This window comes from Monodelphis domestica, chromosome 8 (genome assembly GCF_027887165.1).
Source record: "Monodelphis domestica isolate mMonDom1 chromosome 8, mMonDom1.pri, whole genome shotgun sequence".
NCBI classification, from domain to species: Eukaryota; Metazoa; Chordata; class Mammalia; order Didelphimorphia; family Didelphidae; genus Monodelphis; species Monodelphis domestica.
Window position 1 is genome coordinate 60,497,093 of NC_077234.1, and position 141,229 is coordinate 60,638,321.

General features: G+C 38.7%; 4 protein-coding genes across 4 annotated transcripts; 3 read left to right on the forward strand and 1 right to left on the reverse strand.

The window, feature by feature from the left end:
- Positions 1-19,044: 19,044 nt before the first annotated feature.
- On the forward strand, positions 19,045-62,318 carry SLC19A3 (solute carrier family 19 member 3). The gene is made up of 6 exons (XM_007502150.3): positions 19,045-21,250; positions 47,944-48,151; positions 51,714-52,536; positions 55,102-55,294; positions 59,272-59,413; positions 61,152-62,318. The coding sequence occupies exons 2-6, from the start codon at positions 48,005-48,007 to the stop codon at positions 61,317-61,319; spliced, it is 1,473 nt and encodes a 490-aa protein (XP_007502212.1). The 5' UTR covers positions 19,045-21,250; positions 47,944-48,004; the 3' UTR covers positions 61,320-62,318.
- A 9,613-nt stretch (positions 62,319-71,931) lies between these two features.
- On the reverse strand, positions 71,932-72,743 carry LOC130455753 (small cysteine and glycine repeat-containing protein 6-like). Its single transcript, XM_056806850.1, has one exon. It carries the CDS (start codon positions 72,741-72,743, stop codon positions 72,366-72,368), a length of 378 nt encoding a protein of 125 aa, XP_056662828.1. The 3' UTR covers positions 71,932-72,365.
- Positions 72,744-86,065: 13,322 nt separating this feature from the next.
- On the forward strand, positions 86,066-86,872 carry LOC130455928 (small cysteine and glycine repeat-containing protein 6-like). The gene has a single exon (XM_056808285.1). It carries the CDS (start codon positions 86,093-86,095, stop codon positions 86,474-86,476), a length of 384 nt encoding a protein of 127 aa, XP_056664263.1. The 5' UTR covers positions 86,066-86,092; the 3' UTR covers positions 86,477-86,872.
- Positions 86,873-132,367: 45,495 nt separating this feature from the next.
- LOC130455861 (small cysteine and glycine repeat-containing protein 6-like) lies at positions 132,368-133,222 on the forward strand. The gene has a single exon (XM_056807702.1). It carries the CDS (start codon positions 132,409-132,411, stop codon positions 132,766-132,768), a length of 360 nt encoding a protein of 119 aa, XP_056663680.1. The 5' UTR covers positions 132,368-132,408; the 3' UTR covers positions 132,769-133,222.
- The last annotated feature ends 8,007 nt before the right edge of the window (positions 133,223-141,229 follow it).

Genomic DNA, 141,229 nt, shown 5'->3' on the forward strand with positions numbered 1-141,229 from the left:
CTTAGAGAAAGCTAAAGTTCAGATCTCCAGAAACCCTTCCCTACCGAACTCAAACTATATGCTCCTAGGGCACCGAAATTCAAAACGAGCAACAGCATAGACCCCGGAAATCCTCCTCCAGGACCTGGATCAAAAGGTACGCCCCCCCCCCCAAAGCCAGAACCCGAGATCACTCGGACCTAAGGGGTAGACAGAAGGAAGGTCCCAGGACCCATCCCCCCAACCCAGAGCTCCGAGTCCAAGGCAGCAGAGGGAACCTCAGAGCCTCAGGGCCAGCTATTCTGAAGGCCACTTCCTGAAAACAACCTGACTCAGACGAGGGGGTAAACAGACAGCAGGGATACAGAGAGAGATGGGGGGAGCTTGTAACCCCCTGACTGGATCCTTCCATCCCAGTCTCACGGAAGGTACCTGCCTCAGGGGATAATCAGTTCAACCCAGGGAAAGCTATTAGGAGCCCTCAGAGCTCCCATAAGCCATGGCCCTTCCCCCTTCAGAGTGCTGGCTCTCCTGGCCTGCTAAGGCACAGAAACAAACACCTTGCGGAAAGGGTCGAGCCAGGCTCAGAGCATGGAAGTAAGGCAACAGAGAAGCATCGGGAGGGAACCGAGGAGGGCAGCAACACTGAAACACCAGCAATTCCTGGCTTTCCCAGGGAAGACAGAACAACTGCATAGAACGGACAATCTGCCTAGGGCTAAAACCGCTGAACACCAGACAGAGATAAGAAAAGCTAGTCCTCCCCCACTCAGATAGAGATGACAAACTCCACAGAAGCACAAAAGCCCCAAAATTCCAAAAAAAGCAAGAAGAAGGGGGCTACTTTGGACACATTTTATGGAACAAAAATACAAAATACAGAGGAGATAGAAGAGGAAACACAAGCAAATGCTCCGAAACCTTCCAAAGGAAATGGAAACTCTCCACAAACCCATGAAGAATTTGAATCTGAAAGGATCAAAAAGATGGAAGCCTTCTGGGAGGCAAAGTGGGAAATAATGCAAAAGAAATTCACTCATCTACAAAACCAGTTTGACCAAAGTGAAAAGGAAAACCAGGCTTTAAAAGTCAGAATCAGGCAATTGGAAGACAACAAGCAAGAATTAATAAAGCAAAGCCAAAACACCAAGAAATCAGAAGAGAACATAAAATATCTCACTGACAAGGTGACAGACTTGGAAAATAGAGGAAGAAGAGATAATTTAAGAATAATTGGACTTCCAGAAAAGCCAGAAATAAACAGCAAACTCAACATCATAATACAAGATATAATCAAAGAAAATTGCCCAGAGATCCTAGAACAAGGGGACAATACAGCCACTGACAGAGCTCACAGAACACCCTCTACACTAAACGCCCAAAAGACAACTCCCAGGAATGTAATTGCCAAATTCCAAAGCTTTCAAACAAAAGAAAAAATCCTACAAGAAGCCAGAAAAAGACAATTTAGATATAAAGGAATGCCAATCAGGTCACACAAGACCTTGCAAGTTCTACTCTGAATGATCGTAAGGCATGGAGCATGATTTTCAGAAAGGCAAGAGGGGTCTTCAACCAAGAATCAGCTATCCAGCAAAACTGACTATATACTTCCAAGGGAAAGTATGGGCATTCAACAAAATAGAAGACTTCCAACTTTTTGCAAAGAAAAGACCAGAGCTCTGTGGAAAGTTCGATATTGAAAAACAAAGAGCATGGAATACCTGAAAAGGTAAATATGAAAAAAGTGAAAAGGAGAAAAATGTTATCTTTTTCTTTTATTCAAACTCTCTTCTATAAGGACTACATTTATATCAATCTATGTATACTGACATGTGGGGAAAATGTAATGTGTAAATAGGGGGAAAAGAAAGACCAAATAGAATAATCTTTCTCACACAAAGATTCACATGGGAAGGGGAGGGGATGAAAACTCCTATAAGAAGGAGAGGAAGAGAGTTTTTACTTAAACCTTACTCTCAGGGAAATCAACTCTGAGAGGGAAGAACATCCAGATCCATTGGGATCTTGAATTCTATCTTACCCAACAAGGGAAGGGAGAAGGGAAAATCAAGGGGGGTAGGAGGGAGGGAACACAATAAAGGGAGGGAACAAAAAGGGAGGGACTAGAAAGGGAAACATATCAAGGGAGGGGACAAGGGGGACTGATTTAAAGTAAATCACTGGATTAAAAGGTAGAGCTAAAGAAAAAAGGTTAGAATTAGAGAAGGATATCAAAATGCCAGGGAGTCCACAAGTAACAGTCATAACTTTGAATGTGAATGGGATGAACTCATCCATAAAACATAGAGGAATATCAGAATGGATTAGAATCCAAAACTCTACCATATGTGGTCTTCAAGTAACACACATGAGGCGGGTAGACACCCACAAGGTCAGAATTAAAGGATGGAGTAAGACCTTCTGGGCCTCAACTGACAGAAAGAAGGCAGGAGTGGTAATCATGATATCTGATAAAGCCAAAGCAAAAATAGACCTGATCAAAAGGGATAGGGAAGGTAATTATATTTTGTTAAAAGGGACTTTAGATAATGAGGAAATATCACTAATCAACATGTATGCACCAAATAATATAGCACCCAAATTTATAATGGAGAAACTAGGAGAATTGAAGGAAGAAATAGACAGTAAAAGCATATTAGTGGGAGACTTAAACCAACCATTATCAAATTTAGATAAATCAAATCAAAAAATAAATAAGAAAGAGGTAAAAGAAGTGAAAGAAATCTTAGAAAAAATAGAATTAATAGACATATGGAGAAAAATAAATAGGGATAAAAAGGAATACACCTTCTTCTCAGCACCACATGGCACATTCACAAAAATTGACCATACATTAGGTCACAGAAACATAGCACACAAATGCAGAAAAGCAGAAATAATAAATGCAGCCTTCTCAGATCACAAGGCAATAAAAATAATGATCAGTAAAGGTACATGGAAAACCAAATCAAAAACTAATTGGAAATTAAACAATATGATACTCCAAAATCATTTAGTTAGAGAAGAAATCATAGAAACAATTAATAATTTTATCAAGGAAAATGACAATGGCAAGACATCCTTTCTAACCTTTTGGGATGCAGCCAAAGCGGTAATCAGAGGTAAATTCATATCCCTGAGTGCATATATCAACAAACTAGGGAGAGCAGAGATCAATCAATTGGAAATGCAAATAAAAAAACTTGAAAGGGATCAAATTAAAAACCCCCAGCAGAAGACCAAACTAGAAATCCTAAAAATTAAGGGAGAAATTAATAAAATCAAAAGTTATAGAACTATTGAACTAATAAATAAGACAAGAAGCTGGTACTTTGAAAAAACAAACAAAATAGACAAAGTACTGGTCAATCTAATTTAAAAAAGGAAGGGAGAAAAGCAAATTAACAGCATCAAAGATGAAAAGGGGGACAGCACCTCTGATGAAGAGGAAATTAAGGCAATCATTAGAAATTACTTTGCCCAATTATATGGCAATAAATACACCAATTTAGGTGATATGGATGAATATATACAAAAATACAAACTGCCTAGACTAACAGAAGAAGAAATAGAATTCTTAAATAATCCCATATCAGAAAATGAAATCCAACAAGCCATCAAAGAACTTCCTAAGAAAAAATCCCCAGGGCCTGATGGATTCACCAGTGAATTCTATCAAACATTCAGAGAACAGTTAATCCCAATACTATACAAACTATTTGACATAATAAGCAAAGAGGGAGTTCTACCAAACTCCTTTTATGACACAAACATGGTACTGATTCCAAAACCAGGCAGGTCAAAAACAGAGAAAGAAAACTATAGACCAATCTCCCTAATGAATATAGATGCAAAAATGTTAAATAGAATACTAGCAAAAAGACTCCAGCAAGTGATCAGAAGGGTCATCCACCATGATCAAGTAGGATTTATACCAGGAATTCAGGGCTGGTTCAATATTAGGAAAACCATCCACATAATTGACCACATCAATAAGCAAACCAACAAGAATCACATGATTATCTCAATAGATGCAGAAAAAGCCTTTGATAAAATACAACACCCATTCCTATTAAAAACACTAGAAAGCATAGGAATAGAAGGGTCGTTCCTAAAAATAATAAACAGTATATATCTAAAACCATCAGCTAATATCATCTGCAATGGGGATAAACTAGACGCATTCCCAATAAGATCAGGAGTGAAACAAGGATGCCCATTATCACCTCTACTATTTGACATTGTACTAGAAACACTAGCAGTAGCAATTAGAGAAGAAAAAGAAATTGAAGGCATCAAAATAGGCAAGGAGGAGACCAAGTTATCACTCTTTGCAGATGACATGATGGTCTACTTAAAGAATCCTAGAGATTCAACCAAAAAGCTAATTGAAATAATCAACAACTTTAGCAAAGTTGCAGGATACAAAATAAACCCACATAAGTCATCAGCTTTTCTATATATCTTCAACACAGCTCAGCAGCAAAAACTAGAAAGAGAAATCCCATTCAAAATCACCTTAGACAAAATAAAATACCTAGGAATCTATCTCCTGAGACAAACACAGGAACTATATGAACACAACTACAAAACACTCTCCACACAACTAAAACTAGACTTGAACAATTGGAAAAACATTAACTGCTCATGGATAGGACGAGCCAATATAATAAAAATGACCATCCTACCCAAACTTATTTATCTATTTAGTTCCATGCCCATTGAACTCCCAAAAAATTTCTTTACTGATTTAGAAAAAAACATAACAAAATTCATTTGGAATAACAAAAGATCAAGGATATCCAGGGAAATAATGAAAAAAAACACATATGATGGGGGCCTTGCAGTCCCAGACCTTAAACTATATTACAAAGCAGCAGTCATCAAAACAATTTGGTACTGGCTAAGAAACAGAAAGGAAGATCAGTGGAATAGACTGGGGGAAAGTGACCTCAGGAAGACAGTATACGATAAATCCAAACATCCCAGCTTTTGGGACAAAAGTCCACTATTCGATAAAAACTGCTGGGAAAATTAGAAGACAGTATGGGAGAGATTAGGAATAGATCAACACCTCACACCCTACACCAAGATAAATTCAAAATGGGTGAGTGACTTAAACATAAAGAAGGAAACCATAAGTAAATTGGGTAAACACAGAATAGTATACATGTCAGACCTTTGGGAGAGGAAAGACTTTAAAACCAAGCAAGACATAGAAAGAATCACAAAATGTAAAATAAATAATTTTGACTACATCAAATTAAAAAGCTTTTGCACAAACAAAACCAATGTAACTAAAATCAGAAGGGAAACAACAAACTGGGAAAAAATCTTCATAGAAACCTCTGACAAAGGTTTAATTACTCAAATTTATAAAGAGCTAAATCAATTGTACAAAAATTCAAGCCATTCTCCAATTGATAAATGGGCAAGGGACATGGATAGGCAGTTCTCAGATAAAGAAATCAAAACTATTCATAAGCACATGAAGAAGTGTTCTAAATCTCTTATAATCAGAGAGATGCAAATCAAAACAACTCTGAGGTATCACCTCACACCTAGCAGATTGGCTAACATAACAGCAAAGGAAAGTAATGAATGCTGGAGGGGATGTGGCAAAGTAGGGACATTAATTCATTGCTGGTGGAGTTGTGAACTGATCCAATCATTCTGGAGGGCAATTTGGAACTATGCCCAAAGGGCGACAAAAGAATATCTACCCTTTGATCCAGCCATAGCACTGCTGGGTCTGTACCCCAAAGAGATAATGGACAAAAAGACTTGTACAAAAATATTCATAGCTGCGCTCTTTGTGGTGGCCAAAAATTGGAAAACGAGGGGATGCCCATCAATTGGGGAATGGCTGAACAAACTGTGGTATATGTTGGTGATGGAATACTATTGTGCTAAAAGGAATAATAAAGTGGGGGAATTCCATGGAGACTGGAACAACCTCCAGGAAGTGATGCAGAGCGAGAGGAGCAGAACCAGGAAAACATTGTACACAGAGACTAATACACTGTGGTATAATCGAATGTAATGGACTTCTCCATTAGTGGCGGTGTAATGTCCCTGAACAATCTGCAGGGATCTAGGAGAAAAAACACTATCCATAAGCAGAGGACAAACTGAGGGAGTAGAAACACCGAGGAAAAGCAACTGCCTGACTACAGTGGCTGAGGGGACATGACAGAGGAGAGACTCTAAACGAACACTCTAATGCAAATATTAACAACATGGCAATGGGTTCGAATCAAGAACACATGTGATACCCAGTGGAATCACGCATCGGCTATGGGGGGTGGGAGGGAGGAAAAGAAAATGATCTTTGTCTTTAATGAATAATGCTTGGAAATTTGAAACATAAATCTAAGGGTTATCCAGCTTCTTAGGACCTCCTAAATAAGACACAATTTAGAGGAAAAAGTTCAAACCTAATTGCTATTTGCTACTTATTCTACTTTCTACAAACCACTTCCTTTCTCTAGGGTCCAGTTTTTTTTTTTTAATCTGCAATACTAGAGGTTTTGAATAGATTACCTCTGTGGTCCTTGGTAGCTCTAAATTTTATAATTTTATTATCTACTATTGCACAATAAACTTTCATTAGAAATAAAATCCATTATCCTCAAGAAAAAGATTAAAATTTCTATAGAAATGTTAAAAGTCCAATGGCAAGCAGCAGAAAGTTTTCTGACTTCAGAAGGAATTGGATAAATGTACTAAAGTATATAATGATTTGGATAATTTGTTCTTTCTGTCTGTTTCTCTCTCTCTGATGTACTCTGACCAGTCCTCTTACTGTCTAATGTTAAAGCAGAAGCAGCTATAAAGGCAGCTAGCCAGGTCATTTTTAGGGTTTTCTATTAAGTCCTATAGTAAATCAGTGGTTGTCTGTTAATACTAATTAAGCTCAATTCAAGCTCACAAATGACAAGATGTTAGACTAAACTGTGAACTGTTTTCTATCCCTTAAAGGTACTCTTTAACACAGGTAAAAAAATTTATTTGGATGGAGGGTGGAGTAGTTTAGAACAGATCTCTTTAAAAAAAGAAATTTAGAGCTAGGAGGGAGTTTGAAATGAAACTGTCAAAAGCCATCATTTTACAGATAAGGAATCTGAAGCCCTGAGATTATTTGAGACTTCACTTAGGTCATAGAATCATAGATTTAGAGCTGTTAGGGATTTTGAGGAATTCTAGTTCAACCAGACCATTTTACAGATGAACAAAGAAAAGTGAAGAGAGCTAACATGCCCAAGATCAGATATAGCTATTAAATAACAGTCATAATTTAGATCCAAGTTCTGTTTCAAATCTAATGTCCTTTCCATTGCACCATTTACCTTGATAGAAGCAGAGAACCTGTAGTGGAAGGTGCACTGGCTTCGTAGTCAAGGACTCTGAGTTTAAATCTTTGCCACTTACCTATCACTTGGATGCCTTTGAGTTTGTCACCAGACATTTTTGAGATTTAATTTCCTCATCTGGAAAAAGAGAGAGTTGGACTAGATGGCCTCCATGGTTTCTTCCTGCCCTAAATCTGTCATTCTATGACTACAAGCTGGGCTTCCTAATTCTTTGGAATCATATAGGCTCCAGAGATTTCTGTCTTGAATTTCAGGGTTTATCATGTTGTTAGTTCAAAGAATCCAGAGATGAAAAGGGCTTAAAAGAATAATCTAGATGAATTCACTTATGCTTACAAATGTGAAAATAGGAAATTTTCTTCAAGATAGAAATGACTTGCTCAAGATCACTCAGGCCATAGGTAGTAGAAATGCATGCCATTCAAACTCAGGTCCTCTGATTCTAAATCCAGCCTCCATTTATGGACACCAAGCTGCATCTGGAATTACTTACAGACTCTGGTCTAACCTAGGAACTGGTTTGCTCATTTTGCTTTGATGAGTTGGGGTCCAGAGAGTTCTATTAGGAAGGTAAAATAACTCTTTAAGATAAAACAATAGGAAAGAAGGCTATTAAGCCATTGCAACAATCCATAAGTCTTCATCCCTTCACCTAGAAGGATCCTTCCTGGACAGGTTTGTGCAATAAGGCTCCACCCATGGCCAACCAGTTGAGACAAGCTGGAGTTTCAGGTAAATAAAAATGTGAAGAAGAGGCTTTGCCCAGGACTCCTGGATGGATTCAGTACAGTCATTCAGGCCTGGAGCTGAATGCAGAAACTGGGGTGTATATATATGTGTATATCTCTCCTCTTCACACGCTACAGTCCTAAAGCATGGTTCAGAATGAGCAGGTGTGTTCTGGTTTTCTTTTCTTTTCTTTCTCCCATTCACTTTAATTTTAGTCCCCAGGAAAAAAGCAGAGTCTAATGTGGTGCCCTAGAGTTCACAGCTTCATTGAATTGAAAAATGGTTTGTCTATTCCTGTCTAATATTCTTGCGAGTGCACAGAATTGTCATTCTAGGGAAAAGTCTTTCTCCATGTCTAAAGAACAATGATTATGGGAAACAAAGAAAAGCTGTCTATCAAACCAGGGTATTTCCATTCAAACAAAATTGTAAAAAAGTCACACCTTAAAATAACCATACTGGAAAATTTACTTGATTCCTCATGTAACAATACAGTAAGAAATGAATTTTGCAAGGTAAATTTGCTCCTGGAAATTTGCCCAGAACTAAGCTTCCCTTCTGGCTGACTTAGATGATCTGGTTTGAACATGTGACAGATTCAAAATTGGAATCTTAGTTTACAGGATAAATTCCCCTTTGAATTAATGAAAGGAAAGAAGCAAAGGGGAAATAGCACAGAATTAATGTGATCATAGATACAGTTCTAGCCAAAAAAAAAAAAGTATTATTTTGTTCTTGTCAAGTATCTGAAAACAGTATGAGCTTTTACAAGCTTTGTTAGCACCACAATTCAATTCTACAAATATTTACTAAGTGCCCCAAATGTGTCAGATTCTGGGTTTTAAGCAGCATTGAAGAAACCATAATAACTGACCTAATTGAAATGGATAATTATACTCATTTGAATCAGTAAATCATGACTTACCAACAGTGGCTTCTCAAGCACGGAAACTTTTAGCTCTTTGGTTTTCCCATTTGTAAAAGGAGGAGGGTGACATTTGGACTAACTACCACAAACAGTGGTTATTAGCAAAAGTAGCATAGGGAGTTTGGGGGTGTTTTATTTTCAGCCTTAAAGTGCTAGATAAATGTAAATTATTGCTATTTTTAGGTAAAAATTCTTCTGATCTTTTTATTGAAGTTCTGATAGAAATACTACTATTATTCTTTTAAGTGTACTACTCAAAACTATTATACAGGTAGATGTAATGATTGCCTTTGTAGTTAGATAAAAGTGTTGTTTTAGGAGAGAGGCTCATCTTCTGCAAGTTCCCTCAATGTAGCTTTTCAGTAGCAGAAACTATGAGAGGAATATTACCACTATTATTTTCCAAGTGTTTCATGTCAATTATACATCAGTCAGTCAGTCAATAAGCATTTAATTAAGTACCCATTTTGCCCCAGAAACTGTTCTGGATTGGATCTATTCCTCTGTATGGAATATAAGAAATACTCAGGTTATTTAACAATGGCTTATTCTGGAAGACATTTTTGTTTGGAGGTTCTGGTTTTCTTGGGCATGTTGATTATGCGTGACTCTAGGCATATAAATAAATATTAAAATGGTATGAAAACAAAAGGAAATCTATGATGGAGACAGATTGGGAGTCAGGAGACTTGAATTCTAGTTCCAGCTCAGTAATTCATTCAATGTTTGACCTAGGGTAGATCACTTCTCCTTTCTGGGACTCCATTTTATTACCTATAAAACTCATATGCTCTTAATGATTCTTCTTCTTCCTTCCTTCTTCCTTCCTTCTCCTCCTTCTCCTTCTCCTTCTCCTCCTCTTTCTTCTTCTTCATCTCCATCTTCTTCTCCTTCCTCTTCCCTGTTTCTCTCTCTCTCTCTCTCTCTCTCTCTCTCTCTCTCTCTCTCTCTCTCTCTCTCTCTCTCTCTCTCTCTCTCTCTCTCTCTCTCTCTCCCTCCTCATTCTTCTCAACCATATTTTCTCACTCTCCTCTCACATGGTTTCAATTAGCACCTTCACACAAACAACTCTTAAATTCAAAACTCCCTGATTCATTTCTCCACCCCATCAATTCTTCCCTTGAGGTAGTCTTATATTTCTGATTATTTGCAATATAATTCCACTTGTATGTCCTGTCAGCATCTCCAACTCAATATGTCTCAAACAGAGCATCTAAGCTTCCCTCTTAATATATGACACTGCCTAAACTTGTCTATTTCTGTGGTGGTACCAACATTTTTCCAATTCCTCAGGTTCAATACCAAGAAATGTTCTGACTCTTCTCCTTATCCTCACTCCCATTTCCAGGCAGTCACTAATTAGAAGCAACAGAGTTCAGACTCAGAAGAGCTAGGTTTGAATCTTTACTACTTACTATCCATGAGATCTTTTGGGAAGTTTTTTTTTAATTTTCTGCATCTCAGTTTCTGGGAAACCAGATGGTACAAAGGTTAGAGCACCAGGCTTCAAGTCAAAAAGGCCTATGCTTGAATCTGGTTGCAGATGCTTATTAAACTATGACTCTAGGCAAGCCACTTAATCATGTTTGCCTCAGTTTTCTCATCTGTAAAAAGAGCTGGAGAAGGGAATAGCAAACCACTCGAGTATCTCTGCCAAGAAAACTCCATATGGCATCAATCAGACACAATTCAACTACAACAACCATATCTCAGTTTCCTCATCTGTAAAATGAAGATATTGGCCAGATGTTTTCTAAGGTCTTTTTCAGCTCTAAATCCTGGCAATTTTATCTTCATAATCCCTCGATAATTTCTATTTCTAGTATAACCTCCCTAGTTTAGGTCCTCTGATTTGCCTGCCTTTGTTATTGTTATACTTCTACCAGTTACCCTGTTTCTTATCAATCTCCTCTCCAATTCATCCTTAACATTCATTTATTGATTGTTTTCTGAATGCCTGTTTTGCACCCTCTATTACCTAACGGTGCTTAAAAGTAATTAACAGAGAGGAGGAGGAGTATGGTTCATGAGGGGAGCACTATGGTTCCAGCTGGGATCCCCAAGTGTAGCAATGCTGCTGGACTAAGATCAAGTCTAAGAGTTCAAATCAAGAACCTAGGCAAAAGTCGTGGGGTGGACATTAATACAATAGCCCCAAGTTGAATATTGGTCAATCTAGAACAGATCATGTCTTCCCACGTTAGGAGTGTAGACCATGAGGTATCTGCAGATAATGGTTTGCTTCACATTACTATACTTGACAATCTATGTTGATTTAGAAACTTGTACCCTGGAGACTACATTTCCCACAATTCCCCTTTCCATTACCTGTTTGTATGTGGGAGGAGCTTGGGGTGCTTTTTCCGCCCATCAGGCTCTCTCAGGTTCCATGGCTGAGGAGAGAGGAGCGGCTTTATAGTTTTGCTAGCCTTACTTCTTTATACTTCAAGATAAATATTTAATAAATGTTATTAAATAGAATACGTGGAGTAGTGGATATTACTTTTAATCTTTACGTTTTTGGCAGACCACGAAAGGATTCTAAAACTCGACTTTTCTTTTTCCTTTTCTTTAAAGCCGGCAGCCCTGTTACAGCTGAGCAACTCAGCAGTTTGAAACTTCTGGTTTGCATGCAAAGCCACTTTTCTACTGGCAGTTCAAAACCTTTCTCCAACCGCCCAGCTGCAGCCCATTTCCTCTAGGTCTCCTCCTGTCTTCCAAGCCTCTGGCGGCTGTGAGTATTTGAGTATTTCTACACCCTGGCTGCCCTGCGTGCCCAGCTGCCTTACTTTAGGGGACCTGGTGGAGAACCCGTTACCTCAGCCACAGCCCACCCCATGCTGAAGCCTAGTCACACCTGGCTTGGCTTTGTGGCCCAAAGCCGCAGTTGGGTTTTTTTTCTTAGCCAGAGCTAGTCCCAGCCTGACCCCCACCCCCGCGTTGCTGCTGCTTCTGCTGCTTTTGCGGCTTCTGCTGCTTCTCCTGCCTAGATTTTCATTCTAGCTGGTGAGTCTAAGCTTCCCTCTCTAGTCCTAACCACGCCCCTTACCTCTCGCAGTTGTAGTGCTGCCTCTTGGCCACAGTCAATATAGTGAGCACTGATTTTTTCTTCTCTTTTCTTCTTTTTTTTTCTTTTAATCTCTACACTACTAACTAAACTATAAACTCCTAAATCTGGCATTCGATGTCCCTTTGATTCCAATTTACTTTTCCAAAGATCTAATACTACTCTCTTTAATATACTTAATGCTCTAAACTCATTGGAGTACCACAATTTCATTCTGCCATCTCTTTTCCCCATGTTCTCCTCAAACTGTCAGCCAAGACTAGAATTAATGTATGTGTTCACATTCATCTCCAGTAGTTGAAAAACTTCTTTTCCTTCAAGTCTCTTTCCAATGCCTTTTAGAAAAGACCACAGAGGACATGAAGTTTTTTTGACCCCTCCACTTACCTTCCATTGGAAGAGGGATCTCTTCCAATTCACCATGACCACTTTGCCAAATCTCTCCTTCATAAACATCTCTGGCTTATTGGTTGTTTGGCTATATCTCTCCCTACCCTCTCCATTACATTGTAAGCTCCTCCATCTGTCTTCGTTATGTTCAACTGAGTTAAACTGAAATGAAATGTTATAATATAGACAGATGCCATATTTCAGTATGTTAGCAGAGAGACATATAACTAGATAGATAGATAGGTAGATAGATTCATGGATGGATGGATGGATGGATAGACAGATGGATAGACGGATGGATAGGTTATTTAAGTGCTCACTAGTCCATAAAACTGTGAGTTCCTCCATTAGACTATGAGACAGAGATTGTCTTTTTGCCACTTTCTGTACTTCTATCACTTAGCAATAGAACTAGTAGAACTATCTATCTGGATCTACCTGCTAGTATTCTTAATTGTGACATCTACTCATAACATTTCATTTCAATATAATTCACCTCAACACATTTTATTAAGCCCTCCTGTTTAAGACATTTGTATAATGTTTATGTGTTAAGGATACGAAGATAGATGGAGGAGATTATAGTTTGGAGAGGATAAAGAGAGACATTCCCAAATGGCAGGTGTTTAATAAATGCTTTTTGATTAACCATTATGTGTCAGGCATTGTGCAAAATGCTAGAAAGTAAAAAAAGACATTCCGACTTTCAAGTATCTTACATTCCTAGTGGAAGAAGACAACATGTGAAAAAGGCTGGAAAGAGGCAGATAAAGGTTTAGGGGCACCTACATGGCACCATGATGGATAGAACAGTGCCTGGATCAGGAAGACTGTGTTCAAATCTAAACTCAGTGACTTATTAGTTGTGTTAGCCTGGCAAGCCCCTTAACTCTATTTGCTTCAGTTTCCTCATCTGTAAAGTGCTCTGGAGAAGAAACTGGCAAACCACTCCAGTATTTTTGCCAAGAAAATGGGGTCACAATGAGTTGGACATGACTGAAAATCAACAACAAAAGGCTTGAGGAGGAAGTGGAACATTTTAGATAGTAAGGAATGAAGAGAGCATGTCTAGACAATCACACAAAAAGATAATCCAAGATTCACCCATCTGAGAAGGCCAAAAGAGGTAGTATCTCCAGAATAAGAAGCCTACTGGGGAAGGGATGATAAAATCTGGAGTCAAGAGTGAAGCCAAGATTAAAGTGTATATAATAAATATTTGCCATTAGTGACATCTAAATTAATAGGAACAGATTGGCCTTAGTGGGTTGCAGGTCTTCCTTCATTAAGGTTTTTAAGTGAAAGTGGGAAAGCCACTTCTTGGATTTATTTTAGATAGAATTCCTATCATGCTGTCCTTTGGACTAAATTGCCTTCATCCCTTCTGTGATTTTTGAAGTGGACATGTTAGAGGCATTAGGAATATTGACCAGGCTACTTAACTATGGAGTCAGCTTGTTGTGAAAATCTTTGGATAGAATTTTTTTCTTCCTGGAAAAGTTACTATTTTTTTTATTACTCATTTGAATTTCCAGAAATATCTATATCTGAGAATTCTTGTTTGCTTGGCAGTTTGGCCCAGGAAAGAGGAGAGTCTTATTCAAAGAAGGCCAGAAAAAAAAATCTCTTTAAAGCTGGTGTGGAAGTCCATAAAAGGGAGGAGCAAAAGTTGGAACTAGAGTCAGGAAGTTGCAAACAGAGAGGAAAGGTAATTACTTAATCTGGTTCTCAGAAGTTGAAAACTCATGATAGACTAAAAGAGTTAGAGACAGAGAAACCCAGAGACAGAAAGACAGTGAGAAATCCAGAGATAGAAAAACATAAATATAAACAGTCAGAGATAGAGATAGATCCACTCCAATGTTATAAGAGCTAAAATTGAGCGACCAATTTTGCCTAGACAGTTCTGGTTTTTAACATATAGGAAAAAGAGGGAATGGAGAAGGCTCTAAGTAGCTTTGGCAGCTAGGTGCTCAGTGGATAGAATGCCTATGTGAAACTAGTCAGGAAGACCTGAGTTCAAATCCAAATTCAGACACTAACTACATGACCCTAGGTAAGTCATTGAAATCTGTTTGCCTGAGTTTTCTTCATCTGTAAAATGAGCTGGAGAATGAAATGGCAAGCCATTCCAATATCTTAGCTGTGTGACCATGGGTAAGTCACTTGACTCTGCTTGCCTCAGTTTCCTCATCTGTAAAATGTCCTAGAGAAGGAAATGGCAAACCATTCCAGAATCTTAACCAATAAAATTCCAAAGGGGGTCATGAACAGTTGGCTGAAAACTACCCAACAACAACAACAAAAGTAACTTTAGGCAACTATAATGTGCTGTGCCATGAATGTTAATTTAGATAATTAGAGGTGAGAGCTTTAAGGGACCATAGAAAACATTCTTGTCTGACCTCTACTTTTCCAGATCAGGAAAGACCCTAAGAGGGGTTATGATTTGCCCAAGGACTTGGAGGTTGAAATATTAGAACTCTTATTGATAAGGTTCCTATTGAATTATTCAGGCTTCTGCAGTCATTTAATACAATGGAGTCAAGGGAGTATTTAATATTTTTATAAGACTATAGAAATGTAGGTAAGGGAGAACTTGTAGCAAGGGCTTGGGTATTTCCAATTAGCCCAAGTAGTCCTATAAGGTAGCTAATGGTAGGAATTTGTTGTGCTTTGGCCATTGATCTATTTTTTAGAAGTCTTGAGGGAAATTTTCACTATTATGTACTAGGAGAATATTTTCAATGAAGTGGGCTTCTTGTACTAGACCATTTTGGTCCCTTCATTGCAATCGCTGGATGACCATGACCCTTGAACCACAGGGAAGAAAGAAGAACCAAATCCCTCTTTTTTCACTTCATCCCACCTGTGCTTTTGTCCCCAATGACTCTCATGCCTGAGATCCACTCTGTCATCACCTTTGCCTCTCTCAATTTCTGTTTTCCTTCAAAGCTCAGTTCAAACACTACGTACCTCAGGAGCCCTTTTTAATATCCGCACTCTTTCATTTTTTGTGGGGATTTTTTATTGCATTTATTCCCTAAACTCTTTCTCTCCCTTCTAACCCCTTACTAAAGAAGCCCAACATTAGATACATACATATGAATATATAGATATAGATATATGTTTATGTGCATGTGCATCCATATAGCCAAGCTTAGAAAGAAAGCAGAAAATCTGGGCAAAAAAATTTCATAGACAATTTCTTGGATAAAGGTTTCATATCTCAGCTATATGGAGAACTTTGTCAAATTTGGAAGAATATGAATCATTCCCTAATTGATAAGTGGTAAAAGGATATGAACAGGCTGTTTTCAGACAAACCAAAGATATCTATAATACTATAACTATATATATATTTCTATATATAGTCATATAACCATATATACATGTATATGTGTACCTTTATCTATATTCATATATATCTATTTACAGATCTATATACATTATATTTACATGAAGTTATTTTATAGTCATCTACATATAGTCTATATATAGGCAAATAACTATATATAGACATAATTATAAATAGTTAGAGTTATACATATATGTTATATGACTGCAGTCATATAAATAAGCTCTAGATCATTATTGGTTAGAGAAATGCAAATTAAAGCAACATTGAAACCTATTGATTAGCTAAAATGTCAGGTTTTTTTCATATAAATGTATATATCTGGGGGAACTGTGCTGAATACTGGGTGCACTCAATACACACACATATATATGAAACCATAAAATATATACTTCCATATTATCAGTTCTGTCTTAGGAGGCTATTGAATAGCATCTTCTTTCATAAGTCCTTTGTCATTGATTTGAAATTCATGCAACTCACTCACTCACAGTTATTCTTTCAACAATATTACTGCCATTGATATCAACATTCACTTATTTCTGCCTGTGTCACTCTTTATCAGTTTTACAAATTTTTCCATGTCTTTCTAAAACAATCCTGCTCATCATTTCTTAGAGCACAGTAATGTTCCATCACAATCTTGTACCAAAACTGATGCAGTCATTGCCCACTGGTTGGACATCCCCTCAATTTCCCATTCTTTGCCAGCACAAAGAAAGCTGCTATAGAAATATTTTAGAACAGATTGGTTCTTTTCCTTTTTTCCTGATCATCTTTGGGAAACAGCCTAATAGTGGTAAGCTAAGGTCAAAGAGTATATAGTTTTATAATTCTTTGGGCATAATTCCAGAATGCTCTCCAAAATAGTTGGATTAGTTCACAGTTCCATCAACAGGGTATTAGTGTCCCAATTTTTCCACATGCCTTCCAGCATGTCATTTTCCCCTTCTATCATTAAAGTCAATCTTATGATATGAGAAGGTACTTCATAGTTGTTTTAATTTGCACTTTTCTAATCAGTAATGATTTAGAGCATTTTTTCGTTACTATGTGTAGCTTCAGTTTCTTCTTCCAAAAACTGCCTGTTCATATTCTTAGATCATTTATCAATTAGAGAATGACTTGTCTTCTTGTAAATTTGATTAAAAATTGTCTATATAGTTGAGTTATGAGGCCTTTGCCTAAGAAAATATCTGTTTTCCCCCCAATTTTCTGCTTTCTTTCTAATCCTGACTATATTGGTTTTATTTGTACAAAACTCTTTTAATGTAATGTCATCAAAAATGTCCATATTGATTTCTCAATGTTCTCCATCTCTTGTTCAGATTATTTTCCTATCCATAAATTTTAAAGGTAATATATTACATGTTAATTCTAATTTGTATATGACATCTCCCTTTATGTCTTTGACCATATCTTGATAAATGGTGTATGGTATTGGTATGGTACTGGCAATGCTAGGCCTCCTTTTAAATCTTTTCATTAATTCCTTTGATATTCTTCACCTTTTGTTCTTTCAAATAAATTTTGTTATTATATCTAGATTTAAAAAATGTTTTTAGTGATTTAATTGGGATGACACTGAATAAAATGGATTGATTTAATTAAAATTGTCATTTCATTATATTGGCTCTGCCCAGCTAGCAACCATTAATATTTTTCAATTATTTAAGTTTGATATTATTTACATAAAACATTTTGTAATTATGTTCCCATATTTCCTGGGTTTGTCTTAGAAGTATACTACCACTCACCTTGAGAAAAATTTTCCTTTGAATTTATTTTGTATATATTTATAAATCTCCATCTAGTTTCCCCTGATAGAATCTAAGTTCCTTGGGGTCAAGGATTTTGTTTTGTCTTCTTGGCCCAATACCTGACACAATGCCTGTGAGTAGGTGTTTCGTATATTTGAGTACTTTATTTTATTTTCCATTAAACTTTTTATTTTTAAATTTTTTCCATGATTCCATAATTCATGTTTTCTTCCTCCCCTCATCCCTACCCCCTCTCAGAGTTGATAAGGAATTTCACTGGGTTATACATATACATATATATGTGTGTATATATACATATATATATATATAATCATTTGAACCAATTTCCATATTATTCATTTTTATAAAAGAGTAATCCTTTAAAACCAAAATCTAAAATCCTATAACCATATAGTATAGTATAGTAGTAGTCTCTCGGTAACCAAGGATGACGATTATCTTTGCGCGTTTTCATCTATGATAGATGAGTGTGCACAAAGACACTTGTGCGTGAAGGAGATTTAAGTGGAAAAGTCGATGCACAGAGACAGTCCCACTCTCTCGGCGTTGGAAGCCTGGGTCCAGTGGCACGAAAAAAATTGTTACGTCTGGAGATTTCCTCAGCTGCATTGAATGGCTGTGTTGTCTTTTGTGCTCCAACACACCCTAAGCACTCCACAGTGCTTTGCTGCATCGCCATCTCAGCCGTTGAACCTTCTTTAAACAAGTGATAAATCATATATTTTTCTTCTGGATTTCTACTCCCACAATTCTTTATCTAGATGTGGATAGCACCCTTTCTCATAATTCCTTATATGAGTACTTTAGAAAACATACTTAATAATTTCTTTTTAATTGACTATCGCCAATTTTCCCAAAGAAGTCTGGAATTTTGACATTATGGAATTATCTCCACCAACTTTATTTTCTCCTTTATTAAGATTTTAAAAAATAACTCATTTAAAATTATTACCCCTGAAGTATTCTAAATTCAATAAGAAGTCAACTCCCAGTTTAAGAATCATCTATTGCTATTTCCCCCCCTTTTCCTTTGTTGACAAAAAAAAATTTTTTACTTAGAATTTCCTAGTGAAATGTGTCCAAATTCAGAGCTAGCATTTGTTAAACAATAACTATTTCGCAGGGACAGTAGACAGTAGACCACATTGAGGAAACTTGTAAAGGAGGTAAGGCTTGCATGCAAATAACTCCTCTGCAAATTAGACAGTAACTGCAAAGGAGAAGCCCATACAAAGGGCTATGAGAAATCTTAAAGAGTGCCAAGCACTTCACTAAATTAGGTCAGACTCAGAAAGAGCTGCACTTAGTGAGCTCTTAAAAAAATCCAATAGAGAATGCCAGCTGCAGATCCTGTATAAAGAGACATTTGTAGCCAACTTCAACCCTTTAAGATCCATCTTCTTTTTTTTTTCTTTTTCATTTTGGATCCTTACTTTACCAATGCAGAATGCAATTCCTCCAGAACTTAGCAAATGATTTTCAAGAGTTGCTGTGGCCTAAAAATTCTTTGCCTTGTGGTCAACAAGATGATTTGCTTCTCCGAATTCAGCTAGCCTGTCATTCTCCAAATGACAAATGGTAAAAGGACATGAATAAGCAGTTTTTAAAAGGAAGCAGCTATCTAGGACCATATAAAAAACTCCAAAGCACTGATAATCAGAACAGTGCCAATTAGAGAAAATTCAAGGGTCTACCTCAAACTCCTCAAATTGGCAGAGCTGAGAAAATATGATAAATGCTGGGGGAGCTGTAGGAAAACAGGCACATTAATGCACTACTGATAAAGCTGTGAATTATTTTAGCCATTCTCGAAAGCAATTTGGAACTGTGCCCAAAACATTATGAAACTGGCATACCCTTTGCCCCAGCAATAACACTGCTGGTTCCATAACCCAAACATATCAAAGAGAGAAACAGAACCCATATACACAAATAATATTTATAGTGTCTCTATTTGTAATAGAGGGCCTCCGATTGGCCAACCAAATGTTAGCATTTTATCTTTCAGTGGTTTCCCATATTCTACAAATAGCAAGAAAATGCAAATAGCAAGAAAGTTTTTTTTTTTACTTTTATGAAAGCTGCATGGTTGATATTTCAGAAACGCAGTTTTCCCTTACAATGTTTTTGTCTTCCTGAACCCATCTTTTCGATCTAAATATTCTAGATAGTGTAGAGTTAACCCCAAACTTACCTGCTATCAAGTTATGGACATGAAAAATAGATCTATCTGGCACATGTGCTGAAAATATGCAAGGTGAACAAAGTGGGTTTTAGACACAACTCCTGTTATACATGACTACCTTATTCAAAACGAAAGGAAGGCAATATAGTTCAGAGTGCTCTCTGAAGTTCTTACTTCTACCATCCACCAGAGACCTAGATGAAACTAGGACTTCTGGTGCCTAAGGCAGATCCACTTAGAGAAGCACAGAAGACAATCTCCTCTAGTTTTACAGTGTTACTAGGAGGGGAATAAGAGGTGTTTCAGGGAATCTGACCCCAGCCCAATCCTGTACCAGTAGAGCAAGGCAGGGAGAGGGAAGATGAGACAATAAGCCAGGGACAGAGGAGTCAGGCCAGATGAACCCAGTGGTTGAATGTGATTCTCAAAAAGTAGAGCTACATAACGTGGGATTCATATGGAACCACTGAAGTGAGTAAACCAGTGTGTTAAAGGAAAATTCCAGTTACTCTGTCCTAGCTATGGACTTGTGACCAGGGACAAAAGAACATTCATTTGGCTTCCTACCAAAATATTTCCTCCTTTCCCATTGGTTATCTTTTGCTCTCTGTGCATATTTTATACATCTATAATTATTTAGTGTTACTTCCCTCACTGGAATGTAAGCTCCTTAAAGGCAGACACTGTTTTATGTCCCCCCCTTTTTTTTTTTGTATTCCAGTATTAGCACAGGGTCTGGCCCATAGTAAGTAGTCAATAAATGCTCACTATTTCATAAGTAGATTATTAAAACAATAAGTTCATATAGGAACTAATGGAGGAGGAAAAATCAACTTGGGATATAATCCAAATAAATATATAAATTCATGTCCATATTGCCATTACTTGGGAGCAAGGCCATTCCCTTTGGTTCATTCTTATAGAGAATGAACAATGTTGGCAAGGAGCCAGTTGGAAAGGTTTATGGGCGGCATTTCAGAAAAAAAGTTGAAAGCCAAGTAACAGGAAAAAGCAGACATGTTAATAATTGGAACGAAAGAGAAGGACAAAGTTTGAACTCTGATACCCAAGAAGCTAAGACGCTGGTGAAGATAAAAGGAAACCTTACCAAGGAACAGCGGCGAGTGGGGACGAAGAAGCTCAAAGGTCTCAGTCCTTAATATTGACTATGGTAGGAGTTCAGACACATTTGAAATTTCAGACCAAAAAAAAAAGCTCTTGGACAGCTACAAAGAAATCATGGTGTAACTGCTGGTATGAGAACTCTGTCCCTTGGGAAGAGACCGGGACAAGATTATGGTGAGATGAAAGAGAAGGAGCAGCAAATCCTGTGGCCAAATACACAGCAGAAACACCAAAAAACTAACATCTGAGCATTCCGGAGTACAGAAGAAGCCTTGGTGGAACTGCAGGAAATTTTTTTCCATGAGAAGAAAAGTAATTTTCCCAAAGAAAAGGTATGAGTTCTGTTTCCAAGAGCTGTCAGCTGCTTTTAAGTTGGTCACTTCAAGCTGGGCCAGGTTTACCTTGTCTTTAGAGCTTCCTTCTGTGGTCACACAATTCCAAAGAGAAAACAATCTAAAAGCCTCCCAAACTTGGAGATTCTCTTAATACCTATAATCATATTATCATCAGTGGTATCTGTATTTTTTTCTCAAGAAAATGAGAGATTTGGGAGCAGCTGGGTGGCTCAGTGGATTGAGAATCAGACCCAGAGACGGGAGGTTCTGGGTTCAAATTTGCCTCAGACACTTCCTACCTTGTGTGACTTTGGGCAAGTCACTTAACCCCCATTGCCTAGTCCTTACAATTCTTCTGCCTTAGAACCAATACACAATACTGATTCTAAGACAAAAGGTAAGGGTTAAAAATGAAAAGAAAATGAAAGATTTGTTCCCCAGCTATCGATTTGCTCAGATAAGTTAGGATGCAAGTGCTGAGTTTAGTTTGTAGATGAGAACAGTGAGTTCCATGTCTGACATAAAGGTGTCACTTTCATGGCCAGTCAGAGACCAGGCTCAGGACTTCGTATACGGGCTGGTGTTTGGGGTTTTTTGGTTTCTGGGTGTTTTTTTTTGTTTTGTTTTTTTGTCTTTGACAGCATTTGCCCTGCAAAGGTTGCCTCAAAACTCATAAGGGAGCAGTACTGCAAGTTTAGTGTACCATCTGCCTCTGTGGGGGAAAGTAAATGATTCATGGACTCTTGTTAACTTACTTCTTCCCTTGTTTACATTCAGCATCAAGCTTACACAGTCTTTGTCTAGGAATGGTCTTTATTCTTGACTAAGCAATGTACACCCAGAGCTATAACTAACAGCACACAATGAACCCTCACATCAATTTTGTAATTCACAACTTGAAAAATTATAAAAGTAACTAAAATAATTCAATGAAGAGAAGAAGAATTAGTTATTAAGGGTTCATAGATGAATACATATAGTTTTCCTTTTTTAATTAGTTTTTCTTACAACCTTGTCATCAAATACAATTGTTGCTTGCAAGCAGATACATTAAATTTTTGCTCGTTGTATATTTTAGTGCCTTTGGCCAGAGCAGAATTTTGTTACTCGTTGTATATTTTAGTGCCTTTGGCCAGAGCAGAACTTTGTTACAACTGACACTTCTAAATCACTTCCCTTTTGGTCAATGAGAATCTTAATTCCAGTGTCTCCACCATGATTGTTTTCCTTTGAAGCCTTTCCCCAGACAGAACTAAGTGCTAGGCTGACATGCCTTCCTACAACTGTGCTATAACTTACCTCTACAGCAAAGAAAATCTAAATGAAGTGTAGTTATGGCATTTTTTAACCCTTATTTTCTGACTTAGAATTGATACTAAGTATCATTTCCAAGGCAGAATAGTGGAAGGCAATTGGGATTAAATAACTTGATGACAGTCACACAGCAATCTGGATTTGAACCCAGGACCTCCCATCTCCAGGGCTGGCTCTCTATCCATGGAGCCACCTAGATGCCCCTAATGGCCTCTTCATTAACTCTCCTTTCACCTCATAACTTTTTTCAAGTGAAGGCAATGAAACAGAGGGAAAAAAAGGAAAGAAAAAACTTTCTTTGGGAAAGTGGGAAGGAACCCATCAATTCAAATGTCTGCTGGGTCTCTGTTTCCTCAACTATAAAATAAAGTGGTTTGACTAACTAGCGAATCTCCAAGATCCCTTTCAGTTCCATAATCCTTTAAGATAGACAGAAACAGGACATAAAATAAGTAAGCAATAGATTTGGGTTTTGCTGCTAAGCCAGTAGCCTGAAGTACTCACAATAGAGCCATCCACAGAAGCTGAGAGCTATGAATTTAAAATGCTAAACAAATATTTATTGAGCACATACTAGGAGCATGACACTTCACTGGTAGTGCCAGGACCCAGAGATAATTGATGACACCAGGAATGCAATGTGCATCATCAGTAAGGAATCGCATTCCTCTGTTATTTAGGGGCTTTTAATGGAAGCATCTGCATACATAATAGGAACACCAATAAGCCAGAGAGAGAGAAGGCAGCATCACTTCAAAGTTATAAAGTTCTAGACCCTGAACAATACATCTATTAGAACTCTCCCAGCATCTTTGAAACAGTGCACAAATCTGCTCATCCTAGAGGCTCCATGTTAAGAGCAAACAGTCACTGACTATTGTCAAAAAAAGAATCCTCTGCAGAAAGAGAACATGCTGAGTCAGTACCTTCCAGGGAAGCAGCAAGGAAAAGGGGAAAAGAAATATTTGCACAGTAGGACATCTTAGAAGCTAAAAGAAAAATATTAGTAACAGAGAGAGCATAAAACATCTTTTATAATATATATATACTGTATATGTGAATCACAGAGTTATAGGTAGAATACATTCAGGGATGAGAAGGCATCCCATAATATAGCCAAGTGAGGTCAATAGAAGGCTAGATTTGAAATCCGGAAACATGGGATCAGGCACTAGCTGTATGATCACTGGCAAGTCAGTCATGACTTAATAGAGACTCGAATTTTTCAGAAAGTGATATTTGGGGAAATCCCAAATAAGATAATCAATATGTATAATAATTTTTTTTAAAACTATAGCTATCATTTACAAAGGCTTTGCTTTAAGATTTGCAAGACACTTTGAGCATGTTAATTCATTTGATCCTCACAACAACCCTGTGATATAGATGCAATTATTATCCCCATTTTACAGATGAAGAAATCATGGGTGAAAGGGTTATGTGACTTGCCCAGAATCACACATCAAAGGCATATCTGAGGCAGGATTTGACATCAGGTCCTCATAACTAAAAGTCCAGCATCATCTGCTCTCCTATTCAGGTGCTCCTAAAATGCTCAATAAAATGTCAGTTGTTACTTGCCACAGGCAAGGTCCAGCCTCACTCATGACTCCAGGGGTTCCCAACAGGTGGCAAACGATCTTTCAAGAAAATAACAAACAGAAGACAGCTGTATATTTACATCAGCAGGCATGCTTTGCATCTGATAGCTGCTCCGCCATCCCCAGGCTTGATGTTTATTTTTATACCCATTTTCTTGGCACACAGATAGATTGCCTAACACACATGTCCAAATAGAGATAATTGGAAAAGTGATACATTAACTTTTAACAAATCACTTGATTAATATTCTATCTTCTTGTATTGTGATTACAGATTCTTGACAGCACAAAGGTTTCACGCAATATAAATGATTTCGTCACAGGTGGCTTAATTAATCATTACCCTGTGAGAAGTTTTGAGCTTACAAATAATCAAGGAAAATTACTTATTGCTTTTAATAAAAAGAAATAATCTATCAAAAGCAACAATCATACCATTGAGGTTGAGAGGGACTGGGAACACAATTCAAATTTAATCTTAGACTGATCATTTTTCAGGCTTTACTATGGAGTTTCTGAGTTACTGGTCTGTGAAATCGAGTCACTGAGGCATATTGAAGCTTAGTGTACCTGTATGTTTTGTATGGGCCTTTATGATTGATTTGTGTGCTGGCTTCATGAGAATAAGTTTCTGTGAGTAGGAAAGTTCTGGGCTTGGCTTGCAGCTACGGTTTTGCTGGGAATTATGTACCTAAGTAAAAGTTAACCCATGATGGTCTTTTGGAATTGGGTTTGAGGGTCTGATCTTTTGGTGATGTTTTAAAAAATAAGGGTACAGGTAGTTTGTTCTTGCATTATTCCTTCTGAGACTAGGGGGAATAATAATCATGTCAATTCTATAGGTAAGGATATTGATGAGAGAGGTCATGCAAGGGGGACTGAGTGGGCAGTCACATCTTGCCAAGGGCCACTCTGTGGCCTCCTTAGCTACCACGCGTGACTCTGTCAAGGTGTTGTGACCTGATGGCTCCCAGCAGTTACTTATTAATGTCATCCTTCATTATGGTACAGAGATAATAAGGCATAGCAAATGAAGAGATAACTAACAAAACTTACTTTACTAAAATTTTCAGGCCACCAGAGGTGAATGTGAGTGAGTATGTATGTACATATACAATACACTTATTTATGGAAAGTATATACAATTTTATGTACATATGAATGTGTATATATAAATAAGCATATATATGTATATATCATATATATATATATACATATATATTTTTTTTAGTTGGATAGGTCAGAAGACTGTCATATTTGTCCCTATTAAGGCATTTTTCAGTTATGAACAAGTCTTCATGACCCCATTTGGGGTTTTCTTAGTGGAGGTACTGGAGTGGTTTGCTATTTTGTTCTCTGGTTCATTTTACAGATAATGAAACTGAGGCAAACAAAGTTCAGTGATTTGCCCAGATTCACATAGCCAATAAGTGTCTGAAGCTAGATTTGAACACAGGAAGATGAGTCCTGACTCCAGACTTGGTGCTTTATCTACTGTAACACTTCACTTGCCCTCTTGGCAGATTATTACAAACTGAGAAAATCAAATGGTCAACTAAGACCAGCCAGCACAGACAGACCAGTCACAAAGAGAACTATCAGATTAACAAACTAGATGGCTAGAAATTCACATGGTATGAAGTTAAAATGTACTTTTCAAAGGACTGTAGCTTTTATTTCTTAAATTTTCCATTTTATTTTTAATTCACTTCCTATGCGCTTTGGAAGTCAGGGAAGGGGGACATGTCTTGTAGAGTAGGTACCTCTTGGGAACTTCCTTGAATTAGCCTGACATTTTTGTTGTCACTCTTGGAATGGGTGACCCAAGCTAGCTTCAGCTCAGGTGATTCATTCAGGAACAGCTAACTTGACTTTAAGGGTTACTCTGGAGTCAAGAACAGAGATAAGGGAGTCATCTAATTAATGAGACTTGATCAGTCACAGGAAGCCAAGGAGTAGAAGTGCTGTAAATGGACTACAGAAAGTCGGTTAGAGAAAGACCTGAGAAGTCAACATTTTGAAAGGCCAAAAGACACATCATCAACAATACAAAATTCTTTAGAACTTCAATAGCAATGGCAGGGATGACAAGAACCTGGGAGCTTCTATTATCTTTTAAACCTGGTTCCTGATTTCACTAAACAAATTCAATTCAACAAGCAATTTATTAAATCACCATAATAGGACAGGACATAATTTAAATTAAATTAGACATAGTCCCTGAATTCACTTGACAAATTCTCTTCTACTATTTTGATTTAAAAATGTAGATCTCAGAACTTGTTGGATGACCAAATCCCAAGAATAGTTATAATTAGGATGAGGTAGATCTCCACTGGACAGCCTCAGGGCTCTGTTTTGTTTACCATTTTTATCAATGGTTTTGATGAAGACTTAGATTGCATACTTACAAAATTTGAAGATCACACAAAACTTGAAGGGGTAAATGGCCTGTTGGATGACAATCAGGTCTGAAAAAAATGTCTCCTCAGGGTAAAACAATCAGTCAAATATACTTAGTTGGGACTTAGTAGAAATAATGAAAAATTCTCCACTTGGTCACAAAATCAAATTAGCCAAGTACAAAACAGGGGAGGCATTTTGCAACAACAGTTCATGTGAAAAATATCTGGTGGTTTTAGTTTTAAAAAAATGGAGGGGAAGCTAGGTTGAACATTGGAGATCCGGCATCAGACTTTTCTTAACTGTATAACTCTGGGCAAGTCACTTAACCCCAGCTGCCTAGCCCTTACCACTCTTCTACCTTGGAACCAATATCTAGATTCTAAGACAGAAGGTAAGCAGTGCTAATCTTGCAAAGAAAATATCAATCTCTAGACCATCAAAACACAGCTCGACTGGATCTATAGTCATGGAGGACATGAGTTCAAATCCAGCTGGCATATTTAGTTGTGTGCCTTTGTTTGCCCAAGTTTTCTTGACTGTAAAATGGGGATTCTAATAGTACTGGGTTAGTTGAGAAGCCCAAAATAAATACTATTTTTGTTTTTACTATTTGTAAAAAGCAAAAACAAAAACAAAAAACACCATAGCTTGATAACTAGTATGAGTGCCTCTTCAGCAGCCCTTACATTTTTTACTTCCTCCTCTGGTTTCAATTTTTCATAGGATGAGGTGAAAAAGTCACATCAAGATCAGCACCTTTTGTATGAACTCCTAATCTGTAGGATCCCAATTACGGACTATGGAAGATGTGGCACTGAAGTCCCTCTTCCTCTTCAAAAACCCCAAAGGGCTTTAGGGTTTCAATTAGTTTCTGGGCGAGTATGCAGGCTGTCTCTTTGGGGGCTGCTAAACTGATGAGAGAGGTAATACCGCAATGCTTCTGTGGCATCCGTGTTTATTGTGATCCCTGGGTTGTAACTGGAAAAGGCATTGTCCCTGGAGCAGGCCCAGCTCACACACTTCCTGACATCCGTCCCCTGCCCACTTCAGCCTCCCTTACCTGTCCCCAACCCCAACAGTAGCTGCCTCAGCCTAGCTCCAACCCCACTCCTGCGCCTGTGCCTGCTGCTTTAAGAGCTTCTCCTTCCCCTTCATCCTAACATACATGCACTGCACTGAGAGAAACATAGTAAGAAATGATGAGCAAGTTAATGCTGGGAAAACATGGAAAGACTTGTATGAAATAATGAAGAGTGAAACAAGCAGAACCACGAGAACATGCTATACAGTAGCTGAATAGTGTTTGAAGAATGACTTGTATATGTCTGCCACCAAAGAACCAGTGAATAGAAACAAGTAAGGTTTAGTTTTATGTACACATATATCTTTTTGCCCAATGATACCTTCTATAATGGGGGAGAGGAGGCAGGAGAGGAAGTTAACTGGATATTTTAATGAAATGAACCAATCCATTAATTTAATTAAAAAAAAAAGAAAAACATAGTTACCATGACAAAGGAGGCAAAAGGTCCATTGTACTCAGGTCTGGCCCAAAGAAAAATACAAACAAAAATGGCTTTACTTTGAGTGCCACATTTCTAGAAGGATTTTTAATAAACTGGAGAACATACAAAGGAGACCAGCCTAGAATATGAAATTCATGTCATATGTAGATCAATTAAAAGAATTTGGGGAAGCAAAGTAGCTTGGTGGATAAAATGCCCAGCCTGAAGTCAAGAAAACTCATCTTTTTGAGTTCAGTCTGAGTTCAGTCACTTACCAGCTATGTGACCCTGGGCAAGTCACTTAATCTTGTTTGCCTCAGTTTCCTCATCTATAAAATGAGCTGGAGAAGGAAATGGCAAACTAGTCCAATGTCTTTGCCAAGAAAACCCCAAATAGGGTCCCAAAGAGTCAGACAGACTGAATAACAACAAAGGAACTCAGGTTGTGTTTTGCTTGGAAAAGAAGTCTCTTAATATGTCAATGGATATAAAGCTGTCTTCAAGCACTCAAAAGACTTGACAACAAACTGGGGTAGGGCAATGTACGTGGGACACTTTCTAAAGTTAAATCTGTACTACTAACATTTTATCTATTACTTTCTTAAGTTTAAACAATCAACAAAATAATAAATCAAGACCCAATGTGTAGCATTTGCTGTAAATGCTCTCATTGAATACTTATCCATTTATTGTCTTAAAACCAGCACAAGCTGCTTCTAATACACCAGTTCAATTTATTAAACATTCATGGACATTTTACTATGTCCCAGGCAATGTGCTAAGTGCAGGAGGTACAAATAAGAAAAAGAAAAAAAAATTGTCTATGCCCCTAAGGAGCTTCCACTCTAATGAGTGAAGACAACATACAAAATGAAACCCTAAAGGGAGAAAAGGGAGTGTCAGGGGGATACCAAGGACCAAACAGTCAAAACTAACCAGAGTTCCTAGTGGAAAATCTATTTATGGAGAAAGTTCTGAGCCCTCTATGTTAGTTTGGGAAGGAGTTTATCACTCCATCTCCAGCCTCCAATCCTAAGCCTTCTCCCAAGGGAAGAGACAATAGAGCATCCTAAGAAGGTGCTGAATATCAAAAGTTGAGTTGCTCTACAGGTTGATGAGATTTCAGGAGATCACCTTATCCTAGGGGTGTTATGATATTTGGAGTAGAAATCAAGCAGAATCATGGGTGGAAGATAGACATACAACTGGTAAAGACAAGTGTTCTGGGAGGTTATTGTGCCTTGGACATAAGAGGCATTTGAGTTTGTTGAATTGGATCTAAGAAGTTGTGTAAAGTATTTTGGTTTCTGTATGATCATTCCTTTTAGAAGTGTACAGAGGGAAATAAATCTAGGAGAAACTCTGAATGTTGCTTGACCTTAAAACGTCCAACCTTTCAGTTTCTAGAAGCTTTCTAGACCAATATATCCACCATCTGTGTTCTTAGTTTTCTCCTCTACTCCGTGCTGGCATTTCTACAAACTGGGAAGGTCAGAAAAGGAAATGAAAAGGAAAAAGACTAGAAACAATTATTTGTCCCCCTCTCTTCCATCAGTAGAGGAAGACATCAATCTCCTTCAGTGACCAAGGCCATCTTGGGGCTGACAGCAATTCTCATTTCTTCTTCCTCATAGGTCATCCCACAATTCTACACTCTGGAGTAAGGTGTGCCCTTGCCATCTTATTCTGCCTGTGCCCATTGATTCCCATGTCATATCATAGAGAAGCAGCCAAAGGAAAACAGAACAAGGGTAAGGAAGGCAAAGACCACTTACTAGTAATGGCAGAAATGATTCACCATTGAGCAATATGGCTGGGGACTGTTAGAAATTTGGATGGCTAAAAGTTAGCTTATGGGTTTCTATAGCCTTGAGACTGTGGAAGTATATCTTCAGACTAGTCCAGCAATAATCTAAATGGAGAAGACAGGAGCCGTTCTCCCTGAAAAGCCCAGAGTGACATGGCATCAAAAGTTACCTCTACAAAACAGCCTGGTCACATAATAAACTTGGATGGAGCAGAAGAGCCACATAAACTCCCAGACCACAAGAACGGGGCTATGTGTCCTTAGAATCTCCTCTAAGTCAGGGGCTTCTTGATTATTACTTCTTGACTATCAATGGGTAAATTATTGGAATTGCTGGCATAGCTAAGGACTGCTGTCATCTTGGTTTATGATTCTTAATGATACAGTCACCCACTCTGTCCAAGTAAGGATGTCATTGACATTAATACTGCTGACATTTACTCTCACTGGAAAGGAAGGGAAACTTTTGATATATCAGATCTTAAGAAAGGTCAATCTTCCCAGGAGGAAGAGGAGGAGATAGTGTAGGTGTTGGACTATGCAGTGGAATCTAGAAAGCCACCTCCGCTGGATACCTGGGATTCCACTATTAGTGACTCATTTCTTTGAATTTGACCAAGTAGAGAGAAACTTTAAGTGATTAGCATCTTAATGAAAAAGACTTTAACTAATTACTTACCTCTGGTGGATGGGAAAGAAAAGGGATTAAGCTACCAAGTTTGATGGTAAATTCTTGACAAATATTTCACTAGGAAGATCTTTGGGAAACTGGTATAAGATGATGTATAATAGGGATGGATATAGGGAAGAGAAGCCCCAAAAGAAGTGATCAATGGGGTACACTTCACAGTTTAATTTGGCTTGCAAATCACTGGTACTACATAAACTGATAAAACAAAATCACTACCATCAATATATGTATGAAGGATAAACGAAGTCAGGGTTAAAGTGGATTTTACTGTAAAGATTTGAATTTTCATTAAAAAATGAAAATGAGTAGTGTGTTTGTGTGTGAAGTAGAGGGACATGGTTCATGGGATCTTCTGCCCCATCCCCTAGACAGGCAAAAAGGAAAGATGGTGGCTAAGACAGGTTAAATCTGCCTGTTTTAGGGAAGAGGAGATGCAGTACATAATTATACCCCTGCCCCAATAATGGACCACCAAATTTCCTGAGAGAAGCTAAGGTTTTATTTATTTATTTGTTTGTTTTTTAAAGGTTTGATTTAGAATGGTCTCTTCCATTAGTCTTAGAAGTGATGTCTTCTCTTCCTAGAATGAAGTGGGCAGCAGGAAGGACAAAATGAAGATAAAAAATAAGGCCTTATATGGGCTAGTTTAGTACTTCTGCCTAATTGGAGTTTCAGAATATTAGAGATGTATATATTCAAATGCATATTTTTTGGGTTTGTTCCACTATTTGTAATTATCATGCCAATTAAAGAATTCTGAGACCACTGTAATTCTCAGAACCCAATAAACTAACCTTATGATGCCTTTGAAATGTTATCTAGTCTGATTAGCTTTTGTAATTTCCTTGCCTTACATTTGTCTCAAGACAGAATCCTAGGCCAGTGACTGATTAGCTAGTAAAGGATTCATATTGGTGAGAAATACTGGCAGATAATTAACTTCAAGCTAGTTAGTTCAGTTGGTCTAAGCATAGCATTTATGAGATCAAGCTCCCGGGTCGCTTTGCACAGAAGAATCAAAGTTTGATGACTGGGTCATCTTAGTGGGTTTTCTCTCATTGGAGACCCCTAAGCAAAGACTGGAAGATTGCTTATTGGTTATGTCATAGAAGGAATTCTTTTTCAGGTGATGTCTGGACTCTGTGACCCCGGTGTCCTTTTTCACTCTGAAATTTTTTGCTCCTGACACTCTCTCCCCTCTACTCCATGCATTTTCACTGGCTGTCCCCCTTTCCTGGTCATTTTTCCCTCTTCATCTCCACCTCCTGGCTTCCCTGGATTCCTTTAGCTTCCAGATAAAATCTCAATTTCTACAAGAAGTCTTTCCCACTCCCTCTTAATTCTACTGTCTTCCCTTTGTTGATTATCGCCCATTTATCCTGTGTATCACTTTTTTTGTGCTTAGTTTTCAAGCTGTCTGTCCTCATCAGACTGTGAACTCCTTGAGAAAAGGGACTACTTTTTGTCCTTTTTTGTATCCTGAGGACTCAGCATAATGCCTGACACATAGTATGCACTTAACAAATTCTCATTGACTTAACCACTAATTGCACTCTTGATCCCAAATGACCATCTCAAAAATACATATTCCACTTCATACTGGGGTTCATACTGGGGTCTAGGCATGGAAGAATCTCATCACGATTTGTCACCAACAATCAAAAACATAATTGAGTGTTTGAGTCTTTTTAAATGTAAGCCTTGTTATTGTTCAGTGGAGTCTGACTGACTCTTGGTGGCCCCGTGATTTTCTTGACAAAAACACTGGAGTGACTTACCATTTTCTTCTCCAGCTCCTTTTACAGATGAAGAAACTGAGGCAAATAGGGTTAAATGAATTGGCCAGGGTCTTTCAGATATTAAGTGTATGAGGTCTAATTTGAACTTGCCTCTCTCTGTCTCTAGCCCCAGAGCTCTATTCATTCCCATCTCAGTTCCCATAAATTTCTTTCAAATGGCAGAAAGAAATTCTTCCCCTTAGCAGTCTCCTCTTTTTCACTAACTAACTTGAGACTTTGGTTAAGTTTCTTCATCTGTAAAATGAAAGAGTCAGATGGATTTAAGCAATGGCCATGGTCCCTTCCAACACTAATATCTATGATTATATGGTTATTACCCCTGCAATCAGAGACTCCAAGTTCAAATGATGCTTCCAACTCAACACTGTGACCTTAGGCAACTCGCTTGATTTCTCTGAGTCTCGGTCTCCTCTTCTGCAATAATGAGTGAGCCAGGGGGCAGCTGGGTAGCTCTGTGGATTGAGAACCAGGCCTAGAGATGGGAGGTCCTAGGTTCAAATCTGGCCTCAGACACTTCCCAGCTGGGTGACCCTGGGCAAGTCACTTAACCCCCATTGCCTAGCCCTTACCACTCTTCTGCCTTGGAGCCAATACACACAGTATTGACTCCAAGACAGAAGGTAAGGGTTTTTAAAAAAAATAACGAGTGAGCTGGTCTAGCTGACTTCCTTGGAGCCTTCTAGTTCTATATTATGATCCTGTGATCACTACCCTCAGCTATCTGCTAAACAAAGCTTGCACTATAATTATCCTTGGGATCACACTGCCCTCTAGTGTTTGATCATCAAAGCATCATTAAACTATTGCAAGAGGTCATTTCAATGGGGTGGGGGGGGGATGTCATAGATCTAGAGCTGGAAAGACTTTAGAGAACATCTACTCCAACCTTTTCACTTTCCAGATAAGAAAACTGAGGCCCAATGAGGTCGAATGAGTTTGTCTGAGCCGGGATATTAAACTTAGCTCAAGTACTGAAGAAGCATCACTGACTCTTGTCAGAGGTCATCTATTCCAGAACTTTAGTAAATTTGTGATTTTGGACAAGTTACTTAACCATCCTGGGCTTCAGTTTCCTTATTTGTAAAGCAAAGACCTTGGTCTTTTGCAGTCCTGAATTTATGATCCATCACGATAAATTCCCAAGTACTCTCCCAATTCTTTTGAGAGATTTTGCATCAATTTATGGTGATTGTTGTGGGTTTTTTTTTAAACCTTTACCTTCTGTCTTAGAGTCTTAGAGTAGAGGCAGAATAGGGCTTTTGGGGTCAAGTGACTTGCCCAGGGTCACACAGCTGGGAAGTGTCTGAGGCCAGATTTGAACCTAGGACCTCCCATCTCTAGGACTGGCTCTCAATCCACTGAGCTACCCAGTTGCCCCCATGATTGTTTTTTAATACAAAAATTCCTGGTATGAATTCCTACTTATGAATGTGACTAGACGTGTTAGGGTGGGTGAGAAATTCGGAGTTTGGAATAAAGAGAGATGTGCATTTTAGTCCTGGTTCTCATACTTTCTAGCTGTTTGACCCTGAGCATGTTTCTTAACTTTGAGTCAGAACCTCCTCATCTTCAAAAAGGAGACCATGCTATCTATGGGAACTATGGGTAATCATTGTAAAGGCATAGAGATAGGATCATGTTGAAGAGGAACAAGGAACCCAATATGGTTGCACCATAGAGTGTTGGAGGGGTAGAGGATGTGTAAGAATAGATAGGTAGAAAAAGCCAGGATGTGAAGACCTTTAAATGCCAGAACAAAGGAGTTTATATTTGATGTCAGAGAGAACAGGGAGTACCTGGAATTTGTTGAAAAGGGCTTGAATGAGTCAGATATTGGATTTAGGAGCACTTTCCTAATTTTTCAGCTGTGTGGAAGATTGGAATGTGAAGAATCTTGAGGCATGGAAAGCAAATAGCAGGCTGTTATAAGAACCCAAGGGGGAAATAAAGGTCTGAAACCTAAATTATAGATAGAGAAGTGACATTATTTCCTGTATGTGGGGTGATCAGGAGAGGGAAGTAGAGGATTATCTGACCTTATAAAACCAGGGAACTAGAGCAATGGTGGTGCCCTCCACAGTAATAAGGCTGTAGAAAAGAAAGATGAGTTTTTGAGGATAGTAATAAACTGTTTTCAATATGTTAAGTTCGAGATGTCTGTAGCACCTCTAGCATTGTTGTTCAGCCATTTTTCAATCTTGTCTGACTCTTTGTGACCCAATTTGAGATTTTCTTGGCAGAGATACAGAGGGATTTGCTATTTCCTGCTCCAGCTCATTTTATAGATGAGGAAACTGAAGCAAATAGGGTTAAGTGACTTGCCCAGGGTCACACAGTATCTGAGGTTGGATTGGAACTCAAGACAATGGGTCTTTCTGACTCCAGGTCTGGGGCTCTTTCTACTTTGCCGCTCAGCTGTCCAGGACCTCTAGTATGAAATATTCAAAAGACAATCTGAAATTTGGAACTGGGAGTTTAAGAGAGAAACTAGGGAAGACTATTTAAATCTGAGTCACCTGCAGAGACATATCAATCAATATCAGCTCCCATGGGAGCTGATTAGATCACTGAGTTAGATGCTATAGATGATTATATCACTGAGTTAGGTCCTCTAGAAAAAGAGGACAGAGCCTTGGGCAGCATTCATAGTTAAGATGATGAACTGACAAAGTAGACAGAACAGGGAAAGTCAGCTAGATAGAAAGAGAAGCAGGAGAAAACATTGTCACCCAAACCCAGAGGATTCCCTAAATGTTACCTCCCCATAATTTTCATGTCTACGCTTTTTTCTAGGACTGCCCATTCTTAGTTTTCACCACTCTTTAGTTCACACCTTCTCTGGTTAGATTATATCTTCTGAGTACTTTACACCTCTTTGTTAAGCTTGCCTTTTGTAAGTTACTTGACCGTTTTGTGATTAATTTAACCTTTACAGGTACTTAACACCTTTTTGTATTAGATCTAAAAATAGACCTAGCTTAAGGTTCTAGCTTTACTATAAGGTATGAGTTAGGGACTTTCATTGTTCCATCAGGAGTTTACAACTTTATCTTCCCCTAAGGCACTGTCTGAGCAGGGTGGAGTAATTTTAAAAGTTCCCTATACTGTTAGACCAAGTATCTCCATTGTTACAATAAGGGAATAGCTAGACCAAATCTTCTAAAGTACAGTCTGAGTAGTTTTTAAGATTCACATATCATCAGTGTTTGTCACTTTTGTGACTTGGGCAAGTCACAGTCTCCCAAGTTCAATCCTCAGAAAGAGGGTGTGATATACTGGGAAAGGCTTCTGGAGACAAAAGAGCTACTTGACTTTGGATACCTCCCACCTGAAGTGGATGTTTATTGTCTGGTGAAGTAGGACCTTCCCTTAGGGGGAAAACTCCTGTGACAAGGTCAAAACCTGGGGTTTCTACCTCCCAACTAAATAAACTGAGTAATTCTAGATTTCCATGTTGACATGTAAAATAGAGAAAATACTAACTATAGTGCTTTAAGGTTTACAAAGAGTTGTTATTCTCATTTTATAGGTGAGGAAACTGAGGCAGATAGAGATTAAGTGACTTGGTGAGTGTATCACAGCTATCAAATATCTGCAGTCTGATTTGAATTCAGAACCCTACTGATTCCATGTCCTGTACTCTATCCACTGTATCACCTAGTGGCCTCAGTAGCACAGGTATTATCCATTCTCACAGGGTTATGAGGAAAGCAATATGTAAACTTGTCACTTGAAATAGAGGCTATTTTTTAAAAAGTAATAGATTTAAATATTAATTATTACACATTAACAATATGTTGCTATTATATTTATATTTTATATGATTATGATATAATTATGAAAATGTTAATAATAATTAAAAATTAATGGAATTTCTTTCCAGGCTCTCCCTCCTCTTCCCCACAACATAAAAGTCATCATTCAGCAAACAGATATTTTTTACATATACATATATATATATATATATATATAAGACAGATGGAGACAGAGACACTATGTCTTTTGTATTTCCCTTCAGAAAGTAGTAGAAGCTATTGTTAGTTATCTGAGAAGCAATTGATGGCCATAGAGAATAGAAAGCTGGACTTGAAGTCACAAAGACCTGTGTCCAAATCCTGCCTCAAATGTGCTGACTTTGTGACTGTGAACCAGCCACCTAACCTCCATCTGCCTCAGTTTCCTTAGCTGTAAAACAGGAATAGTAAAGGCATGTACCATCCAGGACCCTTGTGAGGATAAAGCAAATAAAATATATTAAGCAATATGCAAACCTTAAATAAAGCTGTACTATATCATCAAATGAGGAATGATAGTCCAGAAATGTACAAAAAGGCTCAAACAGAAGTACTCAGCTGTACTTTCTCTATTCACTTGTTTGTCCAAAGCAGGAGAAAATGGACAAAAGGTTTTGCTAAACAGAAGGGTTTGCACAATTGAAGTATGTCCTAAAATTCTCTTCCTGGCTCTCAGATTTGATCAATGATTTGTTTATTTGTAGTTTTCCAAGTATCAGGCAGTTAGGTCATAAGTCAGGAAGACTTGAGTTCAAATCCAGTCTCAGAAACTTGCCAGTTGTGTGATTCTGAGCAAGCCATTTAACCTCTGTTTGCCTCAGTCTCTTCAGTTATAAAATGGATTCAATAATAGTTCCCACCTCCAAAGGTTGTTGTGAGGATCAAAGGAGATATTCTATTTGTAAAGCACTTAGCACAGTGCCTGGCACTTTTTCTTTTCCTTATCCCTTACTTCCTTCTTTTGTCCTTCTTTCCTTATTCCCTTTCTTCATTCCTTCCTTCCTTTCTTTCTTTCCTTCCCCTGATCCTTCCCTCCCTCCCTTCCTCCTATCCTTTCTCCCTCCATTCCTTTTTTCTTCCTTTCCTCCCTTTCTTCCCTCTCTCCTTTTCTTCCTTCCTTCCTTTCCCCCCACATATCCCAAGAAACATAAAACTTAGAAATTCAGCTATAACTTATAGAAGTCAATTATCGATAGAAATCACATTAGCCAATTCAGAAATTAATGAAAATAAAAAGTTCTCTCTCCAAAAAGATGGAGAGTGCAGCATCAAAATTTGCTGGTGAATTACAGAGGGCAGGGCAGGGTGAATTTAGGGTAGGAAATGTTTTCCTTGGAATAGCACATTTAAATATTTTGTACATAAAGTCTTTTCATTGCTGAGTCATTCTTGGCTAATGTCTTGGCATAATTTACTTTCTGCTTGGCTTTTCAGTTGCAGTAAAACTTCATGAGCGCAGATGGATTAGAGAGCAATCATCTTTTATTGTTTACAAGTACCTCTAATTAAGCAAACTAAACTTTGTCTAATGGAAGAACAGAGGACTTGGCCTGAGAAGACTGGATTAAATCCCACTATTACTTGGATTTACTACCTGTGTGACCATTTACTACCTGTGTCACCTTGAGTGAGTCTCTTCCATAGCTGTAAAAATTAGTGGAATGAACTATGTGATGTCAAAGGTGGCTTTCAGCTTTAAATTGATGGTTCTATGATATTTTAATGGTGATTTTCCACATTGCTGAAACTCATTTCATTAACTGCCACTCCATAAGGATAGGGCACTGAGCTTTTTATTCCTCTCTAAACCTCTACAACACTTGACACAGTGTCCTGCGTGAAGCAGGTTCTCAATAATTACTTGCTGAATAAAGAATGAATGAAAAAATTGTACCATTTTCACTGCCTGGGACATTAGCTCTGCCATATCTCACTTCATCCTTCTTCCGAACTGTCATAGTGACTTGGGATGTGCTGGGACAGAGAGGGACAGAGAGAGAGACACTGAGAGATAGAGAGGGACAGAGAAAGAGAGAGAAAGACAGAGACAGACAAACAGATTGGGTGGGTGGGGGGAATAAAGGGATGGAGGGAAATAGGGAGGGAGGGAGGAAAGGGGAGAAGAGAGAAAGATGACTATTTAAACTTCCCATGTTCCTGAATGCAGTTTACAGGGTGAGGTAACAGAATTATCTCACACTAGGCTGCAATGTGTTGCCCAGTATATGCCTTTTATGGCAAAATAGTTTTGGATAGCTACAACTAAGAAACAAGAAAAGTGTAAATATAGGTAGTGACACACAGACTTTGGATTGGAGTCAATAATTTATAACAATAATAATATCACTACTTGAACTAAAGTTTTGCTCTCTCTATAGGTCTTAGTGAGTTCGTTCCTTGAGAATTAAGAATCCCACTAAGATGGATAGTTATTTTGAAACAATTCATTGTTTGGATAATAAATTATTTCTTGAATCTTTTAACTCATTTCCCCCTGCCCTGTTTCCTACAGAGAGACAGCTAGTTGAGAGCTAGACAGTTGAGAAAGAATTCTGGATTAGGGCACCTCAATAATATATAGGAGCAGCTGATGACATAATGGATTGGGTGCTGGAATTAGGGATACCTGAGTTCAAATCCAACCTTGAATACTAGCTATGTGACCCTGGACAAGAAGCTTAATTTAAATATGCTTCAGTTTCCTCATCTCTAAGATGGGATGATAATAGAATCTATCTACCTCCCATGGTTTTGTGAGGATAACTGAGATATTTGTAAAAACATTTAGTACAGTGCCTAGCACATAGTAGGCATATTAATCCTTATTTTCTTCTCTCAGATGGCAATGCTTAGCTTTTGAGATTTTTGCCTTGAATATTTTACTTATGTTCATAGAAATCAGTTCATCACTAGGGTATCCACAATTCTTTACCTGTTACTTCTCATTATGTAAAAGCAAGAAAAATATGACCTGAGAGATTTATTGTTCCAGATTCAAATGTCATTACAATCTCCTCTCTGCTAAGGCATTTAGATAATACAACACAATATTTGATGCCTTTGCTCCCTAATATCCAAGAGTAAACTGTCCCAATAGCCCAGAAAAAAATAATAATAAAGAAGAAAGCAAATATCCATCAGCCTTTAAACACTAAAGACCTGCTATATGCCAGACATTGTATTAAACCCTGGAGTTACCAAAAAAAAGTTCTCTTTTGCTTTCTTAGAACTCAGAGTTAACTATGAACAAGCAAGTTAGATAAAGGATACCCTGGAAATAGTCAATTAAGGGAATTTAGAAGGATTAGAAAAGACTTCCTGTAGAAGGTGGGATTTTATCTGGGACTTCGAAGGAAGCCAGTGCATAAAGATATGGAGGAGGAGAATGTTCCAGGCCCAGGGGACTATAAGGATGATATTAGAAATTAAGTGTTGTTATATTAGTTTTAGAGATAAGAAGTCGAGAAGCTGGCTTGAGAAAGAATTGGAGTTTGAAACATATCTCAGATTTCAAATGTTGACAGTTATAATGGTTTTTCTGTGGTAGTTACTCTCTCTGGGTGTGGCTTTTACTCTGAAGCAACAGGTTTCTGGCAGTTGGGAATTAAGTCTCTTGCCTTAAGAGCTTGGAGGAGGAAACATCTTCCTCACTTTCTGAGTTAGAAGGAAAGAAGGGAAAAATATGAAGGAGCTAAGTGTTTTCTTTTTCCAACTTGGGAAACACTATTGACTATCTACTACTGGTTTTATAGATTGTTTTAACTCAGAGAAGACCAAAGAAAGATCTGGTCTTTGGTTTGGACTCTGAGTCTGCTAAGGCTCAGAGTCCTAACTTGATTCTTGTTGAGACTCAACCAGCTAGACTTTGTTTTTATATCTTGGAGGTGGTTAAGAAATATAAGGATAATAGTGTTAAGTTTATTTAGAATAGTAAAAGTTTGGGTTAGTCAGATCCGGAAGGATCAGTATAGCCTGTGGAAACAGGAGAAGTGGTTCCTTGTGGAACCAGGGAGTTTTATTTGGGTGTAGTTAGAAATACTTTTGTATACTTATATTTTCAATAAATATTTTATTTTTTACAAGAGTTTCTTTAGTGTCCTAGTGCCTGGCCCTGAAGAGAAGTTCACTTATGAGCTTCACTTCACTGAAATAAACTGAAGATACTTTGTAAGTAGAGCAATCAAAGTATCTAAATCAGTTTATAACCCATAATCAATTTGTTGATTATTATTTTTTAGTTTCTGCTTATTATTTTTACAGGACAGTAAAATGTCCAGAGTAGGAAGATGGAGTGTCATCTCTAAAGAGCAAAGAGGCCATTGTCACTAGATCACAGATTATTACATGGGAGTACAGAGGTGCCATTTAATATATAGGAAAAATGGAAAGGTGCTATTCATAGCCATAGAAGGAATAGAAGTCTGGACACAAATTGAAACATACCATTTCCTCAGTGGATTTTTCTCTAATATAAACAAGGTGTCTTCTTTCACATTATGATGGACATATAAATATATCTTATGTGATAATTAATTCATAACCTTTATCATATTTCTTGTTTTCTTAGGGAGAGGGGAGGGATGGGATGGAGAGAAAATGAGTGAAAATGCAGCCAGTGCTGGAAAGAGAGGCCAGGGAAGCTGTGTTATCAAGAGGGAGCCAGGTCTCTGAGAGCCAGAAGGGAGGACAGGAATGGAAAAGATTTAAAATGAAGACATTTGTTGCCTATGGAATCCAGCATTCCAGAGAACATCTTGGAAGGAGTAGATGTTTTAGGAGTAGGTTATATGGGAAAGGCATTATCCAGCTAATTAAAAACAGCATCCTTCATGTAGAAAATAAATGCAACTGGTCCTACTAGGCTGGGTGAATAGATTCCATAAATTTTCATGGCAATGGGTTTGCTAAATGCTGAGCTGGTGAGTAGCTAGGCAGGTGTCTGGTCACAGCTGTATGATCCTGGGTAAATCACTTAATCCCATTGCTTAGCCCTTATCATCTTCTGCCTTGGAATTTATATACAGTATTAATTCTAAGATGAAAGGTAAAAGATTTAAAAAGAAGAAGAAAAATACATCTGGATATCTACTAAACTTGAAATATCCTTTCAACGTTACTATTTTTGCTTTGTGGCTAATATACATTTTTTTGGTTTGTATACTTTCTATTAAAAAATCTGTACAGAAAAGTATTTTAAAGGATTCTAATGAATCAGGGCCTTGCTCTGATTCCCTTTGCATTTGCTTCCCTATTTGAAGCAATTAACTTCAGATGTGCTCTTAGGTTATTCCCAAAGGGGTATTTTGCTCACCATATTGAAATGCAATTGAGATAAAACTATGGGACTGCTAAGATTAAAATTACTTTCAAAGACTGATTTTGGGTAAGAACATCAGTTTATTGATTAGGCTAGCATTAGAACTAATAAAGTGATAGGTCTGAGGTCCTCTCAAAGGACCAAAGGCCCTGAACATCCCTTAGGCAGATGTATAAATAGAGTTCTAGGGTTTCATTCAGTCCCTCCCTTGAATATCCCAAGATCTCTCTAACTTGTAAATAGCTAATTTGGAGGTGGTCCATCAAATTATCTATCCTTTCCCTTCTTCAGGTGATGGGAGTCCAGTGAGTAGGAGAATCCTTGTCTCACTCTTCTATTAACCAAATTCTGTTAAGAGAAGACATTCATTGAGATTCCGAAGGACAAAGAAAATGCAAAAAGTAGTAGAGTGGATGGAATCTCTGACCCAGAACCCAGACATAGAAATAAACAGAAATTCTCACTTTCCCTTATATAGAAATTATTATAGTATATAAAAATAAATCATCATAGAATTTAGATTATTATATTAATATTCCTTTTTAGCTTATTATGTATTATGGAGAGTATTAAATTATATAATTTCTCCAGCAATTATTTAGTCATTTTATTTAATGAAATGCTTTATAAGACTGTTGACTGGAAAAAAACACAGAACTGCTAAATAGTCAAAAATCACTTTTTAATTAAGGGCAAAAAGGGGTTTAGCACTGGTAGACCTCGACAACAGAGTTGCTCTCCACACAGACTGCACAGAGTCTGAGGATTGAACTCTGGCCACTCTGGTCACTGACCCCAGAGAGTGCCACCATGCTAGATATACTCCAGGGAACAAAAGAATTTGGGGAACCTCTATACCATTTGGAGAATCCTGGGGCAGGGAAAGATGATTGACATCACTATAACTAAAAAGAAAATGGAGTGTTCAAACTACACTGTGAAATAGAATAGGTAAACTGAGAAATTGTTTCTTATTGCAATGACTGCTCTTCTCTGGCTTGTGACTAGAGAGGGCTGCTATAGGAACCTGAGACTGCTTATTTGTAGTGGAGGCAGAAATGAGAAATGCTGAGGGATGCTGATACCTATCGGGATTGCTACACAAGGAAACTGCTCTGATGTTTACTCTGGGGTCTGCCTACTGATCCCTACTGATGGCTGATGGATCAGTATATCTTTCTAAACCTTCTTCCTTCCTCACCCTCTCTTCCCTTGCCTCCCCCACCTCCCAATTCTTCCTAAAGCCTTTGGCTTCTTCTTCCCACCCCCCACCCCCCAGTGAACTATAAAGATATTCTTTTCTTTCCCTTTTCAAGTCAGTGGGTTTATTGGAATAACAGGATGGGAAACTAAGGTGAGAGGGATGAGGATGTCCCTAATCTAAATTGAGGGTTTGAGAAAGTAGTCCAGTCACAAACCGTGACTCTTATTAGACAGTTAAGGAGATGGAGAACAACAGCCCTTTTAAAATCTTCTTTCTTCTTCAAAAGTCAGCAAGGTCTCAAACCCACCACCACCACCACCAAGGGTCCTTCAGTCTGAGAGAACTCTCTCAAGAGAGAAAACAAAGTTCAAAGTCTCTCAGTTTCTCCTGGCCAGCTCAGCTCTCAAATAGACCACCAACTCAAAAGCCAAGTTTCTCCTTCTTGTCAACTTCAACTATCCAAAGCCAGAGAACCCCAAAACAAATCCAGCCCCACCAGGGTCTTTCAGCCAGGTTTTTCAACCTCCAGAGAGAGAGTGACTCCAAGTCCAGTTCCCTCCCCCTTCCTCAGCTCAACTGCCAACTCCTGGGAACATTCCATGGGTTTTGGAAACTCCTTTTGGTTGACAATAGGTCTTCAGCCCTGGTTCCTGCATCTTGGTTTACAAGTTCTCTCTATCCCCATGCCTCTACCACAACTGACAGGATACTGTCCTACTTGGGAAAGGACTCTTAGCTAGAGGCTATGATGTAAGAGGAGGGGCTACTTACTATGATACTAAAGGATGGTTCCTAACCAGGTGTGAGTCTTCTTGGGAAAGGGTCTGATAAGGTAGGAGAGACTAACTCAAACAAAGAGGGTCCTTAGCATATGCTTAGTCCCATTCAACTAAGATTGTCACTCCCCTGAGGGTCTCCCACTCAGTCTGAAACTGCTAGCCTGGGATTCCCCTGGGAAAAGGGAACAAGGACAAACTTTGGGGTCTCCAACCTATAAGCTAGCCCTAAAACTTGGGGTTCAACAGATCCCATGGGGCCACAAGTTTGGGGTTCCTAGACTCCATGTTGAAAGTGGCATGGGTGGAAGGAGGTCAGGGTTGGCAAAGAAGCCAATCTTCCATGGAACAGAGAATGGAATGTTTGTCTCCCATTCCTACAGGCACTGAATGGAAATAGAAATGGGAAAAGATCGAGAAAAAGGCCCTCAGAAACCAGCTAGTAGACTTCTACTCCCTCTCATTTTTGTAAATAAACTGAGATTCTGAAAGGTTTGTTAACTTTCACAAAGTCACACAGAGGGGAAAGGACGGATCTGGGATCTCTCTATGACTCCTCATCCCATAAAGAATGCCCCAGTGATGAAACTAGAAGATTGGCAATTATGCTGCATAGTTACAAGGGACAATGAGGTGAGGCAAATGGAGAGTGTCACCCTAGGATGGTGATACAGTACAAAAGTTAGTCAATAAGCAAAAGATGATCAGGCACCTACAGTGCATTAGGCACTGTTCCAGAGATGCAGAGGAAGGAAAAGACAGTCAGGCTCTAATTTCAAGGAGTGCACAAAAAGACATCATTTAAACAAGTGTATACCAACAAGGTAACCCAGGATAAACTGGAAATAATCAACAGAGAGAAGGTACAAGAATTAAAAGGGATCAGGAACATTTCCTGTAGAAGAGGAGATTTAAGCTGAGATTTAAAGGAAGTCAGAATACAGAGATGAGGAGGGAGAGGATTCCACGCATGAAGGACAAGTGAAAACACCCCAGCTTGGGATGCCATGTTTGAAGAGCAGTATGTTGAGGGAGAGCTGGAGATCACCCTAGGTTCAGGAAAGGTGGCTCTCTTAAGAATGAGGGGCTCCAAGGATTATATTAAAAATAGAAAGATTTATGAATTTGAATGACCCAGAGCCAGGATCAGGTAAAGGTCTTTCTCCCTGAAAAGAGGTGATAGTGGTTTTTATATTTTACAGACCCAAAAATTGGGGTGGAGGATGTGGGATGAAAAGCCCAGGTGTCCTCATTGAAAAGCTCAGATGCTCCTGGTCAAAAAGGAGGGTGAATTGCAGATTTCTGGGAGTGATTTGATGTCTGAGATGCAAACAGAAGGCACATATCCATATTGGTCAGGAAGCTGGGGGAATGCTAAGAAATGTATCTCTCAGTGATCCTCTTTACCATACAGTTCCTTTGATTGCTAAGTGGTGGACCAGCACTGCAGGGATGGGAAAAAGGGAGAATTCCTCATGTCCTCTTTGACTCAGTAACCCATGCCATCTCTTGCCATCCCAAAGACTAGCTAGTATCACTGGCTCATAGAGGACACGGGCAGGAGTTAAGTGTAAGCTTGGAAATATCTTGAATGACATTTTTATTATATATCCTAGAGGTGGTAGGGAACCAACAGAGTTTATTGAGGAGGGAGAGTGACATAGCCAGACCTGTGGCTTAAGAAAACCACTTCGCTGAGTGGGGAAAGTGGGGAGAGACTTGTAGCAGGTAGAACAACCAGGAAGGTATTGTAGTCCAGGCATCGAGAGATCAGAACCTACACTGGGATGCTGGCAATATCAGAGGGAAAAAGGGAGTATTTGCAAGAGATATTCTATGGGAGCAGTTAGGTGGCTGAGTGAACTGAGAACCCGGCCTGGAGATGGAAGTCCTGGGTTCTAATGTGGCTTCCTAGCCATGGGAACCAGGTGTGAATTTTAGACTTACTCCACCCTGATTAGCCTAGCAATCAGGAATGTCTACACCTGTACTTAAGAATTAAGTACTGAGGAGGATGGCCTATGGCAGACATGTGCTAACAAGGGACAAATGTCAAATAACTGACAGACCCCCTGGGCTGTCCTAGGTGAAGCTTAAGCTCCCATTGGTGCAGGTGAGACAAAGGAGGTGATGTAAAAAAAGTGTATATTCGGGTCACTTCCTCTTGCCTCTCACTCTTCCTTGAGAGCTTGCTCTTGAGGTTTGGAGCTCTGCATCTCTCTCCTGAGACATTCCCTTGGATTCTATCAGTGTGGCTCCGGGCTGCGTTTTTGGCATCTTGGCTGGGTCAGGTGAGTCCTCTTCCCTGAGCTCTCTCAGAGGTTAGGCTGATTCCCTTTTTTCTTTTACCTCCTAAAACTGCTATCCTCCTAGGAGGAGGCCTCCTGGCTGGAAGGTCTCTGAACTCCCCTTGGCTCAGGCTAGGGCCAGAGAAATCTTAGGCACCTTTTCTCCTCTCTTCTTAATTCCTTCCCTCTATCTTAATTAGACCACCATAAAATTCCCAAACTGACTTTTTAAAAAAATTAAAACCCTCACCTTCTGTCTTGGAGTCAATACTCTGTGTTGGTTTCAAGGCAGAAGAGTGGTCAGGGCTCTGTTCCCCATATTCCCAGTGCCTGAGGACATTTTTTGCCTGTCCCACCCCTCTTTCCAGCTGCCCAAAGCTTAAGCACTCCCTCCATCCTCTGTCTCTGTCTCTTTCTCTTTCTCTGTCTCTGTCTGTCTCTCCTGTGGGTAATGGGGGAGGGGGTTGTCTTACAGACAGCTTGAATTTGCCCTCTTTGCACTCAAACTTAAACCTTTGCTAATGCTACTATAAGGACCCTCAGTTCAAAATGTCTAATTGGCAATTGAAGAAGGGAGACTGAAGATCACTAGAGAAAATAGGAACTGGGTAAATTTGAGAATTATCTTCATAGAGATGACAGGTGAATCCATGACACCTGAGATCACCAAGGCAAATAAAAGAGGAGAATAGAAGAGACTGCAAAAACTTTGTTTAGCTGGTTGGAACCGAATAAACATCCAGCTAAGGAGGATTGGTCAAAAGGAAGGAGAACCAGAAAAGATCAGGGTTCCAGGAAGGATGAGGATGAGAAAAGACCATTGGATTTGGTCATTAGGAAATAGCAATTTTGGAGAGAGCAATTTCTGTTGAAACCAGACTATAAGAGAGTGAGAAGAAAGGAAGTATTATAGCTTGTCTTCTCAAGGCTCATAACCACAAAAGGCAGGGGAAAAAGATTTTTCCAAAGATTGATTTTAACTTGAGGATGGGGCAGACATGGGAGTGTTGTAGGCAGTTGGGAAGCAGCAAATAGATAAAGAGAGATTGAAGATATATGAGAGATTGGGAACAATAGAGGGGCCAATCTGCTTCATGTAGAGGGCAATGGGAAGGACCACTTATGTGAGACAGCAATAATGAAGGAGATAGCAACTTAATGTTGGGGGTGGGTGGGAAGGAATATAAGATAAGGAGGGGGGAAAGGAAACTCAGAGAATAGCCTCTGTCTTTCAGTAAAATATGAGGCCAGTCTTAGTAGGGAAGATAGGAAGAAAAGGGACCTGTGTGCTGAGTGAAATTGAGATTTTTAATTAGGAGGACGAGCAGGATTGCTACTCTACTGTAAGGGCCCACTTCCAGCTGTCACAGCATAGGGAGCACATGTAGGAAACAATGGGAATAATGAAGGGCTGAGTGTTGGCAAGGCAGGAAATAAGGGGGAAAGGAACTCAAAGGAAAGAAAAAATAGTTGGTTCACCAGAGTCTAGATGGGAAAAGGAGAAAAAAGAGAGATGGCCTTGGGGCAGCCCTAAAAATGGAAGGTCCTGTGTTTAAATGTGACCTCAGACATTTCCTAGCCCTATGACCCTGGGCAAGTCACTTCACCCCCATTGCCTAGCTCTTACTGTTCTGCCTTGCAACCAATACTTAGTATTAATTCTAAGATGGAAGTTAAAGAGAGAGATACCTAGGAGAAAACTGAAGGGTCAAAAAGAAAACCTATGCCTCAGAATTTAAGGCTTCAATGTGGTTCAGTATTTTTAGTTTCACCTTATCTTTCTTTTGTATCATTTCTGCCCTAAGGGCATCAGTTCTACTCCTGACCCTTTGTTGTTTTTAATTGTAAAATGAGAAGGTTGAACTTGCTGAGCTTTCTCTAGATTTTTAGGATCTTATGATGCTGAGTGAAAAAAGAAAAAAAACAAAAGGAAAAAAGGGGGTTCTACTTGGTAGTAGTCACTCCTCAGGAATCTGCTTTAACTTTGGCTGAGAAATACATGCAACAATACCTTCAACCTTGTGAAGTTACTATTTGTATCCAAGGAGTTAGGAAGAGTAACCTCTTCTTTCAATTTCTGCCCTCTGACTTTGGGCTCATTTCATTATTGAGAAGAAAGGAAAAGTGTGACTTGGGTAAATTTTAATCCTGAATTTTTTTGGAAAGTAATTTACTTTTTATCTTTAAGGAAGAAACTTGAAGCATCATTCTCTGTTCCTGATCTTCGTATTTTTCCAGTCTAACCAACCATGGATTGCTTTAAAACAAGGCAACATTCCTGGATTTTTCCCACTGTCATTCTCTGTATCTATGGATTTTTCTCCATGGCTAGACCTTCGGAACCATTTATCATACCTTACTTAATTGGACCTGAAATAAATCTGACACTCAGTCAGGTAAGTTAAATGTGTGTGCATGCTGGGAGTGGGGGGTATTCATGTTCCACATGAACTGAATTCTACCTGCTCTCTACAACCAAGAATCTGGGACTTTGATTCAACTTTAGTTAAGATAAACAAACGAGGGCCTCTGGCATTTGTTCTGGGAGAAATTTAAATTTCTTTGGAAATTTTGGGATCCAAAGCACCCCAATAAATAGTCTCACCTCTAGGGCTCCTCCTTCATTATGCAGGAGTTAAGCCATCAGGGGTTCTGGAAAGGAAGACAAGTTGGAGAACCCCCAGGATAGTTTAATCTTTGCTTCATCCTAAAAATGTTGGATTCCATTACTCCACTCAAACAAAAGCCACCTCAGGGTTGCAAGAACTTGTCTAAACCTGGTAACCCTACACAAGGAATTTTCCCCAAGAAAAAAAAAAAGAAGATAATATAGTTAAGCATTCTTTATGATGTAAAAACACCTTGGCAGCCTTTCTATTGTTTTGTAAAACAGGCAAAGATAAGGAGAAGCATTTGATTCTCTAGGTATTTATAACATTTTTTGGATGAAGCAAAGAAAAGTTAAAACTATCCTGGGACTTCTCCAACTTGTCTTCCTTAACTCCTCCATCAGTTTTAGTTTGCAGCAAACTTGAAAAGAAAAATACTGCTTATGACCCCTGGGAATGCCAATCATAGGAGAATGACAACCCCAAAGAGCCATTAAAGTTGGGGAGCTTAAATATCTTTCTAGGTGAAACCCTGGGGGCTTAGGGTGAGAGGGAAAGTTGATTGACTTTACTTTGGTAAGAAAGGAAAATGAGGAGTTCCAGACTGGGGGACTGTTGGCTTTACTGTGAGAAGACCCAACCCAGGGCTGGGCTAGTTTGGTAAAGGACTTTAGCCTAGGGGGAGAAATCACTGGGACAAAAGATGATACTTAACATCTGATTAGCTATTTCCACCTCAAACTACTTTGATGTCTATTATTAGCCTGAGAAGGTTAAATAGGACCTTCCCTCAGGGAGAAAACTCCTGTGAAAAGGTCAAAACCTGGACTTTCTATCTCCAAACTAAATAAACTGGGGATTTCTAGATTCCAAGTTGACAAGCTTAAGCCCTAGAGGAGGTTCTAAGGTGTGAACTAATTCTTGCAGGAGGGCTAGATCTATGGGAGAAATTTTATCAGCTAATTTAACCTCCTGATGAACCTAATAATACTACTAACTAACATTTATATATCACCTACTATGTGTCAGACACAGCTAAGTATTATCTCATTTGTTCCTTACACCAACTCTGAGATGAGTGCTATTATTATCATCCTCATTTTATAGATGAGGAAACTGAGGCAAACAGAGACTGAGTTGCTCATAAGTAGTAGGTGTCTGAAGCTAAATTTGAATTCTGGTCTTCCTATTCTTAATCTAGTGCTCTATCCACTATACCACCAAGCCATTTCTGATATATTAGACATTAGAGAATACTGTGAGGATATCACTGCTTTATTGGCTTGTAAGAGTTTCTTGAGACTAGAAAAAGACAAACAAGTTTAAAGACAGCAAGGACACTAAATATATAAATAATAAATCATACAGTGTTGGTGGAAAGAACAAAATACTTAAAACTGATGCAGCAAAGGTATAATAGGACCAAGTCTGGCCCCCAAAAGAGATGGAAAAAGTCTATTTCTTCAGCCCCTACTTTAGCTTCATTGCCAAAATGACAGACTTATAGCTATGGAAAGCCTTGAATGACTTCTGAACTGTTCACCTTTCCTTCTCTGGGAGGGAGGGAAAGGAAACATTGGGAAATGTAAGTGGAAGGGCCTTAGGGGAAGGACCTCTGATTGCACTTTCTCCTAAAAAAGAAAACTCCCTCTCCCAAAAATGGTTTGTCTTTCTCTATAACTGAGAGATTTAAGTAGTTGCCTAAAGCACAGAAAGTTTAGTTAATTTGCCTATAATCAGAGTTAATAAGGGTTTGCTTAAACCCAGGTCTTTCTGGATCCATAGCTAGTTTATTATCTGCTATGCTAGACTGGTTTGCTGGCAAAAGAGAACAATGAAGAAAAAAATTTTTAAAAAGAAAGAAAAAATGGGCACAATTCTACATAGATTTAGAAAACAAACTAGATCTCTAGAGGCATAGATGGAGCTATAGATCTGTATCTGTATCTTTTCATGCATACATATTTGCCTGCATGTGTATATAAGGGAATATACATAGATTTGTGTTTCTATATACATATGTGTGTGTTTAATATATTTGTATATGCATATGTGTGGAGAGAGAATGGTAGATGAGACAGATGTTTGTGGATGGATGGATGGATGGATGGATGGATAGATATGCAGTCCCTAATGAAAGGGCAAACCAACATCAATGAGAAGTCTAGCAAATTAGTTTCCACCCTGGTAGGAACCAGACCAGAAAGACAAAGCTTCATTTTTATAGGGAAATACATGTATAAAAAAGCAAAAACAATAGCATCTTGCCAAGGCTGAATTTCTACAGGGTAGGTTTCTGAGTGCTGCTTTTACTCAATGTATTCTCTTCTTAACCAAATTCTAAATGCTAGAAGTTAATCTAATCTAATGCCAGTCCAAGAAGCACTCATCAAACTCCCACCGTATAGCAGACGTAATGGTAGACTCTAGGAGAAATACAAAACCAAAAATAATCGTCTCTACCCTAAGGGAGTGTCTGTAAAAAGTAAAATTAATCTCAAATGATAAAAATATTATATTAAGGGATTTATTAATAATCCTTAGAAATGAATCAGAACAACAACCACATGCTCATGGCTAATCAGCCTGTTCAAAATCCCTGCTTACCACCACCATGTTCACTGACAGGAAGCAAAGAGCCAGACCAGAACAATAATATATAATATATATTAATTCTTGTCTACAGGAAGTACATAAGGACAGGAAGTCAGTGGGTTCCCAGGAAACGTAGTTTTTTAGGGTAACAGATTTCTAATTATATGGGATGGGAAGGAAGTGGCTACCAAGCAGGTACTATATATGAGATAATATATGGGAGAGAGCACCCAGAAAAGTCAAGAAAAGTTTGGTGAGTCTTGAAAGAAGTCCTAGGCAATTAAAGAGGCAGAAGTCAGGAAGGAGTTTATTCCAGACCTGGATAATAATGGTCTCTGTAGATTACAGAGGAAGATAAAAGTAAGGCAGAAAAGAATCTTCCAAAAATAAGAATTCTCCTTTGATAACTGCAGAATACACCATGGAAATGATTGACATGGGTCTGTCAACTCTGCAAATCTGGCTATTTTCCATCTTGTTTTTTTCCCATCTTTTCATGGATGGGAAGAAATAAAAAATGTACTAAATCAAAGGAGAAATGTTACACTGGACCAAGCTCTGCCATCTAGTCTTCATTGATTTCATTCATCTCAAATGGGATAAAATTTGTAAAGCACTTCAGCACAGTACCTACCACATAGAGGGTACTATAGAAATTCTAGCTATAATTAATTTACTGTCTTTCGTGTACTTGAAGCTTTAGGTTGCCTCATTGTCATGTTATGCATCCCTTTTTTTTTTCTGTATCTCACAGGTCTCTAATCATATGTTTCCAGTTTGGACTTACTCTTACTTGGTGCTGCTCTTCCCTGTGTTTGTGCTGACTGATTACCTTCGGTATAAACCTGTCATCATCTTACAGGGAGTTAGCTTTGTGATCACATGGCTGCTGCTCTTATTTTCCCGAGGATTATTAGCTATGCAGATTGTGGAATTTTTCTATGGGTTGGTCACTGCCACAGAGGTGGCCTATTACTCCTACATTTACAGTGTGGTCAGTGTGGAACATTACCAGAAAGTAACAAGTTACTGTAGAAGCATCACACTAGTGTCTTACACCGCTTTTTCTGTCCTGGGACAACTCTTGGTCTCCCTGGCAAACGTAACTTACTTTTACCTCAACGTTATAACCATGGTCTGTGTCTCCTTGGCATTCGTTTCCTCATTTTTTCTGCCAATGCCCCAGAGAAGCATGTTCTTCCATAAAAAACCCACTGCAAAAGAAAGTTCTCCAGGATCATCGCCAGATGAAGAGTCACCTAGTCATGGAAGTTCTGTCAGCCTAGAAGGTGGCATCATTTCAGAATCACCAACCAAATCGGGAATACAGCAAGAAAGCTGTCCTCCTGGCCTCCAGCATAAAAACCTGATGCTGAGGGTGTTTTTGCAGTGGTGCCAAGACTTGAAGGAGTGCTACTTGACCAAACATCTTTTATTCTGGTCCATTTGGTGGGCTTCTTCCACAGCTGGCTTTAACCAAGTGGTAAACTATGTCCAGGTTCTATGGGATCACAAGGCACCATCTCAGAATTCTCAAGTGTATAATGGAGCAGTAGAAGCTGTTGCAACATTTGGAAGTGAGTATACAAAGCTGGAGATTTCTTTTTCAGTTTGTTTAACAAAAACAGTTCTGTCTGCCTTGGTTTCCTTAACTGTAAAATTGGGATAATAACCTGCCTCTAGTGGCTATTGTGTAGATCAAAAGAGATAATATGTATAAAGAGCTTAGCACAATTTCTGATAAATAGTAAGGACTGGTAAGTAAGTAGACCCTATATAAATGTTAGCTTTAAAGAGCTACATAAAAACAAAAATGAAATGATCAATGTATACAAGGTACCATTTTTTTTGTCCCATATTTACCATGTGTCCCCAGCTACTACTACCACTACTACTTGCCTCCATCTGTCATCTCTACTCATATCATTTACTTTAATTCTCTTCCTTTCTTCTGGCTCATCTCCTACTGCCTACAGACATACCTATGTCTCCCTTCAAAAAAAAAAAAAAGGTTTCTCTGCTTTTCTGCTCTCATTAATTTATCATTATTAATATTGTTTGTTCCTGTTTCTTTGTATGCTGTCTTCACATTATACTGTAATTTAATTTTGCCTTTTTTTAGTACCCTAACAGCTAGCATATGGTCCTTAGTAAATACTAGTTCACTGATTGACTAGTTGACTAATCTGATGTTAGAAGTTAACTAAACAATAGAGACATTTATTTTCTTAATTGAAAATCAAAAGAGACTTTGAAGATATTTACTAGGAAGTCAGAAGCTTCCACACCCATGTCTTCATTGAAATTTTCAGGAAACCCATTGTAAAGCTCATTCTTTTGACCCCTTTCTTGGAGAGTGTAGTTTGAGCCTTAGAAGTCTTGGACCATTCTTTCTGATTGCTTCACTTAAACCCATTTCCTTCCCTTTTTTCTGTACCTGTTTCTGGCAGAAGCCATCTCCATTTCTTTTACAGACTTTATTACCTAACCTGTGTTTAGAAGGGGTAAAAATTTTACGTAATCATAAAAGCTTGGCTTTAAAGGTCTTTCTTTTTCTAAACACAGATGTTATCATCTGTGCGAGCAGAAAATAATTCTAATTACTTTCAGTTTCCTAAGCAAACTCTGTAAAATTAGAATGAAAACATATGTATAACACATACATACATTGGGGTATCTATGTGTGTACATGCAGTCTTTTCCAAAGAATGTAAGCTCCTCCAGGACAGGAACTGCCTTCACCATGCTAGGCACTTAGTATGTGCTTCATAAATACTATTTTATTGGCAGACCTAAGATCTCATCAAAATTTGACCACTCCTACAAGGGACAAAGGACTAATAAGAATCTCACCTAAAAAAATGACTGCATAGCCCTCAGATCTAGTCAGTCCATATATTCAGAGGATTAGATACTGAAATTGAGGAGAGAGCAAGTATAAACAAAATCTTGCAATTGTAAGGAACTTGGAAAAGTCAAAAGCAAAAATCTTTGAAACTTTGGTATAAGCAGGAATGTGCTGGAATCAGCTAGAACCAACTGCATTCTCTCCCATCTTTCCTCTAACCTCATCTGAGAAAGCAAGAAAAAAAACCCTTTCTAATAAAAATGCATTGTCAAATGTATTGTATTATCAGCATTGGCTATCAGTCCCAATTTCTTATTAATACCTTGCGTTTTGTCTTAGTATCAATTTTAAGACCGAAGACAGCAAGGACTAGGCAATGGGGGTTAAGCGTCTTGCCCCAGGTCACACAGCTAGGAAGTCTCTAAGGCCAGATTTGTACCCATGTCCTCCCAATACCAGGCCTGATGCTCTATCCACTATGCTCCCTAGCTTTGACTGATTATTTTGTCAATTATCTAGACTTAAGAAAGTGATGGAGAAAATTTTAGTAAATTAAATTTTAAAATATATCCTACATTTTTTCCCTTTCAGAACAAGCACTTACTGGGACTCTAGGTGGATCAGGTTTTTATTCCTGACTCAGTGGCTTCAGTCTCTGGGTCATAACTTTAATCACATGAGCAATGAGTGTTCTGGACTTAGAGATAATACCTCCTTCTAGTTTCAATTGCCCTGAAACAAAACAACAAAGGAAACATTTCATTATGGACAAGAATAATAGAGGAATTTTTAGCGAATTTTTAGTTTGTCAAACCCAAATCTCATATGAACTTTCTTTTTACGATAATTTGGTCCTACATCCATAATTTTATACCATGCATTTGTATAGAATTTCATGTCTGGAATAACGTTAACCCCTTTTTACTTTCATCTCATAGAATTTCTTTAGTCTTTATAAGCACAGCTCAGGCGTCACTTCTTTCAGAAAGTCTTTCCTATTCATATTTGTTAGTATTCTTGCGTATTTGAAAGTGCTTTGTATTCTATTACATAATCAAATGCCATGAGTTCAAATATTACCTCTTGACACTCTTGTTCTTGTCACTTAACCTCTGTAAGCTTCCATTTCTTCTATCAAAGGAGGTCATCTATTAACTCTGACTCCCCACCCCCCAGCTCTAGATCAATGATTTGATCATCCATGAATTATTAAACATAATTTGTGATTTTTAAAAAAAAGATGTTCCCTAGACTGGCACAAATAATGAGCTAATCTTTATTCTCTTCCTTGAAGGTGCTTTGGCAGCCTTTGCTGTGGGATATCTAAAAATCAACTGGGATCTTTGGGGAGAATTGGCTTTAGGAATCTTCTCAGTCCTTGATGCTGCTTCAGTATTCCTCATGCTTTTCACCAACAATATCTGGGTGTGTTATGCCGGCTATTTGATTTTCAAATCAGGTTATATGCTTCTCATAACCATTGCAGTGTAAGTATCACCATGTTTCCCCCAAATTTTTCTTAATGTCTAATTTAAGAAATACATCCTTCTCTTTCTTTAGATAGCAGCATTATTTTTACATACTTCAGATATGTTTTGAATGCATCTATTGTTTTATTTTCAGTGGCAATGCAATGATTTACCTTGCTACTTTCTCTGAATTTTGCTGAAGACAATGAATCTCAGAAAAGGTTAATTGTGTTGAACAGTCACTTTGGCAAGGATATGCCATCAGATTTTGATTTGATTTGATTTTGTTTTGTTTTGCAAATTATCATAACAGGATATGATTCCATTGTGTGTTCACTCGTATGGTTTCTTTCACTCCCAATCTCTGGTTGGGTAATCCTAGGATATCTCATCTATCTGTGAAACCAGTTTTAGAAATGTTCCCAGGAAAGGGAAATAAAAGATACCCTGTAGAGACCTAGATACAGAGATTATTTAAAGATCAAAATCCCACAGATGTTCTTTAAAGCATAGAAGCCAAGGTTCGCCCTAATTCATAAGGAAAGTCAAAATATGCTATAAGGAAATCATTAATAGTGTTAAAGATATGAAGATAGTGCTCCATGATGCCAGGAAAAAAACACCTGAAGGGATGAGCTATTCATTGCTCACAGCTTCCTATTTGGTAACTCTGATCAGTGATAAAATAATCATCCGATAATAGCATCTAACATTCAGTGGTTTGCATAACATTGGTTTAGGGCATGCACACTAATCTATAATCCAATGACCCTTCCATGATCTACTCAGGAAAATAGAGTAACATCACTCCTATTCCCTGTCTCCTGCACTGCAGGGTATGTTTCAAAGCTGTGTGGTGGAGGACCCCTACTTAAGTTTCTGCAGGAAGATACTCTTTTCCATTAATCACAGAACCTAGATGAAAAATAGCAAGGATAGGTGATAAACTCATACCAGCCCTTGGCACATTTCTCAGTTTTTTTAATGGAATTATGAATGAAAGTGTTAAATGCTTCCTTTGTGGCAAGGGCTAAGGTCTTAACAAGCTTTTGGTGGACTTCTGTCAGTCCAAATTCTATAGTAGAATTTAGTTTGGAGTAAAAGTCAAAATATTATATTATTATATGACATATAGGAGGAAAATTGGCAAAAAGGATGGCAAATTAGAGCTACAAGGATTCTCAGAGGCCATCTAGTTTCCTTGTTGTTTCCAAAAGGGTTTAATTTATTTGTGGCTTGACCAACAAGATATAAATGTGCCAGCCAATTAGAAAACTTAGTTGCCTTAATTCATATTTCTCTTAGTGCTTAGGAGTCTTTGATAGATTTACTAATTATTAGTTGGGAAATGGCTCTTGTTCTTATAAATTCAAGTGATTTCCCCACCCATCTTGGATATCAGACTTTTATCAGTGACATTCCAATAGTAAATCTTATGCAAAAGTTCACACAGTGCTTTTGCTTATAAATTCAGTTTTCTTGTCCATAAAACTTAGAACATTGAAAAGTATCCAAGTGTTTTTTCCATATTTAGAGTTAACTGCAGCACAGAGTTTATATATGAGTGTAACAATCCTCATCAAGGTTAAGGTATCCTGTCCCTTTGGGCTGTTGTGTTGTTTTCCAACTTCTTTGTTTTCCAAACTTCTCACCAAATTACTTATCCTTCAAGAGAAGTTAAACCTTTCCTTTGGTCTGATGGCAAGGAATTTCATGTACTCAAAAAAACCCAAAACATCAAGTTGGTCATTTCAGGACCCACAGTGACAGTAGGCTGATCTTCTAAGAATTCATAAGTCATTGCTTTTATAAAACTTGTCTAGACCTGATAAGGGTTAGATGTCTAAACATTTGTGGACAATCTGCATACCAAGAGAAAAGGCATTCTAATATCTCTTGAAGAAAATTTTAATTTTTAAATGTTATTTAATGACATTAAAATGATATTTAATAACATTTAAAATGTTATTTAAGTGTTTAAAAAAAGAAAACAAGAAATAGCAAAGCTATAAATAGAATACTAGTGTTATAAATAAAAATTTAAATAAAAACATAAAATGGCATTTATTAGTAAAGAGAGAGAAAGATAGAGAAAGAGAAAGAGAGTGATAGGTATCAGTCTTTCTAACTTTAACAGTTCAGTTCTCCATGGCAGTCAGTTGGCCACTTACCACAGATCAAAAGATAAGATAAAGTTCAGAGATAAATGTCAGCCCAGAGTGAGGGACAGACGCCAACAGAGAGCTACTCCATTTCCCACTCTGGCTTTTCAAATCCTCTTGCTCCTCCCCTTCTTTGGCCAATGGCTTTCAAACACCATGCTGTCTGCCCTACTGTGGTGACATTACTGGAGGCCATCAGATCATCAGACATGGCACATGATTCCTCCTGTATATACTCCTGTATCCCACCATGGGGTGCCTGAGGATGGAGGCATTTTACTTCACACACTAGATTAGGAATCAAGAAGACGGGTCTAAATTCTACCATTGGCACTTATTGTATTACCCTAAACAAATCAATTAAATTCCTACTTGGTTACACTCTACATTATTGAAGGGACTTTCCCATCCTGGAAGTTGCCCTGGATGACAAATCATAACTTCTATAAGTATTGTTTAGTAGGACCCTTGTGAGACTTATTTTGTGACCTGTATTTTGTCATTTTACATTGGGACGGTGACCTATTCTGGTTTAATTGTATGCTTCATATATGGTTTGATTTGTTAGTTGTTAAATTGGGATCCTCAATTAATTCATTTGACAAATTAATACCCTACTATATGAATAGCACTGAGGAAAAAGCAAAGAGAAATACAATAACATTCTTCCAAGGAGGAAAGACTACAAAGACTGAGAATTAAAAATAAATAGAAAAAGTTTAGAACAGGAAAAAAGGTTTGTATTAAATATCACTGATAAAAGGTTGATATTCAAAATACAGGGGAAATTAACACAGCTACACAACATCTAGACTATTTCCCAACAGATAAGTAGCAAACAGTTAGGAACAATTTTCAAAAGGAATTTTGAATATATGAATAATCTGTGATTCATGAGGATTCCTCCTTTGAAAGGTGTATAGTCTATGACTTAGTAAACAAATCATAAGGCATAGAAGGCAGGTAGGTGGCACAGTTGATAGAGTGCCAGGCTTTTAAGACTGAGTTCAAATCTAACTCAGATATTTACTAGTTGTGTGACTCTGGATAAGTTACTTTATCATGTTTGCCTCAGTTCCCTCATCTGTAATATGATTTAGAGAAAAATGACAAATCACTCTAATATCTTTGCAAAGAAGATCTCAATTGGGGTTATAAAGAATTGGGCATGACCAAAAGTGGCTGAACAAGGCACAGAGAAATTAAACAACTTGTGTCCCAGGTGGGATTGAAACCTTGGTCTACCTGATTCCAATCCTAGCACTGTATCAAATAATTCTATGCTACTACTTCTCAGTTTTGAATAGAATTTTTAATTTTTTCGAGATTAGGTCTTGACCAGGCTGCAAAGACAGGCTACTCACAGCCCAAACTCATTCCTGATCATCAGGAAAGCTTTCATTTGTCTAGTTTCTGAGCTATGTTTTGTCCCTTCTAATGCAACTTGGTAGACCCCCATTCCTAAACTTAGACTGAACAGCTTCAGCACAACTGCTGCTCAGACCTCCCAAGTTTAAGAGATTTATCAGCATCAGCCTGCCCAAGAGCTAGGATTTTAAGTTTGTGCCAAAGATAACGAATAGGGCTTCAGTAAGTGTTCCAATTTTCCCCTCTTCTTCTATCCCCTTAATTTTTCCCTCCACCTCACTGTTCATTGTTTCTAGACAATGACTAAAAGTAGGCTAGACATCCCCACTGGGACAATGATTTATCTACCCTAAAAGTCCTGATCCTAAGACCAACAAAGGAATCTTGTCTTTTGCTGTTACCTTTTTTTTGGTGATATTAGTTTTTTGATATTGGTGATATTATTGACCATTTATGTCGTGTTAGTTTTCAGATTGCAGTAAACCTCAGCATGGAGCGCTATGCCTTAGTGTTTGGAGTCAACACCTTTGTGGCTTTGGTGATTCAGACCATAACAACATTTATCGTGGTTGATTCTAAAGGTCTGAGTCTGCCTGTTGAAACTCAGGTAAGTTTCCTTGAGCTTCTGAGAACTGGGGTGGTAGAGCTGAAACTAGGCAGCTTGATGAGGGAGTGGATAGAGTGGATAGATTTGAGATGGAATCCTGCCCCAGAAATTTACTAGCTATGTAACACTAGGGGAGTGAATTAATGTGTCTTCTGCAGATACCAATAGTAAGGTGGCAGTTAACTAGAGCTTTTTCTCCTATTTTCAAAAAATGGAGGAACTGATCTAAAACAGATCTTCTATCATTTTTGTTTTTTCTCAACTGTAAACATTTTTTTCCATTTTCTCCCTCCCTACCTCCTTCTCTTCTAGAGAAGGCAAACAATTTAATATAGGTTATATATCTGCAGTCATGCAAAACATTTCAACATTAACATGTTACTAAAGGAGAAATACAAACCTTTCAGATTCCATAATTCTTCCTCTGGAGTTGGTTAGTATTTTTCATAAGTCCTTCAGCATTGTGTAATACTGTCATTACTATATAAAAATGCTCTCCTGGTTCTATATCCTTCAATTTTGTAAAAATTAAATAACATTTCTAGCTAAAACCATCAACAAACATTATCTTTAATGGATATAAGCTAAAAGTCTTCCCAATAAAATCAGGAGTGAAGCAAGGATGTCCATTATCACTACTAAATGCTAACTATAGCAATAAGGGAGTGAAAAGAAATCGAAGGAGATTAGAATAGGCAGGGAATGGTTTGAATAAATTGTGGTATGTGATGGTATACTGTTGTGTGTAAGAAATGATGAACAGGCTTTCAGAAAAATCCAGGGAAAACTGATGCAAAGTAAAGTGAGAAGAACCAGGACAACATTGTACAGCAATACTGTATAATGATGAACTGCAATTGACATAGCTATTCTTAGCAATACAACGATCCAAAGCAATTCTGAAGGGACTTCATAGAAAATGCAATCCACCTCCAGAGAATGCACTGATGGAGCCTAAATGTTAATCAAAGTATAATATTTTTTACTTTTTGGGGGGAGGCTTTTTGGTCTGTCTTCTGTATAACCACATGACTAGTATGGAAATATGATTTGCATGACTGCATATATATAACCTTTATCAAATTGCTTGTCTTCTCAATGGGGCAGGGAGGGAAGGAAGGCCAGGAAAGAATTTGGAACTTGAAATTTTAAGTAAATGTTAAAATTTGTTTTCACATATAATTGGGGGGGAAACTAAATACTATGTTCACTTTACAAACTGTGTCCTTACTACCTTTCTATTTCTCTTAACATTTTACTAACCATCTATATAATCTATAATCTAGAGATACTTGCCTACTTGTTATTCCTCCATCTCCCAAATCTGGGTCTTTTTCACTGACTTGTCACTTATATCTGGTGCCCTCCTTCATCAATTCTCTATGCTGGCTCCTTCCAGTCTCAGGTCAAATTTCAACTTCTCTAAGTGTTTTACTGCTTCCTTTCTTCTGAGATTACTTTCCATTTACACTGTCTGTATCTTTGTACATTATTGTTTACATGCTATCTCCCCACTAGAATATGAGTTCCTTGAGGGTAGGAACCTGGTTCTTTTGTCTTTCTATTTTCCCTTATACTTAACACAGTGCATGGAATACAGTAAATATTTAAGAAATGCTTATTGATCAAGTATGTTATGCCCCTTGAAGAGATCCTCCATCTGACCTTAGTCAACAGGATCATTATGCTTTAGCAGAGTAAAACACTGACAACAAGTATGTGTTATTTTTCCCCCCAGTTCCTAGTTTATGGAAGCTACTTTTTAGTCATCGCTGGAATTTTCATAGTGAGAAGTATTTATATAATCTATTCCATCAAATGCAAAAAGGAGAAAAGAGCGACGATCACCAATCTGAACCCAAGTGAAGGAAAACCAGAGAAATGTGTCGAATCAACACAGCTTTAGTGTCCACACTGGTCTCATTGTTTTACAGAAAAACAGAAAATTACTTTGACTGCAAATGTGATAGCTTGAAAAATTAGATTTCTATGTTTTGCCATGAATCAAAATATATGAGTTGATTAAATTCTAGTTGACTTGTTCCAAACTGCCATCAATCTCAGTATTGCTGGGTCAGATCTTTATCTAACCTCAGGTCAAATTGGGTGTCACCAAAAGATTTGGTCACCCTGATTAATAGAGCCTATCCATGGTGATCCAGTGAAGAAGTGGGTCTCCAAATCCTAATTGCACTAGTTTATCATCAGGACAACTGAAGCTTTCTGACAACCTAAGGATCTTCTTGCCAAAACAAATAGCTCTCAAGAAAATGTTATCTATTGCATCAGTCTTCCTTTGCAATTAAGCACACCTTCTGTACTACTTATTATTCTTCTGGAGAAATGCAGCTTTTTGTGCCTGTGTCTGAAGGACACCCCACTGAACTCTGAAATGCTAAAATGTTGCTGAGAAACTGTCATCACCCATCACTCAATGGGTCCCCAGCAACTTGTTCCTTATCTATCAAACAATGTTGTCCAGTTACTAAAGCATAGGAATAAATTTCAGAAATTCCTTAGCTAGATCTGGTTCTGACCTCAGTTCCACAGTTACCCATAAGTCTCAGTTTGACTCTTCTTCATTTTCCTAACATGGAAAATAGGAAAATAATATGGAGTAAAAGGATGCACTGGATACACTAGAGAAGGATGGTAAACCATTCCAATATCCTTGCCAGGAAAGTCCTATGACTCATGGGGTCATGAAGAGTAAGACATGAGTGAATCAACAACAATAACATGGAGTAAATCATTTTCTTGTTACCATTATCTAGAAAGAAAAGATCTACTGGAAAGAATTTCTGAAATCTCTATTGAATTCTCCCTCAAAAAATGCTCTTAGTTATTTATTGACCTTCACTTTCAAATGAATGTTGGTAGCAAATAAAATTTTTTTCTAACCTTCCATAGGTAGTTTTTTATTGATCATTAGGGCTTGCTCCTGCAAAGGCAGTATGACAAATTAAATTGGAAATATCTAGAACAAAAGAGTATGCAACTGTGAGAACCCCAACAGTGAGTTTAAGGTCTAGCTATTCCTTATGCTCACTCCAACATTTATACTGCTCAGCATTTTGATCAAAAAAGAAAAAAATGTATTTTTTATTTTCTAATTGTTATTATAAGGGGTGAGGGTAGAGTAAAGTATGGGTATTTAGCTTATTTTTTTTTGTGATTTTATTGGATTTTTATTTGTAAAAAACAAGGGGGGAAATTATTTACTGTTCTCTAGTGCCAGCAAACAACCACTGTAGCTAAGCAGGAAAAAGGGGGGAAAAATAAGAGGGGGAAAAAGCAAGTCAAAGTAACTCATGAGTGCTCAGTATTGACCTCTAGTGGCCAAGAGGCAGCACTACAACTGTGAGGGGTTAGGGGCATGGTTAGAGGTGGGTTTCAGGGTAAGGGGTATGATTAGGGACTGCCAGAAACCAAAATGGAGGATATGACTATAAAATTGGGTGGGGTCTGAGAGACAGAAAAAGGTAGGTTTGATAAAGCAAGGAGGGGGCTGCAGTTGTTTAAAGGGCCATGACCCTCCCTGCCAAGGCAAAAAGCCTGGTAGAGGCTAATAGGCAATCAGGTGCCCAGCAGGGAAAAGGGGCTTCTCTTCTGTGCTGGGCTAGGGAAAGGGAAGCTTATACTCACCAGCTTCAACAGGAACAGGTCTGCAGAAGCAGCAGAAAGCTCTGGGGTGTGGCAGCTGCAGGAGGCAGTAGCAACACTGGAGTGCGCCCAGAGTGCTGTGGCTGGGTAGCAGATCAAGGCAGTGGAGGAGAAGTGGGCCTGCTGCTTAGTCGGGGTATGGCCAAGCTGTGGGCACGAATGGCTGATCAGGCTGGTCATGCTATTCTCCAGGTGTGGGCAAGGAGTGACTTCTCCACTAAGTCCCCCAAATTAAGGCAGCTAGGCTAGTAGGAGAGTGACCAGCAGGATGGGGTGGAAATACATATAGCTGTCAGAGGCTCAGAAGGTGGAAGGAGAGCAAGAGGAAAACTCCCAGCTGTAAAGCAGTTTTTGGTTGCAAACCAGTCAGTTTTAAACCATGGGGTTTAAGCAAGCTGGTGCTTTTAACATTGATTGCTAACAGCTGCTGGATGCTGCTGGATGCAGCTGCACTCTGAGTGCAGCCAGGGCAGAAACTACCAGCTTTAAAAAAAAATAATAAAATAAAAAATAAAAAAAAGCTGAGTTCTAAAGTTCCTTCATAGTCACAAAATGTTAAGGCTAAAATGAATATTCAATACTCCAAGTATTATTTTCAAATCCACTTGGAACAGAGAGAAATTTTAAAAAACAAATTAAAAAAAAGGCAAAAACCCTCTGAATCCTCCACATTGATACCAGCCAGAAAGACTGCTTGGGCAGACAGAAACTTCAATCCACACACAAAATGCACAAACAGGAAAGGAAAATGGGGTTGTGGGAAATGTAGTCTCTAGGGTTCAAGATTCTAAATCAATACACTAGTATTATAGCATACACACACATATACATACATACATATATATATATATATATATTAGTATAACCCTAGTCAGGGGTATGCTAGTAAATAAAACCAGTTCTTAGGGGAGGGACATAAACATGATACACTTGTAAAATTAACCCCATATTAAAATATTAGCATTTTCTTCATCACTTTCTCAAGTCTAGACAATCAAAACAATTAGCCAAGCTCTGATTTGTAGCATGTGCCAATTTCTGAGGTGTAATTGTTTACAATGAAAATCTAATAAAGTGTGGAGGCAGCAGTTTGATCTGGCTCTGGTAGATTCCTACCCTTATTAGCCTGTAAACTTCTTGTGGGCAGAGAATGGTATTTTTCATCTTTGTCTATCTGTTACTTAGAAAAATACCTCATTTATGGTAAATACTTAATACATTTGTGTTGGGAGTGTTTTGCTGGCCATGTAGATTATGTCTAAATGTAGCTTACAAACTAGCATAAATCTCTAGATTTTCTTCCCCTTGTCCATCTCCAAGGTACATTTTTATTCCATCTAAGAAGAAAAAAATAGTTTGGGGTGAGATACTAGCCATTCTGCTCTCTTTGGAGAGATGGGATGCTACTTTAAAATCATCTCTAACCCCCTCCCATTGTTAGACTTGGGGAAATAACTGAGCTCCTTAATTTCTGTCCCTTAGTGGAGAAGAAATGTCCCAGTCCATATATTCAAGTGTTGACTTCCTTCCCACTGAATGGAGTTTCATAATGAATACATGTAGTAAACAGTGAATGATCTTGATCATCTAATCCATTAGCAAACAGAAATAAGAAAATATACAGATGAGAATATGTATTCTCAGACAACACAGAATAATTAAGCATTTCCTCTATGAACAATATGTCCCCTCAACAAAGAGAGTACTTTATCTCACACAAGAAGAAATTTCCCCTAAATATCTAGTGTAATGTGGAAATACAGACATGATTGAAGTGCCCTCTACATGGTGGCTTCTTCCCAGAGCCTTTCTCTTCCCTTCAGGGACCTGAAGAGAGTCTAGAACCATAAGTCTTCTTTAAAGCTAGAACTCAGAAAACCAGGATCTCTCCTCTCAAGTCCTTGTCAACTTTGAGAATTGAGTAATCAGTCCCCAAACAATGGGGAGAGCCCAGTGCAAATGTATTCTAAGACTTGAGTTATATTGTAATATTTTATAGGGAAAACAGGCAGGATTAATGAACTGGAAGGTTTTGTAATAGGGAATGGAGTTGAAGGGAGAGAGGGAATATGGCTGCTGGTGAGGTAAAAGGAGAGATGCCCCCTCCTGAGAGGCTATTTTTTGAAAAATAGGATTCCTGAGAAATGGGCCTGAGGGGATGTATTATCTATAGAAGGATGTTACAATCCAAACTGCTTCCCTTAAGTCTTTTTGTCCAATTAACACAATCACAGGGATCCAGGTAGAACACACAGTTGGGAAATTCAGAGACACTTCTATCCAGAGACAGGGAAAAAGCACCTTCTCCAGTTCCAGGGTCAGGAAGGAAGTGCTCTTCACAAGACCAACTGCCACTCCCAGTTGCACCCTCTCCCACCAACTGTCAGTCTTGTCAATATCTTCTCTCTAACATTCCAACTGCTGTTGGTTCCAACTCAGTGGCAGAAAATCCAGAAATTGCTTTAGTTTTCCTTTCCACAATCATCCCCTTTTTTTGTTGTGACCTTCCCAAGGTCACTTATTTTTATTATAGTTACTAATCTACTAAATCTAATTTCTAACTACTTCCCCCAAAATAATAAACTTCCCTTAGTTACTCTATCACTATTCTATGCTAACTTTATCTACTCTAAGGAATTCTATGCAGGAAAGTTTGGGTAAGGGTAGTTTTAGGGTTTTACAATAAATTCAGTACAATAAATGTTTAAACAACACAATTACAAAGAATTTTGAATCTTAGTACTAATACTACTTACTCCTCCACAGTTAAACTAATAGTTCTCCTATTTTTATATATCTATCATTTGCAAACTATTTTATCTATATATATTTCCATTAAACACAATTTCAGCATCAGTTTTACAATAAACAATTAAAAGTTTACTATCTGCAAATGTAGCTTAAGTCTATTCCTATGTATAACTGTCTGCTATGCTTAAATTAACTTACTCCTAATCTATTCCGTATTTATTATAACTATTATGTAAGGCTAGTCTAATCTATAACCTAATCTTATGTACAACATATAGACATGGTATGCTAAATATTTACAGACTCTATTAATATGCTAATAACTTAATTGTAGTATATACATTATTTAAAGAGATTATTTACAAATAATACAATAATATACATAGTTCCCTAATCTTGATATCAGTCAAATAGAAATATGTATTGATATTTCTATTTGCCTAAGATCTTATGGAACTAACTATATACATATTTACATTTTGCATAAATACATTTGTTTATTTAAACAATGTCTCCCAATATATGTCAGTTTGTGATTTTGTGTTTTGTGTCTCATAGTGTTGTGTTGAATTCATACTCATCAAATTTCTTCAGAGTTCCACTTCTCATGTTGACTGATGGATCTCTTCTTCCAAGTTATGTAATGTTGCATGCTATTTACCTAATATGTGAAATTAATTTTGTTTTATTATTTTAACACACTCAGTCTTACATATAAGTCTTGTTTTCCATCTATCCTCTTCTTGTATAAACGAATTTACAAAGTTCAAAGTCTTAACTGTCCATTTCAGTTATTTTCTTTTTTTTCTTCTCTCTAGTAGCTATTAAACAAATTTACAAAGTTCAAAGTCTTAGCTGTCCATTTCAGCTTTTCCTCTTTGTTTCTTCTCTAGCAGCTTTTTTTGATGCTTTTCCTCTGGGATGTTTTTCCTCTGGGTTGGAAAGTTATCTTCTCGCTGTGGCATGCTTGACCTACTGGGATCTTGTTGTCTTGAATATTATGTGCCACTGGTGGTTCTTTGTGATATACTTTTTGATGATAATCAGTTTTTGTTTTCATTTCTCATCACTATCTTTTGTCTAATTATCTTTTATGTCTGTTACAGTGATGTTGATTTTTTTGTGTGTTTTAGGTGGGAACAGTGGAACCATGAGTGTTTCCCTGTTATTTTTATAGCTGTTGGGGTAGTAAGTAATAGTTCATGTGGTCCAGTCCATTTTATGTCTGTAGCCAATTTTCTATTGCAATTTTTTAAGTATACTTTGTCTCCTGGATTGATGTTGTACAAATTGTAATCCTGGGGTACTGTTTGTATCAAGCCCATTTCATGCAACTCTGCCATTCTTGTTTGTCAGCTTGTAAATATTTTGTTAATTGACTGTCTAGTTTGTGAGAAGTTCTAACTCAGAGAAAGGAAGGTGTGATAGTATCATTACGTAGTTTGCTCCTTCTTCTCTTTGTTTTCTATCAGGTATATAATTTTGTTCTACTTCTAATTCATTGTCTTCTTCCTCAACCTCATACTTTTCATAAAGTTCTTGATAATTCTTGACTCCCAATGCTGCCAGCATTTCTTCTAATGAGTTTGTGTATTCTATGTCCTGAACTAACTCTTCTGACTGGATCGGTTGTTCTTGATTTGAATCGTTAATGTAATCATCTGTCTCCCACTCTTGTAAAGCTGTGATCTTGATTTTAAAGTTTGACATATTCATAAGGTTCTTGGTCCTCACTTTCTGAGTCAAATATCATTATATATAATGGTTCTGTGTGATTTGTGTCTTGCACTGACTCTTGGTGATTTCTATATTCCCCAAGTCTTTTGCAAGCTTTTGCCTATTAGCATGCTGTAACTCTGTGTTATGTGTTGATAGATTTGGTTCTTGTGTGTTTGTTCCTTCCTGTGGATCTGCTATGATATCCCAGTTTTGTTCTTCAGCCACAGACTTCTCTTGTTGCTTTGAACATTCATTTTGTAATCCATCATCAGTTTGCAATGGAATTGCATTATCATGGAGACTTAAAGATGGTATGATAATGTTTGTGTTTGCTTTTTCTTGTGCAATTACTATTGGTTGGAATTCTTTGGCATAAGGATTTAAGTTTGACTTTTTTATTATGTCATTGGTATGTTCTTTTGTAATATCATCCCTGCTTTCAGTGTCATTGTCTCCAAGAGGTCTGCTAATTTGAATGTTCTCCATTATTGTATTTTCTTCCCCATTGGATCATTCTGTTGTTTGCACATGTGCTTCAATTAATTCAGTTGTGTTTTGTTTAGAATCTTTAGACCCCTCTATTATTTGTGTCTCATGGTTCTGTTTTTGGTTTTGCTATTTGTTCTATACTTTCTGTTCTAAAGTATATTTTTTCCTTTCTGCTAAGTTACTTTTATCTTATGCTGAGACATGTTGCAATTCACTGTTGCTTGGATCTAATCTTTCATGTTCTTTGCTTTTAAAGTTATAATGTTCTAATAAGTTTAAGGTTTGTGGGTTACAGACTGTTGCCAGATCTGTTCCTTTCCCTTTTTTTTGTATTTTGTTCCACTGTTCCAAAATTTTTCTCTCTAATCTCTGTTATATCCTTATTTAATTGGATTTCTTCCTCTATCTGTTCTTTAGTTTTATTTTGTGCTTTTGGACCCCCAAGTTCTATTTGCATGCAGGCTCCTTCCTTTTCATTTTCCCCATTTCCTTTCCCATCTTTCCTTTTTGATGTTACCCCATGCATCTGGCTTCATAACCGACTTTGTTTGGCAGCATCTGAGACTACTTGTGAATAACATGGTTTTGCCCCTTGTTGGATGTATCTGTCCATGGTTTCTAAATTTGGTGCTTGCAATGAATTCCTGCAATTACAATTACAACATTTTGTATTTGTTTGTGTATTGTTGCTGCTATACTTTATGTTGCTTTTCCATGACCTCTGTTTGTTGTTAGCTTGGACTAATTGTGCCTTTAAATAACAGTCTTCAACCATGTGACCCATTTTTCCACTTAGGAAACATTTGGGTACATTTCTCCTTTGATTGTTTTGTGTGTAATTTCTTGTGGGTTTGTATGATTGCAGAGTGGCTAGATTTTCTATTTCTTCAATTTCTTTATGTTTAATTGTGCTGTTTGCCTCTTTGATCTTGGTTTTAAGCTCGTTTATTATTTCATCCTTTTCCTCTAGGATTTCTTTATGATCTGTGAATATGTAAGTTGCAGTTTTTCTTAAATCTTCCAGACTTAGTGTTTCCCAGTCTGGGTACTGAACTTTAAAATTTGATCTTATAGGTGTGTTACTGCCTTTCATAAATTGTCTCTTTATGTGTTGGAGATTTTGTTCAGTTAATTTTTCAAATCCAAGCACATCCTCTGCTACTTCAATCACTCTAGCGAGGATCTTAGATGGATGTTACCCATTTTCCTTTCTCAGTTTCTCAAATTGTCCCCAAGTATCTGGTCTTTTTGAAAAACTTTTCATTGCCTCTAATAGATCATCTCTGGCCTCTTTTTTAGATAAGGTAGATTTGCATTATTATATAACTCTAAGTCTGTTCCTTCCTCTGGCCGTGATGTTAAATTTGGATTGTTTCTAGTTTCATCAATGTATTGCTTTTCCCTTTTTGAAAATAATTCTGATAGAAGAATTTCAGTGTCCTGGAAATTTGGATCATAAAGCCTAATTGCTCTTTTAAATTCTTTCAAACATCTCACTGGCTCTGAAAACCAGTAAGGCATCCATTTTTTCAGACTTTCAAGGTCTGCTGCTGTAAATGACTTATGTGTTTTAATATGAATTATGACACTGTCTGTTTGTAGGTTTGTTTTATCTCTTAGTGGCAATATTGGTATTCCACCTTCAGCCCTATCTGTCTTTTCTTGCTCGGCTATATTTTTATTTTTATGTATGTCACGTTGTATGTTAAAAGATTTGCTACTTTGTTTCTCCTCAGTCAGTTGCTTAATCATTTGCTTTAGTTGTGTCATCTCCCTTATGGCTAAAATCATCACAGTCATTTCATTGTATTTTTCTTTTTTCCCATAAATTAGATGTACACTTTTTTTAAGGGCATAGTATAATTGGATTAAGAAGAATAATGCTCCAGCAGATGTGGGAATGAATGAAATCAAGCGATTTACTCTTATCTTCAGCCATTGAAAACTTTCATAGATGGTAATCAGAAAATAAATATAATCTGGAATCTTGACAAAAAATAAGTTGTAAAACATATAAAAGAAATGTTCAATCAAGGCTAGATAACCCATGGCAAGTAATAATTTCTTTGCCATCTTGTATCTTGAAAAGCCTTTTGCAATGGAAAAAATGTTTTTTAAATCTGGCCCTTTAAGAGTTACCTCCTCCCTTCAAAAGGAGTGGTTTCTTTTGACTGTGGTATTGCTAGACAGATTAGTTGCACTCAACACTGCTCTCAAAATGTCTGCTTTCCACAGTCACACTTTTGAACACACACACACACACACACACACACACACACACACACACACACACACAGGCTTTTGAAATGTATGTAGGCTCAGTCTCTGAAACTTTTCTGACATCTCCAACTGACTTCTTCTTCCCAAATTCTTGACAAAATATACTGGAAAGCCTAGCTGGCTCTGCCAAAACTGTAATACTTATATAGAAAAATGGGCAGGATTGATGATCAGGGGATATGGAAGATTTTGTAATAGGGAATGGAAGAGTTGAAGGAAGAGAGGGAATATGGCTACCTGTGAGGTAAAAGGAGAGAGATGCCCCCTGATGAGAGGTTATTTTTTGAAAAATGGGGTTCCTGAGAAATGGGTCACTGATAGCCTGATAGCCTGAGGGGATGTCTTCTCTATAGAATGATGTTGCAGATACCCCAGAGCAGGTAAGCTTGGACCCTCTTGAGGCACATACCTCCCCAGACCACGGTCATCCAGCAGCAGTCCAATAAGGACCGTTTATAGTTGAAAGCTGTCCTGAGGTTCAACTCCCTCAATGTCCCCTGAAACGTTAGTCCTCTTATCTGACTGTGATATTCAAATAAAGATAAATTTTGATCATAAGTTTGCATTGGGGAATTATCAGGGAAGAGGGATTTCCCTAGATGAGGTTTGAGTCTCTCTCAGCTTTTGATCTGAGGCCAGGCCTCACAGGCTGGTGGATGGTTTCTGTTATTCCTCTCTATGCTAATCTGTGCTAGTTTTCTTAAATTCGAAGTCTTAGCAGTAGACAGCAAGATGGAGAAAAGTTCTGACCTTCAGAGCTGGTTGGGCCTATCTCTTCAGGCTGATGCCCTAGAGACTGACCTTATAGTCCAAACTGCTTCCCTTAAGTCCTTTTGTCCGATGAACATGATCACAGGGATTCAGGTAGAACACACAGTTGGGAAATTCAGGAATAGAGACACTTCTATCCAGAGACAGGGAAAAGGCACTTTCCAGTTCCAGGCCCAGGAAGGAAGAGCCAGTCAGGAGACCAACTACCACTCCCAGTTGCCCCTTCCCCCACCAACTGTCAGTCTTGTCAATATCTTCTCTCTAACATTCCAACTGCTGTTGGTTCCAACTCAGTGGCAGAAAGTCCAGAATTTGCTTTAGTTTTCCTTTCCACAATATGCATTTCTTTTTTGAGCTTAATTAAATTAGTCCCCTTGTTTCCATCAGTCTCCAGCCCTATATTACACTTTTATTATATTAAAGATCTAGTTTATAATTGCAGGGGCAAATTCATTTTGTATTAAGTTTCTACTAGTGTATGATGGGGAGAAATGATAGCTTCTGCCCTTGAGGATTTTATACTCTCCTTGGGGTACATAATATGAATAGAACATAGAGTTTAAATACTGAATAGTTGGTCTTATGTATACCTGATTACCATGGTGAAAATGAGTCCAAAATATCTGCTTTTATGTGGATCACACCAAGTAGATTGAGGATTGACTCATTTGTTGATGTTAACTGAACCGCTATAACAGAGGGGAAAAAAGCCCACAATCCAACCCTGAATAATCTTACTTTTTCTGTAGGTTGCCATTCCTAATCAGGCATTGGTCTCATTTGTTTCCTTTAGTGAAGACAGTAAACACTTTGAAAGAAGAAAAAGGACACAATTTTAATGGAGATTTAATTTCATTTATTGAGGGATTTGTAAAACAGGTTTTCTTGTATCTATTAGTGCACGTTAGCAATGAACAAAAAATAATTTTTTAATTATAAAGTATACCCAAAAGAACAGACATATCATAGTAGAATCTAAATGGGTTGTATGTTAGAATATTAGAAATCATATCATTTTGTTCAATTCTAATCAAAAACATTTTTTTTTGCTTGTCTTCTCTTAAAATTGGTCTCAAGGCTTATCCTCTTACACAGCTCATCACAAAATCTACTCTCTTATAAACAAATAGTAAAAGAAGGTAAAAAATTGCAAAAGGTATGTCAAAAGTGATTACATTTATGTCAGAGAGGAGCAGATAATGGACAAAAGAAGAAAGTCTTACCTTCATGCTTCATGTATATCCTCAGCTGGTCCTTCCAAAGACCAGGCTCTTCCCCTTTAGCAGCAGCATTGCTTCTTACAGCAGCAGCTCTGTTGGCAGCATTTCTGTTGGCAGCAGCCCTTGCCACAGCCACAGCCCTTGCCACAGCCACAGGAGCCACAGCCACAAGATCTACAGCAGCAGGTGCGGCGGCAGCAGACAACTGTGGGGCTACAGCAACCCCCACAGCAGCCACAGCAGCAGGGGCAGCAGGCAGAGCAGCAGCCCACTCGGCGGCAGGTACATGTGGTACAACAGCCACCACAGCCACCGCAGCCACCACAGCCACCGCAGCCACCGCAGCCACCGCAGCCACCACAGCCACTGCAGCCTCCACAGCCACCACCGCAGCCTCCACAGCCGCCACCACAGCCACCACAGCCACAGCAACCCATAATGTCAGTAGGGTTCAGGTAAGGTGAGGAGAGAGAGGACTGGAGAGAGGTGAGTGAAGTGTGATGCTCTCCTCCAGGGCAGCCCTTATATACCTTTCCAGGGGTACTTGGTCTCAAACACATGACACTTATTTATTTCATTTTCCTTGGGAGATAATATTTGTTTACTTCCTTAAGTGACTTTTCAACCTCACTAAATTGCTTATTTTAGTTCATCCTCAAATGAATTTGTTTTATAAATATGTTTCCAGAGGATTTTAAAAATAAAAATTTTAATGACAAAGCCTTATTTTTTTCATGGGTGTCTCTTAAATGAAAGTCCCAAATGGAGGTGCAAAGTCATGTCTAGGGTCCTTTTTCTAAGTGCAAGTATCTACGTCTCAAGAAACATTCAAAGACTATACACTAAATTGGGGAAATATTACTAAAAACCACATCAGTGTCTGAAATGTAAGCATTTCCACTTAAAGCCACCTTAAAAAACTCCATTTTCCCCTCAAAACATTGATTCCTTTTATTTCCCCATGTCTGCTTTTAATCTCCCATTCATCCTGAAAATTATGATAAAGTGGGTAAGGGAAATTTGGAAATTGTGTTATGAAAATGGTGGATTATGGTTGGCTATCTCCTGTTCAAATATAATACTAGACTAGCCTTTCTAAAACCCTTTGTTCCCAAGGCCCCTTTATGCTCTTGAAAATCACTGAAGATCTCCAAGAACGTTTTGTTTATGTGAGATACCTTTCAATATTTATTAACATATAAGTTACAATATCTTAATAGTATTATGAATGTTGTTTTGACCTCTTACACCCTCTGAAAGGGTCTCAAGGACCTCTGAGGGCTCCAGATCACACTTAGCAAACCAATGACCTAGACTTTACTGCTCATACAATCCTCTTCATCATAGTCTCTGGAATTCTCCACAATTCAACAATTTGAATCCATTGATTGAGTGCCCTCTGTTAAGATGGCAAGAAAAGTTTGAATTTAGATAAGACGCAGCCTCTGTCGTCAAGGAGCTCACAGTGGAGATGGGGAATACGCCCCATAGAAATTTGTATTCAGTTGTTTCCAGTCATGTCTGACTCTTTGTGATCTCATTTTGGAGTTTTCTTGGCAAATATACCAGAGTGGCTTGCCATTTCCTTCACCATATTTTTCACATGTGTTTGACTCTTCATAACCCCATTTGGCAAAGATACTGGTGTGGTTGGCCTTTCCTTCTCTAGTTCATTTTACAGATGAGAAAAAAAGGCAAACACTGTTAAGTGATCTGTGATCTACACAGTCACAGAGCTAGCAAAATCTAAGGCTGGATTTGAATTCAGATCTTCCTGACTCCAATCCCTGCACAAGTTAGCTGCCACAGAAATGACTATAATATAAAATGATATAGGACAAGCACATTTAGTAGGTTTCAAGAGAGAAAGAACATGGAAGGTCATCTAAGCCAACCCTTCCATTTGCAATTGAGAGCCAGAGAAGTAAAGAGGCTTGCCCAAAGTCTCAGATATTCAATAGAATCCCAAAGTGACCTTCCCAAGATCAGTCAGGTGGTGAATGATAGAGTAGGACATAAGCCAAAGTCTTCTGACTGTAAATCCGACTTTCTTTCCACAGCACAATGGTGCCTCCCCTAAGTAAAGGGCACAAAGGTAAGGTAGTGCATGACAGTACAGGGCCTTGGTAGAGAAGTTCCAGAATTTTTCACTTGGTTGGTAATAGGGAGTCACTGATTGGTTTTGAGCAGAGGAGCGAGGGACTACTGAAGAAGGATGTGGACAAAGGAAAACTTGTTAGAATGCTCTGATTAGCTGTGTCAATACCATGCACAGTTCTATGCTCAAATTGGACCAAATTCTGCTATTTGGCATAGAGAATCTTTGGTGTCTTCAAAACTTGGCAGTGTCCCCTCCATAACGAGGTTTGTTCCTCACCTGACTTCTGGAACAAAAATAGGAAGTCACAAATATAGATAGGCATTCTGACTCAGATCATTTATTTCCTGCTCCTCCTTACCCCACCAAAAAACAAGTAAATGCTAGAAGCCCCAGGGCTGAGTCATCCATATAGAGTCTACTGTCTCCCACTACCCCAAGACATTTTCCATCATCTATCCTGGATTCTAGTCTCAAACTTCACCTTGGGATGCCTTTTTTTAGTCTTTTACAAAATTCACTGGTGTAATGCTATATGCTAATTTAAATTATCATTGCTATTTTACAATATCAGAAATTCAGATCCATTTTCTATAGCAGCAAAAGAAGACTGTTTCATCCTTATTTAGGCCTAGGAGAAGATGGCAGCCTGGAGAAACAAGCAAGACAGATGATTAGTGAAACAAAAGAAAAGGAGGCAGTAATCTTCAAAAGCCAGTATAAGCTCCTCAAATGCTGGTCATAACAGGCTAACTTCAGTTGGTTGTTTTTTGTTTTGTTTTGTTTTACCTTCCATCTTATTTTATTTTTTTAATTTGAAAAATTTTATTTAATTAATTTAGAATATTTCTCCATGGTTACATGATTCGTGTTCTTTCCCTTCCCTCCTCCCACCCACCCCTACCTTCCCTTTTTGAATTAATATTGTGTATTGGTTCCAAGGCAGAAGAGAGGTAAGAGCTACGCAATAGGGTTAAGTGACTTGCCCAGGGTCACACAGCTAGGAAGTGTCTGAGGTCAGTTTTGAACCCAGGACCTCCCATCTTTAGGCCTGGCTCTCAATCCACTGAGCTATCAACCTGCTCCAATAGCAACTTTTTATACTTTATTCCTCCCACTTCATGCACTCTAGTTGAGACAAAAATACTCCTATTTGTGTCCTGATCACATGCTGTCTTCTCATGTCTATGTGCATTAGTGTAAACTATTTCTTTTTTAGAAACAAATCATTCCACAGTTCCAAATGTTGAAATCCTTCTCTTTCTTTAAGACTTAGTTCATTTGCTGCCACTTACCTTCCCCAATTAGGTCTTTGCCCATCCCCAATGCTAATGATTCTTCTTCCTTAAATTTCTTCAAGCCTTTAATCTAGAACCCCAATCAGTCCATCCATAAGCATTTGCCATATGTGCCTATGTGCCTGGGGCAGCTAGGTAGCACAATGGATAGAGTGCTGAATCTGGGGTCAGGAAGATTCAAGTTCAAATCTGTCTTTAGATACTTACCATGTGATCCTGGGCAAATCCCTTAATCCTGTTTGCCTCAGTTTCCTCATTTGTAAATGAGCAAGAGAAGGAAATGGCAAGCCACTCAAGTCTCTTTACCAAGAAAACCCCAAATGGATTCAGATATGACTGAAAAATGATTAAACAACAACAAAGAACAATTATGTGGCACTCTGTTAGCTACTAGGAATAGAGAACAAAATTCAAAAGTCCCTTCATTCAAGTAGTTTGTGTCCTATTAGAATATGTCCAAAATTATATACATAGAGCTTAGACCTATGATTTTACTGGTATAGTGTGACAGAGGCTGGCACATAAGAAAATTGCCAGGCTGAAGAGTGTGTGAAACTGATGGGAGGAAGACCCCCAGGAGAGGGGAATCTTGAGGAGGAGAAGACTCTGGCTGGGGGAGAGAGAGCAGTGAGGCCCTCAGTCAGGTGAGGTGGATTAAAACTTTCTTCTGAGGGTTACCCATTTTTCCTGCTGGTGATTGGAAATCTTTTCCCCCAACATTTCCCAATTGAAGGGACTTTCTGAAGAAAGTCCCAGGGGTGAGTCAACCTGACTTTCTCTCAGGAGCTCAGGCTGCCAAAGCCTGAATTCCCCCCAAACTTGAGGAGAGAGGAAAAGGGTGTAGATAGAGACAGGGACCCCTTTTTCCCACTTTCCTTTCTCATTCTTCCCTTCTCGTTATTCCTTTTGTATTACCTGATTGAGTTGACATTAAAAGTTATCTGTTCCCCAAGTTGAGTGTAAGTGAACAGATCTAGGGGAGACCCTTTGGTCTTGAGTAGTAGAGGGAGGACAAGAGGGACAAGAGCAAGTTGGGAAGAGCAGCTTTAACTAAGGAAGGAAGGCAGAATATGGAAAATCCTCAAACCCCCTCTCCTCTCTCTGAGCCAACCCTAGACATCAACTGTCTCCCCTGTAACCTGCTTTGAAAAGAGGGTCTCCTCTCTTTTCCCCTCTTTATACTTAAATTAACCCCCTTTATAATACAGATGGCACCCCATATTTAAAAGAATCCCATTTATTTAAAAAAAAAGCTTTAGTGACTGTCACCAACTGCCATCAACTATCAGTTGTGAAGTTGTTGTCAATTACAACTCCTGAGGCTAGCAGCCTTTGTCACTGACTCTGCCTAGGAGTTTCCACACAGGATTAAAGACATATTGATTCCTGGGGATATGGGGGGGTACAAGTCAGTTACCTACTGCCACTCTGGTCAATTACAAAACTGAGGAAGAGAGTCTATTGTAAAAGGCAGGCTATACTAGGGCTGTCCGCGATAGGATCTAACCATCTTGGATCCTATCTAGATAGAAGCAAAGTGTGTGGGGATAACAACCATTTTATGTTAATTCTTGGCAGTTAGAGCCTAGGAAAGATCTAATGGCAAACATGTTACAACTAATACTGTGATCTGCTGGGCTAGGAATAATTGCCACTTATTGGGGCTACTGTATCATGTATAATACAGTGGCAGGGATGATAGACAATGTTCTGGGGACATTAACCAATATGACTATGGGATGGACACAGTTGCCAATGAATTATCTAGATGTGAATTACCTCTGGCAAATCAAACCCCAAGTCTATGTTGTGTTCGTGGCACTGACTAACATCTTAAAGAATATCAAAGCTGGTGCCAACCTGATCTTATATATATAGAAAATTTGCATGTACAGAAAACTGTATATGCTTTAATCTTAGATAATGGATTACAGGCATTGTTTGGTCAGATTCCTATTATAACTGAGATGTGCCAGGATTACATGAAGAGAAAACAAGGCATGGGGAAGGGAACTGATGAGGAGACTAGGGATGTGATGGGACAGACTAATAAGGATGCTACAGTTACTAATACTAATGCTGGAATACCATTAGGAGCAATAGGGGGGAATGACCTTGCCAATAACATACAGGCACAAAAACAACAAGACACCAACTAATGTATCTGCTAACAATCTTGCAAATGCACCAAAGGCTTAAAAGATTATGCCTTTGCGTGATGTAGCTAAGGTCACTGATAACTCTGGCATCTTACATTCATAAGTCATTCACCATCCAAGACTTAAGAGTCTTTACATAAACAAATGCCTAAATTTTTATTAGAGCCTCATCTCACAATTAAAGAACTAAAGAGAGCACTCTGCCTCTATGAACCAGATTTTGAGGATGTAGAAATTCTTTTATCTGAACTTTTTACACCCCAGGAACATAAAAACTTTATTGAGCAAGCTAGAAAAGATTCCTCACTCACGAGCTGGCTAGAAGTTTTTGAGGATCTGGATTTTTCTAATCCAAGATCAATGACTTATCTAAGAAAATGCCATAACGATCTATTACATGGAATGAAGCAATTGTCAGAAAGACCCAATGCATGGGGAAAATTTGACAGATTATCCCAAGAAAAAAATGAACACCCAAGCACATTTATCAATCGCCTTATATTGAAAAAAACTGAGAAACTGTTAGGATTTAACCCTGATTCAAAGAATCAGAGGCACATGTGAGGAGACAATTTCTCAAGGCCTATGATAAGCACTTGAGGGATTACTTCAGTAACTATTGCCCTAAGTTTGACACCATCTCACTTAATGAACTTAGGGACACTGCCACCTATATTCATGATAACAAAGTAGATCAAGAAAAAAAAATAAATAAAAAGCCCCAAGAGACCTCTGAAATATTAAGGCAGAAAGAATTAGAGGAGGTTAAGAACCTGGCTAGAATTAAGACATTTAACAGACAAACTACACAGTATAGACAGACACCCCAAAGTCAACAAAGGGTGCAAAGAGATACTAAGACTTTCTTTTTGTATTCTCATCAAGGACACATAGTAATAAACTGTCTGATGAAGTATTGCTATGAACAGCATCAAAATAAGAGAGATGGGAAAGGCTAAAATGCATATTATCAGGGGAAAGTATATAATAACAAAAACTATGGGAGACAGGACTCTAATAGCAAGCAGTGTTGCTTTCACTGCAGACTGAGAGAACAGGAGACCCCATATCTGAAATCCATGGAAGCAACAATAGCTTCTGGAGCAAAATCCTGTTATTCAGAAGTTGTAACGAGAAATAATCATTATACCACATGATGCCAGGATCTAGTATTATCTAGTAAAAAAGACACGAATTTGGGAAGTACCCCAGGGAGGAAAGATGAGGGCATAAGCATAAAGGGCAAAAAGGAAGATAGTAGAAAGGAAAAAGAAAACTTTAAAATTTACTGGTGGAGAAACAGATAGTTGGGCAAGATGGCAAGGGGAGAAACTTAAGTACAAAAGTCTATAATTCAGATGGAGAGTAAAATTGCACAGTGTAAGGATAATTTTAGGGTTGTTACCTAAACTGAATTAAGTTTAGGTCGCCAGGGGATATACCAAATAAAAATACCCAAGTCAGCTGGAAATTTATGGTTATTTAAATTAATATAGAGGAAAGAAATTAAGGGGAAGGGAGAAGGAAAGGGTATAGGATTTCTCCTGACTGACCTGTGCCAGGGGGAAGATTAGAGGCTTTTAAGAGGATTGTGTTGGGAGGTAAAGGAGAAAGGAATCAGCCTAAAACTCCAAGATGGCTCAGCTAAGATGCCTGAACCTGAACTAGCTACTCAGTTTCTTCCAGTATAGTATAAAGGGAAAACTCACCACCAAACCGGACAATAGCTTCAGCCATGCCAAGATGCCGGAAATGCTCAGCATGCTGCCAACCAGAGCCACCTCTCCAGGGAAAGAGCCCTGAGAGAGGAAGTGATGCCAAATATATAGATGGTTTTATATCACTTTCCTGCATCTCATCTGTACCAATGGTAGCTTAAGCTTGACTTAAGACAGCCAGGGGTCTGCCAGCTGTTTCTGATTTGTCATTTTGCTAGAACATGTCTATCAAAGGCCATCCTGCTAAATACTTAATCTTTAAGTATTGGTGTAGACATTCCTGATTTTGTTAGACTAAGTCAGGTGGAGTAATGTAAAGTTCACAAGACATTCCTGATTTTGTTAGACTAAGTATCTTCACTGTTATAATCAGGAGATAGCTAAATCCAATCTTCACAACAGATAATAGCAGACATGAAACATGACATTTATGGTTCACAACACATGGGCACACAAAACTGTATGGAGAAAAGCAAGGAACAGATTAAATCCTTTTTGGAAAATTTTTTAGCTTGCAGAATGGATCTAGACAGTGGAAAATCAAACAGGGCTAGCAAATCTTTAAAACAGCAACTTAAGTATCCACACCATTCTGACAAGATAGCCAAACAAAACATTGTTGCAAGAGATTTTAGAGCTGTTACATTTATACATCTAAGAGGGGAAAGAAAGACAAATGAGGGGAGAACTAATTTAAATCAAAAAGCCAAAGACTTTTACCCACAAAATCCTATTACACTTAAAGACACCAGTTCTGGGGATGGGTTTAGCACAGATCAATACCAAAATTCCAATGACTGTCTATTTCCTGAACCAGAGACTGCAAAACTATCAAAGAGGGTGGGAACCAAAGAGTCTTTGATAGTAAAACATCATCCAAGCAGTTCTCAAACTGAAATTAACACAAGCACAAATCTTTCCTCTGAGCAATCTGTTTGCTTACAGTCAGCAGTGGTCCAAAGTGATACAGAGCTAGTTAATAATAGTGGTTTGAATGAAGATGGAATAACTGAAGAGGGGATGGTAGATTACTCTATAACATCTACAAAGCCTGAAACATCTACTAGTTATACATGTGCATTACAAACCATGGGGCAAGAAAGTAAAGAGGATAATGGGAAACCTATGCATGCAAACAGCACAATAGTTAGTTTGCAATATGAGGCGGAGATACAGGAACCATATCTTGGAACAAAAGTCCAAACCTCTCAGTGATACAGGGGAGAGTGGATATGTATTGAAGTCATTCCCAGAAGATACCACCATGGAAGGAATGGTTTCTATGTCAACAGATTCACAAGAGGGAGTAGACAAACAAGAACTTGATCCAAAAGATATGGTAAAATCTGTGCACTCAAGTAACATAATAGCAGATCCGCAGGAAGCAGCAAACCCACAAAAATCAAAATTGTCACTACAGAACACCGAATTAGAGCATATTACTAGGCAACAGCTAGAAAAAGAATTGAGAAATATAGAAATCACTAAAATAGGGCCAGGCACAAAACCTGATTTAACAATATCTGACACAGAATTACAACATGTCACTGAATGAAAACTGGTGAAAGACATGGAGAGTACAGAAAGCAGTGACCAACAGTCAGAATCAGACCCAGATGATACAGTACCAAATGGTACAATAATAGTTGACCAAAATAGTGAAGAACAAGAACCCTATGAGTACATCAAGTTCTATGGTAAAGTTCACAAAGATTTAGATGAGTGGGACACAAATTGGCATAGTGAACACCTGAATTCAGAACAAACAATTTTTTCTGATTCTGATGAATCAATTGAAAACATAGGGAACTCTTTATCAGTAGAGGAAATACTGTATATTATAGAAGTCAGTAGTTATGAAGAATTTTGTAAGAAATATGACTTAGGGGACAGTGACACTGAATTGGAAGTAATATGATACAGAACAAACTGAAGAAGAGATAGGCAATGAAATGCTATTATCACATCTGCTTTATCCAATCATGAGCATCCCATAACACAACAGATGCCATCTGTTGAAAAGACTTGGTACCAAGACTGGTTTGAGTTCCATAGGGTAGCAAACAATATGAAACCTTATAAGAACCCAGATTGGTACTAGGCATAATATATGACACATGATCCATGAAGAAATCTTAATCAAATCAGGAAACCCCCTAAGCCCATAATGACAATCCCTGGCTGGAAAAAAAACCGAGACAAGTCCACGAACCCCAATAAATGTAGAAGAGAAACTTCTAAGATGCTATTGGAGCATCCTACCCAAACAAAAAATTTTGCATGAAGCCGAAACAGGATAATGCCCAACACAGATAGTATAAATTTGGGTTAGTTAGATCAGGGAGGCTTGGTGTATGTGATAGAGATGAAGAGAAAGAGGTTTTGCAGGACTTGTGGACCAAGATGCAAGAACCAGGGTTCCAATGGAATGTTCTGAGGAGTGGCAGTTGGGGAGTTTGCTGGCCACACTGAGAAGAAAAACTTGTCTTTTGGTCTCTGTCTCTGACTGGAAGTCACTCTCTTGCTCCCTTGAGGTTTGAAGCTGGCTGAAAGACCTTTTTGAGGCTGATTTGATTTTGGGGGTTTCTCTGGCTCTGAACAGTTGAAGTTGACACTGAGAAGAGAAACTTGGCTTTTGGGGACTGAGTCTCTGTCTCTCTGGCTCTGAGCAGTGGAAGCTGACCAGGGGAGAAGCTTTTGAATAGGTGGTCTATTTGAGAGTTGAGCTGGCCAGGAGAAAACTTAGAGACTTTGAACTTTGTTTCTTTCTTGGGTTAAGCTGAGAGATCTTACTGATTTCTTGTGAAGAAGAAAGAAGTTCTTAAAAGGCTATTGTCCTCCATCTCCCTAACTGTCTAAGAGTCACACTTGTGACTTCTGAAACCCTCAATTTTACCTCATTCAGATTAGGGAAATCCTAATCCCTCTTACCTCAGTTTCCCATCCTGTTATCCCAATAAACCCCTTGATTTGAAAAAGGAAAGGAACAGAATTATCTTTATATTTTATTCAAGTGGGGAGGGAAGGAGCAAAAGGCTTCAAGAAGAACTGGGTGGAAAGGGTTGGAAAAGGGAGGGAGTGAAGGGGGGCAGAGGTTAGGAAATACATAAATCCATCAGCCATCTCCTCGGAACATTCTGTTGGAACCCTGGTTCTTGCATCTTGGTCCACAAGTCCTGCAAAACCTTTCTCTTCATGTCTCTATCACATGTAGCCTGTGAAATGCAGAAGAAATGGTTCCTTGCAGAACCTGTGAGTTTATTTGGGTGGATTTAGAATCCCTTAGAATTGGTAAACATATATACAAATATTCATCTCAAGTCTAGACTAAAATATCATTAACCTTTACAACCAACCACATAGGAATATAATAATTGCCTTATAATCACACATTAAGAAAGATACCTACATTCATTACATAAAAAAAAACAATCTCACTTGCACACATAAAGATGGCACAAACATCCTGTATAAAGTTTTGTTCACGTGCATCAACATATTCACTCTTACATGCAGGCACACTTTAATTTTACATGCACTCATGACCCTGTAGTTCCAGATACCTGAGATCGGCTTTCAAGGTGAGACACCAGGCAAGTATGTATTCTGTAAAGGAGAAGGAACCCCGGACCGGTAATAAATTTCAAGCAATACCAAAGGATGGAAGATACACAAACAACTGGAAAGAACTTTGAATCAAAGACATTGTGGGGAATGAACTTCAGGAAAATGGGTCATGTAAGATTAATTGCCAATCATATTAACTTCACACATAGGGAAGTACGTTCACATGCACATTGGAATAAATATATGTGCACCACGACATCTAGAACACAGACAAATTTCACACTGACATTAGGGGCTGTGCCGTAAATAAGGACAGCCCATAAATTGTATCTATGTAAATAAATCTCTACTATCAGAGGATATATATATACATGTATGTAAATAATATGTGACATGTAGATGTGTACAAATAACAGATATGTATACATATTTGTACACCTTTATATATATATAGCATAACAACAATCTAATCCACTAATATAGTTAGAAAGGAGAGAGTTAAAATACCAACCATTAATAGACAGGGACAGAGTAGTTTAAGGTGGAAAAGAGAATATTGTAACTAGAGAGGTAACATAGGGACAGAATAAATCAGATTTCATTAGATACAAGTTAATATATGTAAATCTAATTGTTATGAATTGTTACATTGAAATTACCATTACATAAAGCATAGGATAGTTCGATTTTACTTAAGTTAAATTTTATATTGATTGCAATAGGAATGACCTTTGTATTAAGAAATTGCTATATTGTAAACTTTTGTTGGTACATAATCCTAACCCTCCTTCTACATCTCAGTTTTAGCATAAGATAGAAACTTAGATTAGCAAATAGAGAGATTAGGATAAGATTTTATTCTTTTGGGAGGGGGAGGTTAGATCGGACCAATAAGTAACACAGATGGATTAGAATAGACATAGAAGGTAAATTAACTGGCATGGGCCAGGGTGGCACCACACGAACAACAGGAAATGGAGGATTTGTGACAGAGGCTGGCACATAAGAAAATTGCCAGGCTGAAGAGTGTATGAAACTGATCACCTCGATGGGGGAGAGGCCCCCAGGAGAGGGGAATCTTGAGGAGGAGAAGACTCTGGCTGGAGGAGAGATCAGTGAGGCCCTCAGTCAGGAGAGGTGGATAAAGACTTTCTCCTGAGGGTTACCCATTTTTCCTGCTGGTGACTAGAAATCTTTCCCCCCAACACTTCCCAATTGAAGGGACTTTCTGAAGAGAAACCTGAGCAGACTTTACCTCAGTTCCTGTTGCCCAGGGGTGAGTGAACCTGACTTTCTCTCAGGGGGCTCAGGCTGCCAAGGCCTGAGTTTCCCCCAAACTCGAGGAGGGAGGGGAAAGGGTTTAGAGACAGGGACCCCCTTTTCCTGCATTCCTTTTCCCCATTCTTCCCTGCCCGTTACTTCCTTTTGTAGTACCTGTTTGAGTTGACATTAAAAGTCATCTGTTCCCCAAGCTGAGTGTGAGTGAACAGATCAAGGGGAGACCCTTTGGTCTCAAGTAGTGGAGGGTGGACAAGAGTGAATTGGGGAGAGCAGCTTTAGCTAAGGAGGGAAGGCAGAAGGGGAAAATCTTCAAACCCCCTCTCTCCTCTCTGTGAGCCAACCCTAAACATCAGCTGTCATCCCTGACCCCCGCTTTGTGGAAGGGAGGTTCCCTCTCTTTCCAACTCTCAATACTAAAAGACTGAACCCCTCTGCTAAATTATTAACCCTTTCTTTTTAATACAATAGAGAAACACCCTGGGGAAGGAACTCTATGACAGCAGAAAAATAACTTCTTGGGATCTTTTAGTCTTTGAGAGTTGTCAGAGGGCACTAATTACAGAGCTCTGGGGCCAGCTCTCTATTGGTGATACCACTTTCCTTCTTGATACAAAGAAAACATAATATTGTCTCAAGAACAGAGAGTAGAATTAGCATCCAGAAGAAAAAGCTTCATGCAGGAGATCTCAGTTAAGCTGAGTTTTTTTTTTTAATTGAAAAGTTTTATTTAATTAACCAATTTAGAATATTTCCCCATGGTTACATGTTTCATGTTCTTTCCCTCCTCTCCTTCCTCCCCCCAACCACCTTTCATAGTGGATGTGCATTTCCACTGGGTTTTACATCTTAGGTGTTTTTTTTTTTAAACTGAAGAGGTAGAAGTTAGGAAGGGATATGTCTCAGATATGGGGAGTCAGCCTATGTGAGGACACAGAGTTAGGTGGCGCTTTTTTGTGTGCTTTTCTTCATTATCTTAGAACAGAAGCACTCAGAGAGCAAGGACTGTATCCTTGATCCTCTTTGTATCAGAGTCTTGCCTACTATAGATGTTTAACAAATGTCTATTGAATCATTTTTAAAAGAATCATTAAAAACTGGATTTGTGTCCTATAAATTGAAATAATATATTTCAAAAGATGTGATAGAAAGTAAAATCTGCTCACAGGGTCAATTAATTCCAAGTCCTTACAAGGAGATGTTGGCATCAAAGCATCTTTAGTCCTCACTGGTTTGAGATGGGCAGATCTTCACAAATATTGTCACCTGGATGTCACACCAAGGCTGAACTATCACATGTCCCAAATGAGCACATCTCTGCCCTAGGCAGACCATACCAGGTTCTCCCATATCATCACCAGCTTTCTAATCTCAGGGTCCATTATTAAAATTTTCACCCATTTTTCCTTTCTGCTAGAATATGGTTTTGAATCAGAAGTATAATTATAAAAACAAGTCATTAAGTTGAACCAGGGCACACAAGTAGGAAGTAAATAAGAATCATCTTAGAAAGTAGGTTAAAAACAACAACAAAGTATCCCATGTTCTGAGTCAAGTCTCCAGAGGAGGGTATATAAGGGCTGCCCTGAAGAAGGAGAGCATCACACTTCACTCATCTCTCTCCAGTCCTCTCTCTCCTCACCTTACTGAACCCTCTCTACTGACACTATGGGTTGCTGTGGCTGTGGTGGCTGTGGTGGCGGCTGCGGAGGCTGCGGAGGCTGCGGAGGCTGCGGAGGCTGCGGTGGCTGCGGTGGCTGCGGTGGCTGCGGTGGCTGCAGTGGCTGCGGTGGTTGTGGTGGCTGTGGTGGCTGCGGTGGCTGTTGTACCACATGTACCTGCCGCCGAGTGGGCTGCTGCTCTGCCTGCTGCCCCTGCTGCTGTGGCTGCTGTGGGGGCTGCTGCAGCCCCACAGTTGTCTGCTGCCGCCGCACCTGCTGCTGTGGCTCCTGTGGCTGTGGCTGTGGCAAGGGCTGTGGCTGTGGCAAGGGCTGCTGCCAACAGAAATGCTGCCAACAGAGCTGCTGCTGTAAGAAGCAATGCTGCTGCTAAAAGGGAACAAGCAGAGCAGGATTTCTGAGAATGATCTGTGAGGGACTTGCACAGCATGAAGGTAAGACTTTCTTCTGCCTTGGTTTTTCTGCTTCTTTCTGACTGGTAAGCCATCTTTGGGTTGTAGTAGGGGTGAGTATCTTGCAGTATGTGGTTGCTGTAGTTGTGCCTCAATAACTCCCAGCATCACACAGGTGCTTTAATTCAGAAAGTGCCCATTTCCATGAAGAGGCCTTCCAAAAAAGGCCTCATTCAATTTTCTGCAATTTCATTCATATCATTGGGTCAACAATGGATTCATGATTTTTAGCATTTTTTATTATTGAAATGTCTACTCTCTTATAAATGCCCGTGTTCACATTTCTGTTTGAACATTCACTGCTTTTTCTTCCATTTCTATATCTTTCAATGTACATTTCTTAATAAAAATTTACAATTTCATTTAAAAACATGGTTTCCATTTTCTTCTTCTTTCATGTCTATTCTGTGTACCAATGAACCTTTAGTGAAAGATGGATGCTAAACTCATAATCATACCAAACAAGCCAAAGAAGTGACATCTTATAGGAACAATTGAGAATACTCAAGAAGAGTGTAGATAGATCCATGACTAATAGGTCCATAAAAGTTTTTCAAAAAGGCCACATCCCCAAGATTGTGAGTTAGATGTCCTAGACAGAAGACAGTTACAAACCTCTCTTGTTCTATGTCACTTGCAAAGCCAGAATGTTGAAAACCAGGCCAAATGGGCACCAAGATATCTGAGGATCACCGAGGTTGGTGAAAGTGGTTGAGAAAAGTGAATGGTTCTTTATATAAGGCCTTATAGTCAGGAAGAACATCCCAGAGTAGAATAGCCATATTGCAAGAAGTGGCAAGGAACTAATTATTTGTTTGTAGCCTGAATCCCAAACCTTCCATCTTTTAAGTACAGTTGCTTTTATTCTAGCATAGACATGGGTTGGGTGGGGAATCTCTTGAGACACCCTAAGGGGACCATGGTCAGTCTGCTGATAAGCATTTATTAAGCACCTATTATGTGCCCCAGGACTGTGCTACATACTAAAGAGTAGAGGTAAAGAAAGGTAAAAGACCATTCCTTCCTTACTCGCTCTCAATGATCTTATAAATACGGTTACATACCTCATGTCCTTAAGTGCCTTCTTTTGGTCCTACTGTTTGTTTATACAATCCAAGAAACTTTTTCACTCAGGCATCATTTATTAAGTATTTAATGTATCCAAATTGTTTCTGAGAAATAATTTCTTATTTAATTATATTAATCATTTAATAGTAACCTGAAGAAGTATAGAACCGACAGGAGTAAAGACTTGTCCATGAAAAGCAATCAAGCGATGGATATTTATTCAGCCCTTACTATTTGCAAGGCAGTGAGGATTCAAGGACAAAAAGTAGACACTCTTTGCTCTCTCCCTCAGTTTACATTCTCAAACTATTGTCATTTGAAGAGGATTTAATTTTAGCACAAAAAAATCAGCGTTAGGATCAATGAGGCCATATTGTTCACCAAAGCTCCCATGTCTGATACAGATTATCTACATGCCTACTTTGTGTTCACCATACACAGCTCATCCTACACCCAAGTCTTGTTTCCTTACTTAATTATTGACTTGTGAAGGGATTAACTTTCTTTTCCAACTTGAAAGAGACTTAGAGATCATCAGTGACTTGCTCAAGGACTCACATTTAGTTAGTTGGAGAGTCAGGACCATAATATGTATCTCTTTATTCTCAGAAAGGGAGAAACTATTTACATAGAATAAGAGAGTATTCTCATTGGTATGGAATTATCTTCTTGCCTTTTTTCCTCTAAGAGATCCAAGTTAATGTTTTAGCATCATAGAGTTCAGAAGACCTGAGAGGTTACCTGGTAGAACCTTCTAATTTTACAAAAGAAAAAAAAAACAGGTGCAGAAGGAGACTCCCCAGTCTGGGAGGGTTTTAAGAGATTTTCTAAGTAGCTTCCTGCCCAATTTCTTACTGTCTCCCAGAGATGCTTTTGTGATATGAGCTCTTATATATCTTTGAACTCCTTGCTCAGAACTCACAAGAAGTTTAACTAGTGTAAATTAATTGGGACCACCACCTCTGTCCAAAGAAAGAAAGAACCTCCAAAACTTCTTATTCTTCAGATATCTATCTTATTTGACAAATGGAGGGTGCAACTGGGTGGTTTAGTGGATTGAGAGCCAGGTCAAGAGATGGGAGACCCTTGGTTCAAATTTGACCTTAGACACTTCCTAGCTGTGTGACCCTGGGCAAGTCACTTGACCCCCATTGCCTAATTCTTACAACAATTCTGTCTTGGGACCAATATATATTGTACTGATTCTAAGATGGAAGGTAGGGATTTTTTTTAATGGAGAAAAATGATTGCCAAAACAACATCATATTAGGAGATAAACTTATCTATAAAATTAATGAAGAAGAATTATGGATGATTATGAAAAGTATCATCCTATAAAACAGAGAGACGAAAGTTGATACAAATATCCAACTAACCCAAGTTTTTCCAAGAGCATTGAAGGATGAAACTATAAGGAAGACTACAAACAGAAAAAAAAATTGAAAATGATTTACCACCTCTCCCCCCCTCAAAATCAGGAAACTACTTCCTCCTTTGAGGATAACGGAATCTCCATAGTTATATTCTAACAACACAGTTCACAAAGAACTTGTAAAGGATATAAAAATGGCATTAAAGAGAAGAAAAATGGTCAAAACAGCTGGTTTGTGTGTGTGTGTGTGTGTGTGTGTGTGTGTGTGTGTGTGTGTGTGTGTGTGTAGCTAGAGGAGATACATGCTAGAGGCAATGAACAAACAAATGAAGCATTTATTAGTTGTAGTTCTGTTTGTTTTTCATTCATGTCTGACTTTTCATGACTCCCTTTGGGGCTCACCATTTCCTTCTCCAGCTCATTTCACATATGAGGAAACTGAGGCAAACAGGTTTAAATGACTTTCCCAAGGACACACAGTAAGTGTCTGAGGTCACATTTGAATACAGGAAGGTGAGTCTTCCCAGCATTCTACTCCCTAAACCACCTAGCTGCCCCACAAGGCACTATATTAAGGCCACAACACATATGGAAGACAATACAAATATTATCTCATTTGATCCTGACAACAACCCCGTGAGATAGGTGCTATTATGATCCCCATTTTACAGTAGAACAAATTGAGGAAGACAGATGTCAAGTAACTTGCCCAGGATCACACAATTGTCTGAGGCCAAATTTGAACTCAGGTCTTCCTTATTCCAGGCCAACTATTATATCTGCTGAATCATCTAGCCTATAAGAATCACAAAACTTGAACCTTCACAGTTATCAAATATAACATGGCCATTTTATATATGAGAATTCTTGAGCTCCAAAAAGTTTATCCAAAGCCACTCAACTTATACAGTGAAATGAAGACTGAGCTGGAGTCAGTAGATTTAGAAGTTTCCTTCAGTGCTGCAGATCCAAAGCCATCCATGCCTACACATCTTCTATAATTCTTATCCAGGTTTTCCCAAAAGTTCATGGCAGGGGATCTACCCAACATGATGGGAATCTCTCTCCCTTTCTCCTGATATTACGTCCAGTTGGAGCTCAGAAGTATATCAGCTACATGATATGAAGCAAACCCCTTATTCCTCCTACTCCAAATGTTCTCATCTATACAGTGGGAGCAAAAATAATCATTTTACTATCAATTTCAGTGAATTATCTGAGGATCAAATGAGGTGATGTGCATAAAGCTCTTTGTAAACCATTATATGCTATGCAAATTGCATGCTGTTTGCATGCTGATTATCTGTGTTGTCTGTCATTGTTGCAGCTTGGTTGGAATCCAGGACTCCTAACCCTGCTCCAGCACATTCTACATTAATTCATTATCAGTCTTTATGCTAGTGAGACCCATGAGAGGACTGTGGAATTCCCACCCCTATCAGAATTGACCACAGATCTAAATTATGTGCATTTAAAAAGTCAAAGGGATTCTGAGGTTTCAAAAGCAGTTTTCTTGGGGGTTCAAGGATTTAGGACTCAGTTGCAATTCAATTTATTACCATCCATCTGATAACATAAGAAGTATAGAAGCCAGAGAAGTTTAGTGCAGGAGAAGAAAGGCAAAGGGGTAGCCAGACAGAGCCTTGACTGCACAGGATCAAGGCACAAGGTGCAAAGTCTCAGGATGTTGGAGTTGACTGGACATGAAGGTCTAGGAGGAACATTCTTTTTTTTTTTTAAACCCTTACCTTCCATCTTGGTATTGGCTCCACGGCAGAAGAGTGGTAAGGGCTAGGCAATGGGGATCAAGTGACTTGCCCAGGGTCACACAGCTGGGAAGTGTCTGAGGCCAGATTTGAACCTAGGCCTGACTCAATCCACTGCGCTACCCAGCTGCCCCCTAGGAGGAACATTCTTATAGGGTAAAGAAGCAAGATGGTGATCTTATACAAACCTCCTTAGGAATTGGTCATTTGCATATCAGTACCATTTTAGGATTGGATCATTTGCAAATGAAAGATATCAAGACTCACCTGATCTCTTGGATGAGTCACATAGAAGGGTAGTGGACTACAACTTAATGTCTATTTATTTACTATAGTCATTAAGCCACACAGCATAGGCACCTCCATTTTGTCACATACTTACAACATCATGATAAACACCTGCCTGTACTGTGTGTAGCCTATTCTAAATCATATGTCTGTCATGTGAAGACATCATCTTTTTCATATGATTAAGCCAAAAAGTCCATCATCCCTATTGTTCCCCATGATGCCAGGGATAATTTTCCTGCTCTAAGTATAGTTTTGAAATCTCTCTCTCTCTCTCTCTCTCTCTCTCTCTCTCTCTCTCTCTCTCTCTCTCTCTCTCTCTCTCTCTCTCTCTCTCTCTCTCTCTCTCTTTCCCTTTCTCTTTCTCTCTCCTTCCCTTTCTCTCTTTCGCTCTCCATCCCTTCTTTCCCCCCCCCCATACCTCTCTCTTTCTCCCTCTTTTCCCCTCTCTTTCCTTTCCTTTATGGTCCAGATGCAGGAACTCAGTGGTGTAAGAAACTCCTTACACACCATGGAGCACTACACTGCTCCACTGGTACTCTATTGATGTGGAAAGAAAGGGAAAAATACTTCTAGCCAATTGAGGCAACTAAAAGTGAAGCAGCAGGTGGGGTGATGGCTTTTGTTGTAATTATACAGTTGTTTTATTCTTGTCTGTTTCTTCATGCCACCATCTGGATCTTTCTTGGCAAAGATACTGGAGTAGTTTGCCATGAACTTGTAGTCAAAAAGATTTAAGTTCAAATCCTGCCCTAGACACTTACTTGTGACCACGTGACCCTGGTTAGATACTGGACTCTTTCTAACTTAGTTTTCAAATCTGTAAAATTGGAATCAAAATAGCACCTACTTCCTAGAATTATGAGGATCAAATTTTTTTAAAATGCATATGTTAAGTGCTTCATAAATCTTAAAGCACTACATAAATGCTAATTATTAAATGGACATCCTGAAGTGAAATTTTGGGAGAATATGAGCAAGAGTCACACAGGGAGAGCAATCATGTATGAGCTATAATATACATCATGGGAAATAATTCCTGAATCAATGGAATCCATTTGAGTATTGAGAATATTTAGAAGCATAAAATGTTAGAAGTAAAAGGGTTCTTAAAGATTATCTATTGGGGGTATCTGGTTTTCTCAGTGGTTAGAGAGCCAGCCCTAGAGACCAGAGGTCCTGGGTTCAATTCTGGCCTCAGATACTTCATATCTATGTGGCCTTGGGCAAGTCACTTAACCCCCATTGCCCAACCCTTACCTCTATTCTGCCTCAGAATCAATACATAATATTGATTCTAAGGTAGAAGATAAATGGTTTTATAGGCTTAAAAAATTACCTAGTAAAGCATCCCTATTTTATAGATGAGGAATATTGAGACCCACAGAGCTAGAATAACTTACCCGAGATCACATGGATAATATACTTAAAAAGACATCAAGTTTAGATGTGTAATCTTCCACTGATACATCTAATTTAGTCTCAGAGACTCAGTTCTTGGACCACTGACAGGTTAAGGGACTTATTTGTGGTTACCCAGCCAATATGTATCAGAGGTCGGACACCAGCCCAGGACTTCCTGTCTCTACAGCTAAGCTGCCATTCTCCATTCCATACTGTCTCTCACAAATTCTACTCCAGTTTGGTTCATGTGGAATTTGTGGTCTACAAATGCTGCCACTTTTCCTTCCCCTTTAGGTCTCTCTTCTGAGCTTAACTCTTGCCAGTAGAAATAGGAAGTGGCAGAATGCTGACCTTCTGACTGTTTACTTCTTCTGGCAAAATGGAAAGGAACTGATTTGCCTCTGGATGTCCTTGAGTTGAACCAAGAGAACTTTCACAATACATCCTAAAAGTGACTCGGAAAGTTTTCAACCTATAGAACATGCTGAGCCTATCCTGCCTCAGACATGGGAAGGATAGAGGAGGTGGGGAAGGAAGGTCAGAATTCCCATGATATTGAGAAGGGTAATTAAATGATCCTTCTTAAAAAAGTGTTACTTAGCCCAAGACGACAGACTAAAAGAGCAGACTACAAGACATAACCAAGGAGGCACCCGGAAGAAGAAGAGTGAAAAATATCAAGGAACTGGAGGGCAGGAAGAGAAGATGGCAAGAGCAAGGAATGATGGGCAGAAAGCATGAGTCTTTCACTGGTGCCTCCCAATGCATGTGCGGAAGGAGGGAAGGAATTGATTATAGCATCAAACATATTGAGTTGATTGACCCAGAGAATCTGGGGAGAATATGAGCAAGAGCAGCTATTGATGAGATATAATTTACATCAATCTAAGTCTATCTTTTATGGTTTTTAAAATTTTTTTATTTATTTGTCACATTAAAATTCCCAAATAATCCCCTCTCTCTGCAGTAGAAAAGACAAAAAGATACATGTACATATAAAACTGTCTTACTTGTTTCTATTTATTAGTTCTTCCTCTAGAGGTAGACACCCACGGGTCATTCTCCAAACAACATTTCTCTTGCTGTATGTAATGTCCTCTTAGTACTGTTTGTTGCACTTTCCATAATTTCATGTAGGGTTTTCCATGCTTTTTAAAAAATCGACCTTATAGTCCTTTCTTTTGGAACAGCAACATTTCATCACAATCGTCACCACAACTTGCTTAGCCAACCCCCAACTAACTAATGAGCATCCTTTCAATTTCCAGTTCTTTGCCAGCACAAAGAGAACTACTATGACCATTTTAAAACATAAAGGTTCACTTTTTAAATACTCTTTGCTACTTTTGCAGGGATGACTTTATTTCAATTCTTCGTATGCCCATTGCCCAGTGTTGTTCCTAGAACACAGAAGGTGCTTAGTGAATTTTTATGGAATTAAAAAGCATTGAAAACGTTTTCAATGTCTAAGGAAACATGTCCTCCAAGGGACCCCGGCAGGAATATGGAGGAGGCCTGTGATTTCAGTGGGATAGATGACACCAAGGCGAGGATACTTCCTGTAGCAGTCTAGGTAAGAACTTTCTCTTCCATGTATAAGCATAGAGCATTTCCTACAGCTCAGAGAAGTTAAAAGACTTGGTAAGGGTCACACTGCCAGGATATGTCAGAGGTGGGGTTTTCATTTGGGTGTTCCCGACTTCAAAACCACCTCCCCATCCACTTTGCCATGATGCCTCTTTCGAATTAGATCTAAAACCTTCCAGTATTTCATTGTTAAAGGTTAGACACCTTAGCCCAGCAGGATAGCTGTAGAATAAAAACTGTCCCAGAAACAAGAATGATTCTGATTCAGTTTTCTACCATTATAAATCTATAGAGTTCTTCCTTCAAAAAGGTTGAAACTTCTCGGGACACAAATGGAGAAATGAATAACGGCAGAGACTCTTTATGAGACAGAATTGTTTACTTTATTGAGACTTTTAAAAAATAGTGGTACAACCACTAGCAATTCAGAAAAGTAAAAAACAAGTAGGAAACTGTGTGCAGACAGAAAAGCAAAGCACAGGGATTATAAGGAGGGAGTAAACAATGCCAAGAAAACAAATCATGATAATTCATGATTCAGTGTGGCTAAGTTCCTAGGTTAGGGCTGACCATTATTCAATAGCTGGGTCAAAGCCTTTTTTTTTTTTGCTTCAAATGCTTTGTCACTTTAGAATTTTTCCAATTGGAATAATTTTCAATAGCTTCATGTAGATAAGATGAAACTACAGAGTCCAGAATCTGAGACAGAATCCAAGGCTTTGGCACACACAGATGATTTTATAAGACAGAAAGAAAGAGATTTGTTACCAAGAGGAAAGTCTTACCTTCATGCTGCGCATGTGCCCCTCGCAGGTCCTTCCCAGAAGCCCAACTCTGATCACTCTAGTAATCTAGCAGCAGCATTGCTTCTTGCAGCAGCAGCTCTGTTGGCAGCATTTCTGTTGGCAACAGCCCTTGCCACAGCCACAGCCCTTGCCACAGCCACAGCCACAGGAGCCACAGCCACAAGACCTACAGCAGCAGGTACGGCGACAGCAGACTACTGGGCTGCAGCAACCCCCACAGCAGCCACAGCAGCAGGGGCAGCAGGCAGAGCAGCAGCCCACTCGGCGGCAGGTACATGTGGTACAACAGCCACCGCAGCCACCGCAGCCACCACAGCCACCGCAGCCACCGCAGCCACCGCAGCCTCCGCAGCCACCACAGCCGCCACCACAGCCACCACAGCCACCACAGCCACAGCAACCCATAGTGTCAGTAGAGAGAGTTCAGGTCAGATGAGGAGAGAAGACTCAGGAGAGGTGAGTGAAGTCTGATGCTCTCCTTCTGCAGAACAGCCCTTATATATCCACCTGGAGGGACTAGAGATGTCACAAGACACTTCCTTCTTGTTGTTTATCTTAGTTTCCATAGGGCATTCTCAATTTTGGCTCCTTGTTTTCTTCCTCAGTGGAATTCTTTGGCTTAATTAAAATATTGAATTCAGCTTTTTCTTGTTTAACTTAAAACCATGTTTACAACAGAATAACAAATGATTTTTGATAAAATATCATTTTTTAAAAGAGAGAAAATGTTATTCCTTCTTTTTCTTCTTCTTCTATGTGATATAGCAAAAGTCTTTTTTTCTTCTTTTTCTTTAGAATATTTTTCCATGGTTACATAATTCATGACCCCCCCCCCCAAGATTCCTCACCCTTCCTGAAGCTGACAAGCAGTTCCACTGGGTTATACATGTATTATTGTTCAAAATCTATTTCCATGTTATTCATATTTGCAATATAGTGATCATTCAAAGTCAACATCATCTCCAATCATATCCCCATCAATCCTATGTTTTCTGCGTTTCTGCTCCCACAGTTCTTCCTCTAAATGTGGATAGCATCTTTCTCATAAGTCCCTCATGCTTGTTCTGGATCACTGCATTGCTGCTAGTAGAGAAGTCCATTACATTTGATTGTGCCACAGTGTATCAGTCTCTGTGTATAATGTTCTTCTGGTTCTGCTCCTTTCACTCTGCATCAATTCCTGGAGGTTGTTCCAGTTCACATGGAATTCCTCCAGTTCATTTATATCTGCTTCTGAATTAGTTGAGAGATCCCATAGAAAGACTGGGCACTGAGCTTGAAAGGACCCTACAGATGCCCATCTAATCTAATTTCCCCTTTTTATCAACAAGTGGACAGAAGTCCATAAAGCGACTTACCTAAACTCTCACAGATTTGCTCCTTTCTATTTTGAAGTAGTTAAAATGAAGATTTTTCCTTTCTATACTTATTCAAACAAAGTCCTCCAAGCCTTTGTAATAACAATACCTAACACATGTACAGCACTTAGCATATATTATTCATTTTGATCCTTAGAATAACCCTGTGAGGTAAGAACTATTATTCTCCTCATTTTAGAGATGAGGAAACTAAGGCTAAGAAAAGTCAAGGGATCTGCTCTCAAACATACAGCTAAGTGTATGACACTGGATTACAACTTAAGTTAAGCTTCCAAAACAAGCATTCTATTTAATACAACATACTGCATGAAACATTGTGAAAATCCAAATTGAAGGTGTCACATCTCTGAAATTTGTTATATCTAGGCTCCCTGAGACAAAAGTAGGGAATGAGGGAGGTCCTGACGTTTATGCTGCCTCCTTTCTGGTTTTTTGGAATTACTAATTCAGGAGAGCTGACCCAAATGAGATGGTTTTACAAAGCATCCTTAAGGAATAGGTTTGGCAGACTAAGAGTGCAGATCATGTGTAGCTTGTTCAAATTCACCCACCTAAAGGAAAAGACTCTGGAAAAACATGAGAGGAGTCAGAAGTCTCCATCGTTTGTTTTTTTAAGTTTTGAACATTTTATTTAATTAATTAATTTATAATATTTTCCCATGGTTACAAGATTCATGTTCTTTCTCTGCCTTCTTCCAAACCCCCTCTCATAGCCGATGCACAATTCTTCTGGGTTTTACATGTGTCAATGGAAAGTCTCCATCATTTGGGGAATTTTCTCCTGGGTAAAATTCAGGACTCTTTCTTGTTTGAGCTGAGTTGCTCCCAATGGGTGTGTATTGTATTGTCTAGTGCATCTTCTCCTACATATACCTTCTCTGGTTTCTGTTTTGTTATGATTTGGATAAATGGTTTCTTTTTTTTTTAATGAATTCACCCACCTACTAGTATAAAGTGTGACCTTCTTGCATATTTTTCAGTAAATAAAAATAAACTACATTTCCATCAACTGATTGGTTGGTTCTCTGTACCGCTTGCTTCTTATGCAAGACCCAGTTAATGAGCTTCTTGTTCATTGAGGTACCACCTATTGCCCAAGTGCCTAACCTAGGTAATGTTCCAGATTCAGATCTAGAGGAGATACAAAGATATCAAACAAAGGGTCTCTCTCTTCAAATGGTTCGGACTGTGGCAGAAAGTTTAGAACGCACATACAAATATGCACCATGATATAAGAAACAAAATGTAGAATAAACTTAAACAAAGACATAAATAGCCACCTGTCATGCAGGCAGGGGGAAGAGGAGCAAAAACACTGACTCCAGAATCAAATCCCTGAGTTCAAATCCCATCTCTGATGCTTACTTACTATCTGTGAGATATTGAGCAAGATACCACATCCCTAGACTCCAGTTTTTTTCATCTGTAAAATGAGGGATTGGATTATGGATGGCCTCTGAAGTACCTTCCAGCTTTAAATGGATAATCCTTTGTTGAACTTGTGTGCAAATGTCATCAACAAAGCTGCTGGTTCTCATGAATGATTTCTATATTCTTGTTCAGTTGTTTCATCTGTAAACCTTAAAATTTCTTAGGTTTGTGAATGTTGGAAATTTCCCCATTTCCAACATTAGGTAGGGAGGGTCCTTCTCCTCCCTACCTGAGATTACTTTAGGACAGAAACCTTTTGCTGAACAATGGAAAGGGCTTTGACCTATGCTTAAACATAGATCAAAATTTAATTATTCCAATCTCCACCCTACTCAGGGTAAAAGGATTTAGGAAGGGCTGCAGCAAAGGATCAAGATTTAATTATTTGAGAATATGACCTTCAACAGACATGTGCAAAGCCACAGACCTCTGGGCGGTCCTGGGTTAAGGTAGAGCCACCATTGGCACAGGGAAGACATGGACAGTGATTGGTAGATGTGAGAACTGCGGGGAGGGAACTTGGATGGTTTCCTTAAAGATAGCGGGGTCTGAGTACTAGAGGTGGTTGGTTGGAGAGGTTTGCTCTGAGAGGTGGTGCTCTGAGAAGGCTGGCTCTGAAGGAAGCTGGAGGTGGAGGCCCCTGAGACTGTTTCTCCATTTTGGTCACGTGAGTGATAGGGACTGATCTCTTTTCTTTGCCTCAGCTATCTAAGGGCTTGGGCCTTTTGGCCCAGCCTAAACAGAAGAGGTATTTAAGCCCTATTCCCTTCTCTCCCCTTTCTCTCTCCCTCTCTCTCTCTATCTCTAATACCTTTCTTCCTCCTGTTTGTAATTAAACTCCATAAAAGGTTGACTGCTGACTTGAGTTTTCATTTAGGAATTACATAGCTGAATTCCTTGGCGACCTTAAATTAATATATATCAGTCTTTTAAAGTGATTTCCTTGTCACACATCCCTATCCAAGTCTTTGTGACCCCATTTGGGGTTTTCTTAAAAGATTCTGGAGTGGTTTGCCAGTTACTTTTGCAAACAAGGAGACTGAGGCAAACAGGATTAAGTGACTTGCCCAGGGTCAAACAGCTAGTGTCTGAGGCCAGATTTGAACTCAGAAAGCTGAGTCTTCCTGACTCTAGGCTGAGTATTCTATATCTGTGCTAGCTGACTGCCCCAGTGTTGTTGCCTACTATTTCCTGATGAAGATAAACAGGTTTTTGTGGGTTGTTGTTTTTAATTAATAAAGAGAGTTTGGTGTTATTTTCTTGCCTTGGCGCCCTGCAGAATATAATATCTTTGTAGGGCTTACTCAGCTTTCCTGGATAACACACAGAAGGGATGGTGCCATAGCTCTCTTTGGTCCCCATGGAGACAGTTACGGAGGTCTAGATCATCAGCTCTCTCCTGTCACTTGTCACTGATACTGGTCCAGGGGGAGAGTCTAGTCCTTGTGTCTAACCCCCTCAATTTACAGTTAAAAAACTGGGAACCCAGAAAATAAAAATAGCTGGCCCAAGGTCACATAGATAAGAAGTGTCCAGGACAGAATTTGAACATGGGTCCTCCTGACTGTCTCCACTATACAAGGCTGTCTCTCAGCGTAGTAGTGTGTTGTCACTATTACCTGAATAAGAAATAATTCTGAAATTGAATGGAATTGCCATCTTTTAGAATCTCTTTATTTCACGTCTAAGAAAGATGAAAAAAAAAAAAGAATTAACCATATACTTTGGGTGAGGTTACATGGTTCCCAAGAGGCTTCATGTTATACATGTTATTTATATTCCCAAAAGCCCCCGTATGAAATATGCTAATAAAAATTCAGCCTTTCCTCATATCCACTTTCCCCCGAATTACACAACATGACAGTTCCCTGTGAACGTTGCAATGTGCTGTTCTTTCCTTTTCTGAAATGAACATTTAAATGGTGGACGTGGATTTGGCATTCATGCTGTGAAACACACGGCAAAGAACCATCTCCCATCCCTGGCCAATATGGCATCAATTTCTAACACAGATTCTGCCTGTCCTGTTGTGAAGGGGTTCAGGACTGCCCCGTCCGTGTCCTCCAGTCATGTGGATGTCTTTGTTTCAGGAGCTTCACACCACTTTCCAAATGGTTTGCTAGCACCCAAGCTGGCCAGCCCACTCTGTCATCGTACATATCTGCCAGCACCAACTGCTTCTGCACAGAGCTGTCTCCATCTGCCTCTCTGTTTTTCATCTCCTAAGGTTGAAAGAACTCAAGTTTCTGCCAATAATAAATACACACAATATGACTAGAAAGCCAAATGGGAAAAGGATAATGAAAGTATTTTCATTTTTATTGAAAATTGTTCCTTCAAAACACATTAAAATTAAGTACCTATGATACATCGGGAGGAAGGAGAACAAGATGGCGGAGCATCTCAAGTCATATTAGAGAAGAATTATCTAAAGGAACCAGAGTTCACAAGTTAATTGATTTAGAAGGACCTTAATGGTCACTGAGTCACTCTCCATACCCACCCCTCACCATTTTATATGGACAAGCAGTTAAGTGACTAGCCCATGGTCATACAACTAGTATCAGAGGCAGGATTTGAATTCAGGTCCTGCAAGCTACAAGTTCAATATGCCATCTACTACATCATGTTGTCTTTCAAGAAAGTTTAACCTGAAAAAGAGAATAGGCAAGGGTCTGGGGGATAAGCAGTTGAAGTGATTATGCAATGTGATAAGTGTCTTCAGTCCTCTTGTTCTTCTTGGGCAGATCCAGGAACAATGGATGAAAGTTGGAGGGAGAAGGGAAGAAGGAGAGACAGACAGAGAGATAAACAAACAGAGAGACAGAGAGAGAAAATGAAGAGAGAGGGAGAGAGACAGAGACAGAGACAGAGAGAATGAGAGATTGTAGTTCAACTGGAAAGAAGTGCTTCCCCAAAATTAAATCTAATGAAAAATTGAATGCTCTACCTTAGCAGCTTCTCACCTAACAAGTTTTCCCCTAACTAGAGGTCTTCAAAGGATGGCTGGTGCCTAAATATGCCTAATATATATTCCGTGCAGATGCTGGCTCATACCAGCTTTCAATGCCTAGAGTAATCAGGAGGCACCATAGTGTACAGAGTCCTAGATCTGGGGTCAAGAAGATGAGTTCAAATACGACCTCAAACATTTACTAGTTATGTGACCTTGGATGAATCTCTTAACACCTGCCTTAGTTTCCTAAACTATAAAATGAGTATAATAATAATATCACTTATCCTGCAGGGTTTTTGTGAGGATCAAATAAGAATATAAATAAAGTATTCAGCATAGGACTTAACCTATAGTAGGTGCTCTATAAATGCTAGCTATTATTATTATTATTATTAAAGTTTCAGCATGAACTAAACCTTGGAAATCATTGAGAAAAACTCTACAAATCAAGACTTAATTGTTTTCTGGTTTGGTTAGATTTTTTTTAAATTAAAAACCCTTACCTTCTGTCTTAGAACCAATACTGTGTATTGGTTTTAAGGCAGAAGAAAGGTAAGGGCTATGCAATGGGGGTCAAGGCAGCTGGGAAGGTTCTGAGGTCAGATTTGAATCCAGGACCTCTGATCTCTAGGCGTGGCTCTCAATCCACTGAGCCACCCTGTTTGGTTAGATTTAAGAAAGCGATGGAAGATGCCAATTATGTAGATTAAACTTAAAAATCTATCATGCATACATATTTTTGTTTGGGGGATTTTTTTTCAGGTGTTGGCCATCAAACATTTGCCAGGGCACTCCTGGATTGCATAGTTACAACTCAGATTAATTGGCCTCTGAGCTCTCTTCCAATTCGGAGATTCTGTGACCATATTCAGAGGCCAAAATAATGGTAGCTCACATTTCCATTGGCCTGCACAGTTACTGAGCAATTTTCTCTCAGCGCTGTATTAGCGCTCTATTAACTCAAATCTAGAAGAATTTGAAAAAATATGATTTAAAGCAACTTTGGTCAGTTTGGAAAGGGCTATTGAAATGAACTCTTGGCTCATTAGATGATTCTGGGAAGTACATGTATATGCCCATGTTATATGTATATGTGTGAGTGTGGAATAATATATTGTAAAGATTAAAATTTTGGGAAACTGAGGCAGGTAGAAATTAGTTTCTCTCTAGAAGTATTATATTTTTAGAGGTTTATTTAAGATAAGGAATTTAGGAAAATACAAGTAAGAAAGGCACGTGCTATATCAAAACCAGATCTGATATTTCATTTCTGTAGAACTTTCCTGGTGAGGGAAATCTTGTCCCAATGCAGACGGAACCTGCCCTGCAACTTGTAATCTTAAAGAACCACTTGGGGTAAAACTAGAAGATTAACTGGCATGCCAGGTTCACAGGCGGTATGTATTTGAGGTGGGGACTACAGATATTATATGTATGATATACAATTGCACATAGTCATGTAGATGCATGTTTGTATATATGTGATTTGCAGATTTGATCTCCAATAATCCATAATTACCTCCTTGTTGTCTCTGTTTTTCTTTGCCATAAATGGCTCTTTAAATCAGGGAACTAGAATTCTTTAAGAGATTATCAAATTCACAGAAGCCAAGGAAGATTTTGATCTCTAGCAAAATGTGTTTTTTCTTTTAGGGCTCCAATTCTGTTTAAGCTTGTCTCTCCATTATTTTCTCTGATAAGGCATTCAAGGATTATCCAACACATACTTATAATTTTCTGCAGCTGAATTTTCTGATAAGGGGGGTATTTCCCCACTGTCCCTCTCTTGATTTGATGACAATCAGGGTTAGGAAAGGTTTTCTGCCATATTGACAAAATATCATATCTTTGAATCGAGGGCATGGTTTATAAATGAGCAATTTCAAGTAGACATTTTTCTCAGCCTATGAGAGGATTCTTGCTTAGGGTCTTTGTCTTAGGTACAAAACATAATTTCAACCCCCAACGAAGAGAACAGGCAAATAATTGTTTAATCTAGCATTAAGTGGATCCATTAAAGCATTATTTCCACATACAGACGAAGCTATAGAAAAATTATAATTCACAAGTAAAATATTATTAGAAAACCAAGTTTTGTTATTGGATAAAATTTATGCTTTGAAATTATTGATGAGCCCAACCAACCTGGGTGTGGATTCCAGTTCAAAATTGCCTAAGAATTCTGGGCTGCCTAAAGAGGATTCCATCAGTTGAGGAATAGATGAAAAGATTATGCTCTATAGTTTTATGGCAATGGAGTACTAGCACACTTTTTTTTTAAACCCTCACCTTCCGTCTTGAAATCAATACTGGGTATTGGTTCCAAGGCAGAAGAGTGGTAAGGGCTAGGCAATAGGGGTCAAGTGACTTGCCCAGGGTCACACAGCTGGAAAGTGTCTGAGGCTAGATTTGAACCCAGGACCTCCCATCTCTAGGCCTGGCTCTCAATCCACTGAACTACCCAGCTGCCCCCTCTATCACACTTTAAGAAACAACTTGGGAGGGGACATGCATCTTGAGAAGTTCTGGGTTCAAATCTGGACCCAGACACTTCCTAGTTTTGTGACTCTAGGCAAGTCCTTAACCCCCATTGCCTATCCCTTAGCACTCTTATGCTAGAGAACCAAGATGGAAGATGAAAAAAAATTTTTTAAAGAAAGAAATAAGGAAGGGGAAGTTGCTGAAAAACCTCAGGAGACATATAAATAGAGGCAGAGTAAAGTGAGCAGAACCAGAATAACTGGTATCAAAACAGCATTGTAAAAAATGAAGAATTGTGAAAGCCTTGAGAATTCTGATCAAATGCAATTATCAACCCTGATTCCAGAGGACCAGTGATGAAGATCTCCACCCATCTCCTGACAGAGGAGCTATGAATTAAATATGCAGAATGAGATTTCTTTTTTTTCAGACAGTGGCCATTGTGGAATTTGTTTTGCATGAATTAGCTATGAATTTGTTATAGGGATTTCTTTTTTTTTTAATTGAAGAAAGCAAGTGAGAGAGAAAATAAATGCCTGTTAATTTTAAAAGAAATCTAGGGAAGCCACCAACATATTGCAACTCAACTATCAAAAACTTGTAAGTCAAATTATTATGTTCCCTCTAAATCTTTCTCTAGAATAAATGTTTCCACTTCCTTCAACTGCTCCTCAAATGGCAAGATCCCCTTGCCCCTTGATTCCACTGCTTGCCTGTTTCTAGAAACTCTTCAAGTTTCCTTGAGTCAGTAAAGGTAGTACCTAAAACTGGACACAGTGCTCCAGGATGGTAGAATTATTACCTCTCTACGCACACTTCTCTTAACCGCGTGGCAAAAGATCTTTATAAGAGAGATCACATTAAATTGCTTAACTGTCATAAACTCAAAACTCCTAGATCTCCTTCAGACAAATAGCTGCCTGGCTCCATCTGATATTTGTAAGTGTAAGTGTAAGACTTTATATTTTGTCATATTATTTTTCATCTTTCTAGAGTTCCAGACCTCTGATCCTATCCTCTCTTATGACATGCATCGGCAGATGTAATCACTGCAGCATTTGTTTTTACTCGCCTGTGTTTCTTTTGAGGGAGAGTTCATGGGCTGAAGGGATATGGGAAAATGACTAATATGAAAACAAAAGAAAATTTTAATATATTAGAAGGCCTTTAGTTAGTGCTAAAGACTGAGATTCAAGCATAAAATCCTTGATTTTGTTATAATACTGTCCTTTCCTTCACTATCCACTCTAGGAATATGTTCCCTTGAAATGGTTTGTTGTCATTCTGCCTTTAAAGTACAGGAGAAATTGGTGTGCATTTTAAAGAGTTGGGAAAGAAGACAGGGGAGACCCCATGGCCTTCTCTCTGTAGACCAAAAGACATTTCAACTTACTAGTTGAAATAGTCATGAACCCAGAGTCAGCAAACAAGGCTCCAAAGTCCAGAAAGAAATTATTCTCTTGTTGTTTTAGTTTTGTAACTAAGAACAAAAATTCTTTTGAAACTGAGCCTCAGTCTCCTTAAAGATTAAATGGGAACAGTGATAGTTGCACTGCCAGCCTCCCAGAGTTATGAGGAAAGCTTATTGTCAACTGGAAAGGAATCCATGGGGTGTCCCAAAAATCTTGGTGTGGTTTTGATCTTTTAAGGTCTTGGGTTTTCAAATTGCCCTAAGGCTTTGGGAATATCCTGTATTAATGGGAATTATTATGGATAGAGAAGCCAGAAGAATAAGGGGGAAAGATAGAGAACAGTAGATGTCACTAGCTGGCCAGGGCAAGGGTTAGTTGGATGGCATAAAGGGGAGGTGACGTCATAAGGGTGGGATGAGAGCAGCAGCAGGAAAATTTGGTCCTCAGCTTCTGGGGAACTGGAACCTCTAATCAAGGGAGCCTCAACGATGCCCTTCCCTCTGGAAGACCTTTGTTAATAGCAGCTAATTGGAAAGAAGCCAATTTTCTTCATCTTTATATAAAGCGAGGGTTCATCCTTTCTCTCTCCCTCCCCATTGCTGGCTTTTCTCTTACCCTCCTTTTATCCTGTATTTATTCCAGGAAATCATGAGCTGATTTGCATGACCTGGCCCAACGGCCATACACATAGGCAGGGAAGCAGAGAATCTGCAAGAAAAGTGTTTCCAAAGGAATCCTAAAGCCTGGTGGAAGCAGGACCCATCCAGCCCTAGTGTTAGAAGGAGTTTGAGAGAGAGTGCTGCCAGTGAGGGATTAGGGATGATGGGACATGAGCTGGAACAGAAAACAGAATAAGAACAGTTCACATTTATCAGTGCTTTAAATGTCTGAAAGTCGTCTGTACACTTTATCGTAGGTAGCCTTCACAACATTTATAAAAGCCAAGAAGCAGGTCCTACATACAGGGTGTCTCAGAAGTCTTAATGCAATTTTAAGCTTTAATAGCAATTAGCTATTAAATATATATAATAATATAATGTTTTATATGGCATTAAGGCAGTCAATCCTCAACATTCCCATTTTTAACTTTCATGCCTTCAAGTATTCATGGGTTTTATTAGTTTTCACTCTTTTGCTGACAGCTACACATTTTCTTGGCTATGCACAGTAGAGAAAAAATGATAAGCAAAAAAAAAGTTTGTGGAGTAACTGGTATCTTACTAAGCATAATCAGGTAGATAAAGACATTGAGACTATTGATCCCATCATCCATAGTAGCCTCAAGGTTAAACATCAAATTTTCTATGGAATAATAACAATAATAGTTGTAAATACCATTCATATGGTACTTTAAAGTCTGACAAGTATTTTATATTCAGTTAGGTGACACAGTGGATGGAGCAGGGAATTCAGTTCAAATTCAGCCTCAGACACTTTACTAGCTGTGTGACCCTGGGAAAGTCACATACTCTGCCTGCCTCGGTTTCTTCATCTCTAAAATGGGGATAATAACAGGACCTGCCTCTCATGGATGTTGTGAGGATCAAATGAAAAATCATTTGTTCAGAGCTTTTCAAATCTTCAAATGCTATATAAATAGGAGCTATTATTATTATTATTTCATTTGAGCCACCCAGAGACATCATGAGGTAGGGTGCCATAAGTACCATTAGCTCCAATTTACAAAGGATGAAAGTGATGTTCAGAGATGTTACATGACTTAGGGTGGACAGAAGCAGAAGGTCTGACACATCATATGAGGAGGTCCACCCAGGGCAAATGTCTGTCATGTGAAGGACATTGTGTTTTCCTGTGTCCTTCACAAGAATATTTCATATATTTGTCATGTGTCTGGCATGAACATCTCTTGTTCATCTAAGGCCTCAAGAAATTAATCAACAAACTCCCATTTCTCTCTCATAATCACATTCCTCTTTGATATTCACAGCAGAAAGAGTTGATTCTAACTAGCATCTATATATTTTTATACAAATTAGCATACCTAACAAGAAATGAGATGGAAGGTTTCTGATCTCTCGTTCCTTCCATCCCTTCATGCTCAAGCAGAGCTACCTGACTTTTCTCAAAGAGTGAATTCCAAATTTTAAAAATCTATAAGAAAAACAACTCCATTTATTTTATTCTAATGTGCAACCAAGATTCACTCAATGGGAAAATCATACTTAAATTTAAATGTTCATTGATTCCATAATATTAGCACATTTCTGTTTGTTCTTTCCTTAATGGAACCAAAACAACCATTTCCCACCTGTGAATGATAATGCTTATTATGTTCAAAGAGAATTATTGTCACCTGGCAAAGCTCTTTTCTCCTCACTGCATATTTTAGCAACATACACTTTCTGAAGTCTCGTTCTCTACCCTTTAATCATCTTAATGGCTCTCTATTAAAATCTCTACAAGTTTCTTATGTCTTTCTTTAGCTCTTTTAGGGCATCATTTGAGCAAAAGATACCATCAAGGAGTGCATGATCAGAAAAGAAGATGAGATGATCATTCACTGAGAACTAGAGACTACACTATACTATGTTCTCATTATATACTGGGATTTATTGCCAGGAAATGCTGCCCTAGTTCTCTGAAAAGAGACAAATTGGGTCCCATAAAGTTCTTGCTTAGCATTCAGGAGAAATTCTAGCATGCTAGTGCTAAATAAAAGAAAGAAGGGAACAAAAGAAGATAGGAGAAAAGGAGAAAAGTCAACAATCCAACTGAAAGATTATTGATATGTTCTTGTATTCAATATTCTTTTTTTTTTTACTTTTTAAAACATTATTTTATTTGGTCATTTTCATACATTATTCATTGGAAACAGATCATTTTTTTTCCTCTCCCTTCCCCCCTCTCCCCCCCTTACCTTCCATCTTGGAGTCAATACTGTGTATTGGCTCCAAGGCAGAAGAGCCCACTCCATCTTCTGCTACTCCTTGCCAGCATAGCCTAGCATAGTCCTTTGTTTTTTTAGTTTTAGTTTTTTTAGGTTTTGGAAATTTTTATTTAATTAGTTAATTTAGAATATCTTTCCATGGTTACAAGCTTCTTGTTTCACACACACACACACACACACACCTATGATGCACAATTCCACTGGGATAGAATTGTGTCATTGATTATATGTGTCATTGATCAAGAACTATTTCCATATTATTGATATTTGCACTAGGGTGATCATTTAGAGTCAATATCCCCAATCATTATCCCCATCAACCCATGTGATCAAGCAGTTGTTTTTCTTCTGTGTTTCTAGTCCTACAGTTCTTCCTCTGAATGTGGATAGTGTCCTTTCTCGTAGATCCCTCAGGATTGTCCTGTATCATTACATTGCTGCTAGTAGAGAAGTCCATTACATCCAATTGTGCCACAGTGTATTAGTCTCTGTGTACAATGTTCTCCTGGTTCTGCTCCATTCACTGTACAAAAATTCCTGGAGGTTGTTCTAGTTCACATGGAATTCCTCCACTTTATTATTCCTTTTTGCACAATAGTATTCCATCACCAACAGATACCAGAATTTGTTCAGCCATTCCCCAATTGAAGGGCATCCCCTCAGTTTCCAATTTTTTGCCACCACAAAGAACACAGCTATGAATATTCTTGTATAAGTCTTTTCCCCTATTATCTCTTTGGGCTACAAACCCAGCAATAGCATAGTCCTTTGGCCATACACAGGTGGAGGAATTTATAAAGAAAGTCAGCTTCAAACCTGCATCTTCAACTAGCTTGCAAAACAGATATTCTAGAAGAATTTCACATTCAGAATTTCCAAGACTGAGCTCATTATCTTTGCTCCTAAACGTGTACATTTTCTTGAATTTCCAAGTTGTTTGTGGTGCCACTATTCGTCTCAATGACTAACTTCCAACCTGGGATTCTCTTTAACTATTCCCAGTCTATCAACTCTTATTTCCACTTCTGCCTTCACAGCATTGTTCATTATCATCCCCTATTCTCTGCCACTCTTTTTCCATTCCTAATATAGTATCATAACCAGTCTTCCTGTTTCTACTCTCTCTTCCCCCAATTAATCTTCCTCTGGAGCCAGAATGAGCTATTTTCTGCATAAATGCTTGTCACTTCTTTTCTCTAAAACCTTTATTGGCTCCCCATTGCCTTCTGAAAAAGTTCCAATTCCTTTACCTGACATTCAAGTCTTTCATAACCTAGAAGAACGTTAACTTTCCAACCTTATCTTATATTACTTATATCTTATGTTAGGTAATTCAGACATCTTTCTGTGTCCTAACTGTGTACTATGTTCTCATTCCTACCCCTCCCCATCTCATCTTCACCTATTGAACTCACTCTTATAAAGCCCAAATCATAAATCACCAGTCACCTTCTCCAGAAAGTCCCCCTGGATCCTCTCTTCTCTGAGAATCCAAAGATCTTATTCTTCTTTACATCTCACAGATGCTGATGAGAGCTTTGAAAGCAAGGCTCAAACATAATAAAAAGCATTTGATCTGTTTTGCCTACCTTAACATCACTTCATCAATAATTACTCTCTGGGGGGGGGGTGGGGCAGCTGGTGACTCAGTGGATTGAGAGCCAGACCTAGAGATGGAAGGTCCTGGGGTCAAATCTGGCCTCAGATACTTCCTATATGTGTGACCCTGGGCAAGTCACTTAACCCCCATTGCCTAACCCTTACTGCCCTTCTGTCTTACAGAAGGTATGGGTTTAAAAAAATTACTTTGTGGCTATGAATCTCCAGCCATGGGTCAGATGAGCATACTTCAGACCCTATATCTTGTTCTGTAATGCTCTAAGATGCCCATAATATACTTGCATTTATTTTAACTATGTTTATGACCTCTTCCACTCTCCACTAGGTTTTTAAAAAGGACTGGCAGAGACTGTGTTATCTAATGTTGTATCTTCCCTAGCACCTAGGACAGAACTCTACATAGATCAGGAATTTAATAAATGTCAATTGATATATTGAGTTAAATCATCCCCAGAAATGAGACAATTCTCCTGTCTGCTCATTATCATACTCAAAACCAAATTTCTGTCTGCCACCTCCCCTCTTTCCTTCCACTGTTCATTGCTGGGCTTCTTTCTTACCAAATTTCTGATCAGTTAACCAAGATTCAGATTAGCTTTCAGTTTCCTACATCTGGCTACCCAAGCATCATCTTCTCTGAGAACTCAATGAGCTTATTCTCCTTTGCCCCTCACAGATGCTGATGAGAGCTTTGAAAGCCAGACCCAAACACTATAAAAAGCATTTACTCCATTTTGCCTACCTTGGCATCACTTCATCAATAATTACTCTATGGTTGTGAGCCTCTGACCATTATGGTGCCCACATCTTAATTCTCTGTGGTTCAGATTAGTGCCTGCCAATCCTTTCACCTTATTTTTCATGCCCCCAAACCAAGCTTGGCTCAGAGTTGGCACTGGGCTTGGAGGTGATGGTGCCAATATAAATTTGGCATGTTTTCCTTTATCACCTTTTGTTTGAAATAGCCAACTGGGTGCCTTGGGAAATCCTGGAACCCAGTGAAAACCACATGCTTATGGTTTTATATCACCCAGTACTGAATCTATAGACTTGCTTCTCAAAGAAATAGATTTTCCCTTGTCTTCAACTCAACAAATGATTGCTCTGCCCTATATAGGTACTTTCCTTGAAGGGACAACAGATTTTAGTGGAAAGAGCATTGGATATGGAATAAGAGGACGTAGATATTAATAGCATCTCTGACATTGAGTACTTGTGTGATCTCGATTTAGTTACTTGAGATTTCTGGATGTTTTCTCATTTGAAAAATGGGAACATTGAACTAGGAATTCATATTCAAATCCCACCTCAAGATGTGGATACACATTTACAAACTGTGTGACTCCCAACAAGTCACTTTATTACTTTGAGACTATTTCCTCATTTGTAAAGTATAAAGTGAAGATGTTGGACTCAATGTCCTCTAAGATCAACCCCTACCCATTATAAATTTATAATCCTCTGAAACTATATCTGGAGAACTACTAAGATCCTTTGCAACTTTAAACTTATGATCATGCCTCAATTCTATCAGCTAATCAGACGCTGTGAATTATTTTGTCTAGCAGTTCTGATATATCTCCAATCTATGACCTCATTTCCCTGGGATATGAATACACTGTGTCACACAGAGCTCACAACATACAGGGTGACCATGAAATGCAGCACTGATACTATTGCCATTGATCTATGACCTAGGTCTCAAGGGTAAAGGAAATCCCCCTTATAACGTAGCCAAACTGGTCCCAGACAAACCTAGAACTACACTGGCCAATGTTGAATGTCTAAACCAAGCTGGCCTTGATCTCACCCAACCCAAGACATCCCAGAACTTCAGAACAATTGTTACTTACCTTACGCGTGGATCCATCTTAACTCCCTTATCACAATCCAATGGGCTAGGAGACAGAATGGAGTATATGAGGAGCTTACTGAGAATGTAGAGCTTTCATTGAAAAAAATTGATGCATCTATTGCTCCCAATATGGAAGGGATGGCAAATTTGACTAAGCTCTAAAATTCTGTGATTTAATCAAAAAGAGAGTGTAAGAGGAGGAAATCCAGAGATGTTTTTGGTCCTCTCTAATTCTTTATCAATTGAAAAATACCTTCTATTACAAGAGTCATGTGGTTTTAGATGGGATCAGAAAGAAACAACAGGTCTAAGGATAAAAGTTGCATGTTTTTTTTTAACCCTCTTGATTCAAAGCCAGAAGAGCAGTGAGAGATAGGCAATTAGGGTTAAGTGATTTTCCCAAGGTCACTAGGAAGCTAGGAAGTGTCTGGGCCAGATTTAAACACAGCTCTTCCTGACTCCTGGCACATTATCCACACTATGCTTCCTAACTGCTACCCTTTTTAATGGCATGCATTTTCAAAGTGCTTTTTTGTTTGTTTGTGTCTTAAACAACACACATTCTACTGTTCTTTGCAGTGATAAAACACAGAATTAAAATCACTAACCCCATTATTTGATGCTGCTTGGTTCTAAGTCCAGGATCAGGTATTGGCTATGTGACTAATAACAGTGGGAGAATAACAATCTAGCTCAATTACAGGTTTTTTTAATCTGTGGAAGAAGATAATATTATACCATATGTCACTGTTCTCTTCTGCCTTTCTATTAATTCTAATAATAAGGATGAAAATAATTTATATGAACTATGCCACAGGCTTTTTTAGTTCAACTCCTATTCTACACCTCTTTCTCCTCCATGATACAGCAGCTTTCTTACTCCAGAAATCATTCAGGTCCTAGAGTCCCTTCCTCTGACTGATCAGTTTCTCTTAGAACCTCAGTTTAAGGAAAGTACCCAGGAAAATAGCTATGTTCATTACTTCATTCTTTTCTTGACTCCACACAAGACTAGTTGATTTGTTTCTCTTCCATGATCCCTATGGTACCCTCTCCCTGACCTTCCATGATCATTTGTTAGCATCCTTTTATTTAAGATCTTCATCCATGTGATTGTAAATTCCATGAGGGTAGGGACCATCTTTTTGTTTGTATCTGCATTCCTAGTGCCTGGTACATAGTAAATGCTTAATAAATTCTTGTTGGCTTGACTTGTGACTATGTAAATGTGAGTCAATTATAATTGTTTTCATGGAAGTGAGATAGCATTTCAGCATTTTTCCCATTGGGTAATGCAAAATTCATGTCATCTGGAAGGAAATGAGAGATTGAATGAGGTCTCAGTAAGAAGAACTGGATGGATGCAAGAGGTAAAGTGATTTATCTTGATTTCATAGCAACAGCACATGTAGATTAAAATCAGCTTGAAAATTATCAGTCAGTGTCAGACTTGCTTGTTATATTCCAATGAAATGCTTTCTCTTTTTTTTTTGTTAGAGCAAATTTCTTTGGTGGGGAAGATAGATATATGGGGGAAAGGGTGATAAAAAATGAAATACCTCAATAAAGATAGTTTTTTTTTTTAAAGGAAAATGTGTTTGGCATAAAAGAAAGCATGAGGTTGAACAGAGTTTGTTGGTTCATGTTAAGTTAAAGGAAAAATATCATTTTTATGTGAAAGAGACACAAATAAGGAAAAGGAGACTTTTTTTTGGTTATTTGGTATATTTTATTGAGTTGCAAAAGAATTAATAGAAAGGCAAAGCAAAGAAGAGAACAGTGACATACATATATACTAAAAGAAAAAAATAGACACAGAATTGAAAAGTTGATATCAAATAGGAGATTTCAAAGGATAAAAAGATTAGAGAACCATGATCCTATTATTTGGCTAGTGGTTGGTCTTTTGGGGGATTTGCCTTAGTACTGATAAAAAAAAAATAAAGACAGATGGGTGATAAAATTATACCTAGGAAAAGAGACAGCACAGCCTGAGGTACCCACTGTCAGAGAGCATAGATTTAGATCTGGAAGGAATATTAGAGACCATCAAGTCCAGACCCTCCCCTGTTTTACAGGTGAAGAAATCAAGGCCCGTTAATAACACAAGCCATGTGTCTAAGGCTAGGTTTTGAAACCAGGTTTTCCCAACTCCAGGTGGAATGCCCTATCCACTATATCATGGTGCCTCTCATAAAAATCATAATCATCCTACAAGAAGGAGGAGACTCATTCAATGGTAGTGAGCCATAGATGGCACACAAGACAGAGAGAAGCAGATAGGGCAAGTTGAAGAAAAGTCTTACCTTCCTGGACAGAGCATGGCCTCAGCAAGTCCTTCCTGGAGGCTCAGCCTTGATTGTTCTCCTCTAGCAGCAGCATTGCTTCTTACAGCAGCAGCTCTGTTGGCAGCATTTCTGTTGGCAGCAGCCCTTGCCACAGCCACAACCCTTGCCACAGCCACAGGAGCCACAGCCACAAGACCTACAACAGCAGGTACGGCGGCAGCAGACTACTGGGCTGCAGCAGCCCCCACAGCAGCCACAGCAGCAGGGGCAGCAGGCAGAGCAGCAGCCCACTCGGCGGCAGGTACATGTGGTACAGCAGCCACCACAGCCACCGCAGCCACCACAGCCACCGCAGCCACCACAGCCGCCGCAGCCACCGCAGCCACCGCAGCCGCCGCAGCCGCCGCAGCCACCACAGCCGCCACCACAGCCTCCACAGCCACAGCAACCCATAGTGTCAGTATGGATGATTCAGGTCAGGCAAGGAGAGAAAAGACTCAGGAGAGGTAAGTGAAGTCTGATGTTCTGCTTCTCCAGAAGAGCCCTTATATACTCTGCAAGAGCAGATTGACTCAGTATGTCACAAGACACTTCCTTCTTGTTGTTTATCTCCATTTCCATGGCAGGCTTTTTCCTCTGTTGTTTTCTTCTTCAGTAGAATACCTTTGTCTACTTGGATGCCTCATAGTTCCTTGACCTTCTTGATCCATATTCCTTTTATTATTGATTCTATCAAACCTCATTCCACCCCTTCCCACAAATATTCATATGTCAGCCTTCATCATCACTCAAATCTCTTTCTCTACTGCAGAGACCTTGAAGTGTTCTGTTCCACCTTTCTTTCCCACACTTTTAATGAGCCTGGCTTTTTTTCCATTCACACTATCCTGAACACTAGATGAATTGATAATTAATTAATTAAATTAGGAAATGGGGGGCACACTCCATTCTTTGGGTATTTGTGGGGAAAAGCCATGATAGCAGGGGAAAGTGAGGCGGCAATCACACTTTAATGAGCTACTGAGAGTAGAGGCACAAAAGACACAAAAAATACAGGAACAAACTACAAAATGGGGTGCAGAGGCAGATGGCATGGGGACAGAAGGCAGAGTGGTGAAGGAAGGTGGGCAGCATGCGAAAGAGAGTGGGGCAGGGAAGAGGCAAAGTTCCTCCCATAACAATGGATTCGATTTGGGAGCACTCAGCAACATGGACCAGATGGAGATGAGAGCACGCTTGGGTGGGGTGCAAGGAGGTTGAGATCTTGTTTTACAGAATTTGGCAGGGGAACAGACTGTCTTCTCTGGGACACCTCAGGGTTACTTCATTAACAACACAATCATCTCAAAGTTAACACATTCCCATCATCTCAGAGTTTTCAGCCCAATTTCTGCTGACTTTATTGTGAATGTCTGAAACTTATTTGAGATTCACATATCATAGGACCAAAAATAATCCCAGGCTGAAAAGCCTAGATGGCCTCTCCTGATTTAGCACATATGATTGGGACAGAATTTTCAGTTAATATGTAATATAATTGATCAATGATGCTCTTTTGGGGACAGCTGAGTGGCTCCATGGATTGAGAGACAGACTTAGAGACAGGAAGTCCTAGGTTCAAATCTGACCTCAGATATTTCCTAATTGTATGGCCCTGGGCCCCCATTTTTAACCCCCATTGCCTAGCCCTCACTACTCTTTTTTTTTTTTAACCCTTACTTTCTATCTTGGAGTCAATACTGTGTATTGGCTCCAAGGCAGAAGAGTGGTAAGGGTTAGGCAATGGGGGTCAAGTGACTTGCCCAGGGTCACACAGCAGGAAGTGGCGGAGGCCAAATTTGAACCTAGGACCTCCTATCTCTAGACCTGGCTCTCAATCCACTGAGCTACCCAGCTGCCCCCACCCCTACCCCCACTACTCTTTTTGTCTTGAGATCAAAACACAATATTGATTATTCCAAGGTAGAAGGTAAGGGTTTTATAAAAAATAATGCTGTTTTGATCTTGGGACAGTTTGTGACTTCTAGGTTTTTCTTTACAATCTTACTTCCTACTTCTGCTACTTTATATTGGCTACTTGTCAACTTACTAAAACAAAGTAGAGGAATTTTCAGGGAAATCAGAACAAAAATTTTATATTTAGAATCAAATAACCCACTAGAGTATCACTCTGGTTTTGACTTTACTTCTCTCTCTAGTCATTCTCAAGGATATACTTTCCTTGACCCTCAAATTCTTTGCATTCCTCTGAGTCTATTGAACCATCTCCAGAAATACACAACTCTATGTAAATCTCACTATTTGCTTCTTCCAATCCTACTCAACAAATGTTGAAGAACAGAAGCTTTCCTGAGAAGAGGAATCATTTTGTTTTGAGCTTTTTAACTCTAGAACTCTGTAACACATAACCCCAGGAGTGTGTCTGTGTGTCTGTGTGGAGGGAGGAAGAGAAGGGTTCACCATGTTGCCTGAGGACAGTGCAGGTTGGAAATGGAATCGACCAAGTCTCCCATGCTGAGCCAGTAGTGAGATCAGGCCCATGGGTAGCCCCTTCTTCCAGGCTCCTAAGAAAATTAGGGAATTCCAGGGAAAGGTAAGAGAGGAAGAGAGACAGAGAGACAGGCAGTCAGATTGTGGACGATGGTATAGAGAAGGTAAAATACCCTGATTTTGAAAAAAGAGAAGAGAATAAAATCTGCAAACCCTAGGGTCGTGAATTAGGAGAAGTCAGAAGGCGGGCTATGAGACAAATTAGACTGACCAGATTCTAAGAGTTTGATGTCACCTTGCAAGGCGGTCTCCAGCGTAGAGCCCCAGGACTCTGAGGCATTGAATATTTTTATTAATGACTTTGAAAATGTTGTAGAGTACATCTCCAGAAAATTCATAGGTAGCAAAAAGATGGGAGGGCTAGTTAATACCACTGGATGACAGAGTCAGGATTCAAAAATATTTTGACAGAATATAACAATGGGATGACTTTAACAAAATGAAATTTAATAGGGAGAAATGTACATTCATATATTTAAGTTGCAAAAAAAAAAACTTCAAAAATTAGAGAAGAGGGAGGCATGGTACAAAAGCCGTTTGTCTGAAAAAGACCTGAAGATTTTGGTGAACCACATGCTCAATAAGGATCAGTGGTGTGATATGTTGGCCAAAAGACAGTTTATGTGATCTGAAGCTCCATGGACAGACATACCTTCCAAGAATAATGAGGTGATCAGCTCACCTTAGCCTGCTCTGCTTGGATCACACTTGAAACATTGTGATCAGTTCTTGCTCCACTGTTTTGTTTTGTTTTTAAATCCTTACCTTCCATCTTAGAATTGAAACATGGGTAAGGGGCTACCCAGGGGTCTGAAGAATGGCAAGTTCTAGACAATGGGGGTTAAGTGACTTGCCCAGGGTCACACAGCTAGGAAGCATCTGAGGCTGAATTTGAACCCAGGACCTCCTGTCTCTAAGCCTGGCTCTCAATCCACTGAGCCACTCAGCTATCCCCAAAAGAGCATAAGTGACCAATTATATTATATATTAACTGAAAATCCTATCCTGATCACAAGTGCTAAATCAGAAGTATCTAGGCTTTGCAGCCAGAGACTTTGTTAGTTCCACTATTTAAAAAGGATGTTTATAAGCTACAAAGCTTACAGAAAGAAGATAACCAGAATAGTGAAGGACCTCTAGATCATATCATATGAAGATCATTTGATGGAACTGGGGGGTTTAAGCTTTAGGAAGTTCTAGGAGGGCTATGATTAATGTCATGTGGAAGAGGCTGTATTAGATGTAGACTGTTTGGCCCAGAGGGCATAATGAAAACAATGGATGAAAGTTTCAAAGAGACAAATTCAGATTTAATATAAAAAAAAAATCCTAATCATCAGAGCTATGTCAAGTAGAATGGGCTTTACTCAGAAGGCGTTGGGTTCTGCTATTCTTCTGACCCTATTTAGAATACCATGGCCTTCTTTATTAAATCACAAGGTTTAGGGCCTGAATAGAACCTTCTATCTTCTGATCTTTTGGCAGAGACATATAGAACTATTTACCAGCAAAAAATCCGAGGACTCAGCCAGCTCCTTATTCAGGCGTCCTTCATTGCAGTGTGCTAAGAGAGTGATGGATAGGATGGTTCTAGACCACCTTAAAGCAGCAGTGAAGATTGCTCTGAAGTCCTCTGAGATAACTCCGTTTATGGGAGGAAAGAACAAGGCAAATTAGCGTATAATTTAGTGTTGAGCACCTTGGTACTGTTTTTGACCGTTCATCCAGCTGCTTAGAGCCCAAGTCATGAATTTGGTGCCATGTGTTTTTTGCCCCATTCCATGAGCACAAATTGAACTTCAAAAAGGAGTCATTCATATGGAAAAATCCAAAAGGCTTTATTCATGGTGTAGCAATTATATCTACAATAGCCTTGAGGGTGCTTGAACCAGAGGAAAATGCAACTGGGAAATATTTAATAAAATACATTAAAATGAAATAAAATATAGATAACCTTACATTTTAAAACAAAATCAATATGCCACCCATAGGAATTTTTATGGACATGCTCATTTTCTTTTTTTGTCTTGTTAAACCCTTACCTTAGTGTCAATATCATGATGAGGCAGCAAGGTGGTTCAGTGGATGAAAAAATAGGCCTAGAGAGAGGAGGTCCTGGGTTCAAATTTGGTCTCAGACACTTCCTAGCTGTGTGACCCTGAGCAAGTCACTTAACCCCCACTGCCCAGTCCTTATCACTTTTCTGCCCGAGAACCAATATACAGTGTTGATTCTAAGGGGGATGGTAAGTATTAAAAAATAAAAACAGAATCAATACTGTGTATTGGTTCCAAGGCAAAAGAGCAGTAAGGGAAAGGCAAAGGGTATTAAGTAACTTGCCCAGGGTCACACAACTAGACAGTGTCTGAGCCAAATTTGAACCCAGAACCTCATGTCTCTGGGTCTCTCTTCATCCACTGAGCACCTATAGCTGCTCCCACAGATTCATTTTTAATTTGACACTGATGCCAATGACATAGAGGAAAGAGTGATCTACTTAGGGTCAAAGGGCTCTCATCCAAACACCAGTTCTGGCACTTACAAGTTATGTGATGGGCAAAGTATTTAGTGAACCCATCAATGAATCATCATTTATGAATGGCCTATTAGATATAACATTCACTGAACAGTTGGAACACTAAAAAGTTGGAACAATAAAGACAAAAATGAAAGAATTCCTGTCCTCAAGAAACTTATAATCTAGCTAAAAGAGTGAACATGCACACATATAAGTATATACAAAAGTGATTTTTCTTGTATATGCCTATATATAAAATGTTTTGTTTCTTCTGGTAGATTGTAAGCCTCTTGAGGGCAATGACTGTTTCTCTTTTTCTTTGTATATTCAGCACTTGGTCAGTGTCTGACATAGAGTAGATAATAAATGTTTTTGTATTATATTACCTTACCCTTTGGGCAGTTGGCACTAGCATCAGAGGGACCAGAAAAGGCTTCATGGAGGAGGTGGTCCTTGGGCTAAGTACAGAAGGACACCAGGAATTCTAAATGGTGGAGGTTAGTATAGAGTACATAATCTCTTTGACTCTTGTTTTCCTCAGCTTTGAAAGAGGCACAGTAATATTTAAACTCCCTAGTTAATGGCATTGCTGGAAAAAAAAGAACATCGTAAATGGGAATCTTCTGCTAGTAGTAGTCATTGTAGTGGTGGTGGCCAGGACAATCATATTTCTTGTACCACAACCTGCTAAAGATGCCACAATTCCCTTGAAAGTTACACAATACTGCATCAGCAGGCACGAGTCTTGGGTTGAACATGTGACATAGTAGGTCTAGTATCTAAATCAGATAAAAGAAGATTTGATGGGACCCCTAAGTTTCAGCAAGAATCTGAGGAGAGGCAGGTAAAGAAAATGTTGTGGGATTTCCTTCGTCCATGCAGAGTGATGATGACAATAATGATGAATAGACAGAATGAAGAAGAGTTGTGTCCACAAGAAGTGAAGAGCAGAGAACAATTGGCTTTGTGGTGAGACTGGCAACTGAGGAGGAAGAGATACAGGAATTGTAAATATTTCAAAGTTGAACATAAGCTTCTTGAGGGCAAGGATTCTTTCAGTTGTCTCTTGTTTATTCACAGTGCCTAGCACAGAGCACTTGATAAATGCTTTTTAAATTGAAAAGGAAAGTATCCCCAGTCTTCGACAAAGGGTTGAAGGGCAGAATAATTTTAATGTCTGGCTTGCCTATACAACCAGTTCTCAATTGGCTAACATTAAGTGCCACTCTGAGCTATGTGCAGGAAATATGAAGACAAAACAACTCCAATTCTGACGGGGTTTACATTCTTCAGACATGGGAATACCAAGCAAAACATGTCCGAGAAAAGATAGACTGGAGCACCCTTAGTCACCTAGGAAGGCAGAGAAACAGAAAGGTAACAATGTGGTCTTTCTTTGACCTGCAGATCTATGGATTCAGTCCTCAAAGATATATTTACATGAAAATGTAATCTGGGCCAGTGATTTGCAAACTGATTTGCAGGATATCAATTAGTCAGTCAATCAACCAGCATTTATTAAATGTCTAATGTGTGTCAGGCTCTGTGGTAGCCACTGGAGATGGAGATTCAAAGATGAGAAAGTCCCTATTCTCAGGGAGCTTACATTTGAACAGTGAAACTTAATTCATTATAAAGTATATATGGAGAGGGCAACTAGATAGCTCAGTGGATAAACAACCATAACTGAAGACAGAAGATCCTGGATTCAAATCTGGTCTCAGACACTTCCTAGTTATGTGACTCTGGGCAAGCCACTTAACTCCTATTGCCCAAACTTTCCTGCTCTTCTGTGTTGGAACCAATACATAGTTTTGATTCTAAGACAGAAAGTGAGGATTTAGAAAAAAAAATAAGCATAGAGAGAGTAACTAGAGAACAAAAACAAAGTGGTTAAATTCAAGGTAGAGAAAAAGGGTTGGGGAAATTAGAAAAGGCCCCAAGTAGAAGGTGGTGTTTGAGCTATACCTTAAAGAAAAAGAATGATTCTATGAGGAGGGAATGCATTCCAGATCACAGAGTTCAAGAAGGAGGAATTACATATAGAAAAGTCTAGAAAAATAGGTTGGGACCAGGTTGTGAATTAGTGAAGTGTTTAAACAAATTATTGGGTCCCTTTAAAGAAAGAATAGCTAAGGAAAATATCCCCAATCAATATTTGCTCTATCATGCCCAGGTCCTTTGCATTATAAGTGTCATCTGTGAGGAAGAGTAAGTTATTGTGATTGGATCATAGATTGTGTGCAGAAAAATAATGCATAGGAAAATTGGGAATGGAGGAAGGAGCCAGATTGAGATGAACTTTAAATGCCAGAGAAATCGAGCATACTAAAAATAATAATAGTAATAACAACATAAGAATTTATCTAGTGTTTTAAGATGTTCAAGAGTTTGGAATATGTTAACTCATTTCCTATATGATATACAGTGAGTCATTTGTGTTTTTTGAATAGGAGCACAAAGTACTCAGGATCAGATCTGTCATTTTGGGGGTGAGACTGTCATGGAAGATGGAACAGAATGGAAATAGACTTGAGTCAGGAACACAAAATAGGATATGATTACCTCTATTCCGCTGAGAGGTGATGAGGGTCTGAAGTAGGCATTCTTGTAATGTCTACTTGGAATATCCTCTCAAAATCCTAACCATTTTCCCGAGGCCTCTCCCAGCTCTAATTTAATTATTTTTTGTCCTTCCCAGGGATTGCACTGTAGGAAAATACCAATGTGGAAACATCACCCATCAAAATAAATCATCCACTATAGTCTTACAGAGTTGCTTATGTGACTTGTTTATGGTTACCCAACTAGTATGGATCAGGTAGAAAGACTTGAATCCAGGTCTCTTAATTCTAAGAACTGTTTCTATCAATTATATCAAACTCCCTTCTCCAGTTCATCTATATATGGCACTCAAAACCAAACACAATACAGAGATTTGTTCTAAGTCAGGGTGAATGTTACAAACTCCTGAATTATAACAATCATCTTGTTTCTATACTTCAAGATGGCACTAATATTTTTGGTTATCATTTCATACTATTGACCCATATTGAGCTTGCAACCTGCTATCACTCCCACATCCTTTACAGAAAAGAGCTGCTATCTAGTACATGCATGCCAACCTATTGATATGTGCTTTTGAGTTTTTGATCTCACTGAATCTTACATTTTACACTTCTAGTAAATTTTAACTAATTAGAGTTGGAGCATCATGCTAACCTTTCAAAGTCTGTCTTTTTGTATGGAGATGGGAGATTTAAAAAAGAAGCAACATTTATTAAATGTAGGGGAGACCAACGTAAATCATGCTGTTTGAATATAAATTAGGAGGCCTGGAAATATTTATGATCAATTTGACAAACTAATTAATGTCTTTGAAAATTGATGATATCTTCATGGTTGAAGGTTTGTTCTCAAGGATGAAAACTCCTTCAATCTTCTTAGGATAGTTTTCAAAATACTCAAATATCAGCTGATGATGCAAATGGGAAAAGTGTCATCCTAGAAAAGGCATTTGACAGTCTATTGTCAATATCCAGTGAACTATAGTAGGAATCACAAGCACAGAATAGGAAGAAATTGCTTTCCAGTCTATAACACCCTTAGCGATTATCCATCATCCAATCTATATTTGAAGATATTTAATGCAGGATTTGGGTAGCCCATTTTACATTTGAATAGTTCTAATTTTAAGTTTGTCCTTATACGAGGCTTAAACCTGCCTTTCTATACTTTCCACTGATTGTTCTAATTATGACTAATGAGGCCAAGGAAGCCTAAATGTATTTGAAGAGAGCAGCCATATTTCCAAGAAGGTTTTTGTTCTAGCCTAATCATCTCCATTTCCTTTAACCTATACTCTTCTGATCTGATACTCAATTCCTTTACAATCTTGTTCACCCACTTCTGGATAGAATTCCATTTGTCAATATCCTTCCTAAAATATAGAATCTAGAAATTAACACAATATTCAAGATCATCACCTACCTTATTCACAATTCTATGCCTCTCTTAATTCCATTTGGATCACATTAGATTTTTGGACACCATGTTATACTGCTTAACCATATTTAGTGGTGGACTACTAAAACCCTAATCTGAGACTCCATGACCTCTAATTTCCTTGTGATTCTTATTGTAGCTGCATGGCCCTAGACATGTGTTGGCGAACCTATGGCACTCATGCCTGAGCATGCTGGAGGGGATTGACTCATTCCTCCTCTCCACAAAGCCTGAGGACATTTCTCACATGACCTACTTCTATGCCCAGCAGCCCAATAGGAGAGCTTCCTCCCTCCCTTGTCTGGAGTGAGGCAGGGGGGTTCATATGGGCATGAGGGTTGCTGTTTGGTCACTCAATCTCTAAAAGGTTCGCCATAACTACCCTAGACCTTGATACCTCCAATGGAAGTGTTTACCATTTACCATCTCCTCACCTGTTTGAATAGAGTGACTATCAGTCACCGATACCTTTTGCCACATCAATTCCTCTCCCATGTGGTGGCCTACACTTGAAAATAAATCTCACATGAAAACTTTAAAACACCTCACTTAGCACTCCATATCACATGGTTGTGTTGAGTAAGCAATTTAATGAGTCATTAAATGCTCAATAAATATTGCATAGGACATTCTATCACTTGACTATAACATGGTTTTTCCATCATTAGGGCCATATTGATCCATATCCAATGAGTTGGAATTCAAGCTAATCCAAAGCAACTAGTTTGTTACTCTTTTAATAATTCTAATAGAATAGGCACAGAAAGTATGCTTCTTTCTCATGTTGGTCTATATCCTAAAGTTATAGGTGAGATATAATGTAAGGACCCTTTGGCAAAAACTGAAGTCATCCTGGACTTTGCTGAGTTTTAGAAGAAACTTCTTATTTTCAGATATTTAAATATGACACAAATATAGCCAAAAATGCCATTCTTAGCATGAATCTGAAGCCTACTTTTTCAAATAAAATTCATCAGGAAGTCCTGGTATGAAATCATCCAAAATTTTAATTACTTCTTAACCTAAAGAAGTAATCCTTTAGAGGTCCTATGTCATCCTTATGGATGTAGATCATTCAGGAGTTTTTGGAAGAGAGTATGTTGTAAGTGATTTTTGAAGATGTCTTGAATTTGTACGTCAAAAAAAATATTGATTTTTCAGTTTTCAGATAGAAAAATACTAGGCAAGATAAGATTAGAACAGGCTTATGAATTTACTTATGTCTGAAATCTGGGGTAATGTGGCACTTGCAAAGTTTGGAAGTCATTTTCTTCAGTAAAGGTTTTCCATATATTCTTTTCTCCTACTAAATAAATCCAACGCCAAGAGAGTGGGACTGTCTCTGTGCATAGACTTTTCCACTTAAATCTCCTTCACACACAAGTGTTTTTGTGCACCCTCATCTACATCACAGATGAAAGCGCACAAAGACAATTGTCATCCTCGGTTACCGAGAGACTACTACTACTACTACTACTACTAAATAAGAATTTTTCTACTTACAAGTATTTGTTTTGAAGACTCATTGAAGGGAAATCATTATCATTCTGGAAAAGCGTAGAAAAGGAAATTGGAAAAATTGTATTTTTCTACCTATGCACAACAAGATGAGTCAAAGGTACCATTAGGGAAAAACATGAGTTTGTCATGTGGTATTTTTCCTCATTTCAAGTTCTCTCTAATAGTTTTAAAATAAAGGAACCTAACAAAACCTACAATGAGCAATTTAATTAGACTAAACACACCAAATGAGAATGTCTGTATAAAAATTTGAGGTCTTTAATAGAACTCTAAACAACAACAGGTGTGTTGTATGTCCTGTGTCTCCAGGAGAGTATATAAGGGCTGCCCTGAAGAAGAACATCAGACTTCACTCGTCTCTCCTGAGTTCTCTCTCTCCACATCTCATCTGATCCCTCTATACTGACACTATGGGTTGTTGTGGCTGTGGTGGCTGCGGTGGTGGCTGCGGTGGTGGCTGCGGTGGCTGCGGTGGCTGTGGTGGCTGTGGTGGCTGTGGTGGCTGTGGTGGCTGTGGTAGCTGTGGAGGCTGTGGTGGCTGCGGTGGCTGTGGTGGCTGCTGTACCACATGTACTTGCCGCCGAGTGGGCTGCTGCTCTGCCTGCTGCCCCTGCTGCTGTGGCTGCTGTGGGGGCTGCTGCAGCCCAGTAGTCTGCTGCCGCCGTACCTGCTGCTGTAGATCTTGTGGCTGTGGCTCCTGTGGCTGTGGCTGTGGCAAGGGCTGTGGCTGTGGCAAGGGCTGCTGCCAACAAAAATGCTGCTGCCAACAGAAATGTTGCTGCAAGAAGCAATGCTGCTGCTAGATGGGCATACTTTCCACTGCTTGGTAAGATTTCACAGTGGTTTTGGAAAAAAGCCTTGGTCTGAGAGTTAAGAAGGTGATGTCTAATCCTCATTCTGCTTGTGACTTGTTATAAAACCTTACACATGTCACTTTCCCAGATGCAGAGAAAAACTGAGCCTCAGAGGCAGGAGTGCCATTAAAGATCAGTTTCACTCCTCTCAACCTCATATTCCTCATCTGACAAAAAAGAGGCTTGAGTAAGAGGGACTCTGAGGTCATTGCCAGCTCTAACATCTGATTGCCATGATTCAATTCTGCTCATTTCTGGCCTGTTTGTAATTGATGCATCCATAACCCTTTGGGCTGTGTGAATTTAAAACCCCTTTGCCAAGACTCTGCTGCAGCAGAGATCTGTCCCCCTAAGGGTCCTACCTATCAATACAAACTGTCCAAGACAATGAAAAAAGGACACAGCCCAGCTATTGGAGCATTATTTATTCCTATAAGTCAACCAAAATGGAATCCTGTTTGGTTTTTTTTTCTCTTTTGGTAAGTTACATTTTCACCTATCATTCCCTCCTCTAGTCATATTCTTCTATATGTTCTGCATGTCATTTTACTTTTCTGCCACTCTTTCTGAATCTAAAATAATTTTCTCAATAAAATCCAAAAATCCACCATAAAAAGTCCATGTTCTTTTTTTTTTTTTTTGCTTATCTGAATGGAAAACTCTATCCTAAGGGAGAAAAGATCCTTTGAGGACTGAATTTTTCCGCAATAGCAGGGATCCTGTCTTGATGCTATTAAGTGTTAAGGGGGTCAATAGATGAGAACCACTCGGTTCACAGACAACACAGATTCCCACACCAAGAATACTACTAACCACCAATGGTATATATCTTACCCTGGGAATCTTCAGGGAAATGTGACCTGCTCACAAACCAATGTTAAGAATCATTTTCTTACTGTTTCATGCTTATTGAGTATTTCTGAGGGGTTAAGACAATGTATCCTCATCTCTAAAAATGTAGGTAAAGATGATGGGGGGGCAGGGAAGCCAGGTAATTCTGTGACCAAGATTCAGGCCTGGAGGCAGGAGGTCTTGAGGACAAATTTGGCCTCAGCTACTTCCTAGCTATGTGACCCTGGGCAAGAAACTTGATCCCTGTTGCCTAGCCCTTATGACCCTTCTGCCTTGGAACAAATACACAATATTGATTCAAAGATAAAAGGTAAAGGTTAAAAAAAAAAGATGATCAAGACCTTGTGCCAACCCTTGTACTAGACCCCAAACACATCTCCCTTCATATGCTCAAGCTGACACACTTCTATGATAGGGATAATTACAGCCAATGCAAAGCTGACAATGACCCACATTCCTTCCTGCAGGTCACATCTCTCCTTGGAATGAAGGTTCCCAAGATATCCGAGGAACCGTCCACTTAATTGGAAAAGCTACGTACCTATATTCTCTTGTAGTGAAATTCATGTGGCAAATATTATTTTGGAAATGTATGCTCCAAGGAAATGCTATTTTACATAAAATCACGAAATCTCACTTTTGGAAAGCTCCCCAGAGTTCATCTGCTCTAACCAACACTTGATAGGAATTCCCTTATAATTGTCTTAACAAGTGGTCATTCAGTCAACCCTGGCTGACAACTTAGACCTCCAGTGATTAGAAACTTACTTTTAAACAAATAATATGGGATTGTGGTTAGTAAGCTATACCTGGATTCAGAAAGATGGGTTCAAAAGCTACCTCTGACATTTACTAGCTTTGTGACCCTAGGCCAGTTATTTAATCTTTCTGCACCTCAGTTTCCTCATCCATAAATGAAGAAATTTTGGTGACTTCTAAGTTAACCTCCAGTTCTAATTCTGCGATTCTATGATCTCTCTGCCCCAATCCCCTTTAGGATAAGTTCTCATCATTGGGCAGTTTTTCCTCACATAAGGCTGAAATCTGGTTCTCTAAATGTCTTCTTCTGCCCTCTGGAGCCAAACAGATCTGTTGTCTTCCATGGACAACACTTTAGATAGAGTCTACATACCTTACCTCAAGCCATCTCTCCCTCAGGATAAATACTTTGTCCTTCAAGTTATCTTCATGTAACATACACATACACCATCACCAGTTTGGTCCTTCTCCAAACAAATTCTAGTTCTTCAGTGTCTTTTTCTACGTAGCCTCATATTTCCTCCCAAGCAATAGGAAAGGTAGTGATGGTTTAGGCTTAGATTTGTTGTCCAACTTCCCAATGTTTCAGTCTAATGTAAAATGAGCATTCCCACTGACAGGAGATGGGAAGAGCAGGAAGCTTATGTCATAAACGTCCATCTTGCTCCAAGAAAATATTCCTTTTCTATCTACTGATCTATCTATTACTTCCAAGTGTAACGAAATGGCAACATGCAAAGAACCCTAGTCTTTCACCCAGAAGACCTAGCCAGCTAGTAGGATCCATTCTACACAGAGGAGAGGATAGATTATGATCAGCTAATTAGCAGGTGTCAGCCTAGTTTTAAAGGGAGGGAGTCTACAGAAGAAAGCAAAAGAAGCAAAAGTACTGTTGGGGCCAACGTAAGTCAAAATTATAGCCAAAATCCAAGGTCATTGCAGGTGAGTAGTTGAACAAAGGCACAAGGAACAGGAATAAAATGAGCATCCATGAAATCAAGTCAAGTCTTCAAATAAGTGGGCAAGCAAATGGAAGGAGAGAGAGAGAGAGAAAGACAGACAGACAGACAGAGAGTTCTTTGAGGGCAGGTACTATTTTTGTTTTTACTCTTGAGTACCTAGTGACTAGCATAATGTTTTGCACATGGTAGGAACTTAATAAATAGCTGTTGAATTCAAATACACGATTTCTTGTGAAATGTGCAGTGTGGCAAACTGAGTTTTCTCCTTTTCTTACTTAAGAGAAGGAGGGGGACCACACCTATCATTTATATAGGTTACCAGTGCAGGTCAGCACCTGACCTGAATTTATATTAGCCTTAGAGAGTTACCTGAGAGCTTAAATGACTTGTCCACTTTTATATGGCAGCTAGGCGACTTGGTGGATAGAATACCAGGTCTGAAGTCAGAAAGAACTGAATTCAAATCTTACACTTTGTACAATGCCTGACAATAATAGGGACTTAATAAATGCTCGTTGAGTAGAACAGCTGGTATGTATCAAAGGCAGGATTGAGTCCAGGTTTTCTTGGTTGTAAGGTTGAATCTCCACCCACTATGCCATACTCTTTTCTTGTGTGACTATGTAGGAAGCTTCATTTGCATCTTTCATAATTCAGGATAAAGAATTTGCAAATAATTTCAATCTGAAAAGAACCCTTAACAACACAGGCTCATAATGTATTTTTACCAAATGTATATTTAACTAGAAAAAAGATTTTCTTTGTAACTACAGAGCTTTTTAGAAGTTGTTTTTAATATTGTTGCTGTCTTTGTTACTTTTCCATTTCTAGAGGGCCAAGGGAACCAACCCTAGATGTAGATCACACAATCTCAGATTCTGTAAATCATTTGTTCAGGGCTTTGAATCAGCAGAAATCCCCTCTATAACATCCTTGGGAAATGGTTCTCTCTGAATTTCTCCAGTGATAAGGAACCTACAGCACTGTTTCCTTCAATTAGACACTTCAATTTTTTAGGAAGGTTTTCTTCATATCCAGTCGAAATCTCTGTGGCTTCCACCCAGTACTCAAAGTTTTGTCCTCTGGGAACAAGTAAAGCAAGTCTAATGCCTATTTACAGAACAGCTTGCCAAATGTTTGGAGATTGCTATCCTATTGCCTTAAATCTTTTCCTCTCTAGTTCTTTTAAGTCCTAGTATGGTATGTTTTCAAATCCCTTCATCAAATTCTATTTTGATCCAAATTCAGCAAACATTTACAATGTCTATTATGGCTAAAGCATTCTGCTAGATTCTGGAGATATGAAGAAAAAAAAACAACAAAATAATCTGCTGCCCTTGAAGAGGCTATATTAAACTGGTCCTTCTCCATGCTCCAACTTAAAGATTTCCTTAATAAAATATATAGCCAGAACTGAACCCAGCACTCCAATTGTGATTCTGTAAGAGTAGAGAACTTCTGGGTTGGAACCTTGCCCAAATTGGACACTATTTTAATGTTGTCTAAGGTGGCAGTAGCAGTAGCCTTTTTTTTTGTCTACCATCCCATATTAAGCCTGTGAGCCACTAAAACCCCCAGAACCTTTTCACACAAATTATTATCTAGTCAAGTCTCTTTCATTCTGAATTTATACTTTTAATTTTTTCATATATATATATATGGTTTTAGTTACAAAGTAATAACTGAAGACTTAGCACAACCCCTGTCACTTGTTTCTTGATTGACTGGTTAATTTATACATAACCATATTAAATTTAATATTATTTGATTTGACCTATTATTCTAACCAAAGAGGTAATATGGCAGAGTTGAAAAAGAACTGACCTCGAAGTTAGAACAATCTGCATTCAAGGCCCATCTCTGACACATATCGGCTGTGTGACCCCCTCAGTGAGTCTCAACTTCTTGATGTTCTAAGTCTGTAAGTTACCAAAAAAAAAAAAAAAAGATTAACCTTCAGGGAATTTTCTCCCCTTTCCCTATACCAATGAAATCATGGAGACAATCTCTATTCTTCTCATTCTAATCTATATATATATGTGTGTATATATATATATATACACACATATATTTTGAATAGAAATAGAAGGGGGGGAATGCTACATTGATAAATGTAAATGAGATCAATATAAATTTACCATGGAAGAAGAAGGGGAGGTGGGAGAGGAGGTTGTGATATTTGAAATCTATTTTAGAAACTAAATCAGCATTTTGAAAACCAAAATATCTGGGGAAATGAAGGAGTATCCTCAGGAACAAAAGTTACATGTCTACAAATTTTTGGAAACATATTTTCAAGTTATTAAAAGTCTAAGGGATAGAAGTACCCTTGATTTCTAGGAAAAGCTGCTGTTAGCCTAGAGCAAGAAGAAGTTGAATGTCTAACGTGATTTTACTGAATCAAAGTGCCACAACTACTAGAAATCACAAGTCTGTGTTAGAAGGAACCTCAAAAGCCATCTAGACAGACCAAAACATACATTCCTTCCTCAGAAACCTTTTAAAATCATCCAACCTCCACAAGAACTTTAATAATGGAAAATCCAGTATCTTCCTAGGGAGTTCTCTCATTTTTGGATACCTATAATTTGTTGGGTTTTTTTGTTTGTTTGTTTAGTTGTTTTTCATCCATATATGATTCTCCATGACTTCATTTGGGGCTTTCCTGGCAAACAACTAGAGTGGTTTGCCATTTCCTTCTCCAGTTCACATTACAGATGAGGAAATTGGGGAAAACAGGGTTCAGGGACTTGTCCAGGGTCACACAACTAGTAAGACTCTATGGCCAGATTTGAACTTGAGAAGATGAACCTTCCTGACTCTAGGTCTGGCCCTCTATGCACTAATTTGTTAGGAAGGGTTTCTTTCCCCCTCATATTAAGCTAAAGATTCCATCTCTCTGTCTCTCTCTCTTACTCATTACTCCAAGTTCTGTCCTTTAGAACCAAGCAGAACAAGTGTAATCCCTCTTCCATTATTGTAATCTTTCAAATATTTGAAGACAGCTGTGGTGGTCCCTTAAGTCTTTCTAGGTTATAAACATGTCCAGTTCTTTTAGCCAATATTTGTATGACATGTTCATGGCTGCCTTTGAGAATAACAGGAGCAGAATATGTCAAGATCTTCCATTAATGCCTGGGGTTTGAGTCAAAAAAAGGAAGGAGTGTAAGAAAAAGTTATCTAAGATGAAGTTATTTATAATAGAGGAAGGCTCCAAAGGATGTAATTTAAAAAAAAATTAAGTGAAAGCAAAAGGATGATACGGAATAGGGAGAGACTGGTCCAAGTTTCCTATGGGTATGGAGACAACAGCCAGAACATGCGAATTCACCACCAATACCCCAATAGCGATCCCATGTTTCATGTAAATAAGATATTTTTGTTCTCTAATTTTTGATAAATTCTGTTTTTCTCTTTTTTTATCACAATCCATTTGCATTTAATGTCAATTGACTTTATTTCCATTATTTATTAAATTATTTGAAATTTGTTATTTCTAAACTTCATGGAAGAAAACAATAAGTCCTTGTTCTTTTTGTTATTGTTTTTAAACCAAATTCCAAAAAAATTCTTTTAAACCAAATTCCTCTGTTTAAAAAAAAAAAACCCCACAGTTTAGATTTCTTTGACTTTGAACTTCCCTTTTGTCAAAGAATAAGATCTTAAGTTAGGATTACCCTTCCCCACCCACTTCCACTCTCATTTTATTTATTTTCCTTTTTATTTATTTATACAAAATGGCCCTTTTAACCCATACAACAATCTGCAGGAAGTTAGTTACTATTTTTTTTAATTTGAGAAATGCAAATTGTTTTAAGTGATTTATCTCTTTGTATTAAAGTTTTGGTTATTGTTTGAAGTATAATTTGAAAGGTCTGTGGCCCTCTGCAAACTACTCAAGGTCCAGATGCTTAGGAAGTATGTATTTTTTGCCTATATACAGCCTATAAAATTTGAACAGGGAGATAATCCTGGGTTTGTGGTCCATACTTCTAATTTTGTTAATGCAATATTCTAATTTTTCTAATCCTTCTTTCTCTTCTTTGAGAAGGCCACTGTGGTATGGATTACTATTCACTAGCATGTCATATTTGTATTACTTTTTGAAATTTTAATGATTTTTTCCTTGTAATATTAAGTTCTAACTAGTATATGTCTAAAAGAGATAGTTCATCCTCATTGAGGTCCTTTGTATTCTCTTTGAATCATGTGAATTATTAATTTTTAAAAGATTTTTTGTTATATCCCATAATATAGCATTCAGATTCTTTTCCTTTTCTGTTTTTCTAGAAAACTATAAATCCTGAAATCAATGCCATTTTATCTGTCCTGAAATCAATACCATTTGACCTGTCCTTCATTTTCTATTACTTCTCTCTGCATTTTTTCAAATGTTTGTGATAATCGGGTTTTAGCTCATTTTCTACTTTGTCTACATACCTGAAATTCTGTTTTCTGCTTTGCCAACTCTTATTGGTTCCTTTGGTCTGTTTTCAAGGTTTCTATTATATTTATTTTTCATTATTTCCTATAACTTAATTATTTTTTTCAGTCCTGATTGTGATTTTTAAAATGTATTCCAGTTCTTTGTTTGTACTCGTAATTTTCTTACCTGTACTAATTCTTGCTTGATTTTGTATTTGTGTCACTTACCCACTGAAAGAGATCTCCTAGGATGTTTCCTTTCTTTTGTCATTTGCATTGCTTCTGAGACTTTAGCTGAATTAGTTCCCCCACACCATTTTTTAGGCATGAGAGCTCTTCTTACCTTTGCTTGTTTTCGAATTTGGTAGTTAGTCAGTACTTCATGTGCTTGTTTTGGCTATTGGGGGGGGGGGTTGTCCTTGGTGTTTCTATTGCTTTTGAGAAGTATATCATAAGCTTGGATCCCTTGAGATCTCCTATTATCCCATGTTGAATGACTCACCCTTTAATGGTTCCCTGGAATGTGGCTTTAAAATAAAATGAAAAATGTAAGAATCTAAAGTAAGCAACTTAATGAGGTTGAAGATGTCAAATGTAGAAGTAAACAAGAAAGTGAGTGTGACCCATGGAAACTAGGAAAACAGGGTCTTTTGTTTTCACATAAGTCCCCCCAAACCCCCCTGGGAGGGTATATAAGGGCTGTCCTGCAAAAGGAGAGCATCACACTTCACTCACCTCTCCTGAGTCTTCCCTTCTCACCTCATTTGAACTCTCTGTCTTGACATTATGGGTTGCTGTGGCTGTGGAGGCTGTGGTGGCTGCGGTGGCTGCGGTGGCTGTGGTGGCTGCGGTGGCTGTGGTGGCTGTGGTGGCTGCAGTGGCTGTGGAGGCTGTGGTGGCTGCGGTGGCTGCGGTGGTGGCTGTTGTACCACCTGTACCTGCCGCCGTGTGGGATGCTGCTCTGCCTGCTGCCCCTGCTGCTGTGGCTGCTGTGGAGGCTGCTGTAGCCCTACAGTTGTCTGCTGCCGCCGTACCTGTTGCTGTGGTTCCTGTGGCTGTGGCTCCTGTGGCTGTGGCAAGGGCTGTTGCCAACAAAAATGCTGCTGCCAACAGAAATGTTGCTGCAAGAAGCAATGCTGCTGCTAGAAGGGAGAGATCAAGGCCCAACATCACAGAGGACTTGCTAGAGGCACATGGAAACCATAAAGGTAAGACTTTCTTCTGTCTCAGTTTCTCTCTATAACTCTAATTGGTAAATCAGAAAATCTTTTCCCCAAGTTACGAGTTTGCTTGCTTAAGCACATCCTTAAAATAACAGCCTAATTTTCTAAGAGCCTCAGACATATGTACCAACCAAGACAAATTCCTCAAAGCAACGAGAAATGCACATAGACCAAATACTGGAAAATAATTTATAAAATCAGCAAAAAAAAAAAAATAGAATCACAGTTCCCTAATTTTTTTATTCCTTTATATTGCATTTTTGCTCCTTTGCTTGTCACAGTTTCTGTCCTTTCAATGTATACAGAACATTATTGTTGCCTTCTGCTATCTTCTGTCTTCCTACTGATTGTTTTCTTGTCCTCAATAAAATATACCAAATAATCATAAATCTAGTCTCCTTTTCCTTATTTCTCTGTGTCTGCTGTCTTTTTCATGCCTCATAATATCAACCAAATAAACTAAAGAACCATTTATTTAAAGTGGTTTGTTTGTTTTTTCCTAATGCTAGATGTGTCTTTTCCAGCTTTTTCTGGATATGATTTCTTTGTTAAATCTCACAAGCAAACAGTTCAGTCCTTTCCTTCCCTGCACTATAGCACTTCCCTCTGTAGTCTTGTTTATGCTAGTTTGTTCTCGACTTCTTATTTTTATACTGCTAAAATGATTATTTCATTATCCATACTGAACACTGGCAAACTGTCAAATTCACTTATGCCCCAAGAGTTTGGATTTATGGAGTTGGCATTCTTATTTCCTTCCTTGTCCCCAGCAGCTAACATCAGGGTGAGTCCCCTAGTAAGGCGCACTCTGTCTAAACTTGAAAGCTATACTTAAAAAGGCAACAAAGCTCTTCTCCCTAGAGAAGACTTTTTCTGGTCTTCTTCTGGCTCCATTTGGAATAATATAACTTTTTGGACTGGGATCTCAAATTTCTAATTCAAAGTAGGACCCTCTGTTTTCTTGGCTTTTGGCAAGCACACTTAAATCTGTTTATCAGTAGAAAAATTCAAGGGTTCAACCAACTCCTCTTAATTCAGGCATCCCTCACTGCTTAGAAAATGAGGAATGAACCCCAGCTTTTGGGACAAAAATCCATTATTTGATAAAAACTGCTGGGAAAATTGGAAGACAGTGTGGGAGACATTAGGTTTGGATCAACACCTCACACCTTACACCAAGATAAACTCAGAATGGGTGAATGACTTGAACATAAAGAAGGAAACTATAAGTAAATTAGGCGAACACAGAATAGTATACATGTCAGATCTTTGGGAAGGGAAAGACTTTAAAACCAAGCAAAACTTAGAAAGAGTCACAAAATGTAAAATCAATAATTTTGACTACTTCAAATTAAAAAGTTTTTGTAGAAACAAAACCAATGTAACTAAAATTAGAAGGAAAGCAACAAATTGGGAAACGATCTTCATAAAAACCTCTGACAAAGGTTTAATTACTCAAATTTATAAAGAGCTAAATCAATTGTACAAAAAAATCAAGCCATTCTCCAATTGATAAATGGGCAAGGGACATGAACAGGCAGTTCTCAGCCAAAGAAATCAAAACTATTAATAAGCACATGAAAAAGTGCTCTACATCTCTTATAATCAGAGAGATGCAAATCAAAGCAACTCTGAGGTATCACCTCACACCAAGCAGACTGGCTAGCATCATAGCAAAGGAAAGTAATGAATGCTGGAGGGGATGTGGCAAAGTAGGGACATTAATGCATTGCTGGTGGAGTTGTGAATTGATCCAACCATTCTGGAGGGCAGTTTGGAACTATGCGGCGATAAAAGACTGTCTGCCCTTTGATCCAGCCATAGCAGTGCTGGGTCTGTACCCCAAAGAGATAATAAGGAAAAAGACTTGTACATGAATGTTCATAGCTGCGCTCTTTGTGGTGGCCAAAAATTGGAAAATGAGGGGATGCCCTTCAATTGGGGCATGGCTGAACAAATTGTGGTACATGTTGGTGATGGAATACTATTGTGCTAAAAGGAATAATAAAGTGGAGGAATTCCATGGAGACTGGAACAACCTCCAGGAAGTGATGCAGAGCAAAAGGAGCAGAACCAGGAAAACATTGTACACAGAGACTGACACACTGTGGTGCAATCGAAAATAATGGACTTCTCCATTGGTGACAATGCAATGTCCCCGGACAATCTGCAGGGATCTAAAAAACACTATCCACAAGCAGAGGATAAACTGTGGGAGTAAAAACACCGATGAAAAGCAACTGCTTGACTACAGGGGTTGAGGGGATATGATCAAGGAGAGACGCTAAATGAACACTCTAATGCAAATACCAACAACATGGAAATGGGTTCAAATCAAGAACACATGTGATACCCAGTGAAATTGCACGTTGGCTATGGGAGAGGTGGGGGGGGTGGGGAGGTAAGAAAAGAAAATGATCTTTGTTTCCAATGAATAATGTTTGGAAATGACCAAATAAAACAATGTTAATAAATAAATAAATAAATAAACCTCATAAAATATATTTTAAAAAAAGAAAAAAAGAAAATGAGGAATTTGCTGGTGTTAGCAGACCATCTTTAAGTGGCAACCCTAAGTCCTAAGATTGAAATCCTCTGATAAAATCCAGCTTTTTAAGACTTTTTAAAAGTCTTACTTTTTTTTTTAAACCCTTACCTTCCATCTTGGAGTCAATACTGTGTATTGGCTCCAAGGCAGAAGAGTGGTAAGGGCTAGGCAATGGGGGTCAAGTGACTTGCCCAGGGTCACACAGCTGGGAAGTGTCTGATGCCAGATTTGAACCCAGGACCTCCCATCTCTAGGCCTGGCTCTCAATCCACTGAACTACCCAGCTGCCCCCAAGTCTTACTTTTTAAAAGACTTTTAAAAACCCTTACCTTCTGTCTTAGAATAAACAGTAAGTATTACTTCCAAGGCAGAAGAGTGTTAAGGACTAGGTTAAGTGGCTTGCCCAGGGTCACACAGCTAGGAAATGTCTAAGGTCAGATTTTTAATCCAGGCCCTCCCTACCCCAGACATGGCTCTATCCACTGAGCCACTTAGCTGTCCCTGATGGAGTTTTCAAGTTCCCTTTTAAGGGGATTAAAGGGGGGGGGGTGACTATGTTGGTGTACATAGCATTAGCCAAGGTAATTCTATTTTGACCAGTGATGCAAAAATAGTTGGGAGAACCCAGATTCTGTCCTCAAGGAGCTAGCATTCTAATCAAGAAGAGCTGTCAAAACTTATGTAATGCTGGTTTGATATGGAGTAAATAAAAGGTAGCCCTGGAGAGGCAGGCATTAGAAGTGATGGGGACCAGGCAATGACTCCCATAGAGGGTGGAATGTGAGCTGAATCATGAAGGAAGTCAAGGTGAAAAAAAGAAGGAAAGGGCTTTTTCCTTCTTTTTAAATGGAGAGGGGGTTGAAAGGTTTGTCTCACTAGAAAGATGTAAGCTCCAGTGAAACTGTTGAAGGGAAATGTGGAAAGGGAAATATGGATGCTGAGGTGTAAGCTGAAGTATGGAGGGAAATATGGCAAGATCTATCCCTCCCTGGGATTCTCTGACACCAGAGCTCAAGGCAAATTTAGAGAGCCAGTATTGACAGAAAAAGGGAAAAGGATGCCCTGACAAGCTAAATCCCCCAACAGCCGGATCTAGAGGTTTGATCCAAGTCCCAAAGACTTCTGCCTCCTTTCCAGCTGTGTGGCTTCTTTATTTCTAATCTAATATCTCTAATCTCTAAATCTAAGTCAAATCCAAAGAAGGCTAAGAGAGACCCAGAAAAAGTAGAAAGGCTGGTTCAAATGAAAGAGTCCAAACCAAACTCCTTCTGAGACTAGGGTTCTTGTAGGCAGATGGAGGAAAGGTAGTAGAAAATCCCTTGATGGAAACAGGTTCACAGATAGCAGGAAAATCTGGATCTTCACTCTCTCTCTTGTGGCTGAGGGGATTCTCCCCACTTCCCTTCCAGAGCTGGAAGTCCTGGGACTGACCAGAATTCTCTTCTCACAATTCTTTACCCATAATCCTTTGCTGTCTCTCAAATGCCACCAAGCTGCTTGTCCATCAAACATGCGGGATTCTGTCCAGGTCCTCTTGCCATTCTTACAAAGGAAACCAAGAAACCTAGGTAAAGGGGCAGAGAACTACAGGCATAATGGAAAGACCACACAAAGACAGGAGATGGAAGAAGAAATGTTGTGTTTAAGGAATTGCAGGTAGGGCAAAGAAGTAGATTGTAGATCATTTGGAAGAGAGAAGAGTACAAGAGTTCTGGAAAGTTAGAAAGGGGCCAAGTTATAGAGAAATTCAAATGCCAAAGAGAGGAGTTGTTATTTTATCCTGAAGTCATGCAGAACAACTGAACCTTAATGCACAGAGGGCATGACATGTACACACCCATGCAGCTAGAAGAGGACTAGACTTTGAATCTAGACTGAGTTCAAATATTGCCTGAGAGACCCTAGCTGTGTAATTCTGGGAAAGTCATTTAACCTCTCAGTCTTCGTTTCCCCATCTGTAAAGTGGAATAACAACAGCACCTACCTCATAGGGCTATTATGAGAATCAAATATAATACACAGTACTTTGGATGCATTCAATCACCATATTAATGATTATTATTGTTGTTATAATGCTTTTGAAAAATCACCTTGGCCATTGAGTGAAGGGAGAAAACTGAATCATGAGACCAGTTATTTAGTGCTATTGCAATAGGGAGAGCTAGGAGGTACAGTGTATATAACATCAGGTTTAGAGTCAGGATGACCTGAGTTCAAATGACCCTGGACAAGTCACTTACCCCTATTTGCCTCCATTTCCTTGCCTGTAAAATTAGCTAGAGAAGGAAATAGAAAACCACTCCAGGGTCTTTACCAAGAAAATCCCAAATGTGGTCACAAGGAATCAGACACTACTAAAACAACTAAATAACAACAACATTGCATTGGTTCAGGTAACAGGGAATGAGAGCTTGTACCCAATGTGGAGTTATATGAATGAAGAGAAGGAGATGTATACAAGCAATGTTGTTATGAGAGAAATGACAAGATTTAGCAACATAGTGGAAATGTGAAATGAGAAAGAGGGTCTGTGTGTGCATGTCAGAGGTCATGAATGTAGATTGTTCCATTGCCTGTTGAAGGACAAGAAAAATGAAGGGGAAATGGAGGGAAGATGGCATGCAATTAGGCAAGTTGTTTACAATGTTCTGGGCTCAGAAATTTCTACAAGGAAGATGATCTATACAGTGAATATGACATAGAACAAATGATAGGAACCATTAGACGGGCTTAGTAGGAACCATAATGAGTTTAAAATCAGAAAGCTTGGGTATAATTCTGGAATCTTCTCCTTGTCACCTGCGTGACATTGGAAAAGTCCCTTAACCTTTCTGATCTTTTTAGTTTTCTTATCTATAATATAAAGGAATGAAAATAGATGACTTCTAATGTCTCTTCTGATTATAAAATCCTAAAGTCCAACCCTTATTTATGTGGGGAAAAGAGCCTTTGAAGAAAGTCTTAAGTAATAATAACAATAATAAAGTTCATTACTAGAAGATATTGCCAGTCACTTAACTGAAACTTACTCATCAAAAAGAACTGGGATCTTTGAAATTCCATATTTATTTTTGTATAAATAATCATTGTTATGATTATTATTTTTATTACCTTTTTAATATAATATTAATTTATTCTGGAATAATAATAATGGAGTTGTGTACTCTTTGCCATGAAATATGAAGTACTCTTTAAGTTCTATTATTCTCAAAGACTGGAGCAGGTTTTTATCCTCATTTTTGCTCTTCCCTGGGTAGCCTTATTCCTCTTATTAGTCTATCCTGAAAGAGAGCACTTCAAAAAAGCTAGCATTTGCTACATCCATCATGAACAAATATATTTTCCCACAATATCTGACCAAGAGTGCAACAATTCTATAGGATCTGTGTGCAACAGTCATTGCCTTTTGTGAGAAATAGAGAGATTTGCAAGCAGATCCAAGGAATGGAAACTTGAAGGTATGAACTTTAGATTATTCCACCCTACTTAGTCTAACACAATCGGGAATGTCTACACCCATACTTAAGGATTAAGTATTTAGGAGGATGGCCTATGACAGACATGTGCTAGCAAATGACAAATCAGAAACAACTGACAGACCCCTGGGCTGCCCTAAGTCAAGCTTAAGCTACCATTGGTACATGTGAGACACAGGAAAGTGATGTAAAACCCTCTATATATTTCACATCACTTCCTCTCTCTGGCCTCTTTGTCAGCAGAGAGGTGGCTGGCAGCAGCTTGCTAAGCATGCTAAGCGTTCTGGCATCTTGGCGTGACGACAGGTATTGTCTGGTTTGGTAGTGAGTTTTCCTTGATACTATACTGGGATAAGCTGAGTAGCCTAGTTCAGTTGAGGCATCTTAGCTGAGTTCTCTTGGAGTTTAGGCTGATTCTTTCTCCTTTACCTTCTAAACACTACCCACTTAGAAAGCCACTAATCTTCAGAGACCTTGTGGTGGAAGACTTTGAACTTCCCCTGGCACAGGCCAGGTGGGAGAAATCCTATACTCTTTCCCTCTCCCTTCTCTTTAATTTCTTTCCTCTATTAATTAAAATCACCATAAATTTCCAGCTGACTTGGGTATTTTATTTGGGATATTCCCTGGCGACCAAAATTAATTTAGATTAGGTCAGAACCCTAAAAATTATCCTTACAAAGGACTGTCAATCAAGGAGAGAAGGGAAGATTCCAGAGAAGAATCTGGTCAGGAGGGAGGCAGTTAAATAGGTTAGCACCTGACACTGGACATTCACTCTTTCCTTTTGAACACTGAGGAAGGAGCTGGCAGATAGACTACTCTGGATTCCTGGCTATTGACTTCACATTGAAAGATTGGAGTATAGCTCTGAAGATCCTTTCAGTTCATCAATAATATCCCATTTAAAGACAAATTACTTTCCTATATTGAACTTATAGAAAATTAGGGAGATCTAATTCCTCTTCCCTCTCCCAATTCCTTAACCTTCCTTCTTTAAAATGAATCCCTTTTAGAAGGTATTATAGTGTGTAATTAGTCTTTTAAAAGTTGCTGTCAACTTACCATCTGAGAAGAGCTGTTAAGAGCCACTGAAAGAGAGGGACAGGAAGTGGGGTGGGGGAAGGAGTAAGAATCCCAGCTTCTCCTCTAACCTTATTTTCTAGTGTCACCATTCCAGCACTTCTCTTACCCTAAATATCCTAGTTGAAGAGCCTCTATTACACATTTAAGGAATATTTAAGGAATTAACTAAGGAACTATTTAATGAATAGCCCTAAGGACAGGAACCATGGGCTACCAGAGAAGAAACCACTTAAGGGAGCAATAAAAACTCTGTGGAGAAAAATTGGAAAATGACATCAACATCTAGATGCCATATTTAGAAGAAAACTTGGATGCCACCTTACCTGATTAAAGCTCGCAAAAAAAAAATGAGGAAAGGAACTGAGGGGAATCTGCTAGGGAAATGAAAAGTTTAAAAATGAAAGTTACTCGAGGGGTCAAGGCAGTACAAAGAACAAAATTTAAAAATTCAACACCCATCAAAAAAGTTGACTACAGAGGAAAGGGAAGGAAGAATTCAGACACTAGAGGGAACCACCAAGGGAACATGCCGAAAATTTGTAGTTGTCTATGAGTAGTCATCTGGGAGCAGCTAGGTGAATAGAGTGCTGGGCTTGGAATCAGAAAGACTCATGTTCATGAGTTCAAATCTGGTCTCAGACACTTACTAACTGTGTGACCCTGGGCAAGTCATTTCATCCTGTTTTCCTCAGTTTCCTCATCTATAAAATGAGCTGGAGAAGAAGATGGCAAACCACTCAAATATCTCTGCCAAGAAAACTCCAAAATGGAGTCACAAAGAGTTTGACACAACTGAAAAATGACTGGAAATAACATAAGTAGTCACAAGAAGTCTAACATCATGAAAATTTAAACTGGATCAAATAAGAAACAGATCACCTGCATGACATTTCTAATAATCGGTGACAGAATCATTACATAATAATGAGAGCTAGCATTTATATTATAGCTCTTCAAGGTGTCCAAAGCACTTTTTAGGTGTTATTTTACTTGATCCTCACAACCCTCATGAATACATTCTATTTTTATTCCCATTTTATAGTTGAAGAAACTGAGACAAGAAAAGAATAAATGACTTGTCCAGTTTCACACAACTAATAAGTAACTGAGGCAAAATTCAAATCCAAGTCTATCACTCTATCTACTGTGTCCCTAAGCTGCCTATATCAAGGAAGTGATTTAAAGTTTTGCCACTCTGCAAAACTAAAAAGCAGCAGTCTACTCTCCTCTTAAATTCTAAGCTCAGATCATTCTCCATGTACTGTAGCTATTAA

Excerpts from the sequence above, each read along its gene's own strand:
- SLC19A3 (XM_007502150.3), top strand. The coding sequence starts at position 48,005 with ATGGATTGCTTTAAAACAAGGCAACATTCCTGGATTTTTCCCACTGTC. Across the intron at positions 52,537-55,101 it reads AGCTGTTGCAACATTTGGAA|GTGCTTTGGCAGCCTTTGCT; the intron begins GTGAGTATACAA and ends TCTTCCTTGAAG. Across the intron at positions 55,295-59,271 it reads CTTCTCATAACCATTGCAGT|TTTTCAGATTGCAGTAAACC; the intron begins GTAAGTATCACC and ends ATGTCGTGTTAG.
- LOC130455753 (XM_056806850.1), bottom strand. The coding sequence starts at position 72,743 with ATGGGTTGCTGTGGCTGTGGTGGCTGTGGTGGCGGCTGTGGAGGCTGC.
- LOC130455928 (XM_056808285.1), top strand. The coding sequence starts at position 86,093 with ATGGGTTGCTGTGGCTGTGGTGGCTGTGGTGGCGGCTGCGGAGGCTGC.
- LOC130455861 (XM_056807702.1), top strand. The coding sequence starts at position 132,409 with ATGGGTTGCTGTGGCTGTGGAGGCTGTGGTGGCTGCGGTGGCTGCGGT.